The 144,179-nt window shown below is 39.3% G+C and overlaps 3 protein-coding genes across 4 annotated transcripts; all 3 read right to left on the bottom strand.

Moving 5' to 3' along the window:
* Nucleotides 1-9,549: 9,549 nt before the first annotated feature.
* Nucleotides 9,550-19,247, bottom strand: LOC128104649 (phospholipid scramblase 1-like). The gene is made up of 6 exons (XM_052729591.1): nucleotides 19,194-19,247; nucleotides 18,548-18,590; nucleotides 15,073-15,293; nucleotides 13,543-13,704; nucleotides 11,934-12,095; nucleotides 9,550-9,588 (listed from the first exon to the last, which is right to left on the bottom strand). The coding sequence occupies exons 1-6, from the start codon at nucleotides 19,245-19,247 to the stop codon at nucleotides 9,550-9,552; spliced, it is 681 nt and encodes a 226-aa protein (XP_052585551.1).
* Nucleotides 19,248-57,613: 38,366 nt separating this feature from the next.
* On the bottom strand, nucleotides 57,614-84,610 carry LOC128096814 (phospholipid scramblase 2). 2 transcript variants are annotated; one of them, XM_052716832.1, is made up of 9 exons: nucleotides 84,166-84,610; nucleotides 82,920-83,024; nucleotides 75,758-75,838; nucleotides 71,983-72,215; nucleotides 69,862-69,904; nucleotides 67,737-67,957; nucleotides 67,457-67,618; nucleotides 63,208-63,369; nucleotides 57,614-60,840 (listed from the first exon to the last, which is right to left on the bottom strand). In XM_052716832.1, exons 3-9 carry the CDS (start codon nucleotides 75,828-75,830, stop codon nucleotides 60,811-60,813), a joined length of 924 nt encoding a protein of 307 aa, XP_052572792.1. In that variant the 5' UTR covers nucleotides 75,831-75,838; nucleotides 82,920-83,024; nucleotides 84,166-84,610; the 3' UTR covers nucleotides 57,614-60,810. The 2 variants fall into 2 exon arrangements, with proteins under 2 accessions (XP_052572792.1, XP_052572783.1); XM_052716823.1 differs by lacking the exon at nucleotides 82,920-83,024 and having other exon boundaries at nucleotides 84,166-84,607.
* Nucleotides 84,611-89,146: 4,536 nt separating this feature from the next.
* Nucleotides 89,147-111,402, bottom strand: Plscr1 (phospholipid scramblase 1). Its single transcript, XM_052716809.1, has 9 exons — nucleotides 110,958-111,402; nucleotides 103,992-104,015; nucleotides 102,647-102,727; nucleotides 99,546-99,811; nucleotides 97,841-97,883; nucleotides 96,209-96,429; nucleotides 95,929-96,090; nucleotides 90,544-90,705; nucleotides 89,147-89,571 (listed from the first exon to the last, which is right to left on the bottom strand). Exons 2-9 carry the CDS (start codon nucleotides 104,002-104,004, stop codon nucleotides 89,515-89,517), a joined length of 1,005 nt encoding a protein of 334 aa, XP_052572769.1. The 5' UTR covers nucleotides 104,005-104,015; nucleotides 110,958-111,402; the 3' UTR covers nucleotides 89,147-89,514.
* Between the last annotated feature and the right edge of the window lie 32,777 nt (nucleotides 111,403-144,179).

The raw sequence follows: 144,179 nt of genomic DNA, 5'->3' as shown, positions 1-144,179 counted from the left end.
GAACTTGCTCTGTATACCAGACTGGCCTCACACTCAAATCCACCAATCTCTGCCTTCTGAGTGCTGGGATCAAAGACCTATACCACCACACTCAGCTCTAAGCTTTTCTTTAATTTATTTTCAAAGGTTGAAAACTTAGCTGGGTGGGATCTTGCCCTGAAGTCACAACTCCCTTTATTCCATTTCTTAATCTGTTTATCTCCTTGAACACAGGACTTAGCTTCACTCCACTTCATTATGCTCCTTTTCTCCTCAAATTGTACATGTTGTATTCTTACTTTCTCAGTTTGCTCCTTTTCATTAAAAATCTTCTAGAGTGAATACTCGTAACCCATACAACAGAATCTATACAAGGCTGCTTTGAGATTTCCTTAGCCAATGCAACTGATCCAAAACTCTTCACTTTCAGCCTCAGGCAGACTTTTTGGAGAAGAGTAAATAGAGGTCACATTCTTTCACTAAAGTATCAAAGAAAGTTCTCTAAACAACACACTAAGATTCTTCTCCTCTGAATCTTCATGATCCAGGTCCCCACAGTTCATCAAATCACACTCAGCACCATGGTCTTCCATGCTTTTACTTGTATGGCCCATTTAGCAGCACTCAATAAATGCATTCAACTGCTTTTCTAATCCATATCCCCTTGCCCCAAGGTCAACATTCCTTCAAACAAAAGCATGGTAGGCCTATCACAGCAATACCCCACTTCTGGTACTAGCCTCTGTCTTAGTTTGAGTTTCTGTTCCTGTGAAAAGACACGATGACCACAGCCACTTTTATAAAGGAAAACATTTAATTGGGGTGGCTTACATTTTCAGAAGTTTAGTCCATTATCATTATGCTGTGACATGATGATGTGCAGACAGACATGGTTCAGAAGAAGCTGAGAGTCCTACATCTTGACCTGCAGGAAAGAAATGGTCAGAAACACTGGCCATAGTTTGAGCATATATGAGACCTGAAACCCCCCATAGTGAAACACTTCCTCCAACAAGGCCATTCCTATTGCAACAAAGCCTCACCTCCTAGTACTACCACTAGCTATGAACTTATGGGGGCCAATTACATTTAAATCACCACAATCTTCAAGACATTAAATCAGCTCCTCAAGAACCACAATTACAAACTTGGTTTGTAATAATTTTCTGGATACCTATTCCCACCTAAACCAGAAGCACAATGATGGGCTTGTGATCTGCACAGCAACAGGACAGAGCTGCAGACAATGACAACTGGGTGATGTTGTATGAACTAGCCATTCCAAAGCAGAGTTCAATCAACTGGGTAATGTTGCATGGACTGTCATTCCAAAGCAGAGTTCACTTGCCTGGCTTGGTGTTAGGTGATATCAATTGCTTGGAAACACAGACCAGTTGACAGAATTCAGGTTTTTCTCTTCCAAAAGTCGACTCTGTGAGGTCTACTTAATCTACCATTCTGGAACACAAGGAACAATAAATAACAGGAGTGATGAAAATCAATACTTCTTCTTAAGGGTGTGATTGCTTCAGTGACTGCGTCTACATCTGCCACAAGGCAGGGCAATGCCTTTCAATATTCAGTATAGCTCTAAATCTTCCTTTTCTTGATTTACCCAGATTTTCAAATATTCAAACCAAAATTACAAATACTGACTACATGAATACCATGTATGGTAAAATTAGAGCATCATTTTTATGGATATGCACCTACCTACTGATTCTACAGTCTAAAGAGGATCCAATAAATCTTTCATCTATTGTTTTACAATGTAATTTATATAACTTTAGGCAAAAAAGCCTCATTCACAGCACAAAACTCACCAGTGTTCATTACCCTTCCTGTGCCTTAAATTATTTGCTACCATGGTGCAATTGATTCTTATTAAAAACTCAATATGCCATGGGTATACACTTTATAATTATAGTGTGTTAAGAGGAAAATCACTTAGTGTCGTGAAATATTGTGTACCCTAATAAACTTTGCCTGAAGATCAGAGGACAGAACAAGCCACTAGATTAAACATAGAGGCCAGGCAGTTGTGGCACACATTTTTAATCCTAGCACTAAGGACACAGAGATCCAATTGGATCTCTGTGAGTTCAAAGCCACCCTGGACTACATGAGATTAACTCAGTCTAGGAGAGAAAACAGAGCCAGACTTTAGTGGCACATACTTTTAATCCCAGTACTGGGAAGCATACATGCCTTTAATCACAAGAAGTAATGGCTGGGTAGAAAAATGTCTATAAGGTATGAGGATACTGGAACTAGAGGCTTTTCAGCAGAAGCATCCCTTTCAGCTAGAGGCTTTTTCAGCCTTTTCAGCTGAGAAAGCTCATTCAGCTAGAGGCCTATCTGCTGAGACTTTTTTTCAGGCTGAGAGGTCCTAGAGACAAGAGGTGGCTTGTTCCTTTGGCTCTCTGATCTTTCAGCATTTATCCCAATATCTGGTACTGGGTTTTTTATTAAAAGACCATTTAACATTTGAGTTACAACTTAGTAGATGTAAAACAAAGGACAACCAGGCTACAATCCAGATCCCTAGAGAAACTAGGTAACAAGGAAGACCCTAAGAGAGATGTATGGATTGCCCTGAGAAGGGGGAAATGGAGGAGATCTCCTGGGTAAATTGGAGGGAGGTCTAACAGGAGAAATGGGAACATGAGGGATAGGGATGGTCCAGTTGGGGGAGGGATTGAGAGGGAGAGCAAAGAGGGAGATGTCTTGATAGAGGGGGCCAGTATGGGGTTGGGGAGAAGCGTGATGCTTGTGAGGCTCCTGAGGGTCCACAGGGATGACCCCAGCTAAGACTCCTGGCAAGGGTGGAGAGGGTGTCTGAACTGGCCTTCTGTAGTCAGATTGGTGACTAACCAAATTGTCATCATAGAATCTTCCTCCAGTGACTGATGGGAGCAGATGCAGAGATCCACAGCCAAGCACTCGTTCAAGCTCTCCTAATCCAGTTGGAGAGAGGGAAGAGGGGTTGTGTGAGCAAGGGGGGTCAAGACCATGACGGGGAAACACACAGAGACAGCTGGCCTAAGCTCCTGGAAGCTCATAGACTCTAGACCAACTGCTAGGGAGCCTGCGTGGGACCAACCTAGGCCCTCTGCATGTGGGTGACAGTTTTGTAGCTTGGTCTTTTTTGAGGGCCCATATCAGTGGGACTAAGATCTATCCTTAGCTCATGAGCTGACTTTTTGGAACCTGTTCCCTATGGTGGGATGCCTCACTTAACATTGACGCAGTAGGGTGGAGCTTGGTCCTGCCTCAACTTGATATGTCATGCTTTGTTGACTCCCATGGGAGGCTTTATCCTATCTGAGGAGTAGATATGAGAGGGGTAGGAAGGAGGTGGGGGAAGAGAACAGGAGGAGAAGAGGGAGGGGAAACTGTGGTTGGTATGTAAAATAAACAAAAATAAATAAATAAAATTTAAAAAAAGAAGAAAATCACTAAAATAAGAACATGTTTCTATATGCACATATACCAACACATGGAAGCAAGAGAAAGGTTTCTGTTCATTGGTGTGTGTGTGTGTGTGTGTGTGTGTGTTACTGTGTGTGACATATGTACTTGTTATTGTGATATGCATGCATATGTGTGCATGTGGATGTGAGTGCACACATGTGGGAGTATGCATGTGGGGACCAGCAGTGAGCATAGGTATCTTTCCTCAATCACTATTATTTTTTTCAGAACATGGGTTCTACTTGAAATTGAAGCTCACCAATTCATCCAGACTAGCTGGACAATGAATTCCAGAATTGGGCTGTCTTCAGATGACCTGCCAATTTCTACTCCCTCAGAGTTACAGGCGTGAGGAAGAATTTGTAGCTATTTATGCGGTTGTTGGGATCTGAACTCAGGCTCTCATTCCGAGAAAACAAGCACTTTACCAACTAAGTAATATCTCCAGTACTAATAAGAAATATGTAAAAATGTATTATCTATTTAGTTACCTATGTATGTGCACTCTTGTGTCACAGTGCAATGTGAAACTCAGATAATGTTAAAAGTTCTTTTCTTCCACCATGTGTGTCCTGAGGATTGAACTCAGGTCATCAGCTTTGGCAGCAGATAACTTTTTTTTTTTCAAGACAGAGTTTCTCTGTGTAGCTTTGGGCCTTTCCTGGAACTCACTCTGTAGCCCAGGTTGGCCTCAAACTCACAGAGATCCACCTGTCTCTGCCTCCCGAGTGCTGGGATTAAAGGCATGTACCACCACCACGTGCCCAGCAGCAGATAACTTTATTTGCAGTGTCATCTCACTGGATACCTCACCCCCCCCCAAAAAAAAACAAGGTTTTTCCAGGGAAAGTTGGATAGAGATCAGGAATGGAGGCAGATTACCAAGAAGATTTTCTGTCCATAATGATCATTTATCATGCATAGGTCCCATATGGGTTAATTCAAAGTTTTTGGGAAACTAACAAATCCAATATTTGTTAAGTAAATTATTTTTAAGAGAATTTCAGATGTCATTTCTATAAGTGTTACATAGTTGTATGTTACATAATACTTGGATAAGTCTTATGTTTAAACTACATAATGAATATTAATAACTTTGCATATGTGTCAGATTATGTATGTGGATATGGACACATGTATATATACACACAGAGATAAATGAAATCAAACAGGATTTGGCAGGAGTTGCTTGAGAATTCAGGTCTATCTGGCATCATGGATGGAGCATGAGCCAGTGAGCTCAGCTCATGCAAATCCTTTGGGAAGAGTCGTTTTTCTGTTGCTGTGAGCTAGTAATGTATGTCAACTGAGACTCCCTTTTCTCTATTTATGAAATCCACATATGGCTGAAACTCCTGGTGAACAGAAAATATGGTCTTCTAAATGAAGAAAGTTACAACTGCTCGTAGTCACCAGCAAACACACTTCCGTTATAGACAGCCATTGGTTTCTCTTGCCAGGCATCATGTTCTTATTCCATGCAGTGAGCATTCAGGAGGTGGAGAAGAAAGGGTCAGGAGCTGAAGGGCATCCCTGACTTCATAGTTTGAGTCCAGTCTGCCTGTTTTTAATCAAAAATAGGCCTTTAAATCACTTAGAAAACCCTCCTCAGGAAAATTATGCATTCTAGAGATTTTAGAAATAGTATAAAGCTTGCCTAAAACATAGGTTGGCCCCATGCTCTCTCTGGCCATTTTTCACTCTCACGTAATTCACAAAGGTCCCTTTGTCCATTGCATCCTTCGTCCTTGAGAGTGCCCATATCACTCTGTAATAAATTCTGCCTGGCCCTAATACTATGATTTATGTGTCTCATCTGAAATCATTAAATGGAGATCACAAAATCAGGGAGCTAAGGATAGTACCAAGCAAGATTCTAGAATACATCCATACAATGTGTACCTTGGGTGCATGCCATAGTTCCTCAAGGAAAAGTGTTTTGTTCTGCAAGTCTGACCACCTCAAATTGATCGTTCCAACTCAATAGGGAAGGAGAAGATTGCCCTCCAGATGAACACCCCAGCATGTGTGTATTCACCCCTCCTGGCCCTGAAGCACACACATTTAAGCAGAGAAAATGCTTTTATGTAAGACGGAAAAGACAGAAGAGATGACCCACACTTGGCCTTTGATCCTACATCAAAGTATTGACAAATAATATTTATTTCAAATAATCTATACATGCCTTTAAAAGCTACTCTCCTGTTTTCATTGGCATTTAACTTAAGCAAACAGTAATTTCATATCCTCATGTAAAGGGGCCTGGATATTTTGAGAACTTATATTTGCAGTATGCATCAGTTTGCCTTGCAAATTTGAAAGATAAATTATTTCAGCGCATGTGCTGTAAGTCCAGCTTTAAGAAGTAAGGAAACCACAAATCACTCAGGTATTGACCATGTCACGAAGACATTCTCAGCCAAGATGGACACAGTGGTTCCTATCAAACTAAAGTGCTGAGGATTAAGGTGAGACTCTAGGGAACATTAGTAAAGTGCTTTCTGATAAAGAAACCCCCAGAAAGGGAGTCCAGTCCATGGATAAAACAGGGTCAAGGTAATGCTTAGGCATATATGGGCACAATACAAAAGAAGGCTTCATGCCAGTAGTCACTTTGCTGAGAAGTGGGGCGTGAACTGGATGCTTCTTGTACAGTAGGGTGGTGATAGGCCTATGAGATTGTTATGAGGGGCTATGCAGTTCTTCAGAAGGAGCTCCTGTAGTCTTAACAAGTGACTAGAAGGAGGCCTGAAAATTTAGTTCAATTGGTACAGTGTTTGCCCACATGTAAACAGCCCTCAAGTCATTTTTCAACACTGAATAAAGCTGGGTGTGGTAGCACATGCCTAGTATCCTGGAAGTTAGGAGGAAGGAGTGGATGGATGGAAGTTTAAGGTCATCTTTGACTACATAGCGAGATCAAAGTCAGTCTGGATGACATGAAACCATGCTGAAAAACAAAATAAGATCCATAGGGTCAACCCAGTTTTGTTCAGAGAACATGAAACTTCTTTGTAAACGTCTTGGTTTCTGTTTTTGAAGTAGAAGGCACTTGGCCAGCATAAACTATTTGAGTTTTCACAAAATCCTGGATTGCTCTCTGTATACAGCCTGCCTGCATAGTGAGGCCAGCAAGGTGAGGCATCTATTTTAACCCTCTCCATCCTTGATTGTGACGGTAAGCTAGCTTTCAAACTGCAGTGTCAACTCCTGACAGAAATTCTGCCTTCCCACTTCCTTTGCACAGCAACTTACCTCCGTTTCAAAGTCTCCCCTGCACAGTGTAGATCCTGACTATTCACTGATTGGTATGTGAATGTTTTCAATGGGACCTTGTGGTGGTGTGAATGAGAATGGCCTTCATAGGCTCATATATTTGAATGTTTGTTTCTTACTTGGTGGACTGTTTAGGTCAGATTAGGAGGTATGGCCTTGTTGGAGAAAGTGTGGCCTTGTTGGAGGAGGTGACTCACCAGGAGTGGACTTGGAGGTTTCAAAAGCCCAAGCGAAACCCAATCTCACACTCTTTGTCTCCTGCTTGTGGATCATATGTAAGCTCTCAGGTACTGCTCCTGCACCATGCCTGCCTGTCAACATGCTCCCCTCCAAGACTGTCATGGCTCACCCCCTGAAACTGTAAACAAGCCCTGGATTAAGTGTTTTCTTTTATAAGTTGCCTTGGTCATGGTGTCTCATCACAGCAATAGAGCAGTAATGAAGACAGACCTTGAATACTATCTGCTGTGGAATGTCATTCTGTATGCTGTGAATATGTGTTGATAAAGAAAATGCTGATTGGCCAGTAGCCAGGCAGGAAGTACAGGCAGGATAAGCAGACAAGGAGAATTCTGGGAAGAGGAAGGCTGAGTAAGGAGTCACCAGCCAGACACAAAGAAAGCAAGATGGTAAGGCAGAACTGAGAAAAGGTACCAAGTCACGTGGCTAATCATAAATAAGAATTATGGGTTAAGCTGGGCAGTGGTGGTACACTCCTTTAATCCCAGCACTCGGGAGGCAAAGCCAGGCAGATCTCTGTGATTTTGAGGCCAGCCTGGTCTACAGAGTGAGTTCCAGGAAGGCACAAAACTACAAAGAGAAAACCTGTCTTGAAACCCCCCCCCAAAAAAGAATTATGGGTTAAATTAAGTGTAAGAGCTAGTCAATAATAAGCCTGAGACAATGGCTAATGGCCAAGCAGTTATAATTAATATAAGCTTCTGAGTGATTATTTTATAAAAGGCTGAGAGATTTGTCCCAGTCGTGGGCCAGGCAGGACACAGAAAAACTTCCATCTACAACTATCCTAATATTTTCTGCATATATACCTGCCCACATCTTGAATGCAATGATTTTGATGATTCTTGAGGTAGAATAACTTCACCATGTTAACAGAACACAAGCAGGACACACTGCCACTAGAAGGCAAGCTGTAGGCCTCCAAGGTAGGCAAGTTTATGAGATGTTACTGGTGTATGTTTTGCTCTATAAACATGGGAAGCAGGCTGCAGATGATCTTAATTCTAGGGCAAAGTATTGGTGAAATTATTAAGGCCACTCCATGTAGTTAAAAGGGAGATTTATTTAGTGGCGTAACTTACAAATGAAGGGATAGGTAGGTTGCAGGGTCTGGGAAAGACGCAGCGCAGTCCGGTGGTGTTCTCTGGAGAACTCTGCTCGGTCTACCTCCACTGTCCAGGGTCCAGGCAACAAGAGAAGGTGGTGCATCTGGATCTCGGGTCTTCAGGGCCCTCTCTTGGCCCTGCCTTGTAGGCGTGACAGTTACTGAAGCCTCAATGGGGTTGGAACTTCCAGACCAAAGCTGGAATGGCTACCCACTACAGCAGAGGGTGGTCAATCAGAGCTCTGTGGCTGGTTGCCTAAAGATAATTCTAGCCCCACCTTCATCTTTTCTTGTTCAAGCCCAGTGTTGTCTAGTGACCATCAGCCTGTTCCAGATTTGTAGCTGAAGGTTTTCCTGTGTCCCACCTGGTGGCCAGTCAGACCCAAGCAAACACACAGAGACTTATATTACTTATAAACTGTATGGCTGTGGCAGGCTTCTTGCTATCTAGTTCTTATATCTTAAATTAACCCATTTCTATAAATCTATATCTTGCCACGTGGCTCATAGCTTATGGGTATCCTTACATCTTGCTTCTCATGGCAGTGGCGGCTGGCAGCATCTCCTGACTCAGCCTTCTATTTCCCAGAATTCTCCTCTCTGCTTATCCCACCTATACTATACTTCCTGCCTGGCTACTGGCCAATCAGCATTTTATTTATCAATCAATCAGAGCAACACATTCACAGCATACAGAAAGACATCCCCAGCACAGATTTTACCCTCCGCCACTTCAAAACCTTCACATTTTTAGGTGCTGGGGGTAAAGAATGGAAGTCAATGCAGCTGCACAGAAAGCGCTCTCTCCCCCACTCCCTCAAAAGGAAAATTAGTGTCTTCCCAGTATTCAGAGTAAATTTGATGCAAATTTGAAGGCACAGAACAGAAATCCCATATCCAAAGTTTCCTTCATTGGCCTGAGCCATTTTTCTGTATTTTGAAATCACTGGTCTTCACAATGAAGCCTTTTTCTCATTATCTACTATGATTTTATGTTTGGGAATTTGTTCATATTTCAGGGTATGCATTAGATTCTCACAGTCCTTACGTAGACCTTAAAACTTTGATACCATTAATAATTGAAAATTTCATTACTGGCAATTAAGTAAATTGAGACTCAAGGATCAACATAGAGCTTGGAAGATACAAAGTCAGGTACAGGAACATTCCTCTGTGAGGTGTTTTTTATGGCAGGAACAGGAAAGTTTCTAACTCTTACATTTATTTTCCCAGAGAAAAAAAGTGAATATCTACTATAATATATAAAAGCGTCTATAAACTAGTGAGCTAGGAAATAAACTATGATAACTTGAAAGACCAATCACATGACAGTGGAGTTATGCACATCCTAGTTTAATTCAAGGAGAGATGAGTGATTTCAATGAAAGAAACCACTGTTGCCTTTTACTCTCAATCAGTGTTTCGGCTTCACATATTCTGAGGACTCATTCATCCATTCATGAATATAATAGCGCTCATTTCTGATTTGCAGTGCTTTCAAAAAACATGAAGTCCTAGACAAGAATAAAAATAATAAGTCAATTTTCAGCAATAAAAGTGAAATTTCAAATTAAGAAATTTCAAATTAAAAAAATTGAGGGAACTCAGGAGTGGGAGGCAGTAGAGTTTTGAGTTTGAAGCTACACTGGTCTACATGGTGAGACCTTTTCTCAAAAGCTAAGACAAACACGACACCAAAGAATAACCAAAGTATAAACCAAGCCAAAGGGAGAAAAAAGAGTAACAAAGGAAAATGGGATATGTATACTACAAATGAGATACTATACATTCATAAGAATGAAACCTTTTCATAAATAAAAAAATGGATTAACCTGGAAGATAGTATGTTACATGAAATAAGCCAGAGAAGAAAATAAAACATAGCACACTCTCACATGCAGAGTATAAAAATGTTCAACTCATCATTCTAAACAAAGAGAGTAGAATTGTATAGCCTGAGGATGGATGTTAGGTTGGGGAAATAAGAGTTGTATCAAAGGTTCTAAATGTTCATTAATGGAGAATAAATCCTAGTGATTCACACACAGCACTGTGACTGGGGGTATATCACTTCATTGCATATTCCAAAACTGCTAAAGAATAGATTTTAAATGTTCATATTGCAAAATAAAGATAATCCTTGAATTAATGGACATGTCAGTTAGTTTGCTTTGATCATCTCACAACCTATACTTCTATCAAGATACCATGTGAAACCCCATAAATGCATACACATAATATTTGTCTATTGAAGTAAGTAGAACTGTTGCAAGATTGAAGCTTTAATTAAGGAATTAGTTACCACACATCTCAAATTTGCAAAGAATAACATGCTAAATTCTAGTGATTCCTAATCTGGTTTTATAATTACTAACATCTATGTTTGGCCAAACTATTATTTCATTTCCTAGATCTCTATGACTTTACTCTCATTATTGAAGAGCAAATATTAAAATAATCTCACCTGGGTGTGGAAGCTCATACCCGAAATTCTAGCACTTTGGAAATTCAGGAGAGATGATTGCCATAATACAGAGGCCAGTTTAGACTACAGAGGGATACTGGGTCTCAAGAAAAAAAAATAACTAAAAGCAAATATGAAATACCTCATCTCTTAGGGTTTCTACTGCTGTGATAAAACATCATGATCTAAAACAACTTGCGGGGGGAAGGTGTTACTTCAGCTTAGAGTTTCATATCATATTCCATCACTGAGGAAAGTCAGGACAGGAACTCAAATACACCAGGGACACATTAGCAGGAGCTAATGCAGAGTCCGTGAAAGAATACTGCTTACTGCCTTGCTTATTATGGCTTAGTCTGCCCTTTTATAGAACCCATACCACCATCTCAGGGATAGCACTGTCCCCAGTGTTCTGGGCCCTCCCACATCAATCATCAATCAAGAAAAATGGGCTACAGGCTTGACCAGAGGCAAATCTAATGGAAGTATTTTCTCTGTTGAGTTTCCCTCTTCCAAGATGACTCTAGCCTGTGTCAGGTTGACATAAAATTAACCAGCATTCCATGATATGTTCCTTTAGAGATATATGGACTTCGTTAAACTTATTCATAGCCACAATACCATTGTTGCATAAAAAAGATAGTTTATTTTAGCATTATATGGCAAGTGTTCACATTTCCCTGAATACCACTTGAAGGTTTGACTAATTTGATAAAAATGATCTGTCCCTGTAACCTTCAACTTTGATGATATGGGAGAATTTTCTGAATACTCAACAAACATCTGGTTCTGAGCTTGGAACTTAGTATGGGAACTGAAAAAAATCTCAGGGCCACTGCTTTATCCCAAATATTTCCTGTAACATGCTAGTTAGATATAGAGATTTGACTGAATGTATATTATTGGATGATTACACTTCATTTTATTAGATGAGTTAATCAAATGATATGTTTAGATAAAAATCTTTGTATCCACAACTTTTATTACATATAAGTATTAGTTCTTTGAAGTCTCAATTTAACTTTTTATTTTGAGTCAGAACCTCTCAACATACGAGCTTTGTATCTTTGACTTGAATGACAACGTGGAATCTTTGGACAGAAAATGTGTCCCCTATGAATTCAAACTGTAAGAAAGACTTGAGATCATCTCAGAGCTAGGACTATACATCACTTCTTCTATAAAACCTGGGAAGTAAGAATGTATTCCTCCTTTGTTTAGTTTTCTCTTTCCTAATTTTTTAGAATCTCATACATATATACAATGAAATATGATCATACCCACTTCCCATCTCCCTAACTAAGAAGGCAATCTTTAAGTATGCAGTTTTCCATGTTATCTCCACATGGTTCTAGGGACTCCATCTGAAATAATAATCACAAAGAACAGACTTACTATGAGGAAGCAAGCTCCAAGCATCACAGCCTTTATCTTTACATCAAGGTCTATTGGGAACTGGATACCAAAATTGTCCACATCTGTCAGTAACTCCTTCAGAAAACCAGACCAATGCTTGGAAATCCTTCCAACCACAAATTTTTCATCAAGAGATTTGATCTGAATTGGAAACAAAAGTCAATGAACAAAAGGAGAGACTTAAAAAGTTCTGGAAAACTAATAATAAAACTACTTTCAGGGATTAAATAAGAGGCAACAAACACTCCATTCAAATTATGCTCTCACGTAACTGAATATTGGAAGAGTTAATACATAAAATAGGAATTTTTGGCATTATATATGAAAAGTTCACAATGTCTCCCCAGTGTTTTCACTTGTTTCTTGAAAGTAAATTATATGTCAGCTTAAGTTTTGTTAATGTTTCTGGAAATAGAAATAACTTTACACATATCTAGATACTTTCTCATATAGATCTACTTTTACACATACCAGTATATAAAGTCTTTATAGGATGTATTAAATGCCCTCACACATGCTCAGAACTTTATACACACATGCTTTGTAAGATCTCTTGTAGTATTTCTATATTATCTGTGTTTTCTAAAAACTGCCCATGTCTATGATTAGATTTTTAGGTCATTGAAGGCAAGGCTTCATGTAGAGATAACTGGATTCTAGGAGAGGAATGAAAACCTTCATGGTTACCAAGTGCAGTAAGCAATGGGACAAAGTAACATGGAGACAGCCATTCGTGGGCATGGAGAGAGGGTTCTAAAGGTTTATTAGAAAGTGGCTGCCCACTGGGCGGTGGTGGCACATGCCTTTAATCCCAGCACTCGGGAGGCAGAACCAGGCGGATCTTTGTGAGTTCGGAGGACAGCCTGGTCTACAGAGCAAGAAAAAAAAAAAAAGAAAAGAAAAGAAAAAGAAAGAAGGAAAAAGAAAAGAAAGTGGTAGCCCTCATCAGCTTTAGAGTATTTTTGCTCCTTCTGTGGAAATGTAGGCCTAATTTTTTTCAGATTTTCTGACTTTTGAAGAGAATCGGAGAGTCAAAATGACAAAAATTCCCTCAGCTTTAAAAATTCCTCCAGGGAGTAAATGTAGAAACATGTTTTCCAATGTACTAATTCAACAGGGAGATCCCAGTGAAGCCTGATTGGACAGTAGGCACTATACCTGCACTAACTTTTTTCTTCTGAAAAAGATTCACTTCTTTTTCTTTTATGTATGTGGGTGTTTTGCTTGCATGTAGGTCTATGCAGCATATGCATGCAGTGCCTGAGGAGCGTTGTATCCTTAAACTATGAGTCCAGACAAACTCTTCTTCCTTCAGATTGCTTCTTGAAATTGTCATGTATTAGTCATAGCAATGAGAAAAGTAACCAATACAGAAATTGTGCATATTTTTAAGATGGATGTACCTTTTTCTTTTTTAACAGCATCAGTACTGATCTTTCATTGGACCAGAAAATATTTCTCTGACCATGGTATTTCTCTTTTGAAATATTTGTACAAAGAGCTCCCTTTAATACAACTGTAGCTCATTGCAAAATATGTTCTATTTATAAAAAAAAGGAAATCCAATAAATATGATCACATTTGTTACCTTAAAATCAATGTTTCCTCCAAGGCTGCATACAATACATGGACCGACAATTTTGAGAACATCCTGCTTCTTCTCATTTTGAACTGTAAACTTTGGAACACATGGGTGCCAGGTCTGAACAACGTAACCTATTGTCACACCAGGAGGAGCTTGGACTTCCATCTACAAATGAAAAAGAACATTAGTAAATATGTTTATCATCATATTGTCTATTTGTGGCTTCATTTACTAAGAATGACTCACAGTGCTCCTATCTACAACACCCCTTAATTAGATCAATGTTATTCCTTTTCTTAATTCATGGAGGAGGCAACCACACTAAAGAAAGATGAATTAACTTGCATCAGATTCCTCAGCTAATACAGAAAAGGGGTAAATTGAAGGCTTGACAGGTAGCATGCTTCATTAATATCTCCATTTATTAAAATTGTCAAAATTATTAACAAACTTTTTTCCCTTAAACTTGTTTATTAACAGTGGCTTATCTATATGGATAGAACTCTGACCACTGGGGAACTTTCAACTATGAATCCTGATATTGTATAAGGAAAGGAGGCTGAGCACTAGACTCATGGCCCTGCTATTTCTTTACTAGGAGGCCATCATGGTGCATTACTGTGCTTATCTGTAAATGATCATTTCTGATAATCAAACCTCATGACCATGTTATACTGGTCCTCAATTGTAGCACTGTCCTCATCAAATACATTTTTCTCAGATACAGCTATGCATGTGAAATTAGTTTAAATGGCATGGAAAACAAAGTAATTCTTTATAAATAAAACTTGTTTCTCAAAATACAGTATGTATAGTATTAAACTTCAAATAACTTTTTCCTTGTTGTCTCTGTTTGAGCACAAGTTAAGGATATTATTTACAGAATCACTAGGGGATGCAGGCAGACATTGTTCTGGGCTAATGAAATCCAGGCAAATGCTCCTTTCCCTATGAAGTCTCTATGCCATGGTATCTGCTCTGAAAGGCACATTTGCAATGAGTAGACACATCAGGCAATATGAAACAGACAACTGAACTTTAGCTGAGGACATCTCCGTCTGGGGAATGTTTACTACAGAGGACACAACTTGCTGTGTATATTAAAAGAGAATAAATGAAAAAGACAGGAGATAATTGTTTTCTGTTTGTCCCTCAGTGGAGTGTTCAAATCATCAGATAATCACAAGATGAGTACATCTATCCTTCTCCCAACTCTTCTGTGAATGCACTCTATTTCTAGAAAAATATTCCAGGATATCCTCAGACATGCAGCTCCATTAGTTTGGTCCATGCCTGTCATGATCATTTCTGACAAGAGATTTGGCCAAAATGTCTTCCCTTGAACATCACAAACTATTGCTTGAGCTGTAACTCAGCCACTAAGGGGAGATTAGCCAAGGACACAGGCTTGGACATTTATCTTCCTTCCTATAGTTGAAGGAAGACCAAAATATTGATCATGGATCATTTTTTAAAATATCAATAACATGACAAAAAAATTCTTGCAAACTGCGTTGGTAAGTATTCACAGACCTTCTGGAGGCAGCAGGGACAGAAACAAGAACTACATCTTAGTGGTCGCTTCAAAAGTATAACTTCATGACCTGAGTTATCAAGAATCCTCATAGAGAAAGACCTGCAGTCCCCACAGCAATTACATGCGCAGAAATTGGACTCTTCGACTGCGTAGTAAACTTTCTGACCAAGCTTGTCCTTGATTTTGTATTTGTTAACAGTTTCAAAACCTAAAATGGCTAAAAGAAAAAAAAAACAACAGGGAATCATAACCAACATTGCATTAAAATCCTCAACCTATCTTCAGATCTTGTAATACCTAGATAGTCTGGGTCTAGATGATATTCTAGATAACACAAGGAGAGAATAAAAGGGAGGTATATATAGATAATCCAGTGTGAGAGAAGGAAAGACAAAAGAGAAGGAAGAGAGGCTAGCAAATAAGAAGAAATTGAGTACCACTGGAGGACATGGAAAACAAAACAGTCATTTTTGATACCTCTATGGTCTAACTCGTGGAGACTGCTGCACAGGACAGGCACAGTGGTGACAGATGGATGGATAAATATCCAGTTCTCTAGCACAGTTTTCATGTATTACAGAGAAGCTAAAGAGTGGCTGATGTTTTTTAAACTATGTGAACTAATATGGTAAATCAGTTGGGTTGAGATTTTGTTCTATAAATCGTATTTTTTGCATTATGATTAAGTGATGGGGAGACTTACTCTCCATGCACACATGAAAAATGAGAGAGACTGAAAACAAAAGGTGAATAATAGCATTGCACTGAGCCCAGGGTCCCCTTGAGGATGTAGGTAGGTACTGGACAAGGGGTAAGTGTAAGAAAGGTGCATGGCAACTCAGCTCAGATTTCAGCTGTCATATCACAGTGCCATGTCATGATATCACAATGCCAATGGCATCCCAAATGAACTATGCCTTACTGGTGTTCTCTTTAATGCTAAAAGCAGAGAGGTGTCAAATGCAGATTCTCAAATATCATGTCTAGATGTAACCAACCATCTTATTAAATAAGAAACACAGAGCCGATTCAGAGAAGAAAGCCAAGAGGTCAGAACTAAGAGCCTTACCCTTCCTGCTTCAGTCAAGAGAGCTCTCCAAAAGGGAGCTACTTCCTGTGTGTTTGTCTTTATAAAGACTTTCAGTTCTGCCTTCTCATTGGTTGTAAACCCATGCCTCATCACTGCCTGTCTGTAAAGACTTCCAGGTCTTCTATGGTTGGGATTGAGATTAAAGGCGTGTGTCGCCAATGCTGGCTGTATCTTTTTACACACAGAGATCTACCTAGCTCTGTCTACCAAGTGCTGGGATTAAAGGCGTGCGCCACCACCGCCGCCGCCGCCGCCGCCGCCGCCGCCACCACCACCACCACCACCACCACCACCACCACCACGCTCTTGCTATGGCTCTAATAGCTCTGACCCCTGGGCAACTTTATTAACATACAATTAAAATCACATTTCAGTACAAATAAAATACCATCACAATCATGGGATGATGCTATGCTAGCTATGGGAATATTCTCTCATTTAGAGACAGAAAGAGTAATTAATAGTCAAATTTCCCCATAGAAAAATGTCCTTCAGGAATCCTAGCACTATGGACTCATTTTTGAGTCTTTGATGAGACTTGAAGAGGCCTTAGATTCAGTCTCTTAAAAATTGGCATGGTGCCGGGCGGTGGTGGCGCACGCCTTTAATCCCAGCACTCGGGAGGCAGAGCCAGGCGGATCTCTGTGAGTTCGAGGCCAGCCTGGTCTCCAAAGCGAGTTCCAGGAAAGGCGCAAAGCTACACAGAGAAACCCTGTCTCGAAAAACCAAAAAAAAAAAAAAAAAAAAAAAATTGGCATGGTATCATCACTTGCCACAAATATTTTTGCAAAGATTTTGAAAACTACTTCGAAAATTAAATTTTTTACTGAGAGAGCATCTATTATTCAAATAGCAGTTCAATTATGCAACTTGGCCTACACTTGTTTTTCTATAAAGTAAGATCAACAGGCTTACCCTGATTCTAGTTACTCCCAGTTGCTTGAAAAATTAAAACCAACAAAATGAATCTATAGCAGGGCTACAGATGTAGTTCAGTGGTAGTATAATTGCTTAGTATGTACAAGTCCCTAGGTTTGAGTCCTAGTAGTGCAAAAGAAAAAAAAAACTATAGTTATATCTGTAGCATATATTTACTTTTCAATAAGATGAAAGTACAAATGCTGGTTATAAACAAAGATGCTGAAAATGAGTTGAGAAATCATCATCTTTTTATATTATTTATAATATTAAAAATAATTCCATTTGAGAAAATAAGCAAAATTCATAGATGTGGTTCTTTTAATCAAGGACTGAAGAACTAGTGAATGAGGATTAATATTACACAGTGAGTGTATTTGCTAAATAAATAATTTGAAACTTACATATCTAAAATTTAGAAATGGAAGGCTATATAAAATGCAAAATCTGACTTTGGGGCTTAAAATTCTCAGTAATACATACTGTGGAATTGAATATTTGTAAACATTTAATATATAAAATATTATAAAGAGATAGTGTTTATTTCCTGAGAAAAACTTGTTTTAGAAAAACTTAAGCCCAAAGTATTTTAATATTTAATAATGTAATTAAAGACAATTTAAATAAAATAAGACAACCTATGTATTTTAATAAAGTCCAGAAGTGTGCCACACAATGCATGTTCTCATTTTTTTTCCAATGAAAAGGAACTTTGTAGACAGGTGACTATGAATTTAAAATATGTACTTTAGATTTCAGTTAAGGTTTTTTATCATGCTCTGGTAGATAGAAGGAGACACAGTAGTTCTGACATCTTCCTATGGTCTCCCTCTCCTTGGCAGTCATCATGATTTTCTAGTAGCTTCCTCAGTTCTTTTTTGCAACTGGAGACACTGGACCTATGAAGATATCTGTAGGCACCTGGCCCATGCTCTGCACAGCATCGTCAACACAACAGGGCTCTGTGCTGAGCTAGGAAGTGCTAAGGAGTCCTATAAAACCTGGATTCCATGCTCGAGCAGGGCACTAATAGCGATTTTACAGAGCACCTCCATGCTAATTCCAAAAGACCATTCACTTGGTGACGCGAACCGTTGACAAGGTTTTGTGCAGGCCTAACACTGGTCACAACTTGGCAGACAGCAGCTAAGAAACCAAGTAGGGTGATAAAACATGGGGTGATTTATAGATATGGGAGTAAGGGTAAGTTTTGGGTGTTCTTTGTCAAAGTAGTATCGGTATCACAAGGACAGTTGACCATCATAATATTTACCAAGAGATTCCTAATCTATAGAAATGAGAATTTCTAGATACAACTACTTGTTTGAAGACTACAAGGAAAGACATTGCAAGCAATAAAGTTTGCCATCCTGCATCATTCAGAATGCTATATTTGTGGTGCTCAGTATGCCCTTACTTTCACTGTCTTTCTAGAAATATGATGAATAGAACAAAATACACACCTTCCACAACCTCAAACTGCTGATGAATCATAATGTGATCTACCTGTCATGGTGAAAAGAAAATTAAGAATTTCAGATGTTTTAGTGAACCAAACTTGGATTCATGTTTTTATTACTTATAATCAGCTACCAACATTTATCAGTATCAAATTCTCATAATTGCTTATTTTTTAATAAAACCATATTTAACAACTCTTTTATTAAAATATATCTATTGAGCCAGGCGGTGGTGGCGCATGCCTTTAATCCCAGCACTCGGGAGGCAGAGGCAGGAGGATCTTTGTGAGTTCGAGGCCAGCCTGGTCTACAGAGCGAGATTCAGGAAAGGCGCAAAGCTACACAGAGAAACCCTATCTCAAAAAAAACCAAAATATATATGTGTGTGTGTGTGTGTGTGTGTGTATATATATATATATATATATATATATATATATATATATATATATATATATATAATAATTAATTTACTATTATCATGAGAAATTCAAAACAGTGAATCCCAGGCCAGACTATGTCATCGAGTAGCACCCTTTGTCAAAAAACATTTTTACTGTCTCTAACTTTTATGAACCACAGTAATTGCCTATTCATAAGTAAAACTGGAAGCATGGTCTTGTTTATGAATGTTTTATTCATTTGAACTTACCTGAATTAAATATTCCAATCCAGGTGGTAACTCAGAGGAGGTGTTGGAATCCATAGGGGTCACAGCAGGTCCACCTGGCTGGTGAGATTCTGGCTGACTTTAGGTAATAAAGAAGCAGGACCTTCATCTGCATAGATAGGTGGTGGGACTGGGCAGCCAGCTTGAGGTCCTAAGTCACCAGGATGTCCAGAAGTTCCCGAAACAGGAGTGAGCCAAATAGGTTGTTACTGCACAGAAAAATTGAATGACAAGTCCTTTTGGAATTACCCTAACTATGTGTAAGTTGGTATTTCTGACTCTAGTATTATGAACTTTAAAGTGTGATTGGTATTTTTTAAAGCTATTTCAACAAAATATATGGGATTTCATATCTTCTGCTATTTTTGAGGATGCTGGCTGTGAATAGAGTCAGCAGACAGCTTTTCCTTCAGCTCCGTAGCTATTTCCCCCAAATTGAAACATTCCATCTGGAGGAAAAAGGAGAAATCATAAGCTTCAGGAAATAAACAAATCTCACTGATCAGAGAAAGCTGAAGTGTACAACAGTCACAAGGCCCCTCCCCTAGAGTATAGGCTCAGTTATCAAAGCTGCTGTGGAGAAGAGACTTTCTTGCCATTTGATCTGTCTGCAAATTGTGCTGAGAGCTGTAGGGATGCACCATTTGTGAGTTATCAATCAACCATGCTGCCATTGCCTAAGAGACATCCATGCTCCTTTATGTAACCTTTTGCCCACACTCCTGTGGAGATCCTCAAATTGGACTTTGGTATGTTAATGGAACCCTGTCTTGAGTGAGAAGACATCTGTTCATGACTCCCTGGAAAAAGTTAACACAACACTCTTACCACTCAACCTTGAATGTAAAATATGTGAGATGAAATCACGAATGACTGGAGTTATTTATATCAGGATTTTGGCATGAGTTAATGGAAAAGGGTGCTAATGAGAAAACCAAAGCAAAAGATGTAAGGTACTATTTCTAGGACCAAAGCATCCTGCAAAAAAAGAATAACTTGGAAATCTAACAATGACTTTTCTTATATGTATAGAACAGGGGAAGGTTTTCCACTGTGGGGATATTTGTCAAGGTCTGGAGTCATTTGTCTATTTTCTACAACTTATGAGAAGGGTGGCACTGAATTGTGGTGAGTAGAAGCCAGGAATGCCACCACTGTCCCAAATGCCGGAGTGGCTCACTTGAAAATAAAGAATTCTCTATTCCAAATATTAAAGTTCAATATGCAGCAATATATATGACTGCAATTAAGTTTCACAGGCTTATTTTTATAGTTCATAGAAGAGTAGTTTTTAGGCTCCACAATATAAAGGCACTGATGGCTGCAGGGAGACTAATACTCAGAACAGGCAGTGCATTTAAGTCAACACAGATGAGGAAATCCATGTGGCATTAAAAGTAGGGCTTAGCTAAAAGAAAATATATAAGCGCTTCATAAACATAGCTTTTATAGTCAATTCCTTCTAAATAAATGAACATTTACAGATGATCGATGATGTGATTGTATTTGTTGCACAGTGAAGAGAAACAATTATCAAGAAGATAATTTGCACTTAAGCAGCCTACAATTAACTTCCAGGAGAAAGAAAATGTTTCCAAAGTGAAGTTTTCAGATACCAGGAAGCTATTTTAGATAGCTATAGCTTAGATGGAGGTGGAAATGCCAGGAAGGGAGCAGCTTTGTGAGGTGCTGGATGGAGAAACAGTGGAGAAGGGAGGGGAAGAACAAGACATACCCCTGATTTGGGATGTGAACTTGGCAGGCTTCCCCAGGGAGATATCCAAAGAATAGACGGCTCTCCAGTAACACAACAGGACACAGTTTACCTCCAGAAGCCCTTTGTAAGGAGTTTTCACTTTTTTCTAAGTTTGCTTGGCAGGCAAGGAGGGACTCTGGAGAGAAGGGTAATTTCATGACACCATTTAAATCTCATCAATGCTGAGCATTCAAATTCCCATTGTGCAAAAATAAATTGAAGTGATAGCCTTGAAAAAACATAACAAATATACATGAGCTGGGACAAGTCAACAATTTGATACTATAAAGAAGAGAGGAAAACAGAACAAAACAACAGAGAGAAACACTGTTCTAAAGCACATGATGGTGACATCTCTTTTAAGGAACCTTTCAAGAGTAGATTGAATGGGCAGAAACTCAAGAAGGAGCACCATGAACCTAAAGCCCCAACTGGCAGCCAAGCCAAAAACTACAGCCTTCACAATCCACACATCTAAAGGAAGCTGTTGACTCAGTTCTCGGCATTAGTATTGGGCTCCTGGGATGGATGGTCTAGCAGGATAGCAAGAATGGAACACCACTGTGATTGTGTCTGAACATCAACCGGAGCAGCCAATTTGAGAAGGTCTGACATGGCTGCACATCCAGATCTGTCTAATGAAATACCTGCTTCAAGTTCTAATAATGTTTACCTGTTCTGTTCTCAGGGCCCATTCCCTTTTGCATAGAAATCCCCAGAAGAAAACTGAATGGATTCTAAACAGGGTTCACTTGTTCTGGCTTGCTTGCTTGCTTCCTACTTTTTTTTTTTTTTTTGGTTTTTTTCGAGACAGGGTTTCTCTGTGTAGCTTTTCGCCTTTCCTGGAACTCGCTTTGGAGACCAGGCTGGCCTCGAACTCACAGAGATCCGCCTGGCTCTGCCTCCCGAGTGCTGGGATTAAAGGCGTGCGCCACCTTAAACCTTAAGCTACAGGTTAATGAGGAAGAGTAACTTCTGGCAAAACAACTAGAGGATAATTTTTCAGTTCTCACCACACACACACACACACACACACACACACACACACACACCACTTTCCTATATTTTACATAATTATAACAATTATACATATATATATATATATATTTAGAATAAAAATGCATGAGGCTGTACATGGTTAAAGTATATGCTATACATGGAAGAAATGATCATTATGAAACTTGTCACTATGTACAATATCTCTGTGTCAATGAGTGGAAACTTTAATAAAAATGATATAATTTCTGGTGCTAATTGACCTTTAGGTTGCTTCTCAGAGGAAGTGAGAATACAGAGCTGAGGAAGATACATATACCAGTATTGACCACATGATGGAATGCTGTAACGCTACAGTTACTTCTTCCTTGTTTTGTTAGGGGTATGTGGGCGTATGCTTTCTTTTCTCTCTTAACCTCTTAGCTTGTAACTTATGATACACTTATTATATATCATAGTGTTGGAGCATTTTCATTGGATGCCATAGTACTTAGGTTACCACCTATCAAGTAGATAAGAACCGCTGAAGGACTTTAACACACTTGTAGGGAAGGATGAGTGCTTTTCCAGTTTTACTTGGGTAGCTGCTTTATCACTGTTCTAGTTGGCTTTCTGTTGTTGTGATAAACAACACGATCAAAAGCAACTTGGGGAAGAAAGAGTCTATCTGCCTTAAGTATCAATGATGCCAGCCCATCATTGATGGAAGACAGAGCGAAAATTCAAGTAGGAAGCAAGGAAGAAAGCTGCTTACTGACTTTTTTTTTTGAAATTTTTATGGTTGATTTTTGTTTTTTCTGCTGGCTCAAATACATTTCTTATATAGCCCAGGCCTACCTGCAATGGATGACGCCATCCAGAGTGGCTTGGAACTCCTGCATCAATTAGCAATTTGTAAATGTCCCCTCAAACATTCCCAGAGGCCAATTTGATGGAAGCAATTCCTCCAATAGAGGTTTTTTTCCACAGGTAACTCTATTGTGTCAAGTTGACACAAACTTTCTAGCACAGTTGACATCTTGGAAACTTGACACACAAATGTATCACTGATCAATCATGTTTCTTTTCTTGTTTACCCTCAAGATCTCATGTTAATATCACAATACAAAGCACAGTCCTCTGGGACTCATTCAAGATCTTCTGGGCTCTAAAGGGCTTGGGTAGGCCCGCCACTCTGACTCTCAAGTCTGCAGCACACAGCTTGTCTTGTAGGCTCGAGTTCGTACCACTCCACACCTGCCTCTGTCTTCGGCACAGGTTCTACAGTCTCCAATATGCTAGTGTCTCCACTGCAGCTAAGAATGCATCTTTACCATTGACTTCTCAGCCTCCAACGGTGCCAAGCCTCAGCTTTTCTTAATGACCCCTTCGAGCCTTTCAAAACCAGACCAAAACCAGTGGGAGACTCTTACACATTATCAGATTCAACTTCCAGCTTGAGATGCATCCTTGGGACCCTCCATGAACCACAGATTCTGTGCACTGTCCTTGAAGAAATACTTCCCAGAAGATTTCACCTTAGTGATGTTGGTCTCTTATTAATCACAGTTGATTTTTTAGCCCCAGATAATCAGCATCAATTGTCCCAGTAAAGCAAAGATTTCACTTCAGTTATTCTGAAGTCACTTACCAGAAACTACAGATTCTTATTTCAAATTATCACATGATCAGCAGCTCTCATAGTCTTTGAGGGATTCTCAATATTTCCTCTGAAACTTCCTAATCCAGGCCTCTACCATCTGTAGTGATCTAAGATTGTCTTCTAAGTTCCAGCTTGGAACTCCCAAGGGCTTTTCCAGACTAAAGCTCTAAAATTCTCTATTTTTTTTTCCCATAAAACATACCAAAGCATAAAAGCCTAGTCAGGTTCATCACATCAATATGCTCTTCTCTAGTAACATTGCCCATTTTAGTTTACTTTTTCTGATGCTGTGATAAACAACATGACCAAGAAAAGCATGTGAAAGAAAGGGGTTGTTTGTTCTACACGTCCTGATCACAGACAATCATTGAGGGAAGTCTGGACCATCACTGAGGCAAAACTCTGGTAGAGGCAGGAAATACAGAGGAAAACTGCTTCCTGGCTTCCTGCACCTGGCCTTCTCTGCTACCTTTCTCATACATTCCAGGCACACCTGCACAGGTGTGGTACCAACCCCCAGTGGTTTGAGTCCTCCCAGCTCTACCAGTAATCAACCAGTTGATCAATCAATAATAAAAGCTGGACACACACACCCACAGGCCAGTCTAGGAGAGACAATTCTTTTCATTAAAGTCCTGTTTTCAGGTGACGTTAGCTTGTGTCATGGTGAGAAAACAAACCTTGCATTTTTTTTTTTAATTAAGTACAGTTAAAAGTTGATGCATGACTCATGGTGGTCAACTTTATGTGTCAACTTAATAATGACCACAGCATACTCAAACTAAACTTCAGTCTGGATGTGTCTAGAAAATATTTCAAACTGAGATGAGCATTTGAATCTGTGGACTGAGTAACTAGGTTTCCCCATCCTATGTAGGTAGGCTTTCTCTGCTCTTTTGAGAGTGTGAATAGTAGAGGAGAGAAATCTCTGCTGCTTTTCTTGGGTTAGAAAACGAGTGTTCTGCTCATAATGTTCCTGGTTCTGGGGACTGTAGACTCTGTTTCACTGGTTCTTCTGATTCTTGGATTAAATTACACAGTGGAATGCTTTTGATTTCCACTTTGGAATTAACTTTGATTCAAACTTTGTGTAAAAACAATTTATAACTTTACATCCTTTTCAAAATTATATTTACTTATTTTTAGTGTAGTGTGTATATGCATATATATATGGGTGCTTGGGTATACACACATGTGTGCATGTGTGAACATGTGCACATACCAAGGGACATATGTGAATTTCAGAGGAGAGCTTTTGATAATCAGTCTCTCTCTTCAGCATATGTGCCCTAGGGACCAAACCATCTCACCAGCCCAGCCTCATATCTCTAGTTACGTATTTCCCACTGCTCTTTTCTCTAGAGGACTCTGACTAATTTAATGGATCTATTCCAAGACATAGCATCACATAGTTGGAGAAATGATTGGATTGTGTTATAGTGAAAGACCCTAGCCCTTCAGGCTTACACCCCCAAGCCTCAGGAAGAGAGAAACTTCAAGTACCAGGAAATGAGAAACTAAAAATCTAGTTCCAAGGGCCACCTGACTCAGCCACTACTCAATCACCCCTGTAACAATATAACAATGTAAAAAGATTTCTGTTAAGAGATGTGCTCAACTGTGACTGGGATAGTTGCAGGTGTTCCAGGAAGAACCACTGTGACCTGTGTGTAAACTCCACTCCTGCCCTGATACCCCCCTTGAGGTTTCAGGAAGAATGTACATGCTGATTGGACTGTACCCACTCTGTGATCAGGCCATGAAATTGTATGGGAATTGTAATCTTGTGGATTTTGTGGGTTTTTCCTTTAAAAGCCCTTATGGGGCTGCAGTCAGAAGCGACTCTTGTTCTTGGGAGCAGAGGAGCCCTTCTATATAGAAGCTTAATAAATCCTCCTGCTGTTGCATCAACTGGACTGGAGTCTGGGTTCTTGGGGCACCCACTTGAGACCCTAAACTTTGGGGTCCAACAATAGTTGAATTAATTAAACAATCAGACAATTGCATCCCCATTCTAATATTTTTAAAAGACACAGAAGCAGCATCTATACTTTACTAAAAAAAAATAACAAATTCATGCTATATAATTTTCCATAAGAATGATAATTCCTCTAGGGCATACACAGAATTTCACATCACAATTTGATCAGCATATGCTCTCTTCTAACAGTTGAATGAAGTGCTAGGAGAAATCAAAAATCCCCTTTGTGGCTGATCCATTTAATCCCCATGTCCCTTTTCCACAAGGGGGAAGAAGAAACTGTGCAGTTGGCAGACAAAGTTGGCCTCCTAATTCATATTAAGGCAGGAGTTTGAAAGACTGGAAAATTACAGGGATTTGAGAATAAGAAGGAGATGTTCACCGCAGGTTCTGGCTGACACCTCTTTCCAGCTGGGACGGTAAGAATTTGAACACAGTTAACAAGTGCTTGCTGCCTTTCCCTCCTTCCCAATACTAACCCTAACGATTGTCTAGGAATATCTCCAGAAACACCCTTGATACAGTATCATGACTAGAAGGGACTTAGAGAAAAAAGTGTTTATTCTGGCTTAGAGTTCCCGAGGTGATACAGTCCGTCCTGGAAGGAAGGCAGGAGCAAGAGGCCAATCCGGTGGTGAAGGAGCCACGTGACCACATTCCATCAGTGCACCGGAAGCAGAGAAAGAGAGGGCTATAAAATTCCAAAGCCCACCCCAGGGATGTACTTCCTCCAGCCATGTTCTGCCTCCTAAAGATTCCAGAACCTTCCCAAACAGTCCCACCGGCTAGGTACCAAGTGTTCAAACACATGAACCTATGAAAGATAGTTCACATTCAAATCATAACACAAGGTTAATATTTACACACACATAACATACAATTATGTGGATTATGCATGCACGTATGCAAACTCTGTAGGAGTATGTCAAGTGACAGAAAATTTAAAAGCCAAAGCACTTCAGTTACCTAGCAATATCGTATTTTCATATTCCAAATTTTGTTTTTACAGATGCTTAGAAAAAAAGTTTTGTTTCTCGGAGTAAAATTTATGTGGACAGAAGAGTAAACTGAAATTCAAGATTTTCAGTCTTACCCACAAAAGATAGCCCGGGCACATGTGCAGCTGAAGCCAGAGGATTATGAGTTCAAGGCTTGTCTCCAACACAAACAGTAAATCAAATACCTGAAAGAGAGACATTAATAAACTTTGTCTCTAACATAATTCATTGACTACCTTAAAGAGAGGTATCAGTTCGGGCAAGTGGGTGAGTTGAGAGGTTTATTTTCACTACAAGTGCATGCATGAATCATCCTCGTTCACTTGGTTAGCGAGCTGTTGAGTATCAGGCAACTTTCTTGTTCTAGCCTTGGTTGTCCTATATCAGTGAGAGAAGGAGCAGCTGAGACCAGTGAGAAGGCGCAGTGGGTCGGAGAGGCCTCTCCTGACCCCATAGTAAGCAGGTCAGAGAGGTACAGGCTCTGAAGAGCGGCTCTTCATCTACTGTCTTTGGTTTGCTCGTTAGTTTTGTAAGACATTTAGCCAACTAACCCATGATCTACTGTTTTAGTCACAGCTGGGTAAAATACTGTATGAAGCTGTCTGTGACTAGTTCTTCCCACATTTGTGTTGTCTTCTTGAATCTGTGATATAGAATTGCTTGTTTTGTTTTTGCAGGCAGACTCTGTCTTACAAGCTACCCCTCATTTCTAGTCCACTCCATCACAGCACTTTTGACATGCATTTTTCAGTTCAGTGTGCTGTGTTCTCCAGGGCATGGTTGTCTACAAGATTTTCTTTTTACTCTGCCCTTGAACTTGGGCCCTAGATTCCTATGCCTTTTTTTTTTTTTTGAGCTAGGGACCAAACTCAATCTAAGGGTGAATATTCAAGGAGGAGGCCTATAAAACACCTTGAGCACCTCCATTTATCTGTCTTTTACTTGTTTCCAGCATCCTTAAAGAACTGCTGGGTGTCCTCTCCTGGGTCATTATCTCTATTACATTAAGCAGGATGCAGTGTACCTACTCCATCTCTTCAAGGTCTGGAAACTTTTCTGTGTATTTGAAGCTCCTATTCCATTTGTACTATATTGCTTATTATGCACGCATATACATGCATGAACTAAGAACTATGCACAAATATATATTTTGTAAGGATTAATTACAATTCACATGAATTGGAAATACTTGACAGTTGTAGAGAATTATACTTTATGACCTATATTTGGGATGAATGTTACATATTCAGGGGGAAGAGTTTCAATGAATCAACACAATTGCTTTTAAAATATTTCAGATTTGGGGTAGGAGAGATGGCTTCTTGGTTAATAGTTCCTAATGCCCATGGAGAAGACGCACGTGCAATTCCTAGCACCTGCGGAAGGCAGCTCTCAGGTGCCTGTGACTGTGGATCCAAGGGATCACACATCCTCTTTGGCTTCTTCAGGCACATCCACTCACATACATGCTTGTGTACACATACACACACACACACACACACACACACACAAGATATTTCAAATGTCACTGTTCTTATAAATCAGTTCTTATAAATGTAAATATGATTTCTGACCACTAGATGGCTCAGTGTGAACTTTAACTGTCTCCATTTTGTACTGGTTTGAACTGGCCCTACCATTCTACCTCAGATTCTTTCACTGTGATCTCATTTCTTCAGCACTGATAATGAAATATAAAGATATTACAATGAAGACAGAGTGCTAGGTGTATTTCCTGAACCAACAGAAGTATTTGGTGACTGTCATCACTGGCATAATTATTTCAGAAAGATGTGCTTAGGGTTTTGTTCTTTTTTTTACATCCTTATATTTTTCACCCATGCATGTTTTGAAATCAGATATTTGCTCTACATTAAATCAGATCTTTTCCCCATGGAAAAATTAAATTATATTGTAACACGACTCTTAAAATGGTATTTTAATTTAAAAACCCATGAGCCTGGTATTGGGGTAAATGCTGAAAGATGAGAGAGACAAAGGAACAAGCCACTGCCATGTCTCACCTTGCCAACTCCACGAATCCTCTGAAATCCTCTGAGTCCTCACCTGAAAGGCTCCAACAGAAAAAGCCTCTAGCTGAAAGGGACATTTCTGCCGAAAAGCCTTTAGTTCCTGTGTCCTCACACTTTATATACCTGCCCAGCCATTACTTCCTGGGATTAAAGGCATGTGTGATTCCCAGTACTAGGGTTAAAAGTGTGTCACCACTGCCTGGCTCTGTTTTCTCTCCTAGACTAAGTCAATCTCATGTAATCCAGGGTGGGTTTGAACTCACAGAGATTTCTGCCTCCCGAGTGCTAGGATAAAAGATGTGTGCCACTACTGCCTGGCATCTATGTTTAATCTAGTGGCCGGCTCTATCCTCTTATCCTCAGGCAAATTTTATTAGGGTACACAATATATCACCCACATGGCATCTTAAGGAATGTATTTATACCTTTAGAAAGATGCACAAAAGGCATTCACTACTTGGAAATTTTGCTCAGCATCAATTTGAATGATACTATCTCCAATCTTTCTTTTGGGTAAAATTATAGGAATTAGATTTTGCAATGCTTATGTAGTTGTGCTTGCCATAATCTAAAGGATTCATGCATGAGATCTGCTTGGTCTTCCCTGATGTTAGGATTCTGTTTAAACACTGTCTCTGCCTTCTGATTTTCTGTCCTCAATGGATTCATTAACTCCTCCCACGGTGTGACGGGTCCTGCAATTGTGCAAATAACTGAAGTCTAAAAATCAGAAACAACGTTTATTCAAAAACACTGTGGTGGTGGGGGGCAGGGATTCTAACTAGTCAGGGCTACAGAGAATAATTTGATTCTATAGCCCCAAGGAAGGGCTACAAGCTCCTTTTTATAGCCAAAGGTTATACACAGGGCAGAAAGTACATTTTGGGATTTACAGCATTTTGGGCATCTTTGTGTCTTGACTGGAGCTAGCACTCTCCAGGCACCTCTGAGATGGAGGGGGACCCAGGATTTACTACTTCTGATTATAAGGTGTTAGTTTAAAATGTTTACATAGTCACGGGATCATTTAAATTGCCTTTCCCTTGCCTGGGAGAATGCAGGGTGAAGGGTCAAAGTGGTTACCAGTTCTAATATACTCAGAAATATGCATATAGATTACACGCACCCAATTTTTTTTTCATATTCCTAGGCTCTTCAGTGGAGAGCAGATATGAGCACTCTCCCCTTTCTCTTATCTATTAGTCTATTTTTATTTTGTACTTTGTCATGTGGTTTAGAATTCAGTAGTTGTAAATGCACTGACATTAATTAAGTCAGAACAATCAAGTTTAGACATTTTCAAATTGCCCTTTTTTTTTGAGCCCATATTTACACAGATCCTAATAGGTGCAGGCTAATCATTTCCTGATCTATTCAATATTATTCAGAATCAGATGGAGGTAATACATTATATTACTCAGCATTAAATACTTCCTGTTTCTGTGGGGTTTATTTCATTTATACCCAGGGAATAGATGTAAATAAATTACAAAACATATTTTTTTGAGATGTACAGTTGGCTTTCAGTGGGAAAATAACTTTTATGTTTATTCATAATCAAGAATTATGAAATGCTTCAGGAAATAATTTAAAAGGACCACTGGTCTAATGCTTGGAGATAACTATAAACTGGTGGTGCTTGAAAAAACACACTGGCATGGATGAAGAACAGTATGTTTACATTGGCTGCCTATAGGTTACCATTTTAAACTGTGGTGACTGTGAGATGACTCATTCCTAACAGGCTTGGCTCAGCTGGCTCAAATCAGTAAAAAAGATATTTTCTGAGAGCCAATCTGGGTCTGCCTAAGAGCCTTAGCAACAGCATCTGAGACATGATCTGGAGGTGACCTGGACCAATGAGAGGCAGCCATGTTACACCAGCAGATGCATATTCATCAGACCTTCTCCCAGGGTGGAGTGGAGGGTATATAAGGCTTGCATCTTCCTGAATAAACTGAGCTTGTTGTTTCGACATTATCCCAGAGTCTGTGTCATTGACTCTGCACCTACTTGGCCCCTCCCCCAAAGGGAACAACAACACAGGACTCTGCCACAGGTGACCTTTAAAAACTGTAAGTTAAACTTTTGGTCCTTTGTTTGTGATTAAAGTTATGAATTTAACTTTTGAAATTTGCTATGTATGTTTTGGAAAAATTTAAGAAACTTCTATCTTGTTTTCCACAATGACTACACTAAATTACTTGCACACATAAGAGTGTTCAAGATTTCCCCTCTCTGTACATCCTCATCACACCTGACATCTTCATCCTTCTGCATAAGAACTCCTCTTGCCCTGGTATGGTAACATCTCACTGTGGTTTTGATTGGCGTTCTCTGGCTGAATATTGGGAGTGATGCTAGCCCCATAGAATTAGCTGGGAGGGATTTTACCTCTCTCAGATTTCTGCTTAAGAACTGCTGTTATTTTTTTAAGAGACATTAAGATATGATCACATTTCATTATAAACATGTACAAAATTCTCAAGAATAACCTTTATTTAGAAAGTTTTAGAAAATTTGCCTTGGAACCATCTGGTCCTTAGTTCTTCTTTGCCAAGAAATTGGTTCAGCCTACTATTGCTACAGGTCTATTCATTCAGATGTTTATGTCCTCTTGTTTGATTTTTATAGGTCAAATACGTCCAGAATTTTATCCATCTCTTTTAGATTTTCCAGTTTGTCAGCACACAGGTATTTGTAATGATACCTAATAATTGATCTTTTTATTTCTGTTGTAGAAAGCCATGCATGGCCACACCTCAAAGATGGCGCTGGCATCCAGCTTTCGCCTTCCCGATGGCGGGTATTCTCTGGGACAAACAACTCCTTATTTGGCTTGGGCGTGGTATCTGGCTTGCTTGAGTATGTCTGACCCTATCAGCATTGTCCACGTGGCACTACGGGGTTGGTTGCCCAGTGGCTATAAAAGGCGTGGGCTGGCTTTCCCCGGGGTCAGTCAGAAGATTGTTCAAGGTTCCTGAATAAACGGCAGAAAGAAGAGCTCGGTGTTGTGTCTTCCTTGCTGGTCGAGGTGGTCGCGACAAGTGGTGGCCCATACGGGGAACCTCAGCCTCTTCGTGGAGTTCAGAACTTTTTGCTGTCAGGGTGGTATACCAGTAAGTCCTCAGGTAATTTGGGGAACCACAATAAAAGCGGATTTTGCTCTCATCTGTAGATAAAGAGAGAGCGGGAAAATTAAAGAGTAGAGCCGCGACAAAAGCGGACAGGAAAATTAAAGAGTAGAGCCGCGACAAAAGCGGACGGGAAAATTAAAGAGTAGAGCCATGACAAAAGCGGACGGGAAAATTAAAAGAAAACATAGAGCCGTGACAAAAGCGGATGGGAAAATTAAAGAAAGTGAAAGCAGGTGAAGGCAAAAGTGCTGCTAGTATCATGGACGCAACTTCTTTGCACCCAATTTTTCTGGCTCTTAACAAGCTGCTCCTTTCAAAGAAATTAAAGATTAAGAAGAGTATTTTAGAAAGATTTCTAGAGGAATGTGAGGTCGTGGCACCCTGGTTCGCAGTTTCCGGAAGCCTCACGGTAGCTTCCTGGGAAAGGTTGGGCCGTGATCTAGACTTCACTGCAGAACAAGGGATGCTTAAACATGGGGTTAGACCAGTTTGGAAATTAGTGAGAGAGTGTCTCGAAGGCCAGCACTGCAGCGATGCAGTAGACACAGGCAGCCTTAGAAATGTTGCAGGAGGAAAGATCAGAAAAGGCCATGTCTGCTAAAGCAGCGTCTACCAGAAGTAAAACAAAAAAGGGGGAAGAAAAAACAAGGTTATATCCTGACCTTTCGGACCTAGAGCGTTCCGAGTCCCCTATCTCTTCCCCTGATTCTGATGATGTAGAGTCATTATGTGAAACCTTGCAGAGCGTGAGAATAAGAAAGAAAAGGGGTAGAAATAAAGGAGAAAGAGAAAGAATTAAAGGATGTGAGTCTGAGTGTGGAGCCGCTCCCTCAGCTCCTCCACCGTATCTGGAATCTGCCTCCATGTCTAGAGTTGTCTCTATGGGGAATTCTTTTAACCTGGAGGTTTGGAGACAGGTTAGAACTGAAATGCAGCTAGCTCGCCCAGTGTTTCTCAATGCCCAGACTCAACAGAGACACCATGAACCTTTGGATTTTAAGGTCATCAAGTCTCTAGCAGAATCTGTCCGGGATGAAAATAAGATATGTGAGTTTGTAGAAATTCTGTCTTGTTAAATCTGTGTTAAGAAATCTTTAGGTGTTTGCTAAGTTAAATATATGCTAATGGTAGCCCTATATAAGTTTGTAAGATAGATCCATAGAGTTCCTTTAAGAATATAAGCTTGCAAGAAGTATCTAAGATAGTCTTAAGACATGTAGTAATAAGCTTGTAAGAAGTAAAGATGTTAGTTGTAAATGTAAGTTTAAATAAGAAATATAAGAAGTATATAAGAAGTATAGAAATATATTTGCTAAAGTAGTTCTATAGTTTCATTAAAGAGTATAAATAAGTAGATGTTAATATGTTATATGTGAGTTTGTAAAAATGTGTAAATGTTGAGTGTGAGTTTAGGCTTAAGCACATGTTATATGTGAGTTTGTGAAAAGGTGTAAATGTTGATTGTGAATCTAAGCTTAATGTATGTGGTGAAAGAACCTGAGACACAGAAGGTTAGTGTCCCAGTAGACTGCAAAGTAGGCAGTCTGAATGGTTTCAAAAGTTCCAAAAGCCACTAAGAAGCTAAGAATGGTGGGCGCCAGAACCAGTACAACAAGGCATCCGCAGCTGAGATCTGTGGAAAATCAATGCAACACAGAAAAACCTGAGCTAACAGCAAAAATGGTGCGGTTTAAAATTACTGACTCCACAGATGGGAGTACAATTAGTGGAGTCTGATTTTAAAGGCCTTTTGAAGCTGGGCACGGTGGGTTTATTGATAGGAAGATCCTCCACCACCATAAGAGGTCTTACTGGGATTGTGAATGCACGCATGTTGCAGGCTAAATTTTCCCTTTCCCATGCGGATGCGTGCCAAGTAGTTAAGGCCAAGGCATTGTGGAGCGTGTGCATCGGTCCCTCAAAGAAATTCTTCAAAAACAAAAAGGGGGAATAGGCCGTGACCGAACCCCAAGAGAAAGACTCTCTCTGGCATTATTCACCTTAAATTTTTTGAATTTGGATGCCTCGGGAAGTTCATCAGCAGATAGGCATCATAATCCATACAGCCCTATGAAGGGTGTGGTGAAGTGGAAAGATATCCTCACGGGTAGCTGGCATGGCCCCGATCCCGTGCTGACATGGGCATGAGGTTCTGTTTGTGTTTTCCCACAGGACCGCCTAGACCCTATCTGGGTACCTGAACGATTGGTGCTACGGCCCCTCAGACAGAGAGATGTGATGACACCCCGGAAGCTGATGTGCCTGATCCTGATAGCCCTGATTCTGACAAGCGTGCCAGCGGGAGCAGCTGAGGATCGACTACTCTGGACTCTTATAAAAGCCTGGTCATACCCTTTACCCATAACATCACATTCTAGTGTATTGCTTTATTTTTGAGTTGACTTGCTGCAGGAGCAGAACCCAGATCCTGTGCAATGAGATCATTGCGGTCAACTCCACCCATGTGCACCTGGCCTATCACCTTTTTAAAGGAGTGGGCAGGATTTGGTGCCCTGGCAGGCCTACTGGTACTTGTCTCCCTGATGTGCCTGTGGTGCATTGTTCGTTTAAGGGTTTCTCAGCAGCGCAATGCAGCCATGATTATCCAAGCCTTTACAGCCATAGAGGCTAGACAGTCTCCCCAGGCCTGGCTGGCCACATTAAAAGCTTGATCACGCAGGATGTGAGGCTAGTGCACTGCACTTGGGTCTAGCTGTATTGCAAAACCCAAGAAGAGCAAGTCTAATTGCATGTGGGTTGATACCCTAATTCCCACCTCTGCAAAAAAGGGCATCTGATGGGTCAAGTGTTCTCTGGGTGGATGACACCTGGACTAACACCAGTACAATGTCTAAGTTGTATTTTGGCAGAGATTAGACCTCTGCTCTTGCCTGCTGCTTAAAACAAAAAAAGGGGGAACTGTAGAGAGCCGTGTATGGCCGAGCCTCAAAGATGGCGCTGGTGTCCGGCTTCCGCCTTCCCGATGGCGGGTATTCTCTGGGACAAACAACTCCTTATTTGGCTTGGGCATGGTATCTGGCTTGCTTGAGTATGTCTGACCCTATTGGCATTGTTCACGTGGCACTATGGGGTTGGTTGCCCAGTGACTATAAAGGGCGTGGGCTGGCTTTCCCCGGGGTCAGTCAGAAGATTGTTCAAGGTTCCTGAATAAACGGCAGAAAGAAGAGCTCGGTGTTGTGTCTTCCTTGCTGGTTGAGGTGGTCGCGACATTCTGTGGTTTTAGTTTCAATGTCTACATTTTCATGTTTAATTTTATTAATTTGAGACTCATTTTTCACTTATTTTAGTATCCCAACTCCATTTTTCTGGATCCTCCCCTTTTCTGTCTCTCATTAGAAAACAAATAGGTTTGAAGGGGATAACAATAGAATAAAATAAGGTAAAACAAAAACTAATACATGGGAATAGGACAAAACAAACATATAGAAGGAAAAGAGCCCAAGAAAAGGCACAAGAAACAGTTATACATTTGGAGACCCACTTGTTCACAAGCTCAGGAATCCCATAAAAACACTAAACTAGAAGTCATAAAATATGCAAATGACTTATAGGGTAAAAGAGAAAGAGAGATGAGCATATATGTACATATAATGTATAATAAAATAGCATATATAATAAAATAAAATATAAAAAAACAAAGAGTTTTTTTTTAATAGCCCTGACACAATATTATGGACAAGATAAGACACCATTGAATTTGTTTTTGTTGGCCATCTACTGCTGGGCATACAGCCAACCCTTAAGAGTAGTTTGTTTCCCTAGTGAGACTCAGTTGTGGAAAACTAGATTTTCACTTGCAAGTGGCTTTCAATTGGTCATCGCTTCTGGGTTAGTGATGGGGTATGTATCCACTCTGACACTTTCTCTTCTTTTGTCTTGGTGAGTCTGGTTAAAGGTTTGCCAATTTTGTTTGTTTTTACAAAAGCCTAGTTTTTAAATTTATATTTTATTTTCAGGGTCTATTTCTCATGTTTTTGGTTTTATTTGTTATTTCTTTCCTGTTACTAATTTAGGATTTGATTTATTCTTTGTTATCTAGTTCTTTGAAATGCATTCAATATGTTCTTTATCTGGAATCTTTCTATTTTTGATACAGGAAGTTACAACTATATACCTCCCTCAGTAGGAACTTGCTGTATCCTGTAAGTTTTGAAATGTATTTTCATTTATTTGGAGAACTTTTTTTTTTTTTTTTTTTTTTTTTTTTTTGGTTTTTCGAGACAGGGATTCTCTGTGTAGCTTTGCGCCTTTCTGGAACTCACTTGGTAGCCCAGGCTGGCCTCGAACTCACAGAGATCCGCCTGGCTCTGCCTCCCGAGTGCTGGGATTAAAGGCGTGCGCCACCACAGCCCGGCTATTTGGAGAACTTTTAAACATTAAATTTTTGTATTTTTACAACCAATTGTTCTTTCAAAAATATAGTGTTCAGTTATCATATGTTTGGGTAATTTCAAACTTTTTATTTTATTGTTGATTTCTAGTTTTATGCATTGTGATCAGAAAATATCCTGGATGTGTTAAGAAATTTGGTGAATGTCTTAAGTCCTGTTTATGACCTAATATATGCTCTAGCCTAGAGAAAGTTACATATGCTAATGAACATTACAGCTGCTGGCTGTAATAAGTGACTGTCTTATCTATTTACAGTAAAGTCTAACAATTTCTTTGCTGAAGTGTTTTGATCTGTATATTTATTAAAGTAAGATGCTGAGCTTCCTCAATTATATTACACTGGAGTGCATTTCTCCCTTTAGGCTTAATGATGTTATTTTATAAAGTTTGGCACATACATATTAGATGGACTTAAATTTATATCATTATATCTTCTTATTGAACTGGTCCATTGAACATTATTTAGTAGTCTTTGTTTTTTCTTGAAGTTTGATCTGAAAGTCTACCTAGAAGTCAAGCATAAATGTAGCTATTTCAGCATTACACTTTCTTAGAATGTCATTTCCCATTCTTGTACTTCCTGTATGTGGTTTTCCTTACTCAATATGTAATTTTATTGGTTATTTTAATCTGTTAATCCAGCCTGTGTCTTTTCACTTCAGAATTCACTCTGTTTACATTCAATGTATTATTTATCTGTAAAAACTTATTTTGGGAGTAATTTTCTTCTAATTATGAAAATAGTCTTCTCTCTTCTATTGTCATATGTGGCTCAATGGTTATGTAGATAACAGTTGATACTTGGTGTTTATATCTTGTGCATCTTATCTCCAGGTAGGATATTTCAAGTGCTTTGGGGATGTTATTTAACTTTCTTTTGATTCTGAATATAGGATGCTCTCAAGTATCTGTTCTAAGTTTACTTTGCTAATCATGGGTTCTCAGTTTTTGTTTTGAAAGGCCTTTTTTTTTAACCAATTATTGTTGAAGGATACTCTTGCTCAGCATAGTATTCATATGTGACAATTATTTTCCTTCAGGATTTATAATACATCTTTAAATTTCCCAAGCCTTTGTGGTCTTTCTGGTATTAATCTAATGGGAATATCGTTGCTGTGACAATGTTTTTTTTGTGTGTGTTTGAGAACCCTTTCTTTATCTTGTACTTTTGAAAATTTGACTGTCACATGGTGTAATGAAGATCTTTTTCATTCATGTTTTTTGTGGTCCTACAGGTTTCTTAGCTAAAAATATTTGTGAACTTCTGCCCAAATAAGAATGATTCTGTTATTTCATTGAATAGGATTTAGATGTCCTTAATCTTTAAACCTTTTCTTTCAGAATTCAAAAAAATGAAGACATTTCATTTAATGGTGTGGGTTTGAAGGATCTCTTCAATTCTTTCCTTTTCTTCTTTCTTCTTCCTCTTCCTTTTGGACTCAGTATTAGGTACTTCCATATTGCAGTGATAAGGTAAGGTATTACCAATGTAACTCAGAGAAGAAAGAGTTGCTTTGGGCTCACTTGTCAGAGTGAGGCATCCACCATCACCACAGTGGGAAAGATGGTGGCACGTGGACATAGTGGCTGGAGCAGCAAGCAGAGTGAACTGGGAATGCCATGCAGCCTTTTAAAACTCAAAGCTGGGCTTCAGTGACATACTTCTAAACCTCATAAACTTATCCGAACAGCATCACCAACAGGGCACCAAATGTTCCAACGTCTGAGCCTGTGGGGGACATTCTCACTCAAACCACCAATCTGCCTACACTATTGTAAAGCATCTGTCTTTAATTTTAGCAGTTCCTGCTTCTGCTTAGTGGGGTCTGTTTATCGACACCATTTTGTTCTGTCATACTTTCTATCTCTGCTCAATTTCTCATTCCAATCTGGCACACACTGCCTTCCTAATTGTATTTTACTGTCTACCTGCATCTTCTTTAATCAGATTGACTATTTTCCTACATTCTTTGAAATTCTTTATCACTTTGCCTACATTGAGTTCTTTGTGATGTTGCTGGAGAATCACTGTATTCTTTTGGAGGTATTGTGTCTTCTTTGCTTTTCTGTACTTTTTAAGTCCTATCTGGTGGATGGATTATCCCCACCATTTTTTTTGGGTAGCATTCTTAGTAACAACTTTCCTCTTCAAGATATGCTTTGAAGTATCAGTCATTATACAGTGCTGGCATGGCATCCTTTTTGTGCCCTCCAAAACTGTGAAAACTGTAGTGCAGTCAGACATACTTATTGTCTCTGTGGACCATGCAACACTGGAGATACTAGCAGCTCAGGCAACTGAGTGTGGATAAAGGATGATGTGTAACTCATGTTGGGACAACTCCTGTGAAGGGAGTGGTTACAGTAGCTAGATGGGCCAGTATCGGCATAGATAGAGTTGCCAGGACTCTCTTTTATTCTTAATTCTCTGAAGGAGGTCTTTACTTCTCTGCCCATGGAGTGTAAGTGGAAGATTATTTTTTTGTTCTTTCTGTCTCCCTGCTTTCTATGTTGTCATGGTTACTACAGCTGACAAGGTTGTAATGGCTCACTTGTGATTTCCACTGTTCTTCCACAGTCACTCATCTCAAAATATATCATACATACTACTTTAGGGATTTTTGTGTGGAGGAGGAAATAAACTTGGGGCATCTGTTCAGCTACCTTAAATCTCTACAGCATTATCAATTGTGATTTTGATGTGGATCTCTTGAATATTTATTTTTATATTTATCCTACAGCATTTTTATTAGTATTGGTACATTTTAAATGAATCGCTGATATTAAACTTTCAATACATAATATTTTCAAAAAATAGTTGAGTATATTAAAAATCTTAGTATTATAAATAATTGATCTTTTCTAAACATAAATCAGTAATCTGAAATTATGACAATCTTGTGTCTCCTCTCAAATATACCTATTTGGTCCTTTATTTCTATTCTGTTTATTGTTTAGAACTTTAAAATTTTGAAAAAAAATGATGGAGTAAGTATTATCCTTTGAATGTGCTTCTGCATTTTATTCTTACCTTAAGAGGGACAAAACATAAGTATGTATGATATTTTCCAATGAATTTTATTGTGATCTAAAGTTGCTTTCTTAGAAATATTATCTAGAAGAGAGGTATAAAATCAACAGATGGCCCAGCAATGGTGGCGCACTCCTTTAATCCCAATACTTGGGAAGCAGAGGCAGGCAGATCTCAGTGAATTCAAGGCCATCTTAGTCCACAAAGTGAGTTCCAGGACAGCCAAAGTTTTGCACAGAGAAATCCTGTCTTGAGAAAAAAAATTAACGGCTAACAACCTTCTGAAAGGAAAACATATTTCTTCTTGCTTTAATTATGAATGGAAAATTCATACTATTTTCAAATACAGGATCTTCAGGGGTTTTTTTTCTTGTAATAAATTTTAACTTCCACAGGAATTATTGTGTACTAAGGAAATCAGGGGTAAACAGTGGAATTTTCCTTTTCAACACAGAATTATTGCACTTAATTTTTAGAAAGAATATTTATTTCACAAAAAGAATTGATGAGTATTTCTCAAAAATATTGTATGACAAATAAGACATGGTTGCTGATGAAATAAATCACAAAGCTAGAGCTTAATTCTATTATCAAGTATTTTTGTGTTTTGTTTTAAAACAACTGTATTATGAAATACTGACGTGGCGTGCCTCATCCTTGGTGTCACATAATGGAAGGAAGATTAGCTCTGCATCTCTTCATCATTCCGTCATTCATACCATTAAAGCGTCTGTAAACCTTGGTCCTGGAGACCTCAAGCCCAGGCTTTGGGAACAACTGTTCACCTGTTAGTTTGTCAGTCTCTCCATTACACTGGCAACAGCCATGCTGTAGTCTACAGTCTATATATAGCGTGGAACATTTAAACTCCAATAAAAATGTAATTACCACCCCAACACATGTAACTGGTGTTCACAGCCACTTCTAATTAACTCTGCATAGAACTGAAAGTGAAGTCTTCAGGTGCTTTCATAAGGTTAGCTGAATTTGCATTGTTTGAGCGCTACCTTGTCTCCTTAGATTTTATGTTCACAATTTCCTTCCAACTTAATTGTTCCCTAAAGCTCCAACCCTACCAGATGAATTAAAAAATGAAACAAATATTAGGAGAACAAATTTAAAATAGCTTGCAGTTTTCCCCCATATTTGTACTTTAATTTCCTCCCCATTGTGTGCCTCATCCTTTTATGCTCTTCGTGAATTCCTGGTATCTTTCTCCATACTCTCCCTGCTATTCTCTGTTCCACATGTATCTGTCCTAGGACCCTGAAGCAGGTCTTGCTTGTTTTTTGTCAACTTGACACAAATATAGACATATCTAGGGAGGGAGGGATCTTCATTGAGAAATGTCTTCATCCAGATGCCTGTAGTCAAGTCTGTGGGGAATTTATTGATCAATGATTGGTTTGGGAGGGCTCAGCCTACTATTGGTTCTGCCAGCCCTGGGGAGGTGGGGTTTACAAGAAAGCAAACTGACCAAGTCAGTAAGGAGCATTCCTCTGCGGCTTCTGTTGTCTTTATTGTCCTGACTTCCCTTAGGGATGGAGTATGACTGGAGAGCTGCAAAACACCTGAATGATGCCCAAGAGAACATGAACACAAGGCTGCTGAAATGACAACGACAATACAGGATTTAAACAATAGAATCAGTAAAGAGGTATAAATATTGAAGCAAACTCCAGTAGAAATGAAGATTGAGTTGATAAAACTCAATGGCATAATTAGAAAACTGATGGTAGATCCTTACAAGTAGAATGGATTGAATAAAGGTAGAATATAAGGACTCAGACATAAATGAGAGGAGTTAGATGACACAAGAAAGAAAGCATTTTTAAGTCATAGGAAAGGAACATGTGTGACAAGTAAAAAACCACAAACATTGAAGTTATAGGCAGAGGTGAAGGAGAAGAATTCCAGGTCAATGGACAGAACATATCTTTAACAATAACATGGAAGAGAATTTCCCCAAACTAAGGAAAGACCTATCCATTCTGCTACAAGATGCACACAGAACACCAAGTAGACAGGAATATAAACAAAACGAAACAAAACTCCCCGTTGTATACCATAGTTGAAACATTAAACAGCACAGATAAAGAGTTGAAAGCTTCAAGAAAAAAAAAAAAACAGCATGAACTACATACAAATAAAAACCTTTGAAAATACCAGCTGGTATTCTCAGTAGAAACTCTGAAAGCCGGAAGAGCCTGGAGCAATGCACTCCATGTTCTGAAACACAAACGCTGAAAGCCTAGGTTACTACACCTGGGAAAGCTGTCGTGACTGACCAAGGGGAAAGAGAATCTTTTCATGAGCCACACAGACTAAAGAATACACGCTCACAAAAGCAGCCCCACAGAAAATATCAAAAGCAATACTTTAACTGAGGACAGGAATAAGCATAGCAAAAAGACTATGGGAAGAAAATAAATCTGGGCTAGAAAGATGGCTCAAAGGTCAAGAGGACAGGCAGCTTTTCCAGAGGTCCTGGACTCAACTCCCAGAGCCCACATGGTGGCTCACAACCATCTGTAACTGTAGTCCTATGAGATCCAATGCCCCATTCTGGTGTACATGCAGATAAAGCACCCATATATACAAAATACATAAGTAAATAAATACGTTTTTAAAAAATTGAAGCTATAATTACTGAAACACAAAGTATAAAGAAGAACACAAACAGCAGAATAAATCAATAAAATGACTAATCAAAATTCACCTTTCAATAACAACCTTAAGTGTTAATGGCCTCAACTCTTCAATCAAAAGACAGAGGCTGAATGAATGAGCTAAGAAACAAAAGTCATCCTTCTGTTATGTACAAGAAACTCATCTTAAGTTTAAAGACAGGAAGCACTTTAAAGTAAAAGGGTGAAAAAAAAGTATACAAAGCAAATGAATGATGTAGCAAGCAGGATCACTGTCCTAATATTTGACAAAACAGACTTCGAACTAAAACTCATCAGAAGAGACAACAAAGGACACTTCATTCTAATTCAGGAGACAACCAACCAAGAAGACATTACAATTATGAACCAAACTCTGATGCTTAACATTTCTTTTAGAAATTACCACTGGAAATAAGTACACAACTTGATACCAACCCAATAATAGATGATCTTACTATCCCACTTACTCAGGTAGGCAGCTCATCTGAAAAAATTTAATAGAAAAATATTAAAATTAAATGTTGCCATACATCAAATGTATCCAACTTATCTACAGAATATTTTATCCAAGCACCAAGGAATGTACTTTGTATTCAGCATTCCATGGGAAGTTTCTCCACGGAAAATAGAACACATTCTGGGATAAAAAAAAAAAAAAAAAAAAAAAAAACAAAGCTTACCAAATTCAGAAAGGTTGAAATAACTCTATGTATCCTATCTGATCATAATTCAATAAAACCTAAAATAAACAGCAAATAAATCTCTAGTAAGTACACAAACTCATGGAGATTAAACAGTTCATCAAGGAATAATGAATGGGAAAAAGACAAAATAAATAAAGAAATTTAAAAAGTCCTAGAATTAAATGAAAATGAAGACACAACACAACAAAACCTCTGGAACACATTAACAGTAGTCCTACTAGGGAAATTTATAGCTCTAAGAGCCTCCATTAAAAAAATCAAAAGGAACATAAATAAAAGACTTGAGATACAACTCAAGAATTTGGAAAAACATCAAAAAATTAAATCCAATCCCAGATGATGGCAAGAAGACTAAAAATCAGAGCAGGAAATAATAAAATAGAAACAAAGAAATAAATACAGAGAATCAATGAATCTAAGAGCTGGTTCCTTGAGAAGTAAAACAATATTTACAGACCTTTGGCTGAACTAACCAAAAAGAAAGAGATGGCCAAATTGACAAATCAGAAATGAATAGGAACCATGACAACAGACACTAAAGAAATTCAGAATATTATAAGGGGATAATTTAAAAACCTGTACTCAACTAAATCAGAAAATCTAAAAGAAATGGAAGAATTTCTAGATTCATCAAAACCGCCGATGTTAAACAAAGAAGAGCTCAACATCATAGACAGACCCAGAAGAAATGAGACTGAAATAGTAATAAAAGGCCTCTGACTGAGAAAAGCCCAGGCTGAGATGGATTCACAGCAGAATTCGACCAGATTTTCACAGAAGATCTATAGCTAATGGTGCTTAAATCTTTCAAAAAGAAAAAGAAAGAAAGAAAACAAACCCAAAAGAAAAAAAGAACTTCCAAGCCCCTTATATGAAGCCAGTACTACTATAATATCAAAAATAAGTAAAGAAAAAAAAACAACAAAAAGACTACAGGCCAATATCTCTGATTAACACAGACCCAATCATCAATCCACAATGAAATACTTGGGAAGTGAGTATAGATATATACCAAAATGAACATTCACCATAATCAGGTTAGCTTATCCCAGATATGTAGGGATGGCTAAACATATGTAAATAAACACTGTAATAAATCATACAAATGGATTTATGAACAAAAATCTCATGATTATCATAAGACATGCAAAAATAGCAAAATCTAACATGTCTTCATGATGAAAATTCTAGAGAAAGCAGGACAAAAGGGAACATACCTCAACATAATGATGGCTACACATGAAAAACTCTCAGCCAACACCATTCTAAATGGAGAGAAACTTGAAGCAATTCTATTAAAATCAGGAGCATGACAGGGCTGTCCACTATTCCTACTCTTTTTCAGAATAGTGATCAAGGCACTCACTGGAGCAATAAGGCAAGAAAAGGAAAGTAAAGGAATACAAATAGGAGAAGGAAGAAATCAAATTAGTCCTACTTACAGATGACATGCTATTATACATGAGAGAACCAAATAAATTCCACCAGAAAATGTCTAGAAGTGGTCAACGGTTTCAGCATCGGCAGGATACAAAATCAAGTCTCAAAAGCAGTAGCCTTTACATACAGCCAACACAAGTAAGCTAAGAGAATTCATGGATGCTTTCCCATTGACAATAGCCTAAAAGAAAATAAATAGCTAGGAATAAGTCTAACGAAAGATGAAATGCAAGTGTCAAATCTACAATAAACATGTCACATCTCTGAGCAATGGGACTGAGATCAGCAATAGAAATTGGAAAATCTCATGAATTAATACTGTAAAAGAAAAATAACAATTACAGATGCAATGCAATCCCAGTCAAAATTTCAACATTGTACACAGAAATAGAAAAAAGTCCCAAAACTCATTTAGAACCACAAAACATTCCCATTAGTCAAAGCAAATCTGAGGAAAGAGAACAAGAGAACATTATTGTTGGAGGAATTACTATTCCAAATCTCAAGATATATTACAGTACTATAGAAATAAAAACAGTATAATATGTGCTCAAAAGCAGAAATAAAGATCAATGAAAGAAAATTGAAACCTCAAACAGAGGGATAATAGTACAGTAATACACCTAAGTAATGCTGCATGATTTCTGACAAGGATTCCAGAATAATATACTGGAGAAGAAAGCATCTTCAACAAATACAGATACTTGCTGGGAATACTGGATATCCACATGTAGAATAAAATGGAGGCATATCTATCACTCTGCACAAAAATTAATTTCGAATTGATCAAAGACCTCACTGTGAAACCTGAAACACTGAAACTTCAACAGTAAAACCTAGACAGTGCCCTGAAATATACAGGTTAGAAAAAGACATTCTGAATATGACTGCATTTGCCCAAGATTTGAGACCAACAAATAACAAGTGAGACCTCATTAAAAAAAATTAAAAATTAAAAAAATAAAAAGCTTCTACACAACTACAAAAGCAATCAAATGAAGAGTCACAGAGTGGGGAAGAATCTTTGTCCACTTTGCATCTGACAATGGATTAATGTCCACATTATGTAAAGAACTTAAAAAAAAAGTCAAGAAAACAAGTGGCCTAATTAAAAAATGGCTATGAATTTGAACAAAGAGTTTTCAAAACAAGAAATAAAATGACTAAGAAATATTTCAAAAAATATATATTGTCTTTAGCAATCAGGGGAAGGAAAAGTAAAACAACTTTGAGATTTCATGGTATACCAATTAGAATGGCTAAGATAACAGAATAATGCAGAAAAGGATGTGGGGAAAAGGGAACTCTTCATTCACTATGTTTGGGTTGTAAATTGTTATATTCAGTCTGGAAACCAGGGGAGAATTCTCAAAAAAAAAAAAAAAAAAAAAAGCTAAAATTGAACTACCACACAAACTAGCAAAACTATTCCACAGTGTGTGCCCAAAGGATGAAGAATCCTACTCCATAGATACTTGCTCAGTGATGTTCATTGACATGCTATTCTCATTGTCAAGGAAATGTAAATAACATAAATACCCTTCAGCCAGTGAAGAGACAGCAAGAATGTGTCACAATATAAATCATGGATTACTATTCAACTATAAAGAAAAACAAAATTTGCAGGTAATGGATATAACTAGAAAATATATTGAATGAGGCAACCCAGAATCATCAGTAGTTCCTAGCTCCAAATCTTCAGCTGTGATTATAATAATGTGATTTCTGCCCTGATCTTATTTTTTTTCCTGTCTGCGACAGTTGTATTTTGTTTGATGTTGTTTCTTCCAGTACTTCTTAATAAACATCAATAAATTATTTATATAAGATCTCTCTGAGAATGTAATGTTGGCATTTAGTGCTTATCTTAGTTACCTTTCTATTACCATAAGAAAACACTGTAACTTGAAGCAACTTAAAAGAGAAAGAGCTTATTGGGTGCTTATAGTTTCAGAAGGTGAGTCCATGATCATCATGGCAGAGGAGCACGTGGTAGAACAGTAGCTGAAACTTGCATCTGATCCATAAGCACAAGAGATAACTAGGGATAGCATGGCCTTTTTAAACACCTAAGCCCACCCCAGTGACACAGCTCCTCCAACAAGGCCACACCTCCTAATCCTTCCCAAACCGTTCCATTAACTTGGGACCAAGTATTCAAATATGAGCCCATGCAGGCCATTCTCATTCAAACCACCATATTCCTGTTAGAACTTCTTTCCTCACATCTCGTAGATATTGTCTTTTCTTTTATATTTAATTCAAGAATATTTTTATTTCTTGATTTCTTAAAAGGTCTATTCATTACTTAAAGAACAGCATTAATCACATAATTATTTCAATTAAAATCTTCTTCTGAGTTGTTGGAAAGAATGTGGATTTCACATTATCTCTCAGCCAGAGATACAGTTTTCTTAATTTTGAAAAAAATTCTGACTTTATCCCATGAGATTATTAATAGACATCTGGGAACTGCTGTTCCTGAAAAATCATTCACTTCTCACTTAGGCTACAGTGTAGAGATAAGCATAACAAACCCTGGCATTTCTAATTTCATCTGTATCTTTACTTTTGGGTAAACTTGTGGAGTTCTGTAGAAAATATGCTAATTTTCAACACTATGAACTCTAACCTATTCCATCTTCCTTCAAGACTTACAGTACAGAGATAATACTATCTCAGGCACTTTGCTTTTGGATTTAGTATTATCTAGCTCTAGATTGTAGAGATGCATCCTGAAAGCATACTGTCATTGTTCTAAACCTACAGCCTCCTTGGATTCTAGGAACATTAGAACCTTGAGATCCCCCCATGATGACAGGCCTCCTCCTATGCCCAGTAGGAGCAACAATCTCCTGGGAGCCAGCTTGCCCCATTAAAATACTTCATTAGGACCATTTTTCAGAACCAAAACTTAAATAATCATCACCATATCACAGTTTGATCAAGACTGCTCAATTATGTACTCTTCTCACTTCCTACTTAATTCTTCTCTTTAGTGCTAAAGCTCATAACTATTGGAAAAATGCACTCAGATGTTTAATTTTCCTTTCCAAAGTGTACATTTTACATAAAGTCCTTTCTTGATTCTTTATCATTACTTTTGTTTGTTTTCTTTGGGACCAATGCCTAGAATTTACATGTTGGAACTCCGAGAATTGGGCCTCTGGTTTAGGTTCTGGGTATGTAATCTCACACTTGCTATGTATCTTTTCTCTGAACTTCTTATTCATGTCTAGGTCAATCATTACCCTATTTTTGAAGATTGAAACCTGATCCTAAGAAACATTTTTTCATGTTAGATTTACATGTGGAACAGCTATGAAATGAACCTACATGTCCAGAGGAAGAAGGTGAAAACAGGAACATTTGACTTAGATCTTTGCATGAGTGTGAATAGTACAAAAAGATAGTAGGAAAGCATAAGGCCTCTTCAGGGTCATCTGAGTTACATACATATGATTTACATGTCAGAAGTAAAATGATTCTGGAAGCATTTGTTATAATCCAGCTAGGGCATTTAATTCTTTTTATTCTAGACAGAAACATAAAAGCCTGATTCCAAATTAAGAGACTAAATTCCAATGTAGAGGCTTAAGAACTCAAAATCTTAAGCAATGTCTCCAAAAACAAATAACAATCAAGTTATCACCCATATCACACCAGCATCTATGAAGCCTCAACAGAATTTGAATCTTTTTGTCTGAGCACATGTTTCTTAGTTCAATAGCCTGCATACATGTCTGCCAAATAGCAAGAAACAAAACCCATAAAGTGATGGATTTATGAAGAAATGATTAAGTACTGAAGAAAGAATCCTCATGCATAGGATTAGTGGTTTTATAAAATAGACATCTGAGGGAGCCTTCCCCTTAAGCTATATGAGGATCCAGGAGAAGTTAGATTATGAGGGAGCAGGGTCTTATCGGACATAAAATCTCAGTCCCTTAATCTTGGGTCCCGAGCCTCCAGACTGTGAGAAGTCATTTTCTATTGTTATAACACATCCAGATGTGGTCTTGTTATAATGGCCCAAAACAACAACAACAAAACCCCAATACACCTGATGGGAGTTTTACAGGCTGGTATGAATGAGATCCTAGGCATAAATGTAGCTATAGTCAGTTATGATTGTCAATATTTCAAAGTCTCCGACAGATACAGATGAAATGGCTACCTTAGACATCAGTACAAAGAAGATTGGACCTTCTTCTGGCTCACATTCCAGTCCTTTCAAGTTGCTATTAGGAAGAGTCCAGGATGGGCAGGTCTCAGTAGCTACAACAATTTACATTCCATTCAGAACCTAGAACCCAACTAGTTCTATGGATACTTGGAGGTGCCCAGGGATATTCAGTTAATAATTTTTCATGATCTTGGAATAATTTACTTTCAAATACTTGAGCAACTTTCTGTCATATCTCTAAGAGGTTTGTGATTGCTAAAGGCATTGTTATTTTTGTAGGACAAACACCATGGACTGCACCTTTCCCAGACCCTTGTAAGTTATCCCACAAAATAAACCTCCCTTTTAACTACGTGGAATGGCCTTAATTATTTCACATTATATATATATATATATATATATATATATATATATATATATATATATACACACACACACACACACACACACACACACATATATATATGTATATATATATATGGAATCTCAAATCCAAATACAAAAAATACCTTGATAAGTGAAATATTTGCTTATTTATTGATCTAAAGTTTTTATTTAAACAGAGCATTACCCAAGGGATGGAGTGGTAAAGGTAGGCATCCATGTGATATCTAGGAAGAATTTTCCAATGAATGAACAGTGGTTATATGTAGATTTGTCATAGAAGAGCAGATTGACAAGTAGTTTTAATAAGTTAAAAATCCTATGTACACAAAATAAGTCATGGAAATTTACATTGAATGAGACATGGATGTTAAACATCCTAGGTAAGTTTGTTATGGTTTGAATATCAAGTGTCCCCAAAAAGGTTCATGTTGTTGAAGGATTTCCCCTAGATGATGAATCTATTCATTGAAATGTAATTGAATAATAAGGACTCTGAATTCATTGATGGATTCATAATTTGATGATATTACTAAGAGAAGGCGGGAGGTTGGACATAGTTGAAAGAAGTAGGTCATTGGGTACCCCTCCAAAGAATGGACAATCCCAGGCTCCTTCCTCACTGCTTTCTGATCACCATAAAGTGAGCAACTTTCTCCTCCATGTGCATCAGATAGGACGCTCTGTTATAACATGTGGAAATCCCACAAAAACAATGGAACCAGCCAAAAACACATGGAAAGTCCTCAAACTACAAGCCAAAACAAATCTGTCTTTGATTAAAATATTTCTCTCAGGCATTTAATGAGGGGAAGAAAAATCTAACAAAGTACTACATATCCTTTAATAAATGTTACCTTTCAACCATGTAGTAATTGTATGTATTTGTAAAATTACATTTACACATGTATATATGAGTGGGTATATATACATAAATATTCAGGAAAAAATGAGTCTATTGTGTATGCTTTCAAACCTCTTCCCTTAAAACCACTAGATTCTGTACCTAACATAGGAGTCCCAAAGTCTCATCGGCATCAGTATTGCATATTGCAGTCAGCATGTTAGAGAAAATGGTGAAGTTTGGGGAGCAAACCATGGAGACACATAGTCCTCAGGGTGGGAGATTTATTGGAGGAGGTATTAATACCATAGAGAGGACAGTGGGGATGTGAAGGAGGACTCAGTCCAACAAGACAAAGCAGGATTCCCAACTTCCTTGGTTTCAGAGGCAAGAGGAGGTCCCATGCCTTTTGGTTGATAGCCTTTAGTAGCTATGATTACAGTCAGGTGGGATTTCAGGCTCAAAGCAGGAGTTGCTGGTTGCTCCCTGAAGCAGTCCTTTGAAGGGGAAAGAGATTTCAGGGCATTGTACAAACCAAGCAAATCCTGGAGAGCAAGTGTTCTTCTATGGCTTCTGCTTCCGTTCCTGCTTCCATGTGTTCCTGCCCTACTTGAGTTCCTGCTGTGATCTCCCTTAGTGATGGACTGCTACCTAGAGGTTTAAGCTGAACTAAATAAACCCTTTCCTCCCCAACTTGCTTTTGGCCATAATCTTTATTACAGCAATAGAAACCTAAGACAGGCATTATTATGGTTGCTTCGATGCCCTTAAGGTTAACTTTAGTTAATGATTGCTTTTGGAATGTTCACCAGGAAGACAGATAGGCAGGATTCAGCAGAAAATTGTTTACTTGTGAATCACAGGTACTTCTTTACTTATTCAAAGGGGAGCTAGTTGTGTATCAGGTTAAATATGTGAACAGGTATAAAGCAAAAGGGACAGAGAATTAAAAGTAAGGTTTTTGTGTACTTGTAACATTGAAAGTCAGAGGAAGGCTCAGCTAAGGTAAGCCTTGAGATACAGAAGACTAGGTTTACCCCAGAGGAAGTCTCTCTACTCTTAAACAAGAAGAAATGCCAGTACTTAAGAAATTGTCTTAAGTACTTAAATTTTGTTCATTAAGCATCTGCTTATAGGGAGTATTTCTTGGATTATGACAACAGCCCTGGCAACAAAAATCCTTAAGGATCAGTTTATGTTTAGATACCATGACACTGATATGGATGTCTGACATGGGGCAACATGGCTAACACTAGACATCCAGGGGACCTCGAGTCGGCTAATGATTGCTTAATTGAGCTTATCACTTCAAAATATTAGAGTCTCTGATGGCATAGTGAGTAAATAGTTGAGATCTTATATCTTGATTTACAAGTATGAAGCAGAAAAAGAGAGATCACAACTCTTTTGAAACCTCAAAGTCTCCAACCCTATGCCAGTGACACACCTTCAGTAACAAGGCCATATCTCCTAATCCTTCTCAAATAGTTCTACCTTCCAGGAACCAAGTATTCAAATATATGAGCCTACAGGAGCCATTCTCATTCAAACCACCTCAGTGGTTTGAATAACCTGTATATCTGGAGAACTCAGGGTAAATGGTGATGTCATCTGTTAAGTAATGATTCTTGGAAAAAATACCACTTTTGTGTGCTATTGTATAAACATGGCTATAAGGTCTGAAGTGAGTGATTTTGACTTTTACCAGCCAATGAGTGATGGTCCTGTGTGCCTACCTGCTACCTGTGTGCTGGCCTGCATATGTGTGTTCACTTTGGGTGCCTGCCAGTGTCTACCTGCCTAGTGGTCTGTGTTTTGGTGAATGAAGCATGTCTTATCTGCTAAGACTCCTTCCATTCCCTACTACTTCCCGGACTCCCATGACCCTACATTGTTCTAGGGGGTTGGAGAGTGTGGACCTCACACCTTGGCACGTAGGTAGGAATGGTAACCTATTTAGACAGTCTGCAGAGGAGAGGGCTTGCTTCAGTCTGGGAGGCACCAGCATGGCTCACTGACTTCCTGATGGAGTACGATTCTCTGGAAGCACTGGGCATTTAATTCAACTGGCTGTCCCTGTAGTCACTGAGCCATGATGAGTCCTAATTAGCAGGTTCAGGACACCAGTCAAAATGAGTTCCAAGAAAAGGTTGTAAATTCATACATGGCACAGACAGTCATTTTCACCTTTATTATTCTGTTGTCCTCATGTTTCCTTTGACTGGGTCTGGAACCTGTCCACAGGAGGAATTTCTTTGTGGGAACTTCACCGTCTTTCCCAATGTTAGCATGTAAAGTGGCCTGAGTAACAGTGATAAAGAAGCAAACAGGAATTGGCGGGAATTGCTTTCAAATTCAGGTCCTGGGGCACACGTTGTCTATATGAGTCACAGCTGGAGCATGAGCCAGCTAGCTCAGTTTGTGCGGTCCCCCGGGGAAGACTTTTGTTATTGTTGTGTGTAGTTTTAAATGTTCTTGTTATCTATTGTATTAAACTCTCTGTTTCCTGTCCACTCAAAGCACAGTTAGCCGTAGAACAGGACCAATGCTAAGAAGAAAGGTTATTTGGGGTACTCTCATTGCAAGCCAACTGAGAGATGTCATCAGGAAATAAACGTAACCATTCTCAGTTTGGTGTCAGGGATGGAACTGTAACAATACTGGAGTTTGTAATGCCTATAATCAAACAGCAGTGAGCAGAAGCAGGAATTGAATCTTAAGCTGTACTAGTCACAGAGCCAGCAATCTGGTAAAACAGATTAACCATCCTCAAATTCTGCCTCCCTTCTCTTCACCCCTGGTTGCACATTTTAGAAGGAACTGGAACACAGATAGTTAATCATTAAAAATTTCTTCTTAAAAAAAAAATGTTTCTTCTTGTCCCGAATCAGGTAGTCAGCCTTGTTTCTGCGATCCATGCTGCTGCTGCTGGGCCTCTTCGGCTGAACGCCCTCCCTCAGGATGGTTTCTCTTACAGTGGGGTACACACATACTGACAAGGTTACTGAGCCTCGCCTCACTACCGAGACATCATGTAAGTTAAAGTTGTCTCAGAGCAAATAGGACATTATCAGTTGCGCAAGTATACTGAGATATTTACAGTGCATATGTGCTTAATACAATGTGAAGTACAAATGTAGAATGTAAAAGTCTCCCTATCCCTGGGAACATTCCTTTTGATATATATGTAATATGGACATAGTTTATTTACCTGGATGAACTGCATTTAATTAAACCATATTTTAATTTACTTGTGTATAACACTGATAGCCTACATTAATGCTACAAGGGTTGGTCTCACATCAATTCCACTTGTAGCACATAACACTTTAGGTCCCACTTACATTAGTAAGGACTATAAAATAAAATTTTTTTTACAAATCATATAAAGCAGTCGTTCTTAAAGTCTACAAAGACTGTAGGTGTCACTCCAATTTCATCTATACATCACTTTCCTCATAGCTTTACATTTTGTGTAAGATTAAAAATGGAGTAGATGGGCTGGAGAGATGGCTCAGAGGTTAAGAGCACTGACTGCTCTTCCAGAGGTCCTGAGTTCAATTCCCAGCACCCACATGGTGGCTCACAACCATCTGTAGTGAGATCTGGTACCCGCTTCTGTATATATAATAAATAAATAAATCTTTAAAAAAATGGAGTAGGCAATTTATTTTAATAGTAAAACTGATAACTCTAAAGTCTTATGCTGTCTTCTATAGTTATTTCTTACTGTAATGCAATTAGCTTGTTCATAAGCAAAACCAATGCTACTATATAAGTATACAGTAATTTGGTACAGTCCTGAAAATGAGTCCTTTCTAGCTAGCAGGACATTGAATGACCTCTGCCATGCTCTTCCCTTTTGGTTGTATCATCCATAGATGAGGGAAAACACACACACACACACACACACACACACACACACACACAAAAAAAAAAAAAAAAAAAAAATACTCAGCACTTATTTACAGATGTCAACAGAATGGGAGAGGAAACCTAGAAACATACCGTTCCCCTACACTACCCCAAAAATGCCATGAACACATGGATGCTGGCAGAAGTAGCATTATAGATCAATGGCAAAGATGGACTCCTATTGAGTCTGAGAAGTTAGCCATTGTATAAAATAAGAGCCAATGTCTATACATATTATATAAAAAGCAAATTAATGACCTCCAAGGAAAAAGAAACTTTCAAAGCAAAAACAGACAAAACAAAACCAACTGCAAATCACTCGATAATAATTACTAATTATGACTATAATTTCCATACTAAAGTGCCATCACAACTCAGATAAAATAAAAGATGTACCTGAGAAAATAATTGTAGTATTGTTGACTTATGAGCAACCTGCTAATCAGAAAAGAACTTCTATGAATCAGCAACAATAAAGAAAATCAGCAGAAAAAGTTACTTAATATGTAAAAAGATAGTTCCTCCTTCGGTAAACTTGAACATCCAAATAAGTGAAAGCATGTTCAGTGTTACTAGAAATTTCAGAAATGGAATTAAAAGTGAAAGTGAAGCTCTCTACTAAAATGTCACCAAACCAACAATGCAAAGACGTCATGGGCACGGAAGCTGTGGGCTGTTAAGAAGGGGTGAACACGTCATGTCTTCCCCGCACTTCCCCCTTGCATGGTAAACTTTTGTAGTTGAAGTTACCTCCTATAAAAAAATTCCCGATTCAGCAATAAACCTTTTCCATGACTGAATAGCTGTCAGTATCTTCTGGGAAAAAATGTTTACTAGTCCCACAAACAGTGTAACTGCTGTAAACACAGGACAGTGGCAGAATCTTTTTATGTGACCATTAATTAGTGATTTCGCCTAAATCAATTCATTTCTTATGTTTTTAATCTGTTATTTCAGTTCTAATGAATGGATACCACAAATGCATTTATATGAATTAAGTGGATCTATTTTCTTCACAAATAACACAATAGATTATCAAAGTAAGTGAGGGAGAAAAACATAGCAAAATTACTTAAGATAGATAAATATGCTTTGTAGGTGTTGTTTTTTTGTTTTGTTTTGTTTTGGGTATTTGTCCCACAAAATTTCTGTTTGTGATCTAGGACCCAATTTGACATTTTTAAGAGAGGGCATTTACTGACCTATGGAGCCCAGTCCTAATGGATCCATCTACAAAACACAGCTCAGGGAATATGACAGAAGGAGTGGAAAGATTGCAAGAGCCAGACGATCAGAGATCCTGTGTCTTCTTGTAATGCCAGATACTGCACCCATGAGTCTCACCAGTACGACTGCTCAAATGGGAGTTGAACGAGGATGACAACAATGGTCAGGCCAAAGTGGGCGAGGAAATGTCCACGGAGGCCTCAACCCTGCATAAAGAAAGAGAGGCAACTGAGGAAAGCAAGAGGTGATCTTTTCCAGGGAAGGGCACATACATAGAAGTGACATTATATATACTAAGGTTACATTTAGGAATATATATGTATATACAGATAAATGTATACATGCAATAACTAATGTATATACAGATAAACATATGCATGCAATAATAATTAAGGCCATAAATTTGAAGGAGAGCAGAGAAGGGTCTATGGAAAGGTTTGGGAGGGAGGAAAGAAGGGAAATTATGCAATTATGATTTCAAAAATAAAGAAAAGAAAGGATAGAGACAGAAAGAGTGAACACATTTAGGAAGTGATGAAGTCTGCCTTTAAGAATGGAAACCAACGAGGCCCCATTCTGCCATGGGATATGCAGTATTTGTCCTGTTACTGGTCTTTCTGCCATGTGAAAATATAGCACATAGACCCTCTAGGAATCCAAAACAGGGCTCTCACAGAAAAGAGCTCCCCTTTCCCAGCCCCCAGCCATGGGAGCAGATTTTGTGTTTCCATTTATGAATGAGTCAGCTGTCGTCCTGTGGCTGCAACTTCACTGGTACAACTGAACCAGATGTTGGTGTCCTACTTTTGTTTCTGTTGCCATGATAAAAACGCCCTGACAGCTCGCAGTTCCAAAGACAGCCCATCCTTACTGGGGAGTTACAGCGGCAGGAGTTTGAAGCAGCCGGCCACATCCACAGTCAAAAGCAGGAAGAAGTAAATGCATGCACGCTCACCTGGTTGCTGGCTGTGCTCAGCTCAAATTTTCTAATCCTCTGCCAAGGGAATGGTGCCACCCACATTGGACTGGGTCTTCCCACAACAACTAATCTAATTAAGACAATCCTTCTTTAAAAAAACAAACAAATAAAATTTAAAAAAAAAAACCCACCCTGTGCCCTTTGTGCGTTTCTTTGAAAGAAAGAACAAAAAGTTGGGTAGGTGGGGTGGTGAGGAGGATCTGGGAGGGGTTAGGGAAGGGGAAAGAATATGACCAAAATACATTGTATAGAAAACTTTAAAAATAAAAAAAAATTGTAACAGTAATAACAATAAAAGGCAATCCCCTTCACAGAATAACCAAATGTAGACGGTTCCTCATTGGAGACTTCTTATCAAGTGATTCTAGGTTCTATCAAGGGGCCAATTCAAGTCAGCCTTCCCAGTTGTTCTGGGAAGTCGGTGCTGCTGCAGGATCGTTTTGCAGCTGCCTGGTAGGTAAGTTTGCACAGTGATGTGGTAAGGATGGAGAGAAGCGGGGAGCTGGGGTGAAATTTTGTTTTATTTTATTTTATTTTATTTTGGTTTTTCGAGACGGTTTCTCTGTGTATCTTTGCGCCTTTCCTGGAACTCACTCTGTAGCCCAGGCTGGCCTTGAACTCACAGAGATCCACCTGCCTCTGCCTCCCAAGTGCTGGGATTAAAGGCGTGTGCCACCACCGCCCTGCAAAATTTTCTTCGTGGTGATAATCACTGTGTTGGGAGAAAATTGAACAGTGAAGGAACATTCTAATGAAAGACAAACTGTCTTAAACAAAACTGAGGAACTAGGTATTGGAACCGAGAGAAAAGTTCAACTTCTAACGAAGTAACAAAGAAATGGACTAACTAGTGTGTGTGCATGTATGATGACTTCATAAAAGGCAGACCTTTACCGTAAACACTAAAATATTTAACAGAGGAAAAAAAATCTCAACAAAGTATTGAGGGTGTAGCATGGCTCTCTTGGATGGATTGTTGCAAAAGTATGTAAATGGCCGGGCGGTGGTGGCACACGCCTTTAATCCCAGCACTCGGGAGGCAGAGCCAGGTGGATCTCTGTGAGTTCGAGGCCAGCCTGGACTACCAAGTGAGTTCCAGGAAAGGCGCAAAGCTACACAGAGAAACCCTGTCTTGAAAAACCAAAAAAAAAAAAAAAAAAGTATGTAAATGAAAAATGTATTAAAGATAGATGGTATAATCAAAAGATAGGCATAACATAAAGGGGTGGAAATTTATTCACCCTGTAAAAAAAAAGTGTGGCACAGAGATTGATAAGCTCTGATAAAGTCACATGCTATGATTCATCAAGACAGCAGGAGAAAGTCTCACTTCAGAGACTGCCAACGCTGCCACTTCTGTTAAAGATGCAATGTACCAAGCCTATGAGAGCAGAACATTGCCAAGAGAGGGGCCTGAGGTGCGTTTGGAAACTTGGGGCTACTTGTCCACTGTTGCTGCTGGTCTCAGCTCCTACATTCGGACGCACTGCTCTTTGAATGCTCCGCACGTGGCTCAAGTGGGGCTGGGTGTCCTGGGATGCCACTCCACATGGCATAGATATAGTTACGAACAATGCTCACGTGGTGCTGAATCTGCTGGTGTACCTATTGCACAACTATGGGGTTATGGCTACCTTCACTTAGACTCCAAATGAAACATGGGCAGACTAGGGCAATGCCATGAAGCAGAGGTCCTTGTAGAGTGCTGTCACTGGGATATTGTTTCTTGGGGCTATAGAATTGGTACCTAGTCTTTATAAATCACATAGTCTAATACATTCTGTTCTCAGAGTAGGAACTAGAAAGGATAAGAAATCAATTGGGATCCAACTTACTCTGTAAAGTTCAGGTAAGAAGAAATTTCTCTGCATTATTCCTCCAATGACTCCTTTTGCTGGTAATGTGTAATTAAAGTTGAAATGTTTCCAAGCAACTAATTCTAAGTATGTACACACACACACCATAACAAAACACAATTTTATCTCACAAATATGCCACTGTTTGTTCTCTAGCCCTGCCAGACAGAAAAAAATCAATATGTTAATGATACAAACTCATAATCCACAGTTAAAACCACATTTTCTTTAGTAGAGAAACAGAATTAAGCATTAGTGTTCCAGATCTAGTTGGCTTAGGTAAATTTTTAAACTACTTTTTGGCACAAATAGGGGCATTTAAAATCACACAAACACGGAAAATAGGTTGAAGATTAACTTGAATATGTAACAAGAAACAGAGCAATGAATGTTTCCTAGTGCTCAGCTCACTTTCTCTATTTTACATAGTCCAGGTCACAGCCCTGCCTTGGTCAAGATGAGTCTTTTGACATCTACTAGCATAGTCAAGAGAATCCCATGTAGGCATGCTTAAAGGCCCATCTCCCAAGTGATTCGAAACTCTGTGACACTGACAATTAACATTAAACCATCACAAATGTACCCCTTGTCAACTTGACATTCAAACAAATGACATTTAATCCTTAACCTACAACCTATCTCCATAAATTCATAACCATCTTATAATACCTAATACATTATTACACTGAAAATCCCAGTCATTAATAGTTTCAATACTTTGAAAGTCTAAAATCTCTTCACTTTCAGCTCCCATAAAACCAAAAGTAAGTTGTATTATTTTCAACATACAATGGCAGAATAAACTTTTCTGTTCTTAAAGTGAAAGAACCAAGGAACAGTTACAGTAGGAACAGTCATACCAAACAAAACAAAATCCAGCAGAATAAATTATCTATTCTAAAATTTTCATGTCTGGCACCTGGGGCTTAAGGTACAATAAACTGGACTCCAAAGCGCTTGGGTAGTCTGCTTGTCTGCCTCTGTTGCCTTCCACACATCTAGCCTGGACTGGCTTCATTCTAGGCCTGTAGCTCTCCATACACATACCATTTTCCTGACACTTTCGATATTCTGGGTTTTCCACTGGTAACTTTAGCTTAACATGTTCAGCTTCATGACATAGACTATCGAGCCCTCCTTCCAGATATTCCATCGTCATTCCACATTGGTCAGCCTGAGCTGTTTTCCATTACAGTCCAATCTTCTATCTTCCATGCCTTCAAAACTATTAGCACACGGACGACACTGCCAAGTCCGGCTCCAAGTTGGAGCCTGCCCTTCCCTTCCTCAAAGTCCACAACTCTATCCGCTTCTGTGTGTTGGCACTGGAAATTGTTTCTTAGGCAGTGGCTTCGGAGAAGACAAGACGCCCGTCCCCCAAGCTACATTGTCAATTCAGGCGCTCTCCTTTTCTGAAGTTTTCATTTTCCACAAGCTGGAGCCTTTGATGGGGGGGATCTTGCTCTTGGGTCACCTTTATTACTGTCCCAGTGCAGAGAAAGGGGGTTTATTGTTAATGATGCTAATGTCTTCAGCAATTGTAGATGCTTTGTTATTTGTTCTTGAAGAGCCCAGGAATATGTAAAAACAATTGTACACTTGTAGCCTATATGCATATTTTTGAATGTGTTAGGGCAGATAGCCACTTTGACCCTTCACCTTACATTCTCCCAGGCAGGGGAAAGGCAATTTAAATGAACCCATGACATTTTAAATTAAAACGCTATAATCAGAAGTAGTAAATCCTGGGTCCCCCTCCATCTCAGAGGTACCCTGAGAGTGCTAGCTCAAGTCAAGACACTGAGACTCTCAAAATGCCATAAATCTCAAAATGTACTCTCTGCCCTGTGTGCTCTAAAAAGGAGCTTGTAGCCCTTCCTCAGGGCTACAGAATCAAATTATTCTCTATAAACTTGAAAAGCTAGAATTTTCCCCCGCCGTGTTATTGAATAAATGTTGCTTCTGGTTTTCAGACTTTGGTGTTCTGCTCCGTTAATGGTGAGATTCCAGGAGCCAATAGTTCTCTGTTGTTCACAGCTTTAAGCCTGGTTATATGCTTTTTCCTCGTGGAGCTTCATATTTTTTATTTCTTTGTACTGAACTTAGTGCTTTCTCTCACAGACAATCTGAATGTTTGTGGTGAGAAATTACAATAGAAACAGTTTCAATAACATCCTGCCTTAGAATGTCCTCTTCCATACAAATCAGGCCATAACTTTTGAATTCAGGTTAATTCAAATTCTCTGAATATGGTCAAAGTAAAACCAGACTCTTTGTCAGAATAGAACATGAATGGTCTTAGCCCTGTTCTTAAGTGTTCATGTTGCCCTATGAAACTAGGCCTTAACAGTCCAAATTTTTCACTGCCTTTTGGTCATTGAAACACCCACCAGAATGGCCACTTCAGCTTTGCTAACAGCATTTTTAATTTTTGTAGCCCTAAATTTCAAACTTTTCCACATTCTTCCCACAATCCAGTCCCAAAGACCTAAGAGTACATGATTAAGTTTTATCATAGCCATAGCCCCAAATCTTGGTAAAACAAACACCCTGATGTCATGGTTAGTTTTCATTGTCAACGTGACATAAACTAGAGTGACCTGGGAGACTGATTCTTAGTTGAGGGACAGCCAAGATCAAATTGTCCCCTGGCCATATCCATGGTAGGTTCCCAATTAATAATTGAATATAAACGGTAATGTCAAACAGTGTACCAATAGTAAAGTTATAAAAAGAGTGAGTCCTAAAAGTTAGGGTTTCTTGGCAGAAAAACATGTCACTGAAAAGCATTTAAAATTGGTAAGTTAAGGACTTTACAGTATTAAAATTTATAATAGTAGAAATTTTAAAAGGGCATTTAGTGCTATTTCCTAAAGACAGAAGAAAATACACCTTACTTTTTCTTATTTGCACTTTATTGAGTAGTATTTCCCAGGCAACAAAATAGTAACATTTAGAAAAGCTTTCAAAATATATATTTTCAAAATAACATCATATTTTTTGTAAGAAATAAACTAGATTTGATAAAATCAAGTATAATTTTATAACTACACTAGCAAGGTTTAAATGGAATAGAAAATGAGAAATAAATCAGATTATGATTTAACTTACTTTTCCATAAAATGTTTTATTTCTAAATATACATTTTCATTTTTATCTTTAATTCAGTGAATAATTTAGATGTGTATAAGGAAGTAAGCCTATGGCTATTCCAATTATGTAGAGGATAAACTGTCATTTAGAAAGCAAAACTGTATCCATTGTGCCTCATGTATTATAGCTTAATTCTGAGAAATTTCAATATAGAAAAATACAGCCACCGGTTTCCCATATACATGGTCTCACTGTGGAGACGTCAACGCTTCTCTGTCATCTTCGTTAATCCCCACCACACGGGTGACTTCGTTCCTACTCACAGCCTTCAAAAAACATGTAATCCTAGACAGAAACAAAACATAGAAATAGTTTTTCAGAAACAAAGCATGGCCTGTTCTCAGACACAGAAAGCTAAGAGCACTTAATGCCCAATGACTTAATGTCATCCAAGATAAACTGAATGTAATGTGGGTAAATGTTGGAAAGTCTATAAAGAAGCATGACCTTTCCCTTCTGATTACAATAGCAATTAAACTTTGTAATTGTATTTATTTCTCCATGTCTGTATCAATTTAATTAACTCCCTCATACTTTCTCTAAATATTTTTCATATTTCCTTTGAAATCTTTCCATCTTTCTTCCTAAGTTGAAACTTTTTTTTTTGTTAATGATTTAAGTTTACATTTATCAGTGTTGCGTCTCCACACATGTCTGTGCAAGCAGTGCCCATGGAGGCCTGAAGAGGGCGTCAGATCCCCTGGAACTGGACTAATAGGTGGTCCTTAGTTGTCATGGGGTGCAGGAATTCACACTCAGGTCCTCTGGAAGAGCCACCAGTGCTCATCACCTCCTGTCCATTCCCTAACTTCTAGTTTCTCTCTAACAATGCAATGGCTTAATTAACATGAGATCCATGGTCAGCTTTAGACTTTCTATTGATGTAGCCTTTTCATGCAGAATGAAATAAAGATCAAGCTTTCTGTCTGGCTCAGGGGCAGCAATTCTCCTCTAAACCTACCTATTGTTTCCTTTCTATAACTATCAAATCTTATGGAATTTATTTCTTTCCCACTTTTTCTGTTCTTTTATTCCACCAACAGTAGCAACTCAGCAGCAATAACACATTTTCATTGATACAAAATGTGCTTGCATTTACAGAACATGGGGTGGTGTTTCAATATGTGCTCATATTGTAGAAAGTTCAATACACATATTTATCATCTCATTTATTATCTATTGTGGGGACACCTGAACATACAGTGTTTTCTTTGCCATAACATTCAGAACTTTCTTTTTTCCTATTTATAAAGTCTCTTCCAGAGAAAACAATTGCCATTCCCCTTCCAACCCTGTTTCATGTCACCATAAAAACTGAAGATTATGTGCTTCCCCTAAATGCAGGGTCTTTCACATGCCCAGACCCTGATTTAAAATATTTTCCCCAAATTAAGGCCAAATTTGCTTTCACACATTCTCTTTGTTTACATAAAATGTTGGTTTTATTTAACCTTTTTGCAACAAACAAACCAAACATAACTCAAATAAAGAACATTAGTGCAAAAACCCTCAGCACCTGCTCATTTGGCTTCAATAATGGTTAATATGAGTAAGCTATGTCTACCAGCTACTTCATCATACAACCCCATTCTCCTATCCACATTATTTAAAAGCAAAAATCTTTTATCAAACCAGTTCATATTGAAGGGATGCAGATGGGGACAACTGTTTTTATTAAAATACCAGAATAAATCCTCCATACTATCAAATAGCCAGTCACTGTTTATATTTACTTGAATTCTTATGTCTTTTTAATATAGTTTTTCTTGAATTGATGCCCAAACACAACTCACAATAGGTATTATGGTGACATCCTGTTTTATTTTACTTTGTATCTGTTTGGTGGAAGAACACAGACTGCAGGGCTGCACAAGTCTTGTTTTTCTTTTGATTGCATCTCCACATCAGTATTTAAGATATCTCATGTTTCAAACCTTGCTACATAATGGAACCAGCTAGAACTCTATCTAGACTAAAAGCTTGGATAAAACTGAAGAGTTGAATTTAGTAGAGTTGTAATCTAGGCAGGGAGAGTTTGAAGTCTCTTAGGTATTTCTACTGTGTAGTTAAGGCTGAGGACTATTGCTTTCTTCCAGTAATGATCAATATTGGCTGCATATTGGAATCCCCTAGGGTACTATGCAAATACTGATCATGAATGTCTGATTTATTTGAACTGCCCGGATACCTGGGTATATAAATGTATAAATTAATTTCTCTCTTCAATCCATGAATATTCTAGAAATTGAAAGTTAGAGGCATGACTGCATATAAAACTTTATTGTAATTTATAGTTATATATTAGATGATAATTTAATGATTGAACATGTACATTTCAATCAGACTTTTTCTAATTAAGTACATATTCAACACTTCCACAAATCTCTAAGTTTATGTTTTATTAAAATAAAATCTGAAAGACAAGAAACTCTGAATAATAAAATTTGTGTCTTGCCTTGTGACAATGTATAGACTCCTCAGAGAGAAAATAGTCATCCATATCCAAATTTCAGGATTACATGCAGTTAAAGAGCTATAATAAAGCAGAACCTTATGTAAAACCCATTAGTATAATAATGTCACTTTGGGACACACAATCTGCCCAATCACTATGGAACAATTTCTACCAAGGATTAGCAAGAATAGACTTACTAAGAGGAAACACGCCCCAAGTGTCACAGCCTTCATCTTCACGTCAAGGTCTAGGGGGAACTGGATCCCAAAGTTATCTGAATCTGTGAAGGTCTCTCTCACACAACCAGACCATTGCTTGGAGATCTTGCCAATTTTAGATTGCTCATCAAGAGACTTGATCTACATATGAAAAGAAAAGCGTAAGGATTTGTAGGATGTGTATGGCAAGTCTACTTTCAAAACTGGAGTAAAGCCGGGCAAATGCTTTATTTAAATTATCTTCAAAAATGTTTCTCTTCTTAAATTTCTAGAGACTACTGAAAAGACAAAAGATGAAACTCTTGTTAGATTATCTGCTTTGAGAAGCATAGCTTTCACACATGTGTAAATATGGCAGAGGCACATTGCTACCTATGGGGCAATGGGCAGTGTGGGGCATGAAATGCAAAAAGCCAAGAAATACTTAAAGACCAGCTGGTGAGTGGAAGGGACCAACAAGAAGCTCCATGGAAGGCTCCCAGGGCAGGGATGGGGTAGGACTTAATAACAAGTGCAGAGTAAAAAATATAAGAAGAGAAGCATGTGAAATCAGATTTCCAATGTGGAAAAGGTTCCGATTTGGGGCTCTGTGGGTGGAAAGTCTAAGGCCCCATTTTACAGTAGAACAGATAGGGCACTAACTAAGCCACTCCATAGAGGGCATGTATGCTCACCAAAGTATGTATACATAGGCATGAATCAAATGAGGAGGAGGTATGTCCTTTCTAAACTTGCAAAAGGCATCAGAGGAGGGAACAGACTCCTTTAAAGCCCAGGCCTCAGACAGGATCCACCAAGTACACATGGGGACATTCAGAGGTAGTCAACATCTTGGTGTGGCTGGAGGAGGATGGTACCTTAAATGTGATTTACTTCTAATATGAATGAAGACACAAATTATTGCTTGTAGAATAGTACCTTTACTCCACATCCACACTTTGTGGTCCATGAAAATTAGGTTTTCATATATATCTAATTTGATGACAGGGTATGGCAGATGACTTGAGTGTTCACCATGGCTAACTGGCTTGCTCTCATGTGCATCCAATGAGCAGTATCCCTCACTGAGCTGCTGTGGGTACAGTCCTAGGACACACTTTCCTTGAGCAGATGGGAGGTTACCTCCTGGACCAAGTTAGCACCATCTACATGAGCTTGCAACAATGCACAGAAACTCAGCTGACCTAAAAGGCCATGATGAGAACACAGTGATTTTGATTTAAAGTCATGAACCATTATAGTTGCATCAGATATGACATTATGATGAGCTGGCTTAAAACAAATCCTCTTTTGTAATATTTTAGTATTTTATGTGCAATAGCTGTCATTTAAGCATTTATATTCAGTCATAACATCTCATATACATGTTTGAAGTGTGAATTATATTATGGAAGATAAGTGGCAATTTGTCAGCATCATAAACCCAAAACTAAAGATCAACATATAACTATTTACCAGGTTTTTACAAAGCAGTACCTTAAAATTAACTGAATTTATTTTCAGATGTATATGCAGTTTTGCTGGAGGGATGATCAGAAACGTGAATTGTAAATTACAGTCAAAAGTAACCAGAACAAAAGGAATTTTAGCTAAATTTAAGAATTTTTTTATAGTGTGTGTGTGTGTGTGTGTGTGTGTGTGTGTGTGTGTGTGTGTACCTGAACACCTAGCGTAGGTGTGGGAGTCTGAGACCAACTTGGGGAAGTCATTTTTCTCCTTCCACCACTAGCCCTGTGGGTAGAAATCAGATCATCAGAGCCCAGGTAGCATTTTAAACAAGACACCTGAACAAGACACTTCCATCTCTGAATTAATGAACTGGCATAACAATAACTGTTATTGCTCTACTCACAGTTCTAAAGTCATTGTTAGTGGCTCATAGGAACATTTCCCATTTTTAAGACATGAACACTGCCATCACTAACTCTACAGGAAATGGAACAAATGGGCCTTTCTAAGTTCTGTCAAAGACAGGACATAGATATCATCATTCTAAATCTGTCATAAAGAAAGTAACTCATTTAAGGCAACGGGTATTTGAAGGTATCCATGATCATTAAGAATATCATAAAATCCAGTTTTGTTTTGTTTTTTTAAATTAAGCATGGAAGCAAAATTTCCCTTAATAGCATTACTTGATTAAAAAAAGAAATCTATTATATGTTGTAACTAAATACTTACTACCTTCTCTGACCCTCACACAGGCATAATGTTCTATATGAATAATTATCATTACAAATGTTCGTAAGTGTTTTTATATACACATATCACAGACACATTTTTCTGTTATGGGTATTTTCTTAAAACTCTCAGCTCTGTCCTTAGACATGAATCCTGTAAGAGGAGAAAGCCACCTTAACACACCCAGATTCTCAGAGAAATTGTGTCCATATGAATACAGGAAGCGCTATAAAAACTGAATGACCCTGGAAAGCAGAAACCTTTGAGAGATCTGGGGTTGGAGTACCAGAGGAGTTTCCACAAAGTGACAGCTCTACACAGCTTCGAAGATTCTTTCCTCTGTGTGGAAATTGAGTCCAATTTCTCCTCATTTTGATTTTCCAAGAAAAATACATGGATTTTAAATTTAACAAATTCCCCATCTTTAAATGCTTGCCAATAAAAATAGAGCAATGAGCCTGGCTAGAACATTTGTTGTAGAAATCTTATAACGTCAAACATATTCAAATTCCAATGGCCTAATATCCTGCAAGGGTTTATCAGAGTCCAGAGAAGAACTATGTCATGTATATAAAGAGAGAAATGTGCCTTATGCAAGAGCTGCATGGGCCAAGATCCTGCTGGAAGCCTATAGATGCTGCTGAGCTCTATGTATGTGAAACTGTTTCCTATTATTATATTTCTGTTATAGAGTTCATTTCATGAATTGGGAGAACTGAACTGTTAAAAAAAATAACCTATTAGTGAAACATTAAAAAAGATAATAATCTATGAAAAACATTATGGGAATGAGTATGTTCCTAAAAAGGTCTTATTTTCTATTATTTCTTGAGGAAGGGAGTTGAACAGTGCCAGGTAGTGAGATGACATCTGCAGAGGTCATGTGGCTGCAGAGGTCACGTGGCTGCTTAGGCGACTGACTGAAGAGTGCTGGACCTCTGCACTGAGAAAGCACAGGAGCGGGCTTCGTGACTGGCCCCTCCGAGGCTACCAGGAAGGACCTTTGGGAGGGTGTGCAGGAAGATGACTCACATCCAGGCAGGATGGAACAGGACAGCCTGAGGTTAGTTCACATTACTGGGAAGAGGGTGTGTAATTTACAGCTTAAGTCCTGTTTCAGGAATTTTCTATTCCAGATTTTTCAAGCCGAAGTTCACTCCGGGTCATGGAAAATTTGGAAAATGAAACACCAGAGAAAAGACATGGCTTCTACTCACCACACTGAAGCTTCATTACATCAGTGGGGTTTTGACAAGAATTCCAAGTGACAAAATTTGTGTCCCTTCCCAAGAGCTGGTGAGGTTTATAATGCAGACTGAGGGAAAAAGAAGGGCCCTGGAAATGCTTTAAGTGTCTTGGTTACTCTTAGATTTAAAATGAGTAATACTGTTTTAACAGAAGAAGAGTCTCTCTCTGTCTGTGTCTGTCTGTGTGTGTGTATGTGTGTGTGTGTGTGTGTGTGTGTGTATTAATGTATTCATGTTTGTGCATGGTGGGCATGGTATGTATGACAAGGTGAGTACAGAGGTCAGAGGTCAAAGTTAGGTGTCTTTTATCACAGCCCACCTTACTGAGACCAGGTCTCTCGTGCTGAAACAGACTTTTTCCTATTGAGCTGGACTAGCTGGCCAGCAAGCCTTAGGAAACCTCCCCCTCACACACACCTGAATTGGGAGTAGAGGTGGATACTTGCACACTAAGGTTTCCCTGTGGGTGCTGGGATCCAGGTCCAGGGCCTCATATTTGCACAGTAACAGTCTAGCCATTCAGTAAATCACTAGCAAAAGCTATAGAATTTTTAAATGCTGGAAGGTTTTCTTTTCCTTCTTATTTATCTGAATTGGCCTGTGTTTGCATGACACTGAGGATACTCCACATTAACCTTTAATCAGAGTAATGACCTTTGCTATGAAAAATTAAATGACCATTAATTGGATAGGCACACATCAACTCACACTATTTAAGTAAAGCATTGGGAACATCCTATAGGAATATATTCTTTTCATGTTAGGAAAGCACATCCTATGAACATTATGATACTTCTTACCTCAAAGTCAATGTCTGTACAGCAGGTACATGCAACACACGGACCAACAACTTTTAGAACATCCTGCTTCTTTTCATTTTGAAGAGTCAACTTTGGCAGACAAGGGTGCCAGGTCTGAGTCACATAACCTATTGGCACACCAGGAGGAGCTTGGATTTCTATCTACAAAAGCAGGAAGAGTGCATGTTGAATGTAACCATAGCCACACAGTCAGGTTTAATGCATTCTTGAAAACTCCTGTTGCACTCCCTCTTGGCTGCTGTGGGAACTTCACACTGACCTCCTGGAGGCAGCAGGGGAAGCAACAGCTACTGCATCTCAGGGGTCTCTCCAGAGTCATGACTTCTCGGCCCAGATTATCCAGGATCCTCAAGGTGAAAGGTCTAGATGCTTCACAGCAGTTTCGAGTACAGCAGTCAGTATCTTCCACAGCTAGGTAAACCATCTGCCCAAGGCTGTTCTTGATTTCAAACTTATTATTTGTTTCAAAGCCTGTTAAGACTAAAAACACACAGGGGAAACCACATTCACCACTTTGCTAGGAACAGTGACTCTCTCCTAAGGTAGCAGTGGGAAGGTGTGCCTGAGGCTGCCGGGAACAGTGGGAAATGGGAGACAAGCAGTGCAGAGATGATCTGGACTCAGGACACGGCAGTGGGAAAGGAGAAGAAGATGAAGGTAAGAAGGAAAGACGTCGCCCGTATTTGAGACTTCCTAAGGGAGCAAGCTCCATCTCCACCTCCATGGACTATCATAAGGGGGCTTCAGTGTCTGTGGTGGTGGAGTGATGAGGGAGAAGGAGGGGCTAGGTGTGTGGATAAATGCCCAGTCTTCTCATCTGGCAGAGTTTTGCTTTGGAGCTTACAGAGTGATTATGTTTATAGTCTGTATATGTATGTGTGTATATATATACGTACACATATACACACATATACCTCAAACTATTGATCAAGGTACACATATATACCTTTCCACTCTATTTGAGCAAAAGCAATGAGAAGGATTTTTTTTTAAAGATTTATTTATTTATTATGTATAGTGTTCTGTCTGCACGTATCCCTGCAGGCCAGAAGAGGGCACCAGATCTCATTACAGACGGTTGTGAGCCACCATGTGGTTGCTGGGAATTGAACTCAGGACCTTTGGAAGAGCAAACAGTGCTCTTAACCTCTGAGGCACCTCTCCAGTCTGAGAAGGATTTTTCTAAAAGCACAGATGTGAAAATGGAGAGTGAAGCTGGAAGTGAATCTGAACAGGACATCAGGCCATGGAAACTGGCTGTTATATATTAAGTATTCTTGCCCTACCAAAAACAGTCTATAGGTTCTTTGAAATGGGGCTATGGGACTATGATAAAAGCAAAATCAGTTCTATCTGTACTTATTAATTATAACTGATGCTATGACCCTGGACATGTTATAGAAAATCAAACAAATGTCCAGAGATAAAATGATGTAATCTATATCCTTTGAAAAATCGTGAGTCTGTCTTTTTCTAATGAATCTGTATAAATAAAGAAGCAACCCGATTGCTAGTCAGTCTGCAATATTCTCCCCATCATCGTGCCTGACTCACTTCTTTCCTTGTGACACCTTACCTCTTCTCGGGACCTGTGAATCGCTGGGGCTGGCCCTCCAGCACAGGTGTTTTCTGGATTCCAGCCAACTTTTCATAATGCCCCACTAGCTAGAAGGGGACACTCATTTATACATCTTTCCTGGCTGCCTTCTGGTAGGTGTGGTGATGTACCTAGCAGTGTCTTAAGTTATTTTTGCATCTGGGGACACTGGACCCAAGGAAGCATCTGGAAGCACTCCAGAAGCGTTCTGTGAGGAGCAGCCTTGGGGGGCTGTGCTCAGTCCCTCCAACACCAAACGTGTTGCACCTCAGCTAGGAATCCACAGCCCACAATGTACAGATTCTACAGACCTCCTCTGTACTTCCAGCAGAAGCTGGGGTTACTAACAAAGACTTTACAAAGGATCATCACTGTCCTAATTCCTAAGGACCATTCACTCTGGGAGCCAAACCATTGCCTGAGGTTCCACTCAAGTCTCAAGTTGGTCACACATTGGCAGAGAGGGGCTAAGTGCTAGGAGTTAGGTGAAGGGCGAGGCTAGCCTGGTGCAAGCAGAGAAAGAGCACAAGCATCGATTGTTTCCTTTCTAATAGTGAGATCTCATGGGAACACATGTCCAGCACAGGACGTTTTGATCACCCGACTCCTACTTCTCAGAAGTGGACAGGAGATGACATTCATAATTTCTTTACAGTGAAGAGAGATGTCTGTAGCCTCCTAGCTGAACCTTCCACAAAAGAGTGCTGTAGGAGAGGCAACTGGCAGGCCCATAACTGTATAAACGGCTCCTGTTTGTAGAAATACCATCAATACAACGGATACACACCTTCCAGAAGTTCCGTTTGCTGGTGAATCAGAATCTGATCTATCTGTTCCGGAAAAGAGAATGTGCATGGAGTCATCTATCAATTCTCAGGAGGAGCAACATTTCACACTTTGCATTCTATTTGGTATAGCATTAAATTTTTATATTTTAACACAAATTTATTTAAAGCTATATTTATTTTTATGTGTATGAATGTTTTGCCTACATGTATGTGTGTTCCTTGTATGCAGTACTTGCAAAGGCCAGAAGTGGGAGACAGACTCACTGGAACTGGAGCTGAAGATGGTTCTAAGTGGCCATGTAGGTGCTGGGAATCAAACCTGGGTGCTGGGAATCAAACCTGGGTCCTCTGCAAGACTAGGAACTGTTCTTAATTTCTGAGCTATTTCTCCAGACCCGTACCAGTTTGTTTAAATTGTTCATTTCAAAAGCAAGAATTTGTAAGTCAAATAAAGCTGATTTATAACGGAATTCCCATAAATTACAAAACAATGTTCTTGCCAGAAGACGAGATTGAGAATTTATTTATCTATTCAAATCATTTTCTTATAGGAAGCTATCACTTGTAAGTGATAATTTTCCTCAATATTTTATTTGCCTTGATTAAAAATGTCTTTTTTTTTTTAAAGATCACAATTAGGACTGAAAATTTCTCTTCTTTCTTCTATTTAAATACTCCACTTAGTCCAATTAGTGCTGCCCATGTGTACATAGGTGTGGAGGCATCCACTGGAGGATGGGAAGTCCACTAGTGATCACACCCAAAGAAGAGCGAGTTTCCTTCCCCAGCAGCTATCACGTGTCCAGAGCTCCTCAGTTAGGGATGAGGACTCAGGATCCCTTCCAGCTTCAGTGGAGGAATTCTGCTTGGCTCATCTTGTTCAGGTCTTTGTAGGTAAACACTGCTGCTGTGAGTTCATGAGTTCAATATTCATACTACATCCAAAAGATAGCATTTCACAGCACTTATTCTCCTACTTCTACATCATCTCTGTCTCCTTCTCTGCAATTTCCCTAGCCATGTGTGTGTATCAATTGATAATGATGTCCCCTTGATGGATGAGCATTCACAATGACTGAACATTTCCAAGTCTGATGTTTGAACACACACAGGACATGTTGGTACCATGTGTGCCAGACAGACTGGAGATGGCTTGGCTATGACAGGGCCCTCTGGATGTGTTCATAGACTGGGTGAACTTCACAGCCCTTTTACCTCACTGACTTTTCACACTTCATATTTTTGCTAAAGCTCATCATCACTGAACTATAGTTCAGCAAAACCCTGACTTTCTTCCCTCACTGGAGACATTTACAATATTGAATTTTCTAAAGAATAAAGGCAGCTTTATAGTCTATAAAACTACATATATGAAAAAATTACTCTTTCTGGGCAGTGGTGGTGCACACCTTTAAACCTAGCACTTGGGAGGCAGAGGAGGACAGATCTCATATTCAAGACCAACCTGGTCTACAGAGTGAGTTCCAGGACAGTCAGGGCTACACAGAGAAACCCTGTCTCAAAAACCAAAAACAAAAACAAACAAACAACAACAACAAAAACCCATCAACAACAGAAACAAAGAAAAAAATTTAAAAATTGCTCTTTTTCAGGTATCACCTAAAGATAATAATAAATTTTTTTTTAAATATTCTTTTCTCAAATTCCAAGGCTGTAGGTCAGTCTTGGGGTAAAAGGCTTTTGTGCTCATTACCAAAGTCCACATTTAAAAAGTAATCACAATGACTGTTCCTTGGTTTTTGAGCCTCAACAAAGCAGTTAACATCTTCTGATACTAGTTTCCGCTACCAAAGAACGGTGATAATTATCTTGTGCACAGGTCACATATTTTCTGTGAGGATTGTACTTGGGACAATGACTAGAATACTGTACAATAAATACTTCCTGTTGGCTGTTATCACAGGCTGAACTCGCAGGAAAAGAAAATACAATTATCTCATATTTCACTTAGCAAGTGAACTTCCTCTAGGGGAATTATGAGCAACCGGAAGATACAGAGGAAAATGTCATGCTTGGGTGAATTATTCATTTGTTGTCCAAGTCAATTAGAAATAGAAATATACTTTTGTCTTTTGTGAGTTCTGAGGATCCGGATTTACCTGACTTAAGTATTCTAGCCCAGCTGGGCAGTTATGAAGAGGTGGTGGTGCTGGCATCCACTGGGTATTAACAAGGACGATAGTCTGGTTATTTTGAATAGGAAGCTGGGTTGCATTATAACCTTCACTGCCAGCTGTTAAGACTGTGTAGCCAGCCCGAGGTCCTGAGTAACCAGACTGGAGACTCTGGTAGTCAGTTTGGAGTGTGGGGTGTCCGGTATGTTCTGGAGGTCCTGAAATAATAGCAAAAAAAAAGTGATTTGCAACTTCATAGAGAAAAGGTATCAGTTTATGGAAAAGTATCCTGCAACCTCTCCACTCAGAAGTTCTGGTCTACGATGTTGAAGACTTTTCAATGAAGTATTTGTGGTTTATACTTTCTTCTAACTATAGGTATGAAGAATAAATAACTAAGTTTATTGTTGTACTATTCATATATGCCAAGATGTACAATCTGCCTACCAACAGATGATGAAGAAAATTCAACACACACACACACAGGTATAAATAGGGACATAGCTACAGATATTATGAATCTAAATATGGTTATGAATAATGGTTTATTCAGTCATAAAGAAGCATGAAATTATGTGTAGGAAGATGTATGAAACTAGATATCACCACATAATGAGACCCAAGCCAGATGCACAGGTGTTTCTGTCACCACGGAGTGAATCTGGATCATACTGATTTTCTATCTGGTTATTGGGTTTTAGACAATTTTTTTTTAATCTGACCTCTGAAATGAACTACAATATGCTCTCTCTCTTTATAGCTCCTACTTATGCACCATCCATGTGCACAAGCACACATATGCATGCATGCACACACACAGTTTAGAGCAACTTTTACATTTTAAAACTAAATTAAATTTTAAAAACTAAATTAGCAGATCACATTTTAAAAACTAAATTAGCAGACAAAGTAACACGTTGCATGGGGACATTAACATATCATATCACCTCCTTGGCTCACAATTCATCTTCCATCACCCTCTTGTGTATCGCCCTGTATCTTCCCACTGGGTTCTGAGTAGTGCCCCAAATAGCTGAGTCTGCTTTTGATCTTACATAGACATGTTTTTAAATCTACATTCCACACACAAAAATAATAATAATAAAATAGGGATATCTGTTTTTTGAAATTTGGCCTTTCTCTCTCTCTCCTTCTCTCTGTTTTTTGTTTGTTTGTTTGTTATTGTTTTGTTTCATTTTTTCATATTTGTTTTTTGAGATGGTTTTACTGTACTGCCCTGGCTGGCAGGTCTTTAACTTGCTATGTAGGCCAAACTCACAGAGATCCATCATCTGTCTCTGCCTCCCAAGTGCTGGGATTACAGGTGTGCACCACCACACCCAGCCTGGTTTGTACCTCTTAATACGGTGCTGTGTAGTTTCATCCATCTTCTACAAATGACATTTCACTCTTCTTTCAGACTGAATAAAACCTGTATGTGTGTGTGCATGTTCTTCATTCATCTGTTGATAAGCGTTTAGGGTGACACCATGCTTTGGCTGTTACAAATAGTATAATAATAAGAATGCATAAATGTTTACCTGTGGTATGCTGACAGATTCCTCTATGAAGGAATGCGATAGTTCCATTTTAATTTTTGGAGGGGCCTCTAAAACTATTTTTTTTTATTGAGTGCATTAATTTACCAGAAGTACATAAATCTCTATCCCCCATTCATGACTTTTATTGCTGTTTGCTTCAGGAGGACTGAGGGGGTCCCTGCAGGTGTCACACAGGGACACAAACCATGCCAAAGAGATAAAAATGGTAACCTGGTGCATATTGACTTCATCAACCTGCATTAGACTTCCAGGAGTCTAATAACAGGTGGTTTATTTTCAATGTATTTAAGCCCAGTATTGTTTTTGAGATATCTGTACACTGCGTGAAGATGTATTGCTGTGACTGGTGTTATAAACAGCTGAATGGCTGATAGCAAGGCAGGAGAGGTAGACGGGAATTTCGGGTAGTACAGAGATGAGGTATCAAGCCCCTTGACGAAACATAGATTAAAAAATATGGGTTAAGGTATGAGAACTAGGTAGGAAAAAACATAAGCTAAGGCAGAGCTTTTATAGTTAATAGTAAGTCCCCCATGTCATTATTTGTAAGCTGGTGGCCCAAAGAAAAATCCATCTACACAATACAATTTGGAAATAATTTCCTGGTGTAATACAACCCCCAATGCACAAGGAAGCATAATTACTTTGAAACTCAACACAGGAAGTTGGTGGTTCTTCCAAGAAGATGGGTTCTAGAAATATACTGCATGTACTAGCTTAAGGGCCTATGGAGGGACTGGCCTAGTCTTGGTCAAACAGATAGCTTAGAGGTCATCTGGGCTATTAGTCACCTCTGGTTCTGATTGCGAGAGTTTGGGGGAAGACTCTGGCTATAAGGGTCATTTAGATTATTAGTCACCTCCTGTCCTGGTTGTATGAGCTCAATATGGCCTGGCCCAAGAGATCACAAGGCAGTTAATCATTTCCAGTTCTCAGCTTTTTGGGTGGAAGAACAGATTTTTCGTTCTAAACCTAAACCAAGCTACCTTTTCTAGTATACTCCATGACTGATACTGACTGAATTTAACATGTATGCCTAATTTCAATTAGATATAAGGTTAATTAAACTGTTCTGTGGGCGCCTAGGTTAAATTATGGACAATCTAGGAATTCTCCAAGTATTGTGTCTATGAGAACAGACGTTTTCCACCCAGGCCTCCTCACATTAGAACCACCTGGCTTTTTGGAAATTACCAGCCATTGTTTAGAGGTGTGGTTTAATTGCCCTGTGAATGTTCTCTGTATTAGTATTTTTAAATGAAAATTAATGACAGCCATGGTTGTGAAGTGCTGCCTTAGAGCTCTGGAGCTTAGCCAGCTCCTATTCCTTTAATTGCAAACATCTGGATAAGACCCACGACCCACAGGGAATTTTCTAAGACAATTACACAGGCCATTCAACTCCCAAGTCAATCTGTTTACTCAGAAAAGAAAACGAAGCGCATGTACCCTTCTGCTCAACCAGAACACCTTTGATATTAATCCCCAGTGTGCTCACTGAGGATCTGGATAGCCTGCGACTGGAAAAGCTGGGTACACCATCAGCATTGGCATTTACAAAAGTCCAGTAATGCTGACAATTGCGTTTCCCAGGTCTCTGAAATAGTTTACTTTTTGAAAAGATAAATGAACATCTGGTATGTATTATATATGACTGAAGAATGGGGCAGTATGTATAAAGGAGTAAAGCCTTTGTATGCGTTACAACATGAAAATGAGGGTTCTATGAAATGGTGACATTTCTGTTGTAAGCAGCTTCCAGTTTTGTGTTTCTGTTATTTTTCATTGAGTACAATTAATTCTAAATACTTCACGGTTCAAAGACACCCACAGTTAAACCTCCTAAATATCATCACATGAAGCAATTTTCAGCACAGACGAACAGCCAACAAAACATTTACTTACTATCTGTATCAATATTTAATTTATTAACAATATTATATTTCATGAGTAAATATAAATATGTGTATTGCATTAGTTCTTCATAATGTTTACTGTCCTTTATAAATAAAAAAAATTATTTCAAAAGCATGTATAGTCTAAAACAAAACAAAAACCTAGGTCACTAACATTTCTTCAATGCAATTTTAAGAACAATAATTACTAAAATAAAGACGTAGGTAGTCATCACCTCTTTCTTTCTTGGGAACATCAATTGCTTAGTACTATTTTTTTTTCTTCTGCAACGAGTATTTTACCTTGGAATGCTGCTGGTGGATACTGAGGGGCATACCCAGCTGGCAAATGTGTTCCTGGGCGAGGAGCCTCCATTTGTATGCCTGCAGTTCAGAGAGAGGTACATGTTTATCAGCTCAAATGAGATGTGCGTTGGGAAGAGAGTGCACAGTGCTAAGATAATGTGCGGTGCTGAACTGAAACGTGCAAAGTAAAGTCAACACATCAAGTTGTGCCTGTACTGGAGCCAGCATGTAACAGAATCCCGTTTGCAGCAACTTCTCTTCTAGGTAGCTTGAGGCAGTTCTGGGACTGAGGCTGAATCCCCAGGATTTTTCATATGTGACATCAGAACCAAGATAATTTTAAAAGTATGCGTACATAGACAGTGTAGAAAGTAATAAAACTCCCTGTATGTGGTGATGGTACAGCTAGAAGTGTGAATTGCTTTTTAATAACTATTTTTATGAATTCTTTGAGAATTTCATACAATGTAGTTTTGTTATATTCACTCCAATTCCTCCGTTAACTCCTCCCAGGAGAGTACAAACTGAAGACAATCGTTTATTAAACTATGAATTAAGTGGCTTGTAATCACTGCCTTGAGAATTAACTTTAGGGTCCTGATGTCTCAACTGTTAAAAGCACTTGCTGCTTGTTCAGAGGACTCCAGTTCTGATACCAGCATTCACACTGAGCAGTTCACAACTGCCTGAGACTCCAGTTCCAGTGGATCTAACACTCTTTTGGCCTCTGGGGGTATCTGCACATATAGTCACACACACATACACACAGGTAAGAAAACAAAATAAATCTTTAGTACATACCCTTCTGTATTGCCATTTTTATGCTTACCCTGAACCTGCACTGTTGGGGCTGAAGTGTACAAAGTTTCTAAGTTACAGGTAACTGATTTCTGAAAACTATACTATTCAGTTATCGTCAAGTAGCATATTACCATGTTATCTTCTATATATTATGGCTTGAATCATCTTACTATATGCACTATATGCTTACTATATGCAGATATAGTCATGTCTCTCTAGTGAGTCATTTACCCATCTCAAGTATCAATAAATACGAAGGAGCGTCTTCTGTATTACTTTTGATTATACTCTGGGTGACGACGGCTCTGTCATTACAATAATTGTGATCTAGTAGTCATTATACTTACTTTATTTTCTCTTCCACTTCTTGTTGGGTTACTGACCATAAATTCAAATGTTTCCATTGTTGAGTTATAGAAACATGGCCTTAACATAGAAGGAAACAGTCTGGCTTTTAAACTGGTATTTTCTGAATGTAACTCTTCTGTGGACTTTTAAATGTCACTCAACTCATTCATTTATGTGTGTTCATGAGAAAGACTAGACTGAAGCCATTCTTCTCATCAAATTGTTTCACAACAGCTTTAGCAGTATAGAGTCCATGGCAACCACATAAATTCAGGAAACAAAGAATCCCTTGCCCAACTTCCTTTAATATACCCTAAGTTGTCACAGATCTCTGAAATACCATGGGCCATTCCATTAGAACCTACTTCTCTGCTGTAGATGAGTGGCCTCGATGCTTACTTAGTTCTTCAATCTGTTAAAGCCCTGCCTGTAGCCCCTACTCTCACACTGGGTCTCAGAGCACATCTAAAGAAAACACACTCCAGCTCTGATGGTATCTATGCTGAACGGAATAACACACTTTGGTGCCCTGTAACAATCCTCACCTTCTGAATGATATAAATTGCACGCATATAACTAGGACCAGATGGTCTCAGTGAGTCGGGAACTCATAGTCTCTGGGGTTTAGGTAGCAAAGAAAGGATTCTAATTTCAGGAATCCCAAGAGGAATTGATAAAGAGAAACTAAGATAATGGGCAGATGTTCAAGTATACCAAAAATATAATAATTACAGGTTAATTTCTGTACCACTAACATAAAATAACAGGATTATCAATTTATCTTGAAGCTATCACCTTCCTTTTACATACATATATTCCTATTTGTGCATTATATGCATAATTCTCATTTATGCAGAATTTCTATTTAGGCATATAAACACACACATACATACATATGCATGCACATACAACTGCATGTGTGGGAAACAAAAAAATTAAATGTGACCTTAGCCAAATGAATCTTTCTAAATTGAAGTGAATTACCATAAAGTTTCTAATATATAAAGTAACTTCGGTCAACGTAAGTTTACATTTTAAAGCCTTTTGTGGAATTTTACATGAAGTCAATGATGAAGTTGTTAATGAAGATCAACTCCTTGGGGCAAATATGAGGGAGATGGTCTATCTAGCCATCAAGGCTAGGTTGATTTGAGATGCATCATTTTATTGCTATTTCAACAAAGACAAAAGAAAAAAATTAAGATCATTTCAGAAAAGCCTTTTGTTCTCCTTAGATGAGAACATTAAAAGTCTAATAAGGCAAAACTCTTTTGTTAGCATTTGATAGACACACATTTTATTTAAAAATTTCCTGAGAGAAAAAGCAGAGCATTATGACTGGTGCTCACTCAAATCAGTGCTATGAAAATATACAAAGGCGTGAGTCTGAGGACTTGCTGGAATGGACTAGTTGTTTACAGTTAATCATTTTTTTTAATTTGTTTGACTAGAATAAGCCTTGTGTACATAAAATGTACACAGAAGCATAAAACTATCCCATCTGAAATGCATTCTACATATACAATATGTTCACCAACACACCTAATACTTAGCTTTCCCAAAAGCTTTAAGGAAAAAATTCATGGCATTGAATATTTTTGCAATATATCTTCTGTTATTGAAATATTGAAATAGGCATTAGATTCTATAGCATAAAAAAAAAGCAAACAAAACAAAGAATAAAGGATAAAACATTGTGGCAGAAAACAGGCAAGTAGATTTAACTTAATAGGGAGAATACTGAAACGATTCACAGTGTTTGTCCATGATTTAAACAGTCCTAGAATAGAAGACCTTCTGTTAGCATGTCACAAACAGACAAGCTGACAGATTCAGCTCAGTCAAGGTGTCCTGGGCTACACACTCAGATCCATGGACTAGTCTTCAGCTATCTGGTATAGCCTCATCTAGCCAGTTACTCCTTTGGGTTTGACCCTCTTCCCATGCTAGGTTTTCTTCAGAAAGACTAGAAATTGGTGGCTGGCCCATGATGGTTAACAATTTTCTGAAAGCCTTTGGGGAGAGTCCAGTGAACCAGGGGCAGAAATGGGTAGTGTCCCTTATGAACAGAATATACTAAACCTGTCTGTAAAGTTTCAATTTATCCCCCCACCCCCCCTTTTTTAAAGATAGCTTTCTTTACTGCTGATGCTTGGCTAATGAAGGTTCTGCAAACTTCAACAAATTTTAACAGTAATTTTATGGATTACTGCCCATCATTCTCACCTTACCTTCATGTCAGAAAAGCACCAAAGTATATCTAAAGGTAAATCATAAATGATTTCTACAAGGAGAGGTGTAGGCAAGTTTTCCTTATTTTATATTAAAAATTTTTAATTATTTTTTTATTTTCAGTTCAGTTAACAGTTGAATTAGGATTATAATTTTTGGACTTTATTGATGTGAGATGTCTTTCTATACTCTGTGAGTATATGTTGTTCCCGCTGGCTAATAAATACAGCTACTTTGGCCTATGGCAAGGCAAGATAGAAGTAGGCAGGGAGAAGGGCGGAGTCTGGCAGATGCCATCCAGCTGCAGAAGGAGCAACATGCCAGCAGACCGGTAACGCCACAGCCACGTGGCAATACTTAAGTGCTGTGGGATGGTCTGTACGTCAAGTGTGTTGTTGATTGGTCAATAAATAAATCACTGATTGGCCAGTGGCTAGGCAGGAAGTATAGGCGGGACAAGGAGGAGAATAAAGCTGAGAAGTGGAAGGCTGAGTTAGAGAGACACTGCCAGCTGCCACGATGACAAACAGCATGTGAAGATGCCGGTAAGCCACGAGTCATGTGGCAAGGTATAGATTTATAGAAATGGATTAATTTAAGCTGTAAGAACAGTTAGCAAGAAGCCTGCCATGGCCATACAGTTTGTAACCAATATAAGTCTCTGTGTTTACTTGGTCGGGTCTGAGCGGCTATAGGACTGGCAGGTGAGAGAGATTTGTCCTGACTGTGGGCCAGGCAGGAAAACTCTAGCTACACTTAAGATTAACAGAAATGGGTTAATTTAAGTTGTAAGAGCTAGTTAGTAATAAGCCTGAGCAATAGGCTAGTTTGTAGTTAATATCAAGCCTCTGAACGATTAATTTATAAGCGGCTGCGGGACCAGGAGGGACCAGGTGGGACGCAGAAAAGCATCTGGCTTTACATCTGTATATATGAGGTGGAAATACTTCTTTTCTAGTTTAAAAATATCTCAGCTTATGTTTAGCTATGTTAAGGTGAGAAGTCTATTCCAAGTTAGAAACTGAGAACATGCTGGAAGGATGAGAATCTGTAAACTGTGTGTCAGGTGGATCTTAAGAAGTCGGTGGTCTCTGCCTTCTGTGCACCAATGAGAATAAGCAGTGTTTACTCTCGCGCCGTGAGAATTGCTCACTCTTTGCACAGAACAGACTCTAAAGTATGTCCATTAGTTCATGCTCCTCTTTCCTTCTTCCTATGCATCTTTGCATGTAAGTTACTGAGGGAGAGAACCTATTGTGAAAGCGAAGCAATACATGTCTTCACAGTACTACAGATTTTAAATGCAGCAGTAACACAACATCACAAGCATTAAAAATGGTACGCCAGGAGTTGTGCTTCCAAGTTCTAGGTGCTTTTGTAAGTGTTATCTGCACATGGGCCAATTAAAATGAGCAACTCTGTGCCGGATGAATAAAGCCAGATACTCAGTCAAGGCTTGCTTTGTGTTCCCTCTTGTGTGCTACTATAATGATCTTTTGATTTTTCTCCATCTTTTTTGGGGGGGCAGGGTTCAAGACAGGGATTTCCTGTGTAGCCCTGGCTGTCCTGGAACTCCTTCTGTAGACCAGGATGACCTCAAACTCAGAGATCCGCGTGCTCTGTCTCCTAAGCGCTGGGATTAAAGGCCTGTGACACCATGGCCTGGCAGTTTTCTCCATCTTCATGGACCTTTTCTCAGGCCTGTCACTCGGGTTTGAAAACAGCTAGGTATACATCTGACTTAATGAACTGGCTAATATTTACATCATCGTTATAAAATACCTCCCATGAAAGAAAAAGAATTACAAAAAACTTCAGGAAAAGAAGAAATATCCATGATGCATTCCTGAAGTTTCGGGTAGAATTATCCTATGTTCCATGCCACATGAATCATCATAGCACCGGAACAGGATTTTAGGCACAATGTGATGATCACACACATCTTCTGAACCATGGAAGATGTTCAGGGGAAGCTGAGGCATCATTTTGTTAAAAAACCATAAGGCTATACTCACGTTCTGAGCTACTGCATAATTTCTACGCTCTCCCAGCAAGGAGAGGGAGAATGCTGTGGGGGTTGTGACCTGTCTCTACAATTCATGGTTTAGTAAAGCTTTTCAACCCATGCCCCAGAAATCAAGAAATTCTTTTACAGCTTCCAAAAAGTATTTCTGAAATATCATAAAACTATCATGCCAATCAAATAAGTAAAAAGTAGGTTTCGGCTACTTAATGAGAAATTACTAGCTAAGCATCTAAAAACAAAATTTCCCATCCCAAGTGATTCAAGATAAACCAGTTTACATGATTAGGGCCCAAAGTTTGTAACCCATTACAGCTTACTTTGCCAACACTCTCTTCTGTTCCTGAGGCCATCGCCAGAATACTAAGTCTCTAATGTCCCACCGGTAAGTGAGAATGAGACACTATATTGAGGGAAAGAGGAGACAGTAGGTCAGAGATTGAGGCAAAATTAATGAAAATAATTTGCAAGCGAAATAATGTTCATGCACTCCTGGCAATGTTTGTAAATACGGTTTGTGCATTTGAAAGGTTAACATCTAAAAAGACACGCACTTGAGCTGTTCAACTGTGGTTTGGGTGACTGTTCTATGGAGCCAGAATAATTGTGTTTGCACAAATTTGGGCTAGAAGATGCCTTGGGAACACGGTATAAGCTAGAAGTGCCCTAATGGAGAAATCTGGCTAAATGCAAATGTATGCTTTAAAACAGTAAAACTTTCTAACAAAATCCACTTTCACATTCTAAGATGAAGCAAATATGCGTAGGAACAACTGTAGATAGCATCTTAGAGACTTTTATTCATAAACTTTGAATGTAGATTATATATCAGCTAGGACAAATGGGCACACACATGCACTTACACAAACATTTCCTATTTAAGTATTTAAATATTTACATAATAAAAGCCAGCTCTCACTCAGTCCTTTATGAAGTGGTAGCATCTATTCTAACAACTTATATTTTAAGTCCATTGTTGTTGTTTTTGCTTTCTCGGGGGGTGGGGGGGTGGGGGGGTGGAGCTGCCACTGGGTTCCCAAATACATCTCACTCGGAGGATTATTCTTAATTAAAAATGCTTGGCCTTAGCTTGTTTCTTGCCAGCTTTTCTTAACTTTAAATTAGCCTGCTCATCTTTTGTTTCTGGGCTTTTACCTTTCTCTATTTTTGTATACTTTTCTTTCTTACCCTGTTGCTGGTTGTGTAGCTGGGTGGCTGGCCCCTGGGTCCTCCTCCTTCTCTGGCTACTTCCTTCTACGCCCCTCCCAGATTTCTCCTTCTCTTAATTCTTTCTGCCTGCCAGCCCCACCTATCCTTTTTCCTGCCTTGCTATGGCCATTCAGGTCTTTATTAGACCTGTCAGGTGTTTTAGACAAGCACAGTAGTAACACAGCTCCACAGAGTTAAACAAATGCAACATAAACAAAAGTAACACACCTTAAAATAATATTCCACAACAATTGGTGTAAAATCAATTTAATCCTTTAGGTCTGTACTAGTTGCACAATTTCTGCAACAAGCTGAGGGGGGTATATATGAAGAAATTCAGGGTCTGGAGATACGAAGCAGTGGAGAGAGAGGGTCACATTCAGAAAGCCTGAGCGGAAAGCTAGTGAGCTAATCCACCCACTTCTTTCTACCTCTGTGCCTCTCCTGTGCATCTGGCATTCTAGAATGCCAGAACCACAGTGTGGGCTCCATTAATATTTACTGTTCAAGAGCTAGTGGGATTTGTGACTTGTTCCTCTGACATACCTCCATGCTGGCCTTGATTCAGAGTTCCACTGAACTGTGAAGCAGTATTACTAAATTGAACTGGGGCCTGATGGGATCTTTTCAAGCAGGATGTGGTATCAGATGCTAGGCATGAAGAGAAAAATGAGCAGAAAAGAGCCATCTACTACTTCCTAGGCATTATTTATGACATATGAACATCTGTATCTTGGCCTCCTGTGTCACAAATGGCATGGGGAATGTCTGAAAACACCCTGCACAAACCGTATACTCTGGCCAGGTTAATGACAAGCAGAGTAGGAGGTAGAAGCAGTCACCAGACCAGAATTGATATTTTTACAAAGTTTAATAACATCTGCTTCAAGAGAGACAGAAACAAGCAGATTCTCACAGAGAATGACCCTCCTGAGAGGGAATGGATGTCGGAAACAGATAAGAACAGTTAGCGGGGTGGTGGCGGCGCAGGAGGAGACAGAGAGAGGCCGGTGGATCTCTGTGAGGTCAAGGCCAGCCTGGTCTACAGAGTGGGTTCCAAGAGAGCCAGGACTGTTTCACAGAGAAACCCTGTCTCGAGAAAAAAAAAAATTACTTGGTGTTAACATGCACGCTCTGTGCATTTCAACTGTGTGCACTCCATCGTCTTGTTAAGTAATATGTTTTATAGCACATAACTGTCCTTCTTGAGGGTGGCCCTTGGAGGTGAGGTGTCTGGGCCATTAGAAGTTAATCTCTAATGTTTGTCTGTGCTCTCACAAGTACCAGGTCCAGCTACTAGTAGTCAAGGACTAATTATTCGGGTTGAGGGGGGCGTTTTTATTTTGGCCTTTTGTCTCTACAGTTAACATTTTTTACAAATGTAGACAGTAGATGTCAGGACAAGGCTGATGACCTCCATTGAGATAGGGCCCCCTCCCCGAATTAAACATGAAATCTCATTCACAACCCAAAGACTGAAACGGAAAGACAAAAGACCCCTCTAAAGACACGCTAGAGAATGGGAGAACTGTCTCCTTGTTAAAAGACGCGTGAAAAAATAACCCGAAACCCTTACCCACCTGCAGGCAAACCTTACTGAGCTACGTTTTACCTCTCCAGCCAGTCTCTTTCTTGCCCCTGTGCCCACCTCCATTTTCCAGGCGTCTAGGACACTTTTCCCAACTTCCAGGCCACATCTCCACCCTCAGATTCCTCTTTCTGGGGCTTCTGTGTTTTCTGTGTCCTGCGAGGGCCACAGATCCTCTTGAGACAGACAGGGCAGCTGGCTTACCGTTGTTGAGCAGCGAATCCTGGAACCCGCCCTGGCTCTGCTCTCCAGACCCCTCTGTGAAAAGGACAGGTGCCACACGCCACAAAAGTTAGGGAGGGAGAAGAGCACCTTAAGGTGACCTCGTGGCTCAGGTTTCGTTTCCTGAGTTTTGCGTTTTGCATATAAAAAGATTTCAATCCTTTCCGGAGGGGTACGCCCCCGCACCCAAGGTGAAGCCCAGCCAAACCGCGAGCTGAGCTCCCGGGCCCTTACTGCCCGCCCCCCTCCCAGCTCCGAACTCATGGGAATTTCCTTAACTCTGACTCCACGGCATTCCTCAGAGTCTGGGACTCAGGAATGCTTTCGTTTCTTCTTTTTTGTTTAGATTTGCTCTCCTTGGTTTGTTTGTTTGGGGATGGGAGAGTCTGAGGATTTATCCCGGTGGTCCTCAAATCCCCTACTTCTCCTCCAGAGTACTAGTAGGTGCCACCATGACCAGCCAGGGCTATTTTTCTTTATGATGTTTTTGTCAAAAATCATGAGACAGCTGTTGTTCACATCCAGATAAATAGGTTTCTCTGAGATAAGAGTCTCCTCATGACTTGTCCTGGGTCTGGAGTCGCTCAGAGATTCGCCATGACCATGAATAAATTTTAATAAGAGGAGGATTTATTAAATAAATACTGGTGCTGGCTACTCCTGGCAACAGGACTGCAGCTTCTAATCATAATCAGCCCAGGGCTTTTAAGATTAAATGTATTTTGTTTCCTTGTAGGCAGGGTCTAATTTTAACATATATGTCTTGCAGTTGTCTAGTCTTTGAGCAGAGTAGGCAAGTCTGATTCCAAGAGCAGAAAATAGCAGATGGTGCTATTGTTAGGTCTCAAACACAGGATAAAGAGCAAGGTTTACTAACATATCAAAGCAGATGGTGGCCACCAGGTTCTCTCTTCTGCCCTCAGGGTATGGATGGCATACCCAGTCCACAACCCTAAAACTTCTCCAGCCCAGGAGCCCAGCTGCCCTTCCCACAACTGCCCTTTCCTATATAATCCAACCGTTTTGGTTAGCTGGCCCTTTTTTTGGTCTTCCAACTTTTACCCTTTCGGCCAGTTTCTTAGCCCAGGCTGCCCCTCCTGGTGGGCAGCCCCTTTGCCCTCCCCCTCCCCCTCCCATGGCCCAGCTCATTTTAGCCCTGTTGGATATGGCCTCTCCCAGATGTCTCTGCCTCTGGCTTATGCTCTCCCTCTTAGCTACAATAAGCCTTCTTCAACATACCTAGAAGCAGTCATGATTTTTTCTTTTTGTTTCTCTTTTTATTTACCTATGACTTACTATCTTGCTAGAACAGCAAATTTTATAAGATCAGTGCATTTAAGAACAGTCTTCAACATCTCCAGGGGTCGGGGAGTGGGCTGCTAGGGTACAGCCTGTACAAGCCAGGGACTTACATTATGAGGCATTTTTTACTTTGAGGCTTTTTTTTTTTTTTTTTTTGCTTCTTTGGTCTTTCATCCATAGTAAGTCTAAACTTAGTTAGCCATCACAGACCTTATTTCCTAAGTCCATTTTTCTTTTACACGAAGTAATTGAGGGCTGTTTTTTCCTATCTCCCTTTACTCCTCCCCACAAAATGACTACAGAATTCTTTTAGTTTCTTAACAAATAAAAATTCTAGAGAGGGACTAGTAGTTAGATTCCCTGATAGGCAGACAGGGAGGGAACAAGGCCTTGGCTGCGTAATAAACATGGCAAACTTCCAAAGGGCTATTTTCTCCCTCACATTCCTGACCTGAGGCAAAAACCCGGCAACCTAAAAAAGGGGCCTAGTGGCCTTTTTCTCTTATTGTGAGAGCCAAAGTTACATTTTTAAGTTTTAATTACTGCGCCTTAGAGATCCATGAAACAAAGATACCGCTGATCTGTAAGCCTCTTGCCCAGGGACAGCTAGTTCCTGAAGTGCTGGAGGCGATTGTTTATGGGAGAGAACAAACCACATTTCCACTCCCCTCAACAAGTTTGTTTGACCCATCTGTACTGACTGTGCTTGATTGCATGTGGGCAGGAGGTTCACAGGCAGGAAATACGTCAGGATGTATGCTTACCCCTGATTCGACCTGATGGGAAATACTGAAGCCGCTGCAAACCGTAACTTTGGGTCATTTTTCTGGAAAACCAGAGATGGACCTGGCCAGAGCCCATCTACCCAGCCACTATTTAACTAAAGCTTGCTTCGAATTTGGCTTTAAATTGTGGTAGTGGACAATGAGATTAACACTGTCCCTAGGCCCCCTGCTGATGAATTTGCTCAACAAGTTCCAGGGTTCTTCAGGATTTGTTTACACAGCCCCGTGGGCCAATCAGTCCTGTCTTTCTTCAAACTGACAAACCCTGAATTAGGGAAGGAAGCAGCCCTTGAGAAGAGAGTGGATTTTTGGCTTCCTGAGCACCCCACCCCCACTCGAATTTTGGCAGGTCTTTCCCTCCCTGTGTCTGCCCCCACCTGTGTTTTCCAAAAGGACCAAGCAGATGCCATAACAGGCTGCTCAGTCTTCCCTCAGCGATCAGGCCTCAATTTCAGTTCCCTGAGACTGAGCAAGCAGTTTCTGAGAGGGCCATGAACAAAAAAATCCATTCATCACTGATGCCCCTGCCAGCAGGGACAGGGAGATAGGACGCACCAGGCCTGGGCCACTGAGCCAGCCCCCAGAGTCAGTATGTGCTAGGCCGGCCAGGCTCCATGGCAGCTCAAGAACAAAGCCTGGGACTTGTCTACACCTGCCCCAAAATGGATAATTGTAACACCCAACTAACCCTAGCCAATTAAAAGTTACTATTCTGATTGCCACTCGCATAAACCAATCCTGAGTCTGTTTCTATATAGTCTGCAGCCCCCCCAAGACCACCCCTTGCTTTACTCTATAAAAACCCTGCCCCTTGCTACTGGAGTCTCTCCTGCTCTGCTGCTGCATCAGAGGGACGGAGAGGCCCAGGTTAACTCACAACTGTAAAAAGTCTCTTTGCTTTTGCATCAGATTTGGTCTCTTGATCGTCTTTGGGGGACTCTGGGCACAACATTTTCCTCACTCCCAATAACAGCCTTTCTTCACATGCTGATTCTGCCCGCTGTGTTTGAGCTTTCTCCATGGCTACCTGTCAAGCTTGAGATTTTTCCAGCCTGTTCTTCAACGGGAATAGAAAATGAACCCCATCAAGACCTCTAGACTATAACACTGGTCTGTAGCAATGGGACAGATTTTACTCCTTAAAGAGTAAGTTGTGCCCTTAACTAGACTGATAGACTATGTTCCATTTAAAAAAGAAAGCCATAGCCAAGGATGTAGTGAATTGGTAGAGTACCTAGCTCTCCAAAAGGCCCTGGGTTCCACCCTCAACACCTCAGAAACTGTAAACTAGGGTGTAGTGAAACCGTGCAACTAGATAACTCTGTGGGTAGGGGAAAGAAGCTTTATTTAAGTATCGAACTGCTGGGTCTGTCTCAGGGTGATTAAAACAGCAAATGGCAGAAAGAGCCTTGCCAATTTAAGGACACAAATAGTGTATGTGTGTGTGTGTGTGGGGGGGGGGGGGGGGGGATGGGGTGGGATGTGCCACAGAACTGCCTGGGAGTTAGAGCAGGGCAGAGGGGCAAGGGAATCCTACCAGTCTAGAAACTAGATGGGGACTTTGATCACTTGCAGGCTCCTTTGGGTTAATCAGGAACTACATGACAATTGAGGGGGTGGATACGGGAAGTAATCAAGTAATCACTTTTCTGGTCAAGCAAAATGCTTGCCCTTCACAAGATTTCTAAGGAATGGGCCTTGAGGTTTTTGAGAATCCACTAGCAAGCAGTACTGCTGTTTACCTGGCCAGAGTCCAGCCTTAGCTGAGTCCAGACTGTCATTTAGAATATTGCCAACAGCACTGCCATTTTTTTTTTTGGGGGGGGGGGGGCACTTTGGACCTAACATAAACAAGCTAAAAATAGATCTGTAAATTTTTATTTGGGGTCTTTGACTGTTGTTGCAGTCAATAATTGTTGAGGTTTATATATGTTCCATTTATTTAACATCTGAGCAGTAACCAATTATTCTAGAAATATTAGAATACAGGAGCTAAACATTTCATGAGAAAATAGTTTCAACACTGTGCCACTGTAAAATTTTTGAGTCCTTAAAATGAGTCTTCCTTTGGCAAAAAAAAAAAAAAAAAAAAAAAAATGTGACTTCCTTTAGTTTGGCTGGAAACTCCATGTCGGCCCCACTCCTCCCTCTCCAAACCCTGCCCCCTCAGAAAGACTCCCAAATGTCCAGGCTCCTCCCCGAAACTCTTCTGTCTACAGGTCTAAACCCAGGTCTCTAGACCTGCCAGGTGATTTCTCTCCCCCTCAACCCCCCACCAGCCTCACCTCTGGGCTGCTGGAAAGTCACCCAAGAGCACTTGGCCCAATAAACCTGGTCTTTTTAATTTGGCTTGCTCTGGCTGACTGCATCATCGGAGAAACTTACTATGGGGGGAGGGGGGTAATCAAAAAACCTATCACTTTTATTCACTGGAAGCCACTTAAAAGTTGCCAATAAAAGTTTTATCAGGTGGGGTGTGGTGGCACAAGCCTTTAATCCCAACACTCAAGAGGCAGAAGCAGGAGAATCTCTGTGAGTTCAAAGAGCCTGATCTATATAGCAAGTTCCAGGCTAGCCAGGGCTACATCATGAGACCTCATCCCCAAAAGCACATATATGTGTATATATACATATACATGGTATTATTATAATACATTATTATGTTATAAATGTATTATTGGTATGAGAAGTATAGAAGTAGATTTACATAACTATACTGATTTTCTAAAGAGAGAAAGAAAACACACTTACTGTTTCCTTACTAATGACTATGTTGAATAATAGTTAACCCTAAGGTAAAGGAAACAGGAACATTTTTTTTAAAGGTTTTAAATGGATAGTATTTATAAAAGAACATCAGGTCTTTTGTGTAAGTTATAATTATATTTAATATATAACTTCATATTAAATTACAATAACATTTAAATTTTTATAAAATGGAAAATGAATCAAAGATTGTGAGCCAAAGCATTTTTCTTTGACAAGCTCATTTCTATGTGTAAAAATGCATATATTTTCTTACCAATTCACAGTGAACACTTTAAGAATGTATAAAACCAAATACATGACAGAAGTATAGAAAATAAATTATAATTTGAGAGCACAATTGTACAATGGGAGGTATAGGCATCATAGGCTAATTGATACAGTTATTTCAGAAAAGACAAAAAGCCATGTGTGTTCCTCTTAGACAGTATCCATCAGAATGTAGTCCTTCAATCTCTTGAGGAATCTCAAGAAACTTCTACCATACTCCTGCTCTTTGTTCCTCGTTTCCAGTTTTTTCAAAAAACATGAAATCCTGAATAAGACAAAAAGAAAAGCTTTCAACAACAAAACAGAGAACAATCCTCACATAGAAAGGGAAGTTTTAAAAACTAAGCAGCATCAGAACAATGGGAAAATAGAACTACACAAGCTCTGCCTTCCCTTCCCATTTTAATAGCAATCAATTCACCCCTTCTCCCTGACTAACGCCGCCATCAATTCTCCAGATACCAGGGTTTCATACCCCCCTTGAAATCTTTTTTTATCTTGTTTCCTTAACTCCTGCTAGTCCTTTCTAGAAATGGACTGCCTCTGGTGACAAGAGTTCCAGGTTCCACTTCTGACTTTGGTCTGATGCAGCCTTCTCAGTCAGAAAGCATAACAGGTGCAGTTCACTGGCCCTCGGTCCGCAGCTCTCTTCTGAGCAGGCTTACTGTCTCCCCAGACCGTATTGCCCTTTGAGAGTCTAACCTGACATTTCCTCTATGATTGCTATCAAATTGTAGAGACTTTCTTGGATCTCTATTTTCCTGCTCCCCTTCTATTGATTTGCTAATCTCTTGGCTTGAACAATTGCACAGCCACTTCCTTTCAAACCAATTATCACACAGTCACCAGAATTTATCTTTGTAATGTTGGATTTCCAACAACTTTGCCTAATTCTAAATGAACAGGTTAATTAAATTCTTCATGACCTACTCTGTGCCTAGAAAACCGCCATCTTCCCCAAAGCACCAATTTTGTGTCGTAGAATAACTCTAAGCCCCAAGACCTTTGTCTCATGGGTGGACAGTCTCTTCCATCAACTGTACTAGACTGTGTCCAGTGTCATGTTAAATGGAATCAGACCAAGTTGAACTGTGAGTACTGATATAAAAACACGTTCATTTTATAAGCCATTCTGGAATACTGGAATAAGTCAATCCAAAATACACAATTTGGTAAGTGATTTCAGAATGACACTAAGAAAACCACTGATAAAGAGGATTAGCAGGAACAGACTTACTATGAGGAAACACGCTCCAAGCATCACAGCCTTCATCTTCACATCAAGGTCTAGGGGAAACTGGATTCCAAAGTTATCTGCATCCGTGAAGGCCTCTCTCACTAAACCAGACCACTGCTTGGAAATTTTGCCAACTACAGATCCTTCATCTAGAGATTTGAGCTGCATAACAAAAATAAAGTCATAAACATTTCCCAAAACTAAATGTCAAGCATACTTTCAAATTTGCAATTCAATGAAACAAATATTGCATTACATTTTATAAACTAGTAAGCACCCGCAGATTTAAGTAGGTCCCTAGAACTATTAATTGTAGACTGACAAAACTAACATTCTCTGGTTCCTGCTGAGACAGACAATATAAATTTTGACACTTAAGGCAAAAAAATTTTCAATAGAAAAAAAAATTTTTTATTACTTCACTGATATACTTTCTAGAACCATTGGGAAAATAATAATTGCAACTACTGTTCAAATGCTGCTTTAAGAAACTTAGCTTTCTTGTAGTCTGACATTTAAATGTGATAGAGGCTCACTGCTACCCATGCGTGGTGGGCAGTAGGGGCTCATGGAATGCAAAAGTCAAAAAAGACCAGCTGGTGAGTGGAAGGAACCAATAAGAAGCTCCATGGAAGGCTCCTGGGGCAGAGATGGGGTAGGACTTGATAACAAATGCAGAGTAAAAAATACGAGAAGAGAAGCATGTGAAATCAGATTTCCAATGTAAAAAAGGTTCTGATTTGGGCTCTGTGGGAAGAAAGTCTAAGGCCCCATTTTACAGTAGAACAGATAGGGCACTAACTAAGCCACTCCATAGAGGGCATGTATGCTCACCAAAGTATGTATACATAGGCATGAGCCAAATGAGGAGGAGGTATGTCCTTTCCAAACCTGCAAAAGGCATCAGAGGAGGGAACAGCCTCCTTTAAAGCCCAGGCCTCTGACAGAATCCACTAAGCACACATGGGGGCATTCAGAGGTAGTCAACATCTTGGGGTGGCTGGAGGAGGATGGTACCTTAACTGTGTTTATGTTTACTTCTAATATGAATGGAGTCACAAATTATTGCTCATTGAATAGTACCTTTACTCCGCACCCACACTAGGCATAGTACATTTTGTGGTCCTTGAGAATTAGGTTTTGATATATATCTAATTTGATGACAGGGTATGGCAGATGACTTGAGTGTTGACCATGGCTAACTTGCTTGGCCTGGATGCGCATCCAATGAGTAGTATCGCCCACTGAGCAGCTGTGGGTACAGTCCTAGTGCTGGTGGTCGTGTCAGAGGGGCAGCAGGTGGCAATTGAAGTTCAAGGTATCAGCCCACTAGGAGCCAACTCCTGATGGGTGAATCTCCATGGACTATGGAATGTCTTTTGCTTCTGCTGAGCCTTTACATGTTTGCTGTTGCCATCTTTCTCTGGTATCTGGCATGTTGGGAATACGTGTGGGAGAATCCCCACTGCCTGTAATGTAGTGTTTATTTCATGGAAACATCCTGTTCGACTGGGCATTTTCACCTGTAGATCATTATGAAGATGATTTCTTCCTAAGCTGTACTGTTCTAATTGATAATAATAATGTTAGTTTAAATAGAGTTTTGATGATAAAAAAATTGAAACAAGGAAGTGTCACATAGCTAGAACACATGAGTGTCTATTGAGGAGTCATATAGACTGTGGCTTAGCTTAATGATTAAGAAAAACAACTGAGTCCCAGTAGCCCAGATAGCTTAAAATCTTTTAACCTTAATGTTGGGAGATGTGTTCACAGGTTGAGGAGTGCATCACAGTTGAAACAAAGCTTTGAAAATAACTTAAACCTAAGATGTTTTTGTCAAATAGCTTTGAGGTTAACAACCCAAGAAGATAATCTAAAGTTTTAGAAAAGCACATAGTTGAGTGAGGAACTCATTAAGGTCAGGGAACAAGACAAAGCAGCCCAATTATCATTAGCTGATGTGCCTTTCTTGCTAGGATGGGTTGATAACCAACAGGGATGACTAATTCCTTATACCCGTTTCTGCCCTCAATCTCCTGATATAAAAAACAATTGATGATTGGGTATATACCCTAAAGATTTAAAGTAGAGCTAACTGATACTTTTTTTTTGAAAAGGATTTTTTAACTGCCTTAAAAAAAAAAGATTTATTTATTATGTATACAGTGTTCTGCCTGCATGTATCCCTGCAGGCCAGAAGAGGGCACCAGATCTCATTACAGATTGTAGTGAGCCACCATGTGGTTGCTGGGAATTGAACTCAGGACCACTGGAAGAGTGGGCAATGCTCTTAACCTCTCAGCCATCTCTCCAGCCCCTGACTGATACTTTTTCATGTATAAAAGTTTAGATTTGTGATTCCTAATAAGATTACCTTTCAAGATAAGTAATAAAGTGATTGGTCCTTTCTTTGTAACCACAAAACGCAGCCTGCCAGTAAAAGAATATCTTACTTGTTTACACTCTGTTAATCAAGTTGCTTGGGTATGAATGTATGGGGTTTCTTGGGATAATTTGTTTTTCACCTATAATATGTAAAATGTTTAATCATATTAAGAGATGTGGAAAACATGCTTTTTTTTTTTTTTTTTACTTGTATTCATTGTAATCATTCCCTTGAAAAACAGAATGTAACCACATTTTAATTTTTATATTGCCTGAAAGATTTTGCTGGGGTATATAAGCTGTAAGGGAAAGAATAGAGTTAAAATGGGTTAGAAGGAAAACATCAAGAATGAGAGAGAAGGGAAACATCAAGAAAGTTAGAAGAAGGAAAACATCAAAGAGACAGAAGGGACATTTCTGGATAGAGATAAGAAAAGAGAATATAGAATACAGAATGAAGAACACAGAAGAATAAAGGAAATCATCAAGAGAGTATCTTTTCCCCTTACCCTCTCAGATAAAAGAAGTATTATTTGTATGTGCCGACTCCATAGATTCCCTTTGAGCCCTGAGCTGCTGAAGGCTGGTCCTCCAGGCAATGAAATATGGCATCTGAAATCCTAGGACACACTTTCCTTGAGACCACTTGAGAGGTCACCTCCTGGTCCAAGTTAGCACCATCCACCTGAGCTTCCATCAATACACAGAAACTCAGCTGACCTAAAGGTCATGATGTGAACGCAGTGAAGTTGACATGAAATCAAGGACCATTATAGTTGCATCATTTTGATAAGCTGGTTTAAAACAAATCCTCTTTTGTAATATTTTAGTATTTTATAGGCAATGGCTGTCACTTAAGCATTTATAGTCAGTCATAAAGGGCCACATAAACCAAGACGGATAAAGGACTGGAGATGCAAACAGTACTTAGCAAAGTGCAAAGTGGTTTACCATTCATACATTCCTGTTATAGTGTTTATTGTATAAGTCGAGAAAACTAAATGTTTTTAAAAAGACGTTAGTAAAATAGAAAAATATGATAATACCCTATGATGAAAGTTATGGGAATGTGTGTCTCTCTCAAAAGATCTTATTTTCCATTAACCCTTCCCTTGATGAGGTGAGTTGACCAGTGCCAGGGAATGAGATGAAGGCTGAAGAGGTTATGTGGCTGGTTTAGCCTAGGAGTTTCTCAACCTGTGGGTCACGACCCCTATGGAGGCCCAACGACCCTTTCCCAGGGGTCACATATCAGATATTTATATTATGATTCAAAACAGTAGCCAAATTACAGTTATGAAGTAGCAATGAAATAATTTTATGGTTGCAGGGGGTTGCGGGGGCGGCACCACAACATGAGGAACTATATTAAAGGGTCACAGCATTCAAAAGGTTGAAAACCACTGGGCTAATGCAGAAAGGCTCCTTGGTCATCCAGTGAGAGAGCAGAAGAGCAGGTTTCCTGACTGACATTTAAGATGCTTCGTGTAGGACCTTGTGGAGGGTGTGAAGAAAGATGGCTCCCATCGAGTCAGGATGGAGCAGGACAGCCTCAGGTTAGTTCACACTACTGGAAATAGGGTGTAATTTACATCTTATAGAGCATTACTTCTGGAACCTTCCATTTTATATTATCAGAGCCATTGCTGACTATGGGTAATGGAACCTGTGAAAAGCAAAACCTTGTAGATGTATCCAACCTTCTTATTAAATAAGAAACACAGAACCAATGCAAAGAAGAAAGCCAAGAGGTCAGAGCTAAGAGCTAAAACCTTACCCTTCCTCCTGCGGTGGTCCTACCTCTCCGAACCAGAGCTACCCCTGTGTTAAAGTCTTTATATAGAGTTCCTGTCTTGCATTCTCATTGGTTGTAAACCCAACCACATGACCGCCTCCTCACAGCCTGTCTGTATAGGCCTCCAGGTTTTCCATGATTGGTATTAAGATTAAAGGCATGTGTATCCAATAATGGCTGTATCCCTGAACACACAGAGACTTACCCAGCTCTGCCTACCAAGTGCTGGAATTACAAGCGTACGCTACCACTGCCCTGCTTTCCTATGGCTTGCTAATAGCTCTGACCCCCGGGCAACTTTATTTATTAACATACAAATAACATTTTAATACAAATAAAATATCACCATAAAACCTTAAAAAGATGAGACTTTTAAACTAATCATATTGAAACTGTCGTTAGTAAGGTATATTAGTTTGCATTTGGATCCTCAGCATCCATGTACGAAGGTGACATATAGGCAAATGACTGTGTCCCACCTCCTCTAGGGAAAATATAGACTGACATCTTGGTCAGAATTCTAAAAACCAAAAGTGCAGACTTTCCCTTCAACAGCTGGAGCTTGTAATGCAGAACAAGGGAAGAAGGAAGAAAGGGTCCAGGAAGCCCACTTTAGTGGCTTGGTTACTCTTCTATTTAAAACGTGCAATACAAAGTATAACCAGTTAGTCTGTATGTGTGTATACTATGTGTGTAGGTGTTTATGTCTCTGAACATCAGTATGCATTTGTGTGGAAGCCAAGTCTGCAGACATATGGTTGACTGCCCTCAACCTTATTTTTGAGACTGGGTCTCTGAACTCCTGATGCAGCTGGGCAGCAAGTCCCAGACAGTCTTTTGTCTCCATCTCCCCAGTGCGGGAACATAGGCATTTGCTTCTACGTCATGCTTTTTACATGGATGCTGGAGATCCAAATGCAGACTACTATATTTGTACAGCAAGCACTTTGTCAACCCAGCTATCTCCTCACCAAAACATACAGAGGTTTTAAGTGCTAGATTTTTTTTTAACTTTTCTTTCCCTTTTTTCCCCCACTACAGACCTCTGCTTTTTATCTACACTGACCTTTAATCAGAGTAATTGTTAATCATTAATCAGATGAGCACACATCAGTTCAAACTATTTAGTGACATCCTATAGGAGCAGTATATTCTTTTCATGTCAGGAAAGCACATCCTATGAACACTATGATACTTCTTACCTCAAAGTCAATGTCTGAACAGCAGCTGCACACAACACACGGACCAACAACTTTTAGAATATCCTGCTTCTTCTCGTTTTGGAGAGTGAACTTTGGCAGACAAGGGTGCCAGGTCTGAGTCACATAACCTATCGGCACACCAGGAGGAGCTTGGATTTCTATCTACAAAAGCAGGAAGAGTGCATGTTGAATGTAACCATAGCCACACAGTCAGGTTTAATGCATTCTTGAAAACTCCTGTTGCACTCCCTCTCGGCTGCTGTGGGAACTTCACACTGACCTCCTGGAGGCAGCAGGGGAAGCAACAGCTACTGCATCTCAGGGGTCTCTCCAGAGTCATGATTTCTCGGCCCAGATTATCCAGGATCCTCAAGGTGAAAGGTCTAGCTGCTCCACAGCAGTTTCGAGTACAGCAGTCAGTATCTTCCACTGCAAAGTAAACTCTCTGCCCAAGGCTGTTCTTGATTTCATATTTGTTATTCGTTTCAAAGCCTGTTAAGACTGAAAACACACAGGGGAAACCACATTCACCACTTTGCTAGAAACAGTGGCTCTCTCCTAAGGTAGCAGTGGGAAGCCAGCCTAAGGCTGCAGGGAACAGTGGAAAATGGGAGACAAGCAGTGCAGAGATGATCTGGACTCAGGACACGGCAGTGGGAAAAGAGAAGAAGATGAAGGTAAGAAGGAAAGACGTCGCCCATATGTGAGACTTCCTAAGGGAGCAAGCTCCATCTCCACCTCCATGGACTATCATAAGGGGGCTTCAGTGTCTGTGGTGGTGGAGTGCTGAGGGAGAAGGAGGGGCTAGGTGTGTGGATAAATGCCCAGTCTTCTCATCTGGCAGAGTTTTGCTTTAGAGCTTACAGAGTGATTGTTATGTTTCTAGTCTTTGAATTGAATCAGTGGTGTGTGTGTGTGTGTGTGTGTGTGTGTGTGTGTGTGTGTGTGTGTGTGTGCACGCAGTGCCTTTCCCCCACCATTTGAGCAAAAGCAATGAGAAGGATTTTTCTAAAAGCACAGATGTGAATAAGGAGAATAAAAATGGAAGTGAATCGGAACAGGACATTGGGCTAGGGAAGCCATGTTTAGCTCAGAAATAAACAATTCAAAGTGGAAGGGAGGTTTTAGACAAGGGGCATAGTGCTTAGCAGCCATATCTTCAATTCACAGCCCACAAGTGTTATGACACCATGGGCCAACAGAGTGGTGCTAAGTCCTCCCACCCAGAGAGTTTCAAATGCTTGCTATATTGACTCTCACACTGGGATCTTCTATTTTTGGTTCAGCCAGGAAGACAGAATAAATATCATTCCTTGTTCATAGCCCTCTGATACTAGGGTTATGGTTCATCAGAAGACTGCCCCAAACCATGAATAATTATTTAAAATTTGCCAAAGCTCAAAATACTCTATGCCATCTATGTGCAAGGACTTTTGGTTATCTGGAGATGTTCTTTGTCATGATGAACTCATTGACGTGCCTTTGGTGGGTCTGAGACAGTCCCTGAGCTCAGCATTGATGGGAACTTCTTTCAACACTTGGCTGTCACTCAACTGATTTTTAGCAGACAATTATTATCCAATTTATTTCTCTTTTAATATTTTAACCTCAGAAATCTTGAGCTTGGTCATGAAATTTAAAAACATTTTATAGCCTCTAATTTTCCTTCCAAGTGCTGGGATTAAAGGCATGCACCACCACCGCCCGGCACACTACAGTATTATAAAGCTTATATATCCAAGAGGAACTGTATTAAAGGATCGCAGCATTAGGAAGGACCACTGCAAGAAAGCTGTCTGTAGCCTCCTGGCTGAACCTCCCACAGAATAGTGATGTAGGAGAGGCAACTGGCAGGCCCTTAACAGTATGAACTGCCCCTGATAGAAATACCATCATTACAATGGATACACACCTTCCAGAAGTTCAATTTGCTGATGAACCAGAATCTGATCTATCTGTTATAGAAAAAAGAGAATACTTGAAGTAATCAACATTTCATATTCATATTGCTTTCTATTTAAAAGAAAATATCTTTTTAAATTTGCAAAACATTTGTGGAAATTATTTACTATAAGATAACATTTTGGTCAAATAAATCTGATTTACAAAAAGTCCCAGTATGTATAAAACATCACTCTTTCTAAAAGTTTCTCAAGGAATATTCATTAACACTTCAATCAATTTATTAAAGTATCTGTTCTACCAGATAGAAAAATATCATGTGTGATCAATGTCATCATTTGTAGTATGGGTAGATTTTTCCTGATATATATAGGATCCTAATTTTATAAAATCTGTATTGAAGTTATTTTATCATCAAATAATTGATAAGACTTTCCCCATCTTACACTTTTGAGTAACCTGTGGAAAATTAGGTGGTTAGTACAGAGTATCCACAGAGATGCTGGATTAACTGAGAACTGGATGGTTATCAAAAGGCTATCTGCTTATGTTTATCAGTTGAACATGTTTATTGTTCCTATTTCACCTAATTTCCTTTATCAAATAAAGGTTAAAAGTCATACTGCTGTATTGTGGAATATTTGATCACACTGTGAACCCTGAGTTTATGTTTGTGTTAATTAAATAAAATAAACCTTGGGTCAGGAGGCCAAGTCTGCAATTAGTTGACAGAAAGTAATCATAGAGTGTCTGACTGGGTTCTTTTGTTTTGGCAGAGTGGAAGGATGTTCTCTTTTGGAGATGCCAGCAGAGAGAGAAGGTCAGCTAGTTGCTGCCCAACTTCTCTGAGCTAGCAGGTTTTCACCCCAGCCTTTTTGAGTCTTACTGATAAATAGAACAATAGAGATTTAATTAAAAGCTATATTTGGCAGCAGCGACAGAGCCAGTGCCTGCGGGAACAGAATTCCTGCCAGGCTGCAGCCTGAGTGGTCGGGCCAGTGCCAGAGAAGCAAGCAGGCCAGTAATTGTGGAACCATATTTGTTGGCTAAAACAGCAGTAGATTAAAGTGCAGCCTCTGTGCTGTTGGAAAAACAACACAGCTGTAACTCGTTATCGAGTAGTTCGGCATATGCATGGCGTTTTTTATCTGTAGGATTAAAAAAACTGTACCGTTCAAGGGACACAAGCAAGAGCATAGGTGAGTTTTATTGGTGGTAAAAATATGAGTCATATCATGAGGGCGTGAATTGGTGTCAACATAAAAGAACACCGAGTTCAGTCCCAAAGTCCGGATTAGAGGGCCAGGCCCACTGTCGTGGACAAGGTATATAATTTTTTTGCACCTTGTTGTTTTCTTCTGAGAATCATGATAATTATAACACCTGTACGGCAGAGATTTTCCTGTAATGATTCAGTGAAAAGGAAAAAAAAATACATGAACTGAGTAGGAAAATGAATTTAAAACAGTGCTTAATAACCATTGTCTAGGTAAATTCAAAATTACAGAAAACATAATTACTTTGCACACTAATATTCCCCTTAAAAAGTGAATCTGACCTAGCAGAATTAGAAGTATCTAGTAGTAGAAAATGTTATTTTTCTATTTTAGACTTTAATGAATTTTTTTTTGGGGGGGGGGGATCTGGTACTCCAGCTTAAAAACTTAAAGCACGCATTTGTTTTATTCATGAGTAGTTCACGCATTTACACTTGCCTGAGTTAAGTACTCCAACCCAGGTGGACAATTCAGTGGAGGAGGTGGTGCTGGCATCCATGGGGTCCCTCCAGGCCCACCTGGATGATTGTACGCTGGCTGATTCTGGACAGGAAAGCCACCTGGGCCAGCACCTGCATAACCTCCTGGTGGGACTGGGTAGCCAGCTTGGGGCCCCGCATAGGGACCCTGGGGCCCTGGGTAAGGACCCTGGGGTCCTTGGTAGCCATACTGGGGTGTGGGGTAGCCATTCTGTTCTGGAGGACCTGAAATGAAAGCAAGTGAAGTAAACCATGATTGCACAGAAAAACCAGTTCATTAGAAGCAGCCCAATCATCTACAAACTGAATTCTCCTCTCAGAAAATAGGTTCTAATAACTGGGAATGGGAAAGAAAACAATCTCTGTCCTAAAGATATGATACTCTGCATAGAGAATAATTCTGGGATTTCAGAAAGCAGCATATCCTATGTGTACAGACCCGGGAAAGAGTTTTCTCCATCTCCCAAAGGAAGAACTGGGAATATATGGACCATTTGTTTATCTGCCTGAACTGGGAAGGAAGATGGTGCTGTGATCTGGTGGGTGGAATCCAGGAGTGTTACTAAATAAACATCATCCATCAAAGACGATAGATTCCATGGAAAAAAAAAGGACTGTTTAACTTAAATATTATCATGTCACTGCTGAGAAATCCTAGTATGTAGTTAAAGACAAATCATTCTTTGTAGTACATTCCAGATACTTCTTTGCCAGGAGTTTTAATTCAGTGTATTCCTCTGAAGTTCTTTCTGTCCATTGAAAAAAATAGATCTCTACCTTTATGATTATAAATTTAAATCTTACTATTTAGTCCCATCTAAGCTCTAGAAAATACAGTTGATTAACCAAAGAATATAACAAAAGCTATGAGAAAAAATTTTTTTATTATTATCATTTTATGTATATGGGAGTTTTTCCTGTATATATGTATGTATACTATGTATATGCTTGGTGCCTGTGGCAGTCAGAAAAAGGCATCAGATCCCCTCAGGTTGGACTTACAGATCATTATGAACCACCATGTGGGTGCTGGGAATCAAACCAAGGTCCTCTGTAAGAGACTACTAAGTCAACTCTCCAGGCCCAAGCAAACTTTTCAATAATTAACAGAGAACAGGACTGAATTAATACAAGTATGCTACATAGTCTCCAAGGAGGAACGATTACAGTGAGCTTCCTAAGTCTATCTACAGAGTAGCTACTGCATAGAAATGGAATATATATTCAAAGGATTATATGCATCTATGATTTCACATCGAAAGACATGCAAAGTTTAACACTTAGAATCCACCGTCGATAAATAAAACACTTCTGACAAAAATCCACGTCTCATTCAAAAACAAGGCATAGAAAAATTACTATACCTCACAACGCTCCTTAATTGCCTTCATAATTTCTGACTATCATGGCAAAAGGTCATCAAGGAGAAATTTATGGCAGGCTGTCATGTAGAATTCAGGGGTACAAAGAGAACTGACTCAAGAGGCTTACAGTCAGCTTTCCATCCATTAACAAACAAAAACGTGCGTAGATGTGAAGGAATCTGTGAGCAGGATGGCGGCACAGGAGGTGGTCGCTTTCTGTAGATTGCAACCCTGATCCATAGCCATGAGAAGGAAAGGGCTCTCTATGTGAAGGCCTGATGAGGTGTGTTTAAGGTGGAGTGAAAGAGTACGCCGAGGCCCTCACCAGGAGAAAAGACGGAGACACACATGCCTACTCTAAGTTAGCTATAAGGCAGACCAAACCATTCTCTAACTCTCTGGCTCACATTTTAAATTTGCTGGAAATTCTCCCCAACATCGTACTTTGGGAATTCAGCAGAGGTTTTCAAGCCTGGTCTCATAGTAAAAGAACCTGGTAATTCAGAAATTACCAGTCCCTGAATTCACAGGTCTACTAGTGTCCTTGTCCTGCTACATTTAAGTTGCTCTTAAGTGAAGGCCTGGCTGCCAACAGTCGAGCCGGACCGTATTCTTTAATTATAAACATCCGATAAAGATCTAGGCTCCACAGAGCAGTATCTATGACAATCTGTTTGCGCAGCAAAGAGAACAGATTGCATAAACCCTTCTTTCCAATCAGAGCACTATGATAGTAACCTTCAGGTTGTTTTTTGAAGATGTGGATAGCCTGCTACTGGAAAATCTGGATAACCCATCTACTTTGGCATTTGCAAAGGTTGGATAATGCTGACAATTGCATTTGCTACATGGAAACCTTACCATTATTTTATGCATTGGTTCAAAATGAGACATAAGATTTGTATCCCTAGTGTATAATGATACGATTCATCTACTTTTCTGAGACACGAAAAACAAGAATCATCATGATTACAACATTAAGGTATTTTTTTCTTTTCTCTTTTAGTAATGGGGATTGAATTTATGTTCTCACACATACAAGGCAAACATTCTACAATTTTGCTTCATCCTGGCCTTATTTGTATTTTTTATCTTGCATCAGGCTTTCGATAAAAGCTTGAATTTGCCATCTACCTGCTTTATCTTACTACATTCTAGGATTACAGACCTGCATCTTTAAGCTTGGTTAAGAATAAAGCTGTCCATCATCCATGTCGCAAAGCAACAACAAGAACCCTAGATAGCTTCCAGTGTTAAGGAGCCTTTCCATTGATTCATGACTTCACTGAACACAATTAATCCCCAGTCCTGAATGACTCAAAAACACCCATGGAAAACTGTCCTAATTCTTGTGACATGATCACAGTCTTCAAAACAGATGAGCAGTCTATAAAATTAACTCTTAATTGTGTGTTTAAGTGAAACATTGTTGCTCAATATAAACATGCTCCAGCCAGATTTTACAGCTTTTCTTTATAAATAACTCTTACTGGCCCTCTATAAAAAAATACTCCTATGGAAAACACATGGGACAAAAGAAAATAAAAAAGAGCGAAGCTGCCAAAATTCCTTTCATGTAATTTCTTGAAAGAGAATTACTAAAATAAAGACATATATGCCCCCACACCCTTTCTTTCTCTCCCTGCCAAATTTCAATTGATTAGTGTTACTTTTCCTTCTGCAACAAGTATTTTACCTTGGAATGCTCCCGGTGGATGCTGAGGGGCATACCCAGCTGGCAAATGTGTTCCTGGGTGAGGAGCCTCTGTTTGCATGCCTGCAGTTCAGGGAGAGAGGTACATGCATGTCAGCTTAAATAAGATGTGCATCGGGAAGAGCAGCACACAGTGCCAAGATGGTGTGCATGTAGAACTAAAACAGCCTTGAATTCATGGCTTGGAAAAGAGCTAATGTGAAGGAGACTTTTGATTCAATCACACTGCAAAAACTGATTCATATAGTTGAAAGAATGGCATGTGTTTTATGTTTTTGGAATTTAACATAAGTAGAAAAATCATAGACCTATGAGATAACTATCACTAGAGAATATTTTAATTAATTAATTTTATTTTTACGTATACATATAGATATGTATATATTTTATGTAAACTTATTCATATACATTTTATTTCTCTTTAGGCACAAATGTACCTATACGCATGTAACTATTTGAATATAATGAGCAAAAAGGTGACTGTGCCAGTGGTCAAATAAATTTCTCTAAGCTGAATGAGCTCATAGCATGTAAAACAGCACAAACCTACACAAATTTATATTTCAATGGCTTTAATTTTGTCTTATGAAAATTTGGGTTGAGACGACAGTCATTAAGAAGACTAAGTGGTTGGGCCTGAAAGTTGTCGAATATACTCGTCAAAGCTAGATTATCATGAGATATGGATAATTTTGACCATTTCAACAAAGATAAGAGAAAGAAAAAAATGCATTTCTGAGAAAATAATTTGACTAGTAATATTTTCTAAGATAATGTAATGTTTTTCTTCTCAGAACCTAAATTTTAATAAGGCAAAATATTTTACTGTAGACTTAATATGTGTTTTACTTAGAACTTTCCTGAGAGGAAAAAAAGAATAGAAACAACCTGATCAATATTACTAAATCCTAAAGGATGTGTATGTTATAAAACACACATCATCAAAGTATGCATCTGAACACTTTTCAGAATGAACGATATCAAAAAAAAGTTATTCTTTGATTAGTATGACTAGAATAATCATTATGTATATAAATTGTCCCAAAAGCCCAGAAAAATAAGACATAATATGCTCTATCCAACATATACATCTGTACGCATAACATAAAACATTCTCTGTGGCTTTCTTGTTACTAATTAAATGGTATCAGTGACATTTGTGTCTATCTTTTCTATGCTAGAATACTGAATAAGACATTGAGGATAATAGCATAACAGTGAATCAAAAAAGCAATTTCAAGAACTGAATGAAACATTACAATCAAGTAATGCCTTATCAGATGATATTATAAAGAAGAAACCTAAATATTCGACATGAATTACTTACTTTGCTTCTCCATGATTTAAACCACTGTGAAAAAAGAATATAATATCTGGCGTTAGTGCATTATTTACAAATTTATAGGAGTGATGTGACTGCTCCAAGGTGCTCAGGAGTTATGTAGGCAGAGGTTCGGTTAGTCCTCCGAATTCATCTAGTCTAGCCTGATCTACTAACTCAAACTTTTGGGTTTGATCCTCATCCCCATACTCTCATTCTTAGAATTTCAGAAGTTTTCAGCTAGTCATGATGGTGGATACATTTCTAAGAGTCTTTGGAAACAGGATCCAAGAAGGAACACTGTGAAAGACCCCCAACTAGCAGCAAAGCTCAATGGGCATCTTTCACAACTTGCACTTTTAAAAGAAGCATGAGGCTCATATATGAATCTCTGAGCTCAGCTGTAGGGATGGTCCAGCAGGGGAGCAAGAGTGAATTTCCAGGGCACAGGACTGGAGTCTGAAATCCAGGATCTATGGACTGTCCTATCCAACTCGAGTCTCAAATTTGAGAAGGTTTGATATTCTGTTCTGTGGATTAAAAGTTGCTTCTTACTAGGGAACATGATTAAGATTCTAATGGTGACAGTATTCTTGACAATCCGAGTGACTCTGTATTTGACTACTGCGGAAGCATGCATTACAACAAAATTTCTACTCGGTACTGTTCCCAGTAATTGGTCCCCATCTTAGCTTTATCCACTACTATCCAGGTACCACATACTGTGCTCTGCATGGCAACTCACTCCGTGTCTACTGGCTACAACTGAAGCGTAGCAGACGAAAGTTCCGTTACAAAACTTGGGATCCTCCTGAATTCAGTTGGTGCCTCCTCTTCTCTGGCACACTCCGGTCACATCGATGTGACAACAGAAGTAATTAAACCCAGTATTCTCAAGAAACAAATGCCATCTTCTACTTCATTTCAAAATTGTTTGTCACTGGCAATTCTAAGTATAAAATTTCATATCTTAATGAAATGCTTATTTCTAGGTATTATCACCCCAATTTTAAGTACTTTATATGCAAGAAGTTCAGCAGTGATTAAGTAAATCTCAATAGGTTTACTCTAAAATAAATCTAAAAAGTTTTTTGTGTTATTCATTTAAATTTCTATATTTACTTCAAACAAAAGGAATGTGATTTTGTAATAACTGGCCAGTAGACACTTCCAATGGCTTTCATCAATCCTTAAGGGCAGAAATACAAATATATACTTTTTTCTCCAATTAATCCATAGAGCTAATAATAAACTAATAAGCATTTGTAATTACAGTAGAGTATAAGGTTATATAGGGCCATGTTAATCTTTCAGTCTATTATATGAATACATGAAAATATATATATATATATATAAAATGAAAGGAAATTCACACAGAATGCCATGACCATCTATCTCAACATCAAATTTTCATGAAAGGAGTACCAGTTTTTATAAAATATTAAATTAAAAGACAGACAAATCTTGGAGTAGAAATAGGTAGTATCCTTTATTCAATATGTGAGTTAAATATCTTTTAAGTCTTCACCTGCATCATTTATATTTTTAAGAATTACTTATTCTTGTTGTCTGTGTTTGAGTGGTTTTGCTTGCATGTATGTATGTGCACCGTGTGTGCCTGATGCCTGAGGAGGCCAGTAGAGGGCTGTGGATCCTTTGGAACTGGAGTTACTGGCAGCTGTGAGGCACCATGTAGGTGCTGGGACCCAGACTTGGACCTCTGCAAGATCACCAAATATTATTATATTATTATTATATTGAGCCTATGGCCTCAAGTAAACAAAAGCTTTAAGGGACTGCATTCAGTCAGAGAACTTTATGTTTCTTAAATTTTGTAAACAGAGCCCAGAACTGGAAAAAAAAAATCCTTTCATAGTTTCCATTTCAAATTTAAAATGAGAAGAGATCCCCCTCCCTAAATCATCTAATAAGATAAACCAACTCAACATCTCAAGCTTTGAATTAACAATTTAATTAAAACTTTTTTCTTTTCACTGTGTGGGGTATGCATGCAGGCAGACATGCATATTTGCATGTGTGTATGTATATTTGCATATATGTATACATTTGCATGCATACATGTATATTTGCATGTGTGTAGACAGGGACTGTAGTTTGAAGGGCTGAAACTGACCCTGGTATCTTCCTCAGTTGCACTTCACCTTATTTACTGAGGCAGGTTTTTCCCTGAACCTAGAGCTTCCCAACTCCTGCTAGTCTATCTAGTCAGCTTGACTACGGGATCTTTGTTTAAAAATATTCTTCTCAGAATGTGGTTGTTTTGGTCTAGAAATTTCTGTGAAACCAGAAATGAAGGGCATGCTAGAGAGAGGGGAATTCCTAAGCCATGTCAGGTGGACCTTAGGAGTGTGGTGCTGTAAAGTTCTGTCTGCATAAGGTAACCAACTGAGAAGACACTGGGTTCCTTTGTCTTGGGAGCTGGAGGACATTTCCTCCTTGCACAGAAATCCCCAAATAGTATTTGTTTGTCTCTCTTTGATGTTTTCTTATTATTTTATTTAGTAATTTTGAGGCTTTATCTATGATTGTGAGGAGAGGCACTTATTTAAAAAAAAGCTGTAGAATAAAATGTGGGTTCTTATTCACCTGGAATGTTAACATCATCTCAAGATTTAAAATTGTATGTGTGGGATCTAGAGTAAAATACTACGTTGCCACTAAGCCTGTCCACGTGCCACTTAAAATCAGCCCCATGTGTCTAATGAATGAAGGCATCTGCATGTGGGCTGCCCACCGGGACTGCTCTCCTTCGCTGTAGAAATGATCCTCTGCCTTTGCTTTGGCAGAGCTCTGTCAGCACACCTTTGAAAATAACTTCAATGTGTTCCTCGTTGAGGCGTGCCACTCATTATTTCAACCTGATGACTTTTTCGTAGTGTTTTCTGCTCTTGTTTTTTTTTTTTTTTAAAGTTTCAGAAAGTTTTCATGAAAAAAGAAATATTTATGATGTACCCAAAGGGGGAAAAGTATGTATTAAACTCACATATAGATTGCACCAGGGAGTTGCCATTTCCTCAGAACAAATAAAGAACTTTAAGAAATATCCTGATTAGTGAGTTCTTCTTTGCAACTATATTATGTGACACATTTATCGGAAATTGTGGCACCATACACATATTAATGCAAGTATACATAAATACAATTATATATAATTTCTGTTTTGTTATTATAATAGCAAATCCCCATTTGTTTTCTGGGGTTTCTTTTTTAATTAATAATTTTAATTAAGAAAGTTTTTTTTTCTTTTAACTGTGTATGAGGTATGCATGCGTGTGGATATGTATGTTTGCATGTGCGTAGATATGGACTGTAGTTGAGAGGGCCAAAGTTGACATTTGGTGTCTTCTTTGATTGCAGTTCACCTTGTTTACTGAACCAGGACTTTCACTAAACCCGGAGCTGGCCAATTCCAGCTAGCCTATCTAGTCAGCCTGACTACAGGAACCACCCTCTCTGCTTCCTGTACGCTGGGACTGTAGGCAGTGGCCACACCTGCTGGGCTGATATGTCGATTCTGCTGATCCACCTGCAAGCCTCGTGCTTGCACAAATGCCTTAATCTACTGAGCCATCTCCTCAGTTCTTTTCCGGGTTTTTTCATAATTGTGAAACATTCCCACCTGGGACAGGGAGAAACCACGAGGGACCAAGATTACATTTTCACAATCCATACATGGTATAGAAAACACCTGTCTCTTGGGATCTTGAAATTTCTGTTGCTTTTAAAAGCACTTTGGAATATTATAACATTAGCCATGTCTATAAAATAAGTACAAATTAGATTGAAGTTATTTAACTAGAATTTACTTGTAAAATGTGTAAGAATAAATGCCTCTCCTTAAATTATCCACTGTAGGAGATAAACCAGCTCACATTTTCTTCACAGCCTAAATGTCAATATATGCCCTGACAAGATTCAGCAACACCGTACTGCTTTAAAACGATTATTAGAAACTCAAAGTGTTGAGCAATTGAATGAGATATCACGGTGAGTAAAGAAAAAAAATTAGTAGTAGTCCAAGAAGTAAGGCAAAAACCACAGTAAGTCACATAGCAAATAATTTTCAAGTACTTTTGGCAATGTTTTAGTTAGTCATAAACCAAATAATTTTCAAGTACTTTTTAGTTAGATTTTTAGGTAGGCTTTGTGCATTTGGAAAGATTTGGTAAACATTTAACATGAACTTATTTCATCTGTTAAATTGTGGGAATGGTAATAGTCAAACTGAGGCAGATAAATATGCAAATGTATTTCCACAAATGGGTACTTCAAGGTATTGGTGAGCATCTGGGGATAGGGCACCCTGACTGTAAACTTGTACAAGAAGTACATTGCTTACAAATGCAATGTCCCTTGTAATAGGAAGTTTCTCTGTCAAAATCTACATCTCTATTTCATGCTCATGAAAACGAAACAAGCTTAAACTCTGAATGAAACATTATAAACTCTGAATGAACATAAATTATACACCAACCAGAAACTACTGACAGTGTAGTGGTCGCGTGTTCACAAGAATGAAAAGTAAGTTTAAGGAAGCAGACATACGTCTCGAAACCCAGTTATGCTTACTGGGTTCCTGTATGATTTCAAAACGCCCTTCTGGGAAGCTCTTTCATTAATATGCGGTATTTTTTTGCTTGCTAATAAATGGCACACCTAAGCCCATGGACCTAAAGCTGTTGTTGAATGCCACTCAGTTCACTAACTAGCTGAATTAACATGGTTCCTTCTCACATCTTCATACTCTTGCCTTTGGTTCACTGAAAAAGAAAAAAAAAAAACAGCTTCCAACTTTCATTGAAATTGGTTAGCAAATATTTTAAAAGGAATCTGTGTTATGGAAGACAGCAAAGCCTCGGGGTTCGAGTTTATTCTTGTGATCAGTAGTTTAATGGCGAGGTAAGCTTTTTTCCAAGAATTTAATTTGCAAATGAATAGAACCTTTTGTTGACACACATTAATTAGAGAGCTGGTTCATTGAGTCCTACTTATTTAACACTGTACTACAAGAATGTGTTGTGTACACAGAGGCATATATACTTATATAAAAACTTCCTGAAGAAATATTTACTTTGTGAGTATCCTGTGGTTTCAAGGGGGTATTCATGAGCAATACAGAGTCTATACTGTCTATACTATACATATAGTATATATACTGTCTATACTATATAGAGACAGTATAAAGGCTACATGTCTACACTGTAGACCACGCAAAGCTCTATACAAACACTTCACCAGTAAACCTAGAGACCCAGGACTGATAAGAAAACTAAGTATATTGTGTAGAACATTGAAAATGCTGAGTGAAAATGACGGTGCTATTAGAAAGGTTTTTAGGGGCACAGATTTGCACAGGAGTAGTGGCGGTGCCCTCAAGATAGATAAAAGTCACATTCAAAGAAAAGTATCTATTATCAGCCAGGCCACAGAGTTAAGGGTGTGGGTGTGTGCAGGGAGCACTACGGACAGGTGGGAAGACACAAGCAGAAATCCTGAAGCTAGAATCTCACTTCATTCAGGAGAATGAACAAGGTGTCAATTACACAGTGAAGGGGGGACAGGTATTTGGAGGTGATGACCAGAGGGGCGCAGGAGACAGCCACCCAGGCAGTGTCTCCACCTTACTCTAAACTCCTTCAGGGAGCCCGATGCTCCCTGCCCAGATGCAAGGACTCTGTCTGGCTTACCACCCCCCTCTCTCCTTGTGTTTGTTCATTATTCAAAGTGGCCCAGTTGTGGTAGGTGCCTGGGTAGAAAGCTCTGTTGTTAGGAAAACTCAAGAAGGAAAAAAGCCCCAATCTGCCTAGTGCTTTTCATTACGCTTCACTTGCACTTAACCATTTAGCTCCTATTGCTAAGCCGGAAGAAAGCATAATTGTTTGTCTTGGAACTGGGAGGAGATCATAGCCAACTTCCAGGAATAAGATTACAGAAATCAATCCACACAGGAACCAGGGGGAGAGCTGCGGGTGTGGGGACTTTGTCAAGTTCTTCACAGAGTGAAAACTGATTTTCACTTGGTTCTTTATTGCAACTTATATTAACTGATGCCAAAGTGACTCAACTCTTTTGTTGTTGCTGTTTGTTTATTTTGTTTTTCTCGAGGCAGGGTTTCTCTTGTGTAACCCTGGCTATCCTAGAACTTGCTCTATAGACCAGGATGGCCTGGAACTCAGAGATAAGATTTCGTCACAAGTGATGGGATTTTAAAAAGTGACTCTTTTTTTTTTAAGTCTGTGCTAGTTAACAATTTAAGAGAAGAGCTGAATATCCATGAAGAAACTGGGTCCGAATTCAAGGCTATGCTGTAACAGAAGCCTGAATCCGGAGCTAGTGGTCTTCAACACTCTGACCTTTACCCCCTTTGTTATTCTAGAATGCTACGCTTGGTTTGGGTTCTAGTCAGAATCCACAGGAACACTTGGGTTAAAGAGCTCCCAGGCTCTTTGAAGGACTCTTCAATTTTTTATTTCCCTTCCCTTTCCTTCTCCTTCCTGCAATGGGAATCAAACTTGGACTGCCGATTTGATAACAGTGCTACTGCTGAGCTACAAGTGAGCCCAGCTTCTGGCCCTGATTCAGGGCTGCTCTGGGCTGTAAAGCAGTGGGCTGAGCTGAAGACGGTCCTGTGGGGACTTTCAGGGAAATGACATCCGTTTGGTTGGGGATGGTGGGGACAGCAGGGCCTCTGGCTGAATTCTTTCTCCACTTCCGGGGTCACTACCCCAGGTCTTTCGGCTACTTTCCCCAGTCTCCAGTCCACTTCCCCTAGTCTCCAGACCATAACCTCTGCCGCCAGAGCAAACGGTCCCCAGTCCTTGCTCCTGCTCAGCCCCCCCCCCCCGCCACCCCCCCGGCACCCTCACCTCCCGCGCCACATCCTTGTACCCTGCTCCGATGAGCGCAAAGATCACGAGCTCTGTCCTGGGCGGCACAGAATGCCGGGCTCACCTGAGGCTCCTTTTGCTTAGCAGCCGGGGGAGCTGAAGTCAGGGATGTGGACGGCGGGTCCTGGCAGTCCTGAGTCCCAACCCCTTGCTAGTGGAGCAGCTGTAAGCACAGCTTTCCCAGAAGCCTGGCAAAGGGACTCTGAGCGACGCCGGACAGCAGCCTGCACTCCAGCAGTGCTCTGAAGCCAGGCAGTCCACCTTCCCGCCCCGCCTACCGAGCAGCTCTCCGACTGGTTGGTGCAAAAAGGAAGTGGGATTTTGATGGCCTTAGAAAGAAAGGTCACTCATCACCTGGGGAGTGGCCTTCTCTAGGAGCTTTTTTTACATTGCTGGATTTCAAACTCTCCACCTATTGGGAGGAGGATGTCAAAAGTTACTTTCCTGCTTTGCATATTTTCCTAAGTGGTAAAATCGGTTACCACATCTGTTCCATCCCCCTGATTGCACTCTCAAGTTTTGCTGAAATCTTTCCCTAGCAGCATTTTTCTCATCTTTTAAAAAGCCCTGTGGCTTTTACAATCATTTGGTGCCTTTTGGTGTAAGGAGTCTTACTTTCTATTACAGTCTATAGAAAATTACTGTCCTTAACTTGAAAACATTCAGGTTGGGTTTGAACTGTTGCTAGCTCACAGGAAAATCAGTGTCTGCTTTTGTATAGTACAACGGTGCTTCTCAAATTACAGTCTGAGCTTGTACAACCTGAGAAGAATCACCAGGCTAAACTATCTTTGAAGGTCGTGCTTTTAAAGTTTCTGATTTAGTATGCCTGGTGTGGAACATTTTATAGGAACTTTCCCTAGGACGTGGAAGGTATTTTTTCCCACTCAAATTTTATGAATCATTTGGTATTCTTTGGGGAGCTGTGTTGATGTAACGATAATGGAAGAGGGTTACAGGTGAATTTTGATTAGTGAGCTCATCCTTCTTTCCCTGTGATCGGTGCATTTCTAAGTATATTCAACTAAAAGAAAATTTGGAAATCATCTTGGAAAGGGCTAACTACTTCTTTATACGTATGTATATCTGGGATATATTGTTCTTTCATAGAAAGCAATGATTCAAGGAATTTCCATGTTACTGTGAGCCATAAGAGAGCAAGTCTTGACAAATGTGAGACTCACGTATGAAAAGACCCTGAGAGCATGGCACACCAGTACTTGACAAATGGACCCTGAACTTTCATAGCTCAAGGTGATTTGTGACTTGAACTGGCTTGCTGTTATGAACTCAGGATATTTATCATTATTCTTTACTTGATTTCATACTCTGGCCAAACAAGGGTCCTTACTACCGTCCCCTTCTGCATAAAAGAGTTCATTTCATTTGAATGTTATAATATGGTGATAGTTATTTGTGAGGGTTTTTTTTTTTTAAGCTTAAGCAGTTGAAGTTTCTTTATAGGTAAAGCTTATGGCGCTGAAAACATTAGTACAAAGAGTCTAGTTACTACCCTAGTCTGTTGTGTTTGCCAGGCTAACTTCTGTTACCAGTAGCTCCAAGACTGTCCTTGCCACAGGAGAACAGGGGAGACAGAGTCTCTTGGGAAGCAGCTGCAGGGTAGTGACTCAATTCGGGTTTGTTTCCCCTCCTGATGTCCCCATGTCTCAGGTCCACCTAAGGTTTCTACTTGGAAAAACTAACCTTAGCAAATGATTTCAATGTTGTATCACTAGCGCTAATCCCTTATGAATGACAAGAGGTCAAAAATAAAACATTGAATGGGTAACAACTGAATGGACCTGTCTCTGTCTGCAGCTATGTGTGGTAACCTAGCAGTATCCTAAGACCCAGACTCTGTACTCTTTAGTATACAGCTTTCCAGGCTGTTTGAGGCTTTAACATATGGTCTACTTACAAAAGAAGAGGAGGGACTTAGCCATATACAGAGGTTCATGCAATGAATTGACAACACATATCACTTCTGTTCTTGGAGTTAGGTTAAAGGGTTCCATAAATTGCAAGAAAGGTTTGGAAATGCAGTGTGGAGTCTTCCCAGAAAGAGAAAGCAGAGAGTTTCCTATTGAGCAAAAAAAAAATTTTTTTTTAATTTTAAAAATTGTACCATCATCTGGGAATTTCCACTAAAACTAAAACAAAAACACCTCTTAAATAAATGAGCAAGCAAGCATTTAAGCGTATGTATTTATAAATCTTAAGTCTTTTTACTTAAGAAAACTGTTTCCTGAAGTTTGTAATCAAAATATAATTCCAAATGAACCACATACTTAGTCCAATGCTTTTCAGGTCCTATTGAAAAATGGAAATTTGACATTTTAAAATAATAATGTATAGAAGTGCGTCAAGATTATCTAGACATTTATTACAACAAAATCATAGATATCCTACAAAGAAGTTATTCATGAAGCAAGAAGAGTAATGACAGCTTTCTGTAATAGATGTCTCAACTAAGTTTTAAAGGAAAAAGTGGGAAGTAGCCATGAGCAGAAGGCCGTACTAATTTGTGAAGAAAGGCAGTGGTGTATTTCAAGAAAACAAATACACATAGTTTCAGCAGAAGGAATGGTGTTGACAGAGATTCCTCAGCTTGCAACAGAGACCCAAACTGGTGTTCCCTCTTCTAACAGAACATAATTGTTACCGAGCAGTGGTTATTTGCCCTAGAAATATATTTCCCTGTTTCCTGGTGTGATTGAAATAGTATCACTGTCATCTAAGAAACAGAAACAAATCTGTTACTTTCAAGCCAGGAATCTAGAAAGTAGATGTGCCTTGGTGGTCCCATTGTCTTTCCATTATCTTATTGCAGAAGGTAAGACATGTTATAGCAAAGCAGAAGGATCTCTCCATTCTAAAATACCCTCTCATAGTCTCTCTAATTCAACGCTAAGATCTGCTCACCAGTCAGAAAAATCCCACCTTGCTAACCATGTGGAAATATGCTACAGCTGCTAGCATTATCTAATTTAACCATGGAGGGGTTGAGAGGGAGTTGCAGGGTCTAAGGTCTTGTAAAGAAGACACTTGATTTTATCATGGAAGGTAGAAGATGGTGTGATCTAATATTAAGGACACAGAAGACACTATTAAGTTCTTGTTTATAAAGAATGTTTACGTGAAGACTTTTTTTTTTTTAGGACTAGAGAAACCCACAGAGGGGAGATTATTTTACTGACATTTCAAGACCAAAACAGTGTGATGCTAAACTGAGACACTGAGATGATACTTAGTAAAATTTGAAAGAAGAGGAGTGGCCGAATGTGAATATAATTAAAACATATTATATGCATGTATGAAACTGTCACAATGAAAATTTATCTTGTAAAAATAATATACACTGATAAAGAAAAATAAGTGGTTCCTGGTGACTAGACAAATTCTGAGAGGAAAAGGAAAATTGTCACAGGGATGTTCCTACCTTAACCAATTGACCATGCTCAAATTCCGAAAGTATCACAAAGGAGATTAGTGGTAGAGCTAGACTGACTGAATTTGTGATCTTGTAGGATGTCAAAATGAGGACAACTTTGTTCTTAGGATACTCTGGTCACATTTTTTTGGAGTGAGTAACGAGCACTTGACTCAGAAATTGAGCCCACCTAGCAGACTATTTGATACTCTAAAATGTTACAGCAAGATGCAGGGTGGAGTATTGGAACTGGGGACACACTCATCCTTAAAGAACATGGATCCTTTACTTCTTCCCTCTTCCCGTAAGAGGGAAGGTGTGAACAGGGAAGGGTGTGGAAAGGAGAAAAGCTTGTTTTTATGAGACTCAATGAGGAAGTGATCTGCTATGACAATCTAAGCTTGAAGGAAACCAGAGGAGTATTTGCAGATCTGAAGGGGCCAAGCTTTGCTCCTAAGGTAACAGTACCTCATCACATAAGCTACACCTAATAACAATGGAAGAGGCCCACATGTAGCTCAGTGCTGACCACAATGTCTACTTTATTGTGCTCTCCACCTCTCATGGGGAGGTACAACTGCACAGGGGAAGAGAAGAAACAATCAGAGATCACGCTTTGTCATTCTATGCCATAACTAAACCCCGTGACTGGATATCACGAGTGTGAAGAAAGTAAAACCTCCTCGCGTAGTTTCTACCCAAGGGCTCCTTTTTTTTTTTCTTCCAGGCAGTGCATTCTGTCAAAGGTAGTCATCAAGTGTGGTGAGAGAAGTGTGTTGCTTCATCTGTTTGCTATGGGGCAGACAGGGGCGACATTTCTGTGCCGGCAGGAGCCTATTGTGATTTTATCACGCACACCTGGGGCTTAGGTGTTTACTTTGCACACGCCCTTTAGCATTCACTCAAAATGCAAATCAACAAAAGCAAATAAAACAAACTTCAGGCCTAAGGGTTCCTACTTGTTTAAAAAAAAAAAAATGGCTAAATGGCTACCTGAAATACAATTATCATTAGATTTAGAGAAAAATAAGAAATTCTAAGAATGAACAAGAGGTTTTTACAGATTTCCTCAACATTCTATTCATAGCTGCCAGCAACTCTAAAAATAAGGCCACAATCTTAATTGGAATGGCAAAATGGAGTCTGTATTTCAGTTGTTTAGAGAATAAAAGAGAAAAACATGAAATCCAGACGATGACTCAGAAAATGTAAATACTGTTGTTGCTAACCAAGTTTACTTAAAAGCAATTATAAACATTCTTAAGGCCATTAGCCACAATTATATATCAACACCTCTCAAAGGAGGAGAGAGAGAGAGAGAGAGAGAGAGAGAGAGAGAGAGAGAGAGAGAGAGAGAGAGAGAGAGAGAGAGAGAGAGAGAGAGAGAGAGAGAGAGAGAGAGAGAGAGAGAGAGAGAGAGAGAGAGAGAGAGAGAGAGGAGAGAGAGAGGAGAGAGAGAGGAGAGAGAGAGAGCGCTAGCGTTTACGTTCACCAAGTGAGAGAAGAGTTCAGGTGAATGCGGAAGCCAGAGGACTTTGGATCCCATGGAATTGGAACAAGCAGCAGGATGTGGGTGCCTGTAAACCAAACCCGGGTCATCTGCAAGGGCAGTACGTGCTTCTAATTGTTCCGCTGTAGTCTCCTGCTCACCCCTGCTTGATCCGGGAAGCCCCATTCCTCTCTCTCCGAACCCTGCCCTCTCAGAGAGTCTCTAACGAAGGAAAGCCGCCCAAAGCCCAATTCCTCTTTCTTGGTGGCTGGAGTGGCTTCTCCCCTGAAGTTGTCAGCTGCCCAATGCCCTCCTAAAGCGTTATAATTAGGCACAAACCCAGTTTATGGAGGACACACCACCACCCCTCACCTACAGGGTATTTTAACTCCATTCTTTAGTTTGGCCATGTGATTTCTTCTGCCCTTTCCCCCACCTCGGTCTCTGGGGGCTGGAGAACTCATCCAGGAGTTGTTTTGCTCAAAATAAACTTTTTCTTTTACTTTGTCAATTCCGCTTGATCTGGCTTACTGCAAAACCTATTATGGGGTACAGAAAACCTATTACTAATCTCTGAGCCATCTTTCTCAAGCCCAAACTTTTATATTGGGAATATAAACCTTCCTGACAACATCATAAATCAAACAAGAATATAGACATCTTGTTAAAGTTCTAGGGCAATTTGGGGTCTTCTACCTGCAGATTGCAAATTTAGGTATAAGACATATTCCTCACGGTTCTCCAGAAAATCATACTCACTAGGATATATGCATTTCTACAGAGAGGATGCAATGTAAGTGGTTATCATCCTGTGACTATGGAGACCATGAAATTTTATATTTTGCTCACTGTAGTCTGGAGGCACCAGAAAAAAAAACCAGTGGGTTAGTCCAAACCAGGGCGTAAGCCTGGAGAATCCACTGAGCCAACAGCATGACTCCCAGATGGAGCCCCAAAACCAGAGAACCTAGTAACGTGAACAGTGGCTTTGACTTCCCTTGTGTTCTGTTCAGGCCAACTTTCACTTGCGCCCCACTTCAGGAATGAAGAGTTAAATCTTGTGCTGGGTATAATTCCAGTTCTTCAGTTAAACAGTTCAGCAAGCTGATATGAGTTGAATTGAGATGCCCTAAATACTGGCTAATTCTTCAACTCATTGGACTTGGGACTAAGCAGCCCAGTTAAGCGATTCCGCAGTTCCTCCAGTGGTCTTGGCTTGAGTACACCAGAATTCTAGCTAGGGAAACCTCTTCATCTTAGACATTCCAAGCAAAGAAATCCGTCCAGCGTAAGGGCAGCCTTCAGGAAGGGGAGGAGCCCCAGATCTGTCAGGTAGAAAAACCAGCACCAGAGCTCAGAATTAATCAAACCGCAGAGAACTCTTTAAGGGAGGCTCAGGTCTGATTCCAGATGGGAAGAGTTTACATCGAACTAGGGCATACGGGGGTTATCTGCTTTTGTCTCTGAAAATATTAATTACTGGGTAGAAAAGGATGCCTGAGTGTCTAAAGTCATGTTACTATCCTTAGTGTTGCTAGCAAAGATAAGACATGTCCTTTTAAGTAAAGCTTCAATTCAATTCTTTTTTTTTTTTTTTTTTGTACTAGAGAGAAAACTCATTGAAGCCCTGCTGTCCACTTGTCAGAAAAATTGTAGCTATTGTCACCCTCAATAAAAATATTAAATGAATATAGTTTAGTGTTCCCACATCCCAATAAATCAATAACTTATCCCTCCCTCTATTATTAGATAGAGAAATTGTGTGCTTAAGATTATTTTCAAATATAAGATTCATATTCATAGTCTAATATTACTAAGCCTATTTTACACTGAATGATAAATGTGAACTTTCTGTTTGCATTTTTAATTCTAAAACCAAATTTAGAGATTTTTGTATTGAAGTAAAATTTTCTTTGGAAATATTTAGGATATATTTGAATGTTGAAAATTTCCAGGGCTTAGCGTCTCTCTCATCTGCATTCTCGTGCAATATCTGTGAATGTTAAGCAGGCCTCTTCTGCTGAGCTACACCCACAGCCCAGATGTTGTTCTTGTTTATTTTCTTTTCTTTTTAGTGAAAAGTGTTTAAAATATTCTAAATTGGTGCTACTTTGTTAAATGAAAGTTGGTCTATTTTGCATTTACTTCTAAACTTTCCAAAGTGTCACTTGAGATAGGCCAACTTGAGCCCATCAGTTTTAATAGATGAAATGTCTGAACACCTGTTAGTCAGGTTGTGTGGAGATTGCTTAGGCATCTGTCTTCTTCAGGGCCTTGTCAACATCAGAGCCACAGCAGATATTCCCCCAGGACAGATCTGAGCAATGTTTCTATCTCTTCTTCCATTATGGCCTTTGACCATTTTTAAATTTGGTTCAAAAATGATGTGAGTTGGACATAGAATCTGTTGAATGTAAGCACCTAAAGTGTGAAGTGTGAATATTTTCTCAGTAACAATGAGAGCCCAGAGGCAAACGTTTGCTGATAGAGCATAATTGGGAACTTTCTTTACTTTGCCACAGTGCTGCATGGACAGAGAGCCTCCGAGGCTAATGCTGGGAAACAAAGTAGGGGTGAAGACATGGAAACAAAACGTGTCTGCATTACTTTAGAATATGTCCAATCTCAAACAGATTTCAGGGCTTTGGTCGTATACGTTTTCTACAGTAAGATAGCTCTTAACGTGTTTGTTAGATTTCCTAGGCAGTATTTACGAGAAATCCCTTGCCCTAAATATTCATGCCAAGCACTATACTTCTGTGTGCTCTGGGTTACATTTTATCCCAATTTTAGTGCTGACATATGTTTTACACAGAGCTGAAGATGGGATCACAGCTGAAGGGATTGAGGCTTGTTGACTACTCTCGGGGCCAATTCTCTTAAGATGATAATATCCTGCTTTCTGCTTTGCTAGCATAAATGCAGCCAGCTCCCAAATAATGATACGGAAACTTCTTATTAATTATGAAAGTTCAGCCTTGGCTTAAGCTTGTTGCTAATTGGCCTTATGACTTAAATAAACCCATTTATATTAATTTATGTTCTGTCACATGGCATTACCTCTCCTTTATCTTGCACCTCCTGTTTCTTCTCTGTGTCTCCTGGCTTCTCCTGCCGCTCAATGCCTCCTCCTCTTCCTTGCTCTCTCTGGAAGTCCCACCTATACCTCCTGAATGGCCTATATTGGCCATTCAGCATTTTATTATACCAATCACAGCAATACACCTTCACACAGTGTACAAATATTCCACAAGTTATGGAGAGTAACGTCCGGTTATGTGATCCCAGAATGCAAGTGCCTCAATTAACTTGAATTTCCAAGTTGACAAAAACACAGTTTTCACCTCAAAGGGAATAATGGAGATAGTTTATTCTTGTAGCCAGAAATGAGTGACCACAGCCCTATACACACATTCAGTTTCCCCAAATACCATGTTCCACTCTGGATGTACTTACAGGAGATTTTATTAGATACAGAACAAAGAAAGTAAAAAGTCAAAGCATTCACCAAATACATTGGTAGAAGCCACAGGTTTGGGGGGCACAGGGAGTGTGGGATGGTTCTATGGTAGGTTTCAGATGACCACCTCAGTTTTTGTATTGATGAAAGCTAGTGATCTGCTAAGAACAGAGTTTAAGATTTTGAGGGTTACAGGATGTCAGGTGAGGTACAGGGGTGGGTTGTAGATAACTGGATACTCAAAGTAGCCCAAGAGAATTTATCTTTGCTTTACATCATTTCTTGTTGTTTACTTTTAAAAATAATTCACTATCTCTTGACATTTAAAATGTAATATTTTTATTCATTTCTTGAAACTTTTGCACATGCAGTATCATGTATTTGGGTTATATTCACTTCTCACTCCTCCTAGATCAACTCCTCACCCCCACCCAACTTCATGTCCTTCTTTCCCTCCTTTTATTGAAAATAGATTCTTTTCTCATATAATATACCCTGATTATAGCTTCTCCTCCCTCTTCTCCTGTTTCTCCCCACCTCCCCTTCCATCCAGATCTACTCCTTTTCTATCTCTCATTAGAAAAGAACAGGCTTCTAAGAGATAACAACACAACATATCAAAATAAAATATAATATGATAAAACAAAAACCATCACATTGAGGTTGGACAAGGCAAACTAACAGAAGAAAAAGCCCAAGAGACGACACAAGAATCAGAGACCCACTCATTCCCACACTCAAAAGTCCCATAAGCATATCAAGCTGCTATCTGTAATATATACACAGAGGGCCTAGTGCAGACCTATGTCAGCCCTGGGCCTGTCACTTCAGTCTCTGTGAGTTCATATGAGCTTTGCTCAGTTGGTGTAGAGGGCCTTGTTTCCCTGGTTGTCACGTCCGCCTCGACCAGCAAGGAAGACGCAACACCAGGCTCTACTCCAAGCAGTTTATTCAGGAACCTTGAACAATCTTCTGACCCCGGGGAAAGCCATCTTCTGACTCTGGGGAAAGCCAGCCCACGCCCTTTATAGCCACTGGGCAACCAACCCCGTAGTGCCACGTGGACAATGCCGATAGGGTCAGACATACTCAAGCAAGCCAGATTCCACGCCCAAGCCAAATAAGGAGTTGTTTATCCCAGAGAACACCTGCCATCGGGAAGGCAGAAGCCGGACGTCTGCGCCATCTTTGAGGCGCGGCCGTGCACGGCTCTCTACACCTGGTGACCTCTCTCCCTCTGGATCTTACATTCTTCCCACCTCAACATTTCAACTTCTCATAACCTCGATGATGTACTGTCTTTTGGTATCTTTAATATAGATTCAGCTTTTCTCTTCTCCTCATCCTCCTTTCTTCCTCTTCTCATCCCTCCACCCTTTCCTTTTGAGAGCTTCAGTTTACACTTGTCCAAGAGACAGTTTCTATAACAATAGATATACATACGTAGAATCGGTATTTTAGGAAGTCAGACTGGGAAAATAATTTAGCCATGAGATAAATGTAGCTAGGTGCCTCAGCTCAGCTACTTTAGCTTTTCTTGGGCTCAAGAAACAGGCCACCCAGACAAGGAAAGGCCCAGTGAAGGCTCTTCCAGTGGTGGAGGCATTGCACTCTGCATTGGACCATGGCAGCTGGATGACACTGTCGAGTCTTTGCCAACTTATCAAACTGGTCAGTCTCTCAGAGTTGCTGACTTTAGATATACATCAGCATCTGTGCTCATATTCACGTGCAGCCCCAGGCTTTGTTACACTCAGAAGTCACCATATATGACCAAATACAATGAGTGAGTTGACTTGGTATTGACTAAACTATAAACTCTGGAAAGATGATAATGTATACAAACACTGCCACTCTGCCTCAGTGCCTTCCTTGGCCATCTCCTTTCTTAACTGTAAGTAACAGTGTCACCAAAATTTGATTTGATATATTGCTGATGTATTTCCTGACATACATTGAGTATTCAATATCAGTGTGACATAAGTCAGACTATGGTATGGAAATATTATTTGATTTTATTCCTACTTTTTTACCCTTTTTTATTTCTCATTAAGATTATGTTTAGGAATACAATTTTCAAGATTAAAAGAGTGGTTGTATCCACAGGAAAAAGCTCAGTCACACAGACAACCTAGGAAGAGAATAATAACCTGGGAAATATTAACAATGTTCTAACTGGTTATATTTCTTCTCTGTAACTGGAATTATGCTACATCAGAACCTCCTACAGCTAGGTAAGCTTTCACCACTGAGATATACCCAACATATAACCTGCACTCTTTATGATTAAAATTCTTTTAGAATTGTGAAATGCACACACATTTCCATCAGTTGGGAAATTGAATGATTTGAAACAGAATGTGTGGAATCTAATTGTTGTTCCATGGTTGAAGTGTTTCAGTTTAGGTACTATCTTTATGTTGTGTTGTTGTTTATATATTAAACTTAATAAATCTAGCCATTGTAGAAGATGAACGTGAACATTTCCCCCTCTCTTTGCTTTCCTAATTTCTTTACTTAAATTGTGATTTCTTGTAAATGTGATTTAAAAATCATTTGCTAGGAGATATGTTAACTTTAAGCAAGCCAAGTTTTGATGGCATTGTTGTTTGTTTGTTTTTGTTTTTATATAGGATCTTAGAATTAGAATGGCCTCAGGTTCCCATGTAGCCAAAGATAACTTTGAATTTCTCTAATCTTTCTGTCTCTGCTCCCCAGTGCTGGGATTGCAGGCCTGAACTTGTTTATGAAGCTCTGGGGATTGAACTCAAGGCCTAATGCATACTCTGTAATCGCTCTACCGATTGAGCTATATGCTGACTCCAGATGCTTTCTTTATAAAATGGAATCTATAAAATTTCCAAATCGCTTTTCTGAGTTATCTATACATAACTAACTCTGTATGTCACTCCTAGTAGATGCACCTACATTGAATCATAAAAGCAGCACTTACCACTTACCACTTCCTGGTATTTAGAATCACACACCGTCTTAAACATATGCTCACTAGTGAGTCATTCAGATCAATGTATGTGTGAGATGTTTTCATTTAACTCACTGAGGTAAAGATAAAGAGAACATTGGCATATGTGTTCTGAGGAAGTTAAGATCTATTTTCACTAAACAAACACTGATTATAGCTTTTCTCTTTATCAAGAACCTTGCTATGCCTGGGTGTATAAAAGTTGTTAAAGGCTCTGTGAATGCCTTGTGCTGGCAACTCAAGGCTGCCAGAGACTCTCTGGGGAGCAGGGTCCAGGCTAGTGTCAAGGACCTACATTTAAAATCTATTGCTCCACATACATGCACAGACACATTCACATTCCTGTCTTCAACTCTTACTCACTTTCAATAATTGTGGGAAAGTTTGTCTTTTTGTTCATTTCTTTTTTAATACCAGAGTTTTCTAAACTAAATTTAGAGGTATGAAATTGTGTAAACACAGTTGAGTTTTAAACGTTCAAAACTTTCAAGCTTTTGACAATGATATACTTTATGAAAATCAGACAGCTAGGCCACTTGAATAAGCATATACAACTTGTATTGCTAAGCCAAGTTAAAAGCAAACAACCATTTTAATATACTATTAATTCTCCTTGAGAAGGTACAATTCTTAATCATTATCATGGTGACTCCTATTGAAATTCAAGGTCCATCTTCTCACAGAGTGACCACTAGTCACTCATTTCCATCACTTGAAACATGTCATGATTTCTTGAAAACATTAAAAATGCTACTAATAATTTCTTTGATATCTTGTATTTTAAGGCTTTATCATCCTACAGACGTAAAAATAGGCCTAAACTTCCAGGCTGTTGCTATATGGCCAGTGTTTCCCAATTTTTCATTGGTAGCTTCCGTAAACACAGACGTATGTATCTTCTTTTCCATTTTTTTTCTAATTTTGTGTTTATTAAGGCCCATTTTTCATTTTATGCAACGTTTAATTTTCGTATTGCATACAGGAGGGTTCTGGCTATTTTGTATTTTCACTTATTGTAATTCTACTTCAAGTAATTCTTCATTGGTAAAGGTGACAAGGCAGGTATAATCTCCATATATAGGTATGAATTGTGTAACTTATTTCATATTTAATCCTAGTCTTCAAGCCCACTCTATAAATACAACACTTCTGTATTTTGATTATTCTACTTTCTAGTACTAACTCCGAAGTTCTATTCCACTTTTATTTTTAAGGGTTTATTTTGATTTTTAACTATGCATGTGTGTATGTCTGTGGAGGATATGTGTGAGTGTGGTTGCCTTTGGAAGCCAAAAAAGGTTGTCAGATTCCCTGGGGCTGGAATTATAGGTGGTTGTGAGCTGCCTTATGGGGTGCTGGAAATTGAACTTGGGTCTTCTGCAAGAGCATATGTACTCTACACCCCTAAGCCTTCTTTCTACCCTCTCATTCTTCTTTTATTAGTGTTGTCTTCCTCATACATTCATCAAGATAAGTATTATAGTTAGAATATAAAGTTCAAAATACTACACACAGTTCTGCATGTATCCATACCTCTTTAAATATTTACACTTATAGATTAGTGCATATCTCAACCCTCATCAGAGAAGCTTCATTTTTGAGTAGATGACACTGAACATAGAGATTCATAACTAGTCAAAGTGAAGAAAATAAGAGATTGGATTGTTCAATCTAAATGGGACATCTGTATCATAGCCTCTTGTCCTAAGCCTCAAGCCTTCAGAGAAGATGGAGCAGAAAAACTGTAAAGGCCAGAAATAATGGAGAACAGCTGTGAAACAGTGTTTTCTGGCTATGACAGGAGCCTTGCACACATGAACCCACAGTGGCTTTGATTGCATATACAAGACCTATACAAGATCAAGTCAGGCAACATTCCAGCATGGATTGGAAAGGTGATCATATAGTCACATGTCTAGACGAGGAGCTATTGGTGGTCGATGACTATTGGAGAAAGGAGAGTTGATTTTCTTCAGGGATGCAGTCTCTGGTTGTTTGCTCATGTTCCACTGGATGGGTCTACACCCATGTGCACACTGACAGCACTGAGTGGACTCAGTAGCTTGAACAAAAGAATACATGAAGTTGGGAGAAGAAAGTTATGGGGGGGTATGGTGGATGTTTGAGGGATTAGAGTGGGGCATGGATTTGATCGAAACACATTTGCATAAATAAAATTCTCAAACAGTAAATTTTTAGAGAGGATTTGATGCCTAGCTTTAGCAAGCATCACATACCAAGTAAGTCCTGTGGATTCTAATGAAACAATATGGAGCTTAAGACTTGAGTTTTCTTTTCAATCTTTATTTCATTTGAATTCATTATATTGTATAGAAACTTGTTAAAGCAGAAGGAAAATGCTGGTAAGACTTCCTTTGTCTTCATTATCATATGAATAGAAGGAAATTGTCTCTGCATCTCCTCTTTACATCATCCATCTTGCTAAGGTATGTGCTCAGCCTCATCCCTAAGGCCTCAATCCCTTGCTCTGGAAACTCTTGTTCACATTAGGTTGTGCCAATATCTCAGTGATGAGAGCAACAGTTCTTTGCTTCCATAAGCTGGGTTCATTTAAAGCCCCTCAAAGTGTAATTGTAATCCAGGAAAACTATGTCTAGTTAACTGGATGGAATTAAGCTTGGAGTCTTCAGAAACTGTCTATCTCCATTCTCTATCTTCTCTCTTTATGTTTTATTTTCACAATTTATGTTCATATTTTCCTTTCAGCATAATTATTTCCAGTACACCAAGCTTAGCTTGAGGATAGATCAAAAATACAGAAGGAGAAAATCAGAATATCTTACATTAATACTTTAACTTTTCAGGAAATTCACTGCTTCCTCTCATGCTCTTTATGAATTCCTAATTTCTTCTTTTCCACCTTTTTTCTTATCATCCTATTTGTTTTCAGGGGAGGTCCTAGAAACTCATGCTGAGGGCCAGGAGTATACAGCAGGTGAAAAGTAGTATTCAACAGGTCAACCTACCAGATGAAAAACTCTCTGATGAGGAGCCCCACTCGGCAAAGTCTGCGGGGTCACTGGTTGTGGAAATCAGTTGTTTTTTTGTCAGTACCTTTCTCATGTGCCACCACAATACAGCCCTAAAAGGAACAGCTGTGGGGTTCCTTCCACAGCACATTGGTAGTGTGTTTTACATCTTTTGGGCACATATATAGGCGTGGATGGTCAGGAAGATGATTTCTGCTTAAACTGTATAATTCTGATAATGCTAGAATATTTTTCATAGCTGATACAAGAAAGTAACAGTATTCTCAGTCATGAAGACAGATAATTTTAAACTTCAGAACAAATTCAAAACAGACTAGCTGCCCCTGCAGAGCATACTCAAGGACAAATTCCCAAGTTTGTTAAGACAAAGTCAGACTGACATCATTAAGACATAACCCTCTGCAGTAATGGACTTTTTAAAGCCTATACTTCTACCCCAAGGTTTAGCTAACTAACTGTTCATTGTTAAGTCCTGGATTTTCTGTCTGGGAACCCTGACCAACTCAGTGCTACGTGCACAGCCAAGCATTACTCTTTGGCTGGTCAGTATGACCTTCCTATCCTGAGAGAAACTGTGTGACTTATCATGTGTTATGAGAATGGGTCAGACCCTGAAAACGTAACATATAATTATCCTGAGTTTGGCTGTGTAGAGCAATGTAGAGAGCTGCTGTGAAAAGAGCTGGGCAGAAATGAGTGTGTGTGTGTGTGTGTGTGTGTGTGTGTGTGTGTGTGTGTGTGTGTGTGTGTGTGAGAGAGAGAGAGAGAGAGAGAGAGAGAGAGAGAGAGAGAGAGAGAGGGATATAACTAAATGGGCAGAGAGAAAGTGTGAGAGATGAAGAAGAAGTGTGAGAGATAATCAGAACTAAAGAGAACTGGAACTAGAGAGAACTGGAACCAAAGATTTAGAATAGGGAGAATTGGAACCAAAGATTTAGAACTACAGAATTAGAACAAAAGAATTAGAGGATACTGAAGAAGAATAAAAGAGAATGGCCCTCAGATCACGTGTGAATTATTATAGATAAGAAATCTTTCTATTGCTGCTCTTGAGAAGTCTTTCTCTGAGTAACTGTGGATAGCAGTTCTGGGAGCTGGATCCCCAGGCTGCTAAAGGCTCAGCATTGTATTACTCTATGCCCTCCCTTCCCATTAGCCTCCATCCTCACACCTGAGATGTGTGTACATTATCTTATGGTTCAGTTATCCAGAGTGCTTTGTTTTTAAGTCAATGTAAATATGCCACTTAATTCAATATATGCTTATAGATTCTATGTGTCAAAACTAACAGTTAGTTTAAAAACTTGTGGTGTTTGCCAAGTAGGGAGTGTGACATAACTGGTTTGACATTTTCCCATGTGCTTGTAACTGATTTTTGATTTGAGACAGCAGACTTTGAGTAACATAAGTGGAATTGAAGACCTTGATACAACGGGTGACACAGACCTTCTCTTTACAGAGGGATTTGGGCTCACTTTCTAAGTGCTGTATGGAATGCTGGTATGTCTGCCATTCAGCAAATTCTTCAAATTTTTCTTCTTACTAAGCTAAGCACAAAATGAAGCACAACACACATAGGTTCCCCTGAACCTCTCTTGGTAGATTTTCTAAGTAAAAACATCATTAGTTCATTATTAATGCTGGCTTTCTGTTGCAGGTGTTTAGGACACTTCAGGCAGATTAGGGGTGTTAATGCTTGTAGTAGGTATCCTGGTTATTCCATGTTATTGCTTCATCTCTCTTAACAGCTTTATGAAGTGAGTGCTGTGTTTGAGAGAGCCTGAGACTTCCTGTGGCCGGCTCTTGCCTCCCAGCTCCCAGATCTCAGTGACCTTTGAACTCTCATCTTTAGCTGTCAGCTCTCTGTGCTTGCTATCCTTTACAAAGGATTATAACTTTAGTGTTGTATATCGAGGATCGGAAATTCCATCAAACACCCACACGCACCAAATTAATTACGCTGTGATAAGTGTGTGAGTAATTCCAATCGCTCCACGTATGAATAAGATAAGGACTGTTCCTCTACCCATCTAATAATGACAGAATGTTCAGCAGGAACTTGCCAGCACTCTGCTGTTCTTGGTGACAACCACATTCCATGCATCAGCATTCCTGGATGCTGGAGGGAGATATAACTTGACCTCTTCCCAAGATGAGACTGTCCTCTATAAGCTCACACTGAAGGATGAGAATGTCCCTCTAAGAAGTTCACAGAGAAGCCCTCTAAGTTGACAGTTCAACTATTTCATCAAGAGGCTAGAGAATTCTAATTGCCATGAAGTTTTTTTCTCATAGAAGAAATGCTGCCTCTGTTTTTTCTGTCATTGCTCGCCCACTTTAGAAGACAAAGAAATTAGAAACTAGTTTGTTCATAGACTTCATTATGTCCCACGAATTACTTTAAGTCCATAGCTATTTTTGGTGGTTTACTTAACCTTCAGGAAAGTCTTGAGAGGAATTTACAACCATTGCGTCAGTTTTATAGATCAATGCTCCCGGCACTCAAGTGACTCAGAACAAAGCTCACATTTCCTTTGCTGGTGACATAGATTGTTCTTGATTTTTTCTTCTTTTTTTTTCTTTCTTTTATTCTTCTCTCATACAATACATCGTGACCCACTTTTCCCTCCCTCCCCTCCTCCCAGTCCCGATCCCATCTGTCATGGATTCTTCAGAGAACATAGACTCTACACGTTTCGCCATTCTTTCCCACATGGCCTCAGCTTTGATGCAATACTAAAGTTTGAATTTTTAACTGTAGTGTTTGTTACTTACAGGAAACAGGAGAACTGGAACACACAGTACCATAGTCACGCCTTTGTCATAGGTAGACATTTTTGTCAGTTCCCTTGGCAGATCTTTGATTTTCAAATAATCACTGGAACTTTGACTTAGTAAAAGCCTTCTTTTTTCTTTTACAAAGACTGTTGACATACCTTCTATTAAAATGCCAAATATTATTTTTAGACAGTGTTGCTAAATATTTGCTTAATTAAAAAAAAACAGAACTGAAATTAACTACATGTAAGACCAAGTGTTCTATGTTCAACGGGGACAGCTTGAAAACAAAACCAAAAATAAAACACAGTTCTGTGTCTCAGCCTTCCCAGAATCAGCTCGTTCTAGCAAAGGTGGAGAGAATAAGTTGGGCAGGGATTACACACAATAGGACATGGTGGTTTCCACGATAAACTTACTATTGTATTTTATTGACATGAAGAGAATTGAGGAGGTAATGTAGATTGAATGAAAATGAGAGAATAGCTTTGAAAGAGAAACCCTTTCATCATTAAACAAAGCAGAATATTTAGACATGTAGAAAACATGAAGGCACTAAGGAGTATAAAAAAATTCATAAATGTGAGAAATCTACGGGCCTTGAGCATGTTTGAATTTGAGCAAAGCAAGTTAAGCTGTGTGTAATCAAAATCCAGATGTTGTTTTTTGGGTTTTGAAATTAAATTAGAAAGTTTAATACTAGGATTTTGAGTTTCCCACTTGGAAACTCCATTTACTGTGACCCTCGATTTTGAAACAATAGATCTGCAAATTCTGTGTTTGCTTTTGCAATTGTGTAGAAATGTATTAAGCATAGGAATCAATATCTGCATCATACGTAGTGATTGTGTGTGGTATGTGTGTGTGTGTGTTGTGTGTTGTGTTACATGAAGGCCCAAGGTCTAGTCCTAAATTGTTCTCTTCCTTATTTTTTTGAGACAGGATCTCTCACTGAACCTGGAGCTCACTGATTAGGTTAGACGCGCTGGCCAGCTAGGTTGAGGAATCCTCCTGCCTTCCTTTTTAACACTGGCATAACAGGTATGTGCTGTGACACCTGGTTTTTTTTTTATTGTGGATGCTAATGATCCAGACTTAAGTTTATATGTTTTCATAGGAAGCACTTTTCTGATTGTGCCATCTCCCAAGCAACTGGGTAGTGATTTTAGATCCATCCCCAGCCCCAGCAGCCACCCCATTTGGTGTTTGGGTGATTGAAGTACTCTACAGAGAGATTTACATGTTGGCATTTTCTTAGTTAGGGTTTCTGTTGTGGTGACAAGACAGCATGACCACAGCAAGTCTTACAAAGGAAAACATGTATTGGAGTGGCTCACTTACAGTTCAGAGGTTCAGTTCATTATTGTCATGGCAGAAGCAAGGCACCATGCAGGTAACCATGGTGCTGGAGATGTAGCTCAGAGTTCTTACATCTTGTACAAGCAACAGGAAGTAGTTTCAGACACAGGGTGTGGCTTGAGCATATATGAGACCTCAAAGCCCCCTCCCACAGTGATACTCTTCCTTGAATAAGGCCACACACACTCCAACACAGCCAGACCTCCTAGTAGTGCCACTCCCTTTGGGAGCCATTTTCTTTCAAACCACCACATTCCACTACCTGACCCCCCAAAGGCTTGTAACCATATCATAATGGAAAATGTCTCAAACTTATTTAAAGTCCAAAGTTCAAAGTCTCTTCTGAGATTCTTGCAATCTCTTAACTGTAATCCCCTATAAAATCAAAATTGATCACATACTTCCAACATATAATGGCACAGGATACACATTACCATTCCAAAACATAGGGAAGGGGGCATTGTGAGGAAATACTGGAACAAAGCAAGACTGAAAAATCAGCTGAGCAAGCTCCAAACTCTGCATCACCTTGTCTGATGTCAAAAAACTACAGATTTCTCCAACTTCTTTCAGCTTTGTTGACTGAAGCACTTCTTTCTCTTGCTCTGGTATCACTCTCTGTTAGCAGCTGTCCTCACAGGTATCCCATGGCTCTGGGATCTCCAATATCTTGGGGTCTCCAAGGTAATTCAGGCTTCAACTTCACAGCTTCATGAAATGGCCTCTCTAGACCTCTATTCAGGCACAGTGCTGACATTTGCCTGGCCTCAGCAGCTTTCTTTAGTTGTGAAGGAAGATTGCATAACACCTTTCTTCTATCACTGATTCTAAAGCCATATGACTGAAGTTCTGCTGCCTGCTGGGGCTGGAACATGGGTCTCTTGTTCAATTACATCTTCGCGTGCCTTCTATTTTCATAGTTTCCTTTTGATTTTTAAGCTTAGTTGTCCTTGAACTTGCTTTGAGACCAGGCTGACCTTGAATTCAGAGATGTGTCAATTAAATCTTCACTGGTTTTCTATTTTCAATGATTTCTTTCACTGACTAAGCTTGGGTATTCTGGAACTCACTCTGTAGACCAAGCTGGCCTCAAACTCAGAGATCCACCAGCCTCTGCCTTCCAGGTGCACGGATTAAAGGCATTCACCACCACACCAGGCTCTAAGCTTTTCTTGATTTCCTTTTAACAAGTTGGAAACTTAGCTGGTTGGGATCTTGCCCTGAAGTCATCACTCATTTTATTCCATTTATTAATCTGTTTACCTCCTTGAATAGAGGATTTAGCACCATTCTACTTCCTGGTGCCCCGTTTCTCTTCAAATATTTTTCCTTGCTCAGCTTGATCCTTTTCATTATATATCTTCATTAGAGTTAACACTAGTAACCACACAACAGAGTTTTGAGATGTCCTGTCAAGGAAACTAATCCAAATCTCTTCACTTTAGCATCAGACAAATCTTTCAGACAAGGGCAAATAGCAGTCACATTCTTCAGCAAAATATCACAAGATTGGTCTCTAGGTCACAAACTAACATTCTTCTCCTCTGAAACCTCTTGAGCCAGCCCCGCCCCCCCCCCCACACACACAGAGTTCAAATCACCCTCATCACTACTGTCTTCCATGCTTCTAAAGTATGGCCCATTAAGCATGCTTAAAATTTCCACTGCTTTTCTAACTCAAGGTACCAAAGTCCAAATTCCTCCAAACAAAAACATGGTCAGGCCTATCACAGCAATACTCCAATCTCTGGTACCAACTTCTGTCCTAGTTAGGGTTTCTATTGCTGTGAAGAAACACCATGACCACAACAAATATATAAAGAAAAACATTTAGTGGGGTGGCTTACATTTTCAGAGGTTTAGTCCATGATCATCATGGTGGGACATGGCAGCGTGCAGGCAGACATAGTGCTGGAGAAGTAGCTGAGAGCCCTACTGTTGCAGGCAACAGGAAGTGAACTGAGACACTAGGCATGGCTTAAGCATATATGAGACCTTAAAGCTCTTCTGCACAGTGACACACTTCCTCCAACAAGGCTATACCTACTCCAACAAAGCCACATCTCCCAGTAATGCCACTCCTTGTGAGTTTATGAGAGTCAATTACATGCAAACTACCACAGCCTTCTTTGGAGGCTGCAACCAGTCATAGAACAGTGAGTGATTTGCCTATGAAGGGGGTTTGTGTGTTAGTAAATTCACATAGTGAGTCCTTTTGTATGGAACAAGAGGATAGAATTACAAAATGCATATCACTTTGTTAACAGAAATATATTTTACTTCCCATGTAGCAGAGTTTATTTGCAGAATATACCAAGTATATCTTTTTACAATTATTGCCTACATGTTTTTGTCTGTTACACTTTATTTTTGGCATTCACTCTGTAAAATATATTTTAATTGTATTACAAAGCAGTAACATGTTTCACATATTTGATTCTTGTATCATTTCATTGTTTGTAATGGTTGTAAAGGTTCTTGACAAGGAGTGAACCTTATATTCTGATAGACTAAATATTTATTTTTGAAAAAATAAATATTTTTTTTTTCATTTATTTTAAAGTATAACACAAAGTTGTATTTGTTTAGAAATGCTTTGATCTTAAGATTTTGCTAGGTGTATTGCAGCTCACATTTAAAAATAAACCTGATTATAAAAAATAATATATACTTCAGGTACAAAAGGCACAGCAAACACTTATTATCTTAACCGAATGTTTTTCTATTCACTGAATATTCTGAGGTCTATTAACTGTAAGGGAAAATTCAGTCATGACCTGGCAGTCAGCCTACCTGGCATACTGTACTTCTAAATAAGAAGCATGGTACACCAAGCTCCTGAGTATTTCCTTAAGTCAGAACACTGAGTTCTGAAGTGAGTTGCTGGCAGCTGGTGGCTAGCCTGCTGAGGTATCTTCACTCTAGTCTCCTTTTATGTGCTTCTTCTGATAGAGGCCCCTGGTGGTATGAGTGATCACTGTCCAGTCTGAGGAAATGTGCTAAGTAATCACAGTGGATAGGCTTCCACGATCTAAGTGGTTGCTCATGTGCAGTAAAACAGACGTTGTTCCATGACACTGTCTCTAGAGTGGCTCACCTCTGGACACTTTACCAACCCACAGGCATTGTGGTCCTGTGAGGGGGACTCCCTGATAATGATGGCAGTTAACATTTCTGTGATCTGTTTAACGTTCAACAACTTTACTTTTCAAAAATATCTATTGGGAGCATAAGGCCCTCAACATATTTTTAAATTCTTAACAATAAAGCTTGGTAATTTAACAAAAATATTACCCGCCAAAAGTTCTGAATCAAAGGAAATTAATTCCTTAATGGTAATGGCAAATTTGTATGCATACAGGAGAGGAGACATGGAAAAAGACACTTTGTGGCAATATTAAACAATGTTTGGAAGTCAGACCAAACCAGAATTTGTAGATGCGTTCAGATGTTTCTCTGAATGTATAGAATCAAATATAGTGTTACTATGGCTACAAAGAACATCTAAGAGAAATGTTTTCAGATCTTCCCTTTGTGCCTCTGGTTCGCAAAGATAAGGCAGTTAGGGAACAGAAAGCAACACTGCAATATGTCTCAAGACTTCTCCATATCCCCCCTCCCCAGTTTTTACTTTCATGAGGGAATTATGAAAGGGACGTGTGCAAGGCTATTTTCTTCAAGTTGTGATAGTCCAAATCTACCAGGAGTTTCAGGTCTGCCCTATGTCAACAGCTAGATCTCAGTAGAAGAAGAAGAGTCAAATAATAGAGAATTTTCTATGGCGTCAGGTCAATACTTTATGTCACATTTCCCGGAGTGGTTGTGCACAAAACTGAGTCACTGAATGGAATGGTGGACTACAAAGCCCACAAGAGCCAAGAACTGGAGACAGTTTTGTCAGTTAGTTGAAGAGACTTGCCCGGTTTTGAAGGGCTAAGGTTTATCCCTGAAATGTCTCAGATGTAAAAGATCCCTATTTTTCAACCCCTCTGTGAAGGGTCATTACATTATTTAGATAACCCTACTGAAGTGTGATCCTGATTTGTCTTAATAATAAAAACCTGGAGCCAGATATCAAGGGTAAAGGCTGAAAGAGCAGAGAAGCACCTTGAGCAGCAGCCACTTGAAGCTTCTTACCTCTGCCAATGCTCAGACCAAATGGGGGAGATCCTGTCTTTACAAATCCTCAGACTGAATGGGCAAGATCCTGTCTCCACTTGCCTTATATTCCTGTTTCCACCTCCCTAGTGCTGGGATTAAAGGTGTGAGCCACCACCAATTGGCTCTGTTTCTCTTTTAGACGGGTTCAATCTCATGTAGCCCAGGGTGGCTTTGAACGCCTGATCTTCCTACTTCCTCCTCTCAAGTGCTGGGATTAAAGGTATGTGCCATCATTGCCTGGCCTCTATGGTCAACTAGTGGCTAACTCTGTCCTCTGATCTCCAGGCAAGCTTTATTTGTCAGAACACAAACAAAATGTCACACAACACCCTAGTTTGCTGAGAGTGTTACCAGCTAGGATAGTAGAAATTCCAAAGGCCCAGAACAAACTGAGGGGTGCAAAGTCAGTGTTGCTTGGGTTGATGGGTCTAAACCACAAGCTGTCTGAGCCATGGTAGTGGAAGGGAGTGTGAAAAATGATAGCTATCTGAATAGTCAATTTGTTAGTGAATTCAATCCTGCCAGGCTTCTGGGTAACCAGCTCTGACTGTCGCCACGGTGGGATCACCACGCTTGCCAGGGAACCAGTCTATGTTTTTCAATTTGGCCTTGATTTCTTGGATTTGTCTGAGCTTTACTCCTGGAGCTGCTATGGCTATCTATGCCGCTGATGCTACAGGGGCTGTCCAGGGACTCTGCAAGGGCAGAAGAGGGGCATGGACAATGAGATGTCTGAAGTCCAGCATTGTACCATGACAACACCTGCCTTGAAAGTTTACAGAGAAAGCTTATAAGTGTCAACAGTTGAGCCTGAGGTCTGTGAAGTTGCAGCGCCCCACGAGCATGGGTTCTCTTCCTCCTCTTACCTTCCAGTGCGATCTAGTTCTTGTCGGCTTTCCTGGAGTCTTTGATAGGACAGTGGACCTAGTCCCATTTGTGTGTGTACTTTCACTTTTCTGGGACTTTGGGGTTGGGAATCCACTTAGCAATGGAGTTTAAGAGAACTTTTGGTTGGGAGATGCCTATGGGGTTTGTTTTCTGTTGCAGGACGTGTGATGTTCTACAAGACTTGGTGTTCAATCCACTGATATCGCCGTTAACATTCATTTAAAAGTCTTTTGCTTGCTTTTGCTTTTTGCTTTACTTCAAAATTAGAAAGAAATGGGAATATTGTCAGAATCAAAATGCAATTAATGCTGTCAACCTCTTTAAAAAATGAACAGGTAAGAAAAGAACTGAAGGTTTGAAAAGAGCGTTCATTGTCACAACTGTCTGATGGCAGCTGCCACAAGAGTGCTCGAATCACCGACTTGCAGAGAGGCCACTTCAGCCTTAGATAAAATCTTAGAAAAGGGCACCTGCAGGGAATTGTCAGTTCAACCTTGAATTTATTCTACGTTTCCTAACCTCTGTGGCCAAGATATTGTTTCAAAATATCTGATGTTATCTTCTTCCTTTTTGTTTTCAGAACCTTCCTCAGGCTTGACTTCTTCAAACACACCACAATTCACTAAGACAAGCTTCTCCCCACTGTGATGCTGTTCCCAAATACGGGAGACTCTGTGTTTGTTCTGTAATGGTTTGACGAGACAGTTGCTTTATAAACTCTTAATCAAGATTGTTGCTCCTTTTGTACGTCTGTGGCCTGGCAGGAGTGGCCCTGTGCCTGTGTTTCTGGAGGTCCTGTGGTGGCACTGGAACACCATCATTAGTCCCCACATTTCATCTTATCTCCTGGGGCTTACCTCTTCTCTTCTTGCTATGCTTACGTTGAAATAAGCTTCTAATTCCTGGTGAAGGCCTCATGGCAGAATAAACTGTAATAGCAGAGTAATTCCAGACAAGTCACAAGGTAAGACAGGAAGCCAACCCTCCAGGATAAATTATTATTATTTTTTGGCATATGTGCATCATTCTTACTGCTGAATTCCATATAGACAATCCTTTTCAGCACACCTTGACCATATGCTTCCTTTCTGTTTTCTGTCTTTATCACGCTTTCCTCTTTTCATCTTCCCACTGTCTCCTATTCCTTTTAGTCTCTCTTCTGCATTTATGTCAAATTGTGTGTGTGTGTGTGTGTGTGTGTGTGTGTGTGTGTGTGTGTGTCTTATGTGTATAAAGAATTATAGGACCCACAAATAAGAGAAAACACGGAATATTTGCCTGTCTGTGTCTTACTCATTTTGATTGAATTACCCATTGCAGGGATGGAGTGATGACCCATAGTTTAAGCATTCTTCTGTTTTCCCAATAACTCCCTTCTCAGAACACGTATACACCTGTCACTGCAGCTCCAGGGAATACAAGGATGCCCTCTTCTGGCCTCTGTGGGGAACTACACACATGTGGCACACACACAAACACACATACCATAAAGAAGAAAAAAAAAGTATTTAGAATGTTTCCGGTTGCATTAATTTCCTAGCAAGCAATAGCATTTTGTTCATATTATTTTTTGCCTAAATAAAATTCTATCACGAGGGCTGGAGAGATGGTTCAGAGGTTAAGAGCACTGGCTGGTCTTCTAAGGTACTGAGTTCAATTCTCAGCAACCACATTGTGGCTCATGACCATGTATAATGAGATCTGGTGCCTTCTTCTGGCCTGCAGGCAACATGCAGGCAAAACACTGTATACATAATAAATAAATAAATAAATAAATAAATAAATAAATAAATAAATAAATAAATAAAACCTTTTTTTTTTAAAAAAATCCTCTATCATGAATATATACCATCTTTTCTTTATCCATTCTTCTGTTCATGACATTTTCAAAGACTATACATGTTACTATATTTTCATATGTTTCAGATATAGTAAAATTACTACTTAAAAGAATTAATAGTTTTTGTCAATTTTTCTGATACTTTTGAATCATTTATATGAATTACACATTTAAAAGTTTTATAGTTTCATAAATAAAATGGGAAAAGCACAGCCTCTGACTTCTCTTTTTCTAATATACAAATCTGACTACCTTTTCTTGCTTTTGGCACATTTACTAAGCAAACACATCAGCAAGGAATAATGTAAAAGATGTCTAATCTACATGCTTTCGCACAATCTCTCCTTTCTTTTTTTTATTATTGTTATCTTTATCGCTAATATTTACCTCTGTTTAAGAACTAGAAGATTGGAGATTGAGAGGGGAGGGGTAAATAATACTTAGGATGTTTGTAAAAGAAAGAAGGACTCATTATTTTATATTTACCTAAAATTATATGTGTGTGTGTGTGTGTGTGTGTGTGTGTGTGTGTGTGTGTGTGTGTGTGTGTGTATGCACATGGGGAGGGGAAATGATAAAATGTACCCTGAGAGTCATAGACTATCTAACAAAAATATCAATATTAGGCCTGAGAAACCTCCTTTTGAGGTTGGTCAAGGTAATCCAAGAGACTTACAAGACAATATAGGCTATTCCTGTTGCCCTTGCATGCCTCCCGGAAGCTGAAGGCAAGTCCCCATGCACTTTAGACATGGGGCTTTGAACAACTCAGCTGAATCTGACCTCAATGTCTCTTCCATGAGGACTATCTTCAATAGTACTGGAAGGTGCTATGTAAGTTGGCAAAGGAGGAAATCATTAAATAGTCCTACCCAGCTTTGATGCCTATAAACCACAGTTATGATCAGCATGGCAAGATATTCCTAAGGGATTCCAAGGAACTGTACTTAAAGTTTGATTAACAGGAGGCAAATCATACCTGGTCCTGTAAACCTAACCAACTGTGTGTGTGGCTATTACGGTCATGGAACTTAGAAGACAACCTATTACTGACACTTTCCTTAATCATCGAAATTCCTAAGTACATTAAAGTCTTTATTCTTAGAGATAAGTGTAGGTCTTATGCTTCATCGACAAAGCTTCTTTCTATAGCAGAAGGAGAACATTGCAGCCAGCACAACTGGGCAAATTACAGAAAAAAACTGACCATGGAATGCCCAGCCCCAATCGATATGTCTACAACTCAAACTCTATTACCTAAGGCTCAGGGAACATTGCAAAAGAGAGGGCAGAAATGTAAGAGCCAGAGGATGGGAAGTCTGCTGTGAAATAGTCTTTGGTATATGACAAGAAGATGCACCCACGAAATCTCAGCAATATGGTTGCCTGAGCAAGACCTGAACAAGGACAACACCAGCTGACATGCCACTGTGGATGTGAGAAATCTCATGGGGTTCACCCCAAAACAATGAGCTACAAACATCTACAACTGCTGAGAGAGAGAGAAAAATTAGCCTTCCACAGGGATGAGCCCCCTAAGTGGCTATCCATTACCAGGTGATTAACCATAAAGACATATACATATAAGCAACACTAAAAGGACTCAGAGGTTGTGCAGATGTATGTATGTATGTATGTGTGTGTGTATGTATGTATGTATATATATATATATATATATATACATATGGAAAAAATGCTCTAATTTTGAGAGGGAGATGGAGAGGCATAGGAGAGGTTGGTGAGAGGAGAGGGAGGAAGAAAATTCTGTAGTTATTTTTAATTAAATCCCATACAATTTGGAAAATTGTGCTGGAGAAACAGCTCAGCATGAAGAATATGTACTACTTTTGCAGAGAACTGGAGTTCAGTTTTCAGCATCCACTTTGGGTGGCTCACAACAGCCTGCTAACTGGGCTCTAGAGGATCCACATCTCTGGCTATCTCAAGGACTGTAATCATATACACACACCCACAGACAGACAGACACCCCCCACACTAATTAAAAATAAAGCTAATATTAGAAAAATAATTGAAAGAGTACTATGTAGAATTTGCTCATTGTGTTACTTATTAGACCATTTCTTAGAAATTGAGCCCAAGCTATAAATTAAAAACAAATATTTAAACTTCCTTTGAATTTTGATCCTAGATTATCAGTCATAGCTGTATTATATAGTGTTTGTTTTCATGAGTTCTTCCTTTTCTTTCATTTTACAGCCTCCTGTTCTCCCTTAATGAATATAAAAATGTCTCCACTTTTTCATTGTTCAGCAGAATGTTGTTTTCAATGTTTTATTCTCTTCCTTTTCCCAGCTTATATTTGTTTCTTCTTTGGAACAACAGACTGAGAGATAAAGATTTACTTGTGCAAGATCTTGATCTCTGTTTTCTCTTTCATACATATATATGCATATATACACACACATATATATATATGCATATATACACACATATATATACATATATATGTAATGTGTGTGTCTGTGTGTGTGAATGTGTACATGTATGTATGGATGCATGTGTGTATGTGTGTTTATATGTATGTATGTATGTGTATTAGTGTTCTCTAAAGAAGCAGAACTGATAGAATGAACTAATATACATATGCATATAAGTGGCATATATATGTATATATATGTATATATATACATATATATACATATATATACATACATACATATATATATATATATATATATATATATATATATATATATATATATACAGAAAAAGGATTTATTAGAGTGGATTGTAGGCTGTGGTCCAAGTAGGCCAACAATGGCTGTCTCCTGATGAATAGGCCAAGGATCTTATGTCTCAGCAGTCATAGTCTGGCACTGATGTCCCAGGGAAGTCCTAGACAGCTACCTGTTTTCAGTGTATGGTGGAATCCCAAAGACACAGGTTCTAATACCAGCAAAGGGGAGTCTCGGGAACAGGATAGATGGACTTTCCAGGCAGAGTCGGGGCAAGCAGGCAAAAAACAAAGTCTTCCTTCTTTTCATGTCCTTTTATGTGGGCTGCCACCCAGAGGGTGTGGTCCAGATTTAGGGTGGGTCTTCTGATCTCACATAATCTAGGTTTAGGGTAGATCTTATACTTCAAGTAATCCAAAGAAGAAAAGTCCCTCACAGGTGTGCCCAGATGTTTGAGTTTTAATTAATTACAGATACAGTCAGGTTGACAACAAAATTAGTCACCATCATAGGTATATAAGTGTGTGTGTGTATGTGTGTGTTTGTGTATGTGTGTGTGCATGTATGTACATGCACATGCATGTGAATGTATATATGTGCATGTGTATGTGTTTGTACAGGTGTATATGTGTATATATGTGTGTACATAGATATTATAATAGTACTTAGTATTTAAGAATAGAAGGCTGGCAGTGGTGGCCCACGCCTTTAATTCCAGAACTTAGGAGGCAGAGGCAGTATCTCTATGCATTCGAGGCCAGCCTGGACTACAGAGAGACTTCCAGGACAGCCAGAAACAGAAAAACCCTGTCACAAAAACAAAACAAAACAAACAAACAAACAAAAAACCACCCAACAAACAAAAACCAAGAAGACTATCGATATCATTTTCTATAATGTATGTTTGTTTTTCTGTTAAATGGAGCAAAGCTGAAGATGCAATTGTTTGTGGAGTAGTCTAAGGCCTGGACAGTAGAGGTATTTGGGCTGTCATCCTTTTAATCACAGTATACACATTTTGTGTGGCTTGCAGATGAATGTGTAGCCATGTTTCTGCTATTGCAAACAGGAAATTTGACCTTTTCATGTTATTTATTCATTTCATTTCTCTCTGTATGTCATGTATACAAAGACTACAGCTAGCTTTTTTAGTTAATTTTGACAAGATGCAGTCTGAAAATGCATTAGCCAACCAAAATATACAACATTTGTTCTTAGCCAGAGGGCCAAGAAACAATTGCAAAGTTTGTGTTCTGAAATTGTCTAAATTCTAAGAGTTCTCCTACAAGTGTTCTGAGAGACTGTGAGGGCCATTAACTCTCTTGTGGCATTGAGGCTCATGCCAAGAATCCATCCCCAAGACATGTCTTCTTATCTGTGACCTGTGTCTATTTCTTCTTCCAAGTTTAGTGGACAAGACTCTCCCTAGGTAGAATGGGCTAGCTTTGCTCTTTGACCTCATTTTGCCAACTCAAGTTCAGAAAGTTAGCTCCAGGAATTTCCCCCGAAAACAAACAACAAACAAACAAACACCAAAACCCAAAAAACAACAAAACCCAAACTCCATAAACTTTTTTCTGAAATTAGAACTGGGATCTTAATATTTGTGTGAGATCTTTCCAGCCGCACTGTTACAAGATCTAACCCATGCCTGCTCAAGTGTAAATTACACATTTAAATACTTTGTAGCAGACCTGGGTCTTCCCTGTCGTTCTGGTAAATGTGTAGATGAAGAAATTGAATATCTCCTTGAGGTGATTTACTTCTACAACAAGCAATTTCGATCCTGTCCCCAGCACTTTTCTACTCTCTCTTCTCTCTGTTTCCACCTCTCCCTCCCTTTTTCTATGTAAATTTTTTTATATAGTTTTGCAAGCAAATCATGGTTCTGAACATTTATACAAATCAGCTTGCTTTAGTCTCTTATATGTTGTAGATTCTTCCCATCCTTTATATTTATGTGTACGTTCATTTTTTTTTCTTTCTAGAGAGTTTGTGTCTGTGTAGCTCTGGCTGTCCTGGAACTTTCTCTGTAAACCAGTGCTGTGGATATCACTCTGTATAAATAAAATGCTGATTGGCCAGTGGCCAGGCAGGAAGTATAGGTGGGACAAGCAGAGAAGAGAATTCTGGGAAGTGGAAGGCTGAGTGGGAGAGACCTGCCAGCCATGGCCATGACAAGCAAGATGTAAGGTACCAGTAAGCCACAAGCCATGTGGCAACATATAGATTAATAGAAATGGGTTAATTTAAGACATAAGAACAGTTAGCAAGAAGCCTGCCACGGCCATACAGTTGGTAAATAATATAAGCGTCTGTGTGTTTATTTTGTAAGTGGGCTGTCGAACTGCTGGGGCTCAGCGGGACCTGGAGAGAAGCTCTCCAGCTACAAACCAGGCTATCTTTGCACTCAGAGATCTGCTTGTTCTGCCTCCCAAGTGCTATCATTAAATGTGCGCATCACCACTATCTTTATGTTTTATCGCTTTACAACCTAACATAAACCAGAATAAAATTGCTTAACTTCCTGTTAATTCTTAATTTCTAAGTTTTCTATGTATAAGGGAGGGCTCTACCAGTTCGCCTCCAGTGTCACAGGTGACTGAAACCCTCTGAATTCCTGTGAGAACCAGCTCAGGACATTAGTGTCTGCAGAAATGCTTTGAAATACAGGAAGGTTTCTAGGTCAAGAGATGATATCACTACTAGTATTATTAATTTGCAACTACTTGCTTATCTGAAATGCAAGTAAAGGAAATAAACCAGGAATCTTCACACAGACCCCAGTGTCGTGAATCCACTAAAACCCTGTTCACTGATGCTTTAGAAAGAAAAACGTGGACTATGGACTCAAACTAAATTTACATTTTTCTCAACATTGCATAGGTAGCTGCTATTGCTCATTATAGAATTTTCAGATAGACTTTTCTTTTAAAAGTATACAGTGACCAAGAAAACAGGTGCACAAATTGAAATTCAGCTAGTCTGCACCAAGGCCTGGACACTGCTTTTTAAGAAAACATTTAACCATGTGATTAAATACACACTGGGTGGAAAATCACCTGTCCAGGATAGAGTGATTTCTGTCTATTTTAGTTCCCTTTTCCCTTCTGACACTACAGCCAGTTCTGCATGGTGTATGCATCATGGTTTGTGCTTATTTTAACATCTATTCACAGCAGACCTCCTAATGCTGGCTTGATGATTGTATCACAGTAGGGGAGAGATCTGACCTGATGCAGGAGTCACCCCATTATGATGCCTAGCAATGGCCATCTTGCATAGGCTTCCTGCAAAATTTTCAGGCACTTTAGATTTTTGTTTGAGGCTGTTTATGTCTTTGTGACAAACAGAAATCAGATTTTGGGGTCTACTTCTAGTTTTATGCTTGAATTTTTTTTTTTCTTTTTTAACATAGAGTTTTGCTGCTGTATTCAGGCTGTCTTGGTATTTACTCACTATGTGTAAGAGGCTGGTCTTGAACTTTCTGCAGTTTTCCTGCCTCACCCTCTCTAGTCCTGGGATCTCAGGAGTGAGTCATCACACCCAGCTCCTAGGCTTGATCTTTACGCTTGTTCTCACTTCACTTGTTGGACTAACGCTCGTCAGTTTTCATGGTAGAGTAAGGAATATATGCGGTTACGAAGTTGATTGAAATTGCATTCTGTCTAGTCCCTGAAAGTAGAAAGTACAAAACCTTTGTGGTATGCATCATGCAGCTAGAAACATAGTCTGGTTCTCTGTTGATAAGGAAATGAACATCAAAGTTCACTCTCTTCCTGGCGAAACCTGCATGCTTTCCCAGATTACAGAAAACACAAAGTGAATTGCTAATAGAAATGTGCTTTTTCCAGATTCCTCTTGCTTTGCTCCATTGTGTCCATGATAATGTGAACTGTTGCTGCCATCTGCAGCATGGAAGAATTATTAAAAACATTCCCTGTACCTACCTTACGTTATTGCATTTTAAATACATGGTGCTGTTTTAAAAGTAAGAACCTTCTAATTCGTTTTACTCTTTCTCTGTGTTTTCTATTGCTGCCATTCATGGTGTTTAAAGACAGCCTAAAATACACAAAGTACTTGAGAATGAGGCATTGGTAGTGAAATACTCAGTTTATATTTACTGATTATTTAGTTATGCTAAATTAATTTTGAAAGGCAATGAGCTCGTAAACAAAAGGGGCATTCATAACTTACTGACATCAGGAATGATTCTTCAAGTCTACCACCATCGGCTAAATATAAATATTAATCTTGTCTAAAGTTTTTCATCAAGAGGGCTTTTCCAGTTTATGCACAGGCTGCGTTCTCCAGTTTATGGGGGAGTCATGTCAAAGCCCACTGCTAGTGCGACACTGAGAGCGCACTGTTGGCAGAGGGGACCGTCTAAGTTCATTGTTCCTGTTGCTTTTCCAGATAAGAACAGACGACGGATTCGAAGAGACACTGCTTATTTCAAGGAAATGAAGACGCTCTTTCCCTGCACGTCCGGATTCTCGTTCTGTGTGTTTAAAAACCCCTTCCTCCTCCATTTTCCGTCCACTCATAGTCTCACCCTGGAAAGTAGGCACAAGCTGATCAGGTATGTAAAATCGAGCAGGTTACTTTACATCCACTTCTGAGACTGATTTTGTCACTCTAACCTGTGAGCTTATGATAATTATTTTTTGTTTTAAATCAAAATTGGATGAGAAATGTGTAAAAAGCCTAGTCTTTTATTCTAAAATATTCATTAATGCTAGCTTTTATGCATTTTTTTAAAAAAGATTTATTTGTTTATTATGTATACGGTGTTCTGCCTGCACATATCCTTGAAGGCCAGAAGAGGGCACCATATCCAGCCAGAAGAAGAGGGCACCAGATCTCATTACAGATGGTTGTGGACCACCATGTGTTTGCTGGGAATTGAACTCAAGATCTCTGGGAGAGTAGCTAGCGCTCTTAATCTCTGAGCCATCTCTCTAGCCTGCTTTTATACATTTATGAAACATTTTCATCATGTTTTAATTTTGTTTCAGGCAAGGTATCAAATTTTAAAGTTTTAAATCTCTTATAATTCCAGTGTAGGTGATCTTTTAAAAGCAGATATTTATAAATAGAAACTTCCCAGAAGTGAATTTTGATATTATTATGGCACCACTAATAAAGGTCAGCTACAAAGCAATGGCTCAGTACACAAAACCCACTG

Source organism: Peromyscus californicus, unplaced genomic scaffold (genome assembly GCF_007827085.1).
Source record: "Peromyscus californicus insignis strain IS unplaced genomic scaffold, ASM782708v3 Scaffold_11__1_contigs__length_118956290, whole genome shotgun sequence".
Lineage (NCBI taxonomy): Eukaryota > Metazoa > Chordata > Mammalia > Rodentia > Cricetidae > Peromyscus > Peromyscus californicus.
This window is presented reverse-complemented; position numbering and strand designations above follow the sequence as displayed.

What these genes read in the sequence shown, in the direction of transcription:
- LOC128104649 (XM_052729591.1), bottom strand. Translation starts at nt 19,247, where the DNA reads ATGGATTCCAACACCTCCTCTGAGTTACCACCTGGATTGGAATATTTA. An exon ending in GATTGGAATATTTAATTCAG is followed by an intron (nt 18,591 to 19,193) that starts GTAAGTTCAAAT and finishes TCACCATGACAG; the next exon opens with GTAGATCACATTATGATTCA. An exon ending in GAGGAAACATTGATTTTAAG is followed by an intron (nt 12,096 to 13,542) that starts GTAACAAATGTG and finishes TTTCCAATTCAG; the next exon opens with ATCAAATCTCTTGATGAAAA.
- LOC128096814 (XM_052716832.1), bottom strand. Translation starts at nt 75,830, where the DNA reads ATGGAGGCTCCTCGCCCAGGAACACATTTGCCAGCTGGGTATGCCCCT. An exon ending in TCCACCAGCAGCATTCCAAG is followed by an intron (nt 72,216 to 75,757) that starts GTAAAATACTCG and finishes CTATTATTTCAG; the next exon opens with GACCTCCAGAACATACCGGA. An exon ending in GTACAGACATTGACTTTGAG is followed by an intron (nt 63,370 to 67,456) that starts GTAAGAAGTATC and finishes TTTCATATGTAG; the next exon opens with ATCAAGTCTCTTGATGAGCA.
- Plscr1 (XM_052716809.1), bottom strand. An exon ending in GCAAATTGAACTTCTGGAAG is followed by an intron (nt 96,430 to 97,840) that starts GTGTGTATCCAT and finishes GTGTGTTTTCAG; the next exon opens with TCTTAACAGGCTTTGAAACG. An exon ending in GTTCAGACATTGACTTTGAG is followed by an intron (nt 90,706 to 95,928) that starts GTAAGAAGTATC and finishes TTTGTTATGCAG; the next exon opens with CTCAAATCTCTAGATGAAGG.